We start from the raw sequence: 144,179 nt of genomic DNA, 5'->3' as shown, positions 1-144,179 counted from the left end.
CCATATACTACAAAAGTGGAATGCGAAATTACTAGCAGGTAAGTACTACTCTCAGAGGCTTTAGAACCGCTGGGCCTACAATGCTGAACCCTTTGATTAGAAGCAGGAGGCCTAGGGACGTCGTGTGCAGAGTGGAAACTCACGCGTAATGCGGGACAAAGTCTATGGATGCTAGTAAATGCAAAGTTAGTGTCCTCGGGCGAACCCGACTAGGTAGGTCAAAAACAAAAGTGGATCTAGACACTTAGAGAGTGGGTCTACGCTGGAGCACCGTGGTACTCGGTTTACCTAGCCCAGGGGCTGCGGCTGCATAGGGTTCAAGTGTCGTCGGGAATCCTCGTTGACGAACCAGGAGCCTGAAGTGGAAGTTGCTGGCAGGCGACCAGTGAAGATGTTCCGGGCTGATCCAAGGACTGGATCAGTGAAGAAGAGTACCTGTAAGCAGAGGGGACCAAGTTCTGAATCACTAGCCAGTGATTAGGTGGGCACCAGGATGGCACCGGACGATGTCACTCAGCCAGGTGAAGAGGTGACACTGGATTCTGCTGCTGCACGGACCAGGGCGCTGATGTCGACCAGGCTGGAGGTCTGCGAGCTGTCCCACGTCGGATGTCTGCTGCTGGCGATGCTGGATCCGGTGAAGGAGGCAACAAGCCTTGGCTACGGCAAGCCCACGTGGCGACACAAAATGGCGTCTGGAGTGGACCAGGAGGGTCCGAGGAGGGTCCCCTTCAGGAGGAGACTAGGGCCAGTCTAGAGGAGCTAGACCAGCAGTGAAACAAATGTAGGACGCCGTCTGGAGGGTCACTAGCCAACGGGCAAGTGACCGGACAACGTAGCAGCAACCCAGGAGCAAAAGGGCCCCACGCAGATCTGGTGGATGCTGGGGGGCTGGACTTCGGTGCTCGTGCTGCTTGGGGATGGGGCTTCTCTTACCCCAGTGCACCCACTCGAGGGTCCCTCGGTGGTCGTGCTGGTTCAGTGTCATGCTGGTTCTGATGATCGCCGGGTCCTCTGGTCTCGTTACACCCACGGGTCTCAGCTGTGCTGTAGAGGCAGGTTGAGGTCAGAGAGGGCAGGGAGTCCGGGTCTCGTCGAGCTGGGCAGTCTGGTTCCAGAGGAAGGACGTTTCAGCAAACCGCAAGATACTTAGTTGGTGCCTGCTGCTGCAGGGTGACTACTCCTTAGTCACAAGGGAGAAATCTTGAGAAGAAGTCTTGAGTTCCTTTCGTAGAAAGTAGTTTCAGGATTCAAAGATGATCTAATCTGGAAGGGTGTCCGCTCCTACCTTTATTCTAAAGAAAGGGGCTACGCGACTAGGTCCTGCCCATGGGTGGGACCAGGAAGGGGGGTGGTTGCACCCCTCTCCCTTGTCCGGACTTTCCCCAGCTCAGGGGCTGGTGTGCCCCTGGAACTGGTTCAAGCCGGCATATGCACAGTGAGCACCGGGGTGCCACTTGCAGTCACCTTCCTCTAAAGCCCCGCCTACCTGGGATACACAAAACCCTGTCTGGGATGGTGCTAGCACCGCCCCTGACAGGAAACCCTTTGTCCAAGCTCTCCTCGCTGGAAGGACTCCCAGCAGCAGGAGGTCAGACTTGTGTCTGTGGTGGCAGCATCCATTTTGTGATGCTGAGGCTTGAGTTAACTTTAACCGGGGTTCACAGTTACATACATGTCGTGTCCCTCTAGAAGGGTGGAATGCTAACCCCGTCGCCAGAATTGGCGAGGGGTTAGTATTACAATTCGTATGACACCTTACTCGACATGTTTTGATAAAGCGATACCAAAGTTGGCAAATAACCGCGAGGATTATAAGGCACTTAAGAGTATATGGTACGCGTTATCATGGAACAGCTATTAGGACTTGGTTCCGCAAGCTGCAAATGGGCTCAGCTCATGCCAGAGCACCATCTCACATAATTCCAAGCACTCTGCCTTCAGGATTGATAAGGCCTGCCATAGGAGTGACTGATAGGAATATATGTGTCCATTTTAGGGTTAGATATAGGAATACTATATTTAAAGCAAAGGGTGATTACACCACCTTGCCCCAGCTGTCGTGCAGCCAGTTGTGTCAGATTTGGATGGCCAGCCAGGGGTGGCATAATACATGCTGCAGCCCCTGGTAGGCCCTGGGTGCACCTATGCCCTGGGTACCTAAGGTACACTGTACAGGGACTGATAAGGTGACTCAGTATCCAATTAGATATGTACTTAAGGTACATGGAATCCATTTTACAGAGAGAGCAGTAGGCCTGGGGCCCTGAATAGCAGGGTCCCAGGTCAACTAAGTCGGAAAACCAGAAAAACACCAGGCAAAAAGTTGGGGGCAACCATAGTCAGGTATCCACCCTCCTACAGGTCTTAGCTATCCTTTTCCTGTTCAGTCTCTGTGTACAGTGTGCTCCTGCTATTTGAGGCCTTTGTGCTACTTTGTGTGCAAGGAGACCTGTCCAGAGAGAGGTACTAAGTATTAGGATGATGCTACAGCAACATATCGATGATCTGATGAATATAGATCCAGATTCAGACTGACATGTGTTTGGGTTTGTTGCCTATGTAACGGCAAAAGGAGGGTCTGTTGTTCCATAGTTTGAGGGTCTGAGGTTCGGTGGTTCCGAACCTGTTTAATAAAGATCGTCGGAAATAGACGATTTTGGTGTCAGCGAACCGCAAATCATGAGTGCGGTATGTACGAGTGCTTTCGCATTAACCCGAAGGTTTGTTTTGAACCTTCGGGTTCCATTTTGTGTATGGCAGCCATTTTGTGTGGTTGCCCTCACATAGGCCGATGACTGCGGCCGAACGAGTCCTTGGGACACGTACACCTTATCTGACTTCTGAATGACCTGGCCGAACTGACTCCCTTGCCCGAGGCTGACTTCGCTGAGCCAGTTCCTTGTTAAGCAGTTGGTCAGATAAAAATCAAAGAGCAGAACATTCCGAAGTTTACAGCACACTGCACCCACCTTTCTATCTTGCTTCCAATCTGTTTCTGCTCCTTCCTTTACGACATAATCATTGATTTGGGTTGAGGTTTTTATGATGGGTTTGTCCGGCCTGATCGAACAGGAAGATGGAATGTGCTTGGTCATTTCTGGTGGGCTGGACAACGGAAAAGGGGATTGTCGTCATGCGCTACTATTGAAATATCACAAACTGATTGGTCCGTCTGTATGTAATCGATGCTACTTTGGAATGTGATTTTTGGCATAAAAGGCCATGCTCCGCTCATTGAATTTGTGCAGTCTCTAGCGAACCACCCGTGTTGTGCTTCGTAGATCTCTGTTCCTGGTTGAAGCCAATAAAATTTGGTCTTTGACGTCATCAAGAAGCGTCCCGTGTCTCTGTTTGCCAAGGCAGGGGAACTCGAAGGCATCAGGCGTTTTCCCTGGCGCCGCTGGGTTCTAAAAACCCAGTCCTTCAATGGTAGCCCTGCAACGGGTTTGTGAATCCGCAGGTAAAGTGGCGTTGTTTCAAGCGATATTCTGCCTCACATTTTATGGTGCCTTTAGGGTAGGAGAACTAGTGCCAAAGAAGGAGGCAGGGGGGAGAGCATAGTACCACACAGGGCAGGGAACCATGCATGCTGCCCCATTGCCAAACTAGAGGCCTTTATGGCACAATCGGCGGGAGTCACGGGGGCCTCTTTTGATACCTAGGGATGGGTCACCCCTCACTATATTTCAGTTAAAAAGAGCCATGCTTCTGGCCATGCAAGATGCTGGGCTGGATTCAGCTAACTTTGGGACCCACTCTTTCAGGAAGGGGTAGCCACATAGGTAGTGGCTAGGGGGCTGAGGGACAAACAGGCCAAGAGGATCGGTAGGTGGCCCTCTAACTGTTATAAGAGATATGTACGGCTGCACATGCTTTAGCGTGTTTTTTTTGTTGGTTGTTTTCATTTTAACTGAAATATTCTTTGCCCTGTGACTCAGAGAGAATATGACTTTAGTTCACTATTACAGAGTGCTATGTACAGTAAGGTATGTCTCTAGCATGCCAGTTCGGCAAGGCATTTACGGGGTTTTTGTAATCTTCACGTTTACTTGCAGTTTCTTCATCCTGTGACTCAGGGGAGAAGCCTGCATTGGTCCCCAATCAAGATAAGAGGAGGTCACCGTGTCAAACAGGGGGATGACAGACAACAACCTATGAGCGAACAGCACAGGTGATGGCTCAAGCTCACTCTAAGGCCCAGGAACAGCAAGAAATTTGGGTTGTTGGGCATTCATATGTCTGATGTTCGAAAACTTTCTTTTCAGGGGCCTACGAGGCCAGGGCACGTCAGATGGAAACAAAGTTGGAAGTTTTTGGGCAGGGTAGTCTGTGCGTGGGACAATTCAGGGAATTGGTGAACCGTGCTTTAAAAGAAAGTCAGGGACCACCTGCGATCTGGATCCTGCACCTAGGGGGTAACAACTTGGCTCGACTAGGGTGGAGGGTGCTAGGGAGGACCTGCTCACCGAGGTATGATGGTTGGCAAAGAGGTATCCTGTGACTATGATCGTCTGGTCTCACATGATCCCTAGATTTCAGTGGATAGGGGGGAGTCAGTGCAGGCATTGAATCACACGGTAAAGCGGATCAACAACAAGTTTGATAAACTATTCATAACCCCTAAATTAAGGTTAATAGGACATAGGTACATCAGAGGGGATCAGTTTTTTCTGCAGGACGGGGTTCAAGGGAAATCAAGCCTTTATGGAAGACATCTTAGCTTGGCTGGAGAGTATGGGATGCAGGACATGACCTCCTAGCGGGCTGAGGGGGAGGCCAGATAGTCGGGCAAATATGCTGGCCTGTGGCGTTAAGGTCATGATTGGTAAGCATAGTCTTCGGTCCTTAGCGGTAAGCACCATGTAACTCCAGGGGCAGTGACAGCTGGTAAGTAGGCTGTGAGAGTGCGGGCCATGGGGGAGTCCTTTCTCCCCAGTGAGCCTGTGGCCACCCCCGCATGCGCACATGTGCGCCAATATACAGAAGTCTGCAGCCCACGTGATGGAGTTTAAGTCTCAGGGCGGATGGGGGCTGGGGGAAAGTCTCCTTCCGATAATCTGTACCCCCTGCGCAACCTTACTCCGGTGGAGTATTTATAGTTTACTGGGATCTGGGGGCTGCCAGTCATTGACCTTGCCGTAGGCTCTAGAGGGGACACGCAGAAAGTGAATATATGCATTGTTAGATTTACGGTAGGAGTGTTTTGTGTATTAGAATTTGTTAAGGTTAGCCACATTACAACATTTGTCTATCAATGTATCTGTACTTTCTGCCTAATTTTTTGTACATAAATATTAATAACTAATGTTTTTTAATTTGGTAATAAATACCGCCTGGGGGGTCACACCCCCCCAATCAAAACTTGGTGTGGTTTTAATGATTGACTAGAGGGAGGGAGGTGGCATTCATCCCATAAATTTGATGGGTCCAGGAGAAAAGGGGACTTAGGTAAGTACCAGGCCATATGGGCAAGGCAGAGGGCTAGAATAGCGTGTGCTGCCATTATGGCGGTTGCACTAGTCCCCGGGGGCAGGTGGGGGAGGGGTCACCTCACCTGTTGATGACGCGGCACTCCCACCCACAGGGTGACCTATAGGAAGGATTGTCTGAGCATGAACCGGAAGCATTTTAGTGCTTCCGGTTCAAACGCTAAGCCAACGTCGAGGCAGACTGGTCTAGACCAGCCTGCCTGGGCTCCCTCATTTAAAAGAGGGTTGTGGGGAGCAGAACAGTCTCTTGTTCTTTTGCTCCCCACAGAAAAGGAAACTGGGCCCGCAGCGGCCCGTAACGTGTTTTTCCCCACCCACCATCCCCTAAGGCAGGTTTTGTAAGGGTGTATGTCACTAATGTATTTGTTTAGCTTTAATAATTTTCATTACAGGTATCTTAAGAAATGTAATGAATATAATTATGCGTTGTAGCTAGCTTGTAATAAAGTGTCTGTATTTGGTATTTTGTTGCAGGTAATATTGTCGTATTTAGTCGTGTGTCTCCGGTCAGGCGGTAAGGTCATGATTGGTCAGCATAGTGTTCGGTCCTTAGCGGTCCGCACCATGTAACTCCAGGGGCAGTGTCAGCTGGTAAGTAGGCTGTCGGGTTGCGGGGGCCGGAGGAGGCATTCTTCCCAGTGGGCCTGTGGCCACCCCCGCACATGCATGCGAATCAGTATGCAGAAGTCTGCAGCCCCCGTGAAGGAGTTTAAGACTTAGGGCGTAGGTGGGGTCCGGGGAAAAGTCTCCGTCCGATGAGCTGTACCCCTGCGTAACCTTACTCAGGTGGAGTATTTGTAGTTTACTGGGATCTGGGGGCTGCCAGTCATTGACCTTGCCGTAGGCTCTAGAGAGGAAACACAGAAAGTGAATATATGCATTGTTAGATTTACGGTAGGAGTGTCTTGTGTATTAGAATTTATTAAGGTTAGCCACATTACATCATTTGTCTATCAATGTATGTGCACTTTCTGCATAACGTTTTGTACATAATTACTAATAACTAATGTTTATACATTTTGTAATAAATATGGCCGGGGCGGTCACACACCCCCAATCCGAACTTGGTGTGGTTGTAATGATTAACTGGGGGAGGAAGGCGGCATCCATCTCATAGATTTGGTTGGTCCAGGAGAAAAGGGGTCTTACCAGGCCATAATGAGACTCACCCAGGGCCCTCACTGGTTTAGGGTTTGCAAATATTTTCCGAGGTGCAGGTCAGGATATATGAACATGTAATGTTTTTTTAGGCTGGACATCCCTTCATAATTGCGCTTTGAAAGAAGGCACGATGTAAGCTTCTTGTTCTGTGAAGTGACTGTTTATATATTCCGGATTGCTGCAGGGCAAGGCAATAAAGTCACCCGTCTTGTGAATTTGCAGAAAGAGGCGTTTCCCTCTGGTGCAAATATTTACTCCCTGTGCCAGTAGGTCTGAATATTAGGTACTAACGAGGTGAGGGTGTGGGCGTGGCTCATCTTTAAATGGTACCAAGGGCAATATTGTCAATACTGCTTTGTGCTTGATTTGTTATTAATGGTACATTGTTTAATCTGTTGCTGTTTGAAAGGTGCAAGTGGTGGGTTTGGGATTGGCCGAGAGGACTGTAGTGAGGGTCATGGTGACAGCAGGGCGTGGCAGATCAGGCATCAAATGCTGTTTTAATGAACTATAGAACTACAAACCTTAATGTAGCAAGAATACCCCGGGCCTGGTGCAAACAAGAAAACTGTCCCCTTAGACTGTTCCTGGAGTAGTAAGTAATATGCAGCAATTATAAGGGTCCAAGGGGCCCCGAAGCACTGCATTTGCTGCTCCAAATGGTAGCTACACCACTGACTACAAGACCAGCATGTACCACAAAGCATCATTTTGTTGTGTTTTTAAATTCAGTTAAAAATAGGGAAGGAAGGAAAGAAGAGTTGTAAAGGGAAAAGTGGGTGGATTGTGTAAGGTAGTTGAGACCGGGTTTGACGTGCCGGTACTCTGTTGACACTTTGAGTTAGGTGATGTTATGATTCTTTGCTAGGAAAAGCTGCAGATTTACAGCCTCCAGGTCACCAGACAGGTGGAGAGGCAGCCTTGCAGACCTGGACCCAGTCGTATTGGCATAGTTGCTTGTTTTAGGCCTCAACTGGCATGGCTGAGGAGACACTGCAAATTATTATTTATCTACATTGTCAGAGCAGCTTACAAGTGCCCTGTTCTATGAGCAGCAGACTTGAGGGTGAGTCTGCCCACTTAGTTTTGTATGGTCTTTAGTCTTCTGATCAGTTGAGCTTTGAATCCAGCATAGAGTGCATTGCTGTTGTCCAGCTTGCTCGTGAAGAGGGCTTAGGGAACAGTTCTGTGAGTGTTGGTGGGGAGCCATTTTCAGATCTTCTTGAGCATATTGAGTGTGTTGAAAGAGGAGACTGACTGCTTTCACTTGGCTGGACGTGATTTGTTTGGTGATTACTATTCTCTGGTTCTTTGCTTAGGTTGGCAAGAGACATGTGGGTCCGAGTAGGTAGGCCACCAGGTGGAGTCCCATGTTGAGGTGTCTTTGCCGAAGATTACTACTTGTCTTATCTATGTTGACCGTGAGGCAGTTGGTTTTTATCCATTTAGTGACTTCAGTCATGCAGATGGATAAATTGGTTTGGGTGTTTGGCATCTTGTCGAAGAGTGAGAGCATGAGCTGGGTGTCATCAGCATAGGATATGATGTTGATTCCATAAGCGTGGGCGATTTTGGCGAGTGGGGTCATGTTGGCACTAAACAGGGTGGCGATGAGTGGAGATCCTTGTGGAACTCCGCAAGTATATTGCCAGCGTCTGAGGGGAAGGCAGCCACTCTGACCGACTGAGTGTAGCCTGTCAGGCAAGTCCAACGTAGTGCAGATACCAGCTTCGTACAATCATTGGATAAAGATGGGGCGGGAAATGGTGTCAAAGACTACACAAAGGTTCAGTAGGGCAGTAGGGTGAGAGCTATGGTGTTGGCTCTATCTATGATCACCCATAGCTTGTCCGTGGTGGCGATGAGGGTAGTCTGTACTTCAGTTGGACCTGAATCTGGATTGAGTGGTGTAGAGGATGTGGTTGTCGCGGAGGTAAGTGGTTAGAAATTTCTCATTACTATCCATGAGGAAGGTTGCAAATTGTGACTCACTCCAATAGAATGACATCAAAAGGATAGTGTCCTACTGTGGTCAGCAGACCACCATGACAGTGATCACATTAAATACAGTATTTTTGCGTAAATGCAGCCCGTTTTCTTAAAGAAGCCATTCTGCATTGAAAAAAACGTTTATTTTTTTTAATAAGTTCATTTATAAGTTGGCAGGACAACTTCCCCTTTGTAAATGGGCTACCGCCTCCTTTGGAGAGTCTGTAACTGATCAGTGTTTTTTAAAATCAAAAATGCAGTTGCAACAGGCAGAGAGACTCTAGCTGGTGCCTTCGAGGAGCATTTTGATTTCAATTGTTCTGCCACGCATAGCTGTTCGACGGAGTGGGAGGCAATAAAATATGCCCAAAAGGGGCACTGCGTAGGCCTTTCCAGTGGAGTACAGCACATGTTACAGACTGAGCTTATACAGAGCTCAGTGCATTGAGGAGCTCCCACCAGATGATGTGGAGGGCCACCGGGAGGGGAAGTGCTGGCTCAACAATAGGTGGTGCCTGTGCAGGATAGGCTAGAGAAATACACATGGACATCTTACCGGCAGCTACTTCATATGGAGGGAGACAGATCCAAGCCGCTCCTGGCCTGGATACTGCACTGAGAGAAATCTGCCATCCCATTCTTCATTTTCCGTCCTCTCAGGAGGGTTGGGGAGGTTACACATAGAGAGGTATTGTGGACGTCCTTAAGACCCACCTGGAACACGTATATTGTAATTCGCAGCCCCCTGACCTGGAATGACTTGCTGGCTTTTTAGCTGTCCTGCATATCCCGTAACTAGGGGTTACCACTGCCCAACATTTGGACGTGTCACTTACTCTGGAGGAAATCCAGACAGAGCTTGCCTGTCTGCCCAGGTAGAAGGCCCCAGGTAGTTATGGCTTCCCTGATGATTTTTACCAGGCCTACGCCCCCATACTCACACAGAACCTTTTACTTTTACACTGCGGTTACTAGTAGATGCCAGCTGGTTCCTAATGTGGCAGCCAGGTTGCTAGTCCTACTCCCTAACTTCTGTTCTGCCTCTGATCCTCTTCATAAGTTGCAGAAGCGCATTAATTATAATACTTTCTGTACTGCCCACAAAACTCTTCATTCCCAGGGAGCTCCAATACTACGCAAACTCATCTCATCATACCGGCCCACATGATCTCTGCGCTCTGTCAACTTTAACACGGCCATTGTTCCCCGAGTCAGGAAAGTCAGAGTAGGGGGCCGATCATTCCGGGTCCAGGCTCCTTCTTTACGGAATTCCCTTTCCATTAGGAATATCCAAAACCACTTGCTTTTTAGAAAATCCCTTAAGACATGGCTTTTTTTCCCCATCTAGCCCCTTTTCCCCAGTCTATGGGTTGCTGGCAGCTGCAGTTGTTTGTTCTATGGGTCCAGTCCTGGGAATCCCCATTGTTGGGGCAGCTACGCACTTTACAAATACTATAACATAACATAACAGATGGAGGTGGAGGCAAGGGACACCAGAATGCCGCCTCCGTCCATGTAAAATGGCTGCATTTTTGTGGTATCGAAACCTAGCTCCGACGCATTAGACCCATCAGCTATGCATGAGTTGGAGGGCAGGGATGAGGAGATGGTGGTTGTCTCCATTGTCATTGGCATATCATTTGACATGATCGCCTGGCATTACCTCATAAGGGTGTTGGAGGAGATGGGGTTTGGTGTACAATATCATGCCAGGTGCACCTCCTATACACTGATCCGACGGCAAGGGTAAAAGTTGGTCGATTGTGGTTGATGGGCAGGGGCCATTATCCCCCCTTGTCTTTGCGATAGCATTGGAGCCCCTCGCCATCCAGATTCGTTAGGCCATGTCTGACTGGGGAATCAAGGTGAAGGCGGCTAATCACCAGTTGTCCCTTCATGCAGAGGACCCCTTTTTTATCTCCCGGCCACCCTGAAGGTCCCCCCCTATTGCACTACTTAAATGTCTTTAGGTACTATCAGGTATCAAAATGATTCATAGAAAAATCACAGCTGGTGCCCCTGGACCCTTTTGCGGCCCATGCCCCAACCGCACTTCTGAAATTGCCTTTGCCCTAGGAGACTGATCAATTCCACTACCTAGGGGTCATGGTCACCCACACAACACAAAAATGCATGCAGGATAACATTGGGAGGATTACTGAAGGCCCGCGATCATCTGTCCACTTTTGGAATACCCTAATCCTATCCCTTAAGGGCCGGGTGGCGGTTGTTTAGATGTTCATTTAACTCCCTTCCCCATGCAGTTTTCAGTTGTATACACTCCCTCCTCCCTACAATGATATGGGCTGGAGGGAGCAGTTTAAGTGACTTCCTATTTCTGCCCTGGTGGAGGGGGGTCTGGCGGCCTCCAACCTGGAGTTATATTGTTTGGCCTTTTAGATTCAGCATGCTACACACTGGCTCACTGAGGGAGGGTAACTGGGAGAAATCACTTATGGAGGTTTGGGTGTGCATTCTGTCCCCCCCCCCGCAGCGGCTGATGGAGAGATGTGGCCCGGTGCAATATCTTATCAGAAACACAGGCTCCCTGTGGGAGAGAACTGTCAAGATGGTACTTGGGAGGGATCACCTCGCCAGGGAATTTATTTTCTGGGACCTACCAGTGGTTTAAGTTTAAGACTCGGTGTACTTGACTGCTTGGAGGGGGGTGGACCCTAGGAGACTTATACCCCAGCGAGGAGCTTCTTCCTTTTGAGGTGGTGTGCGATTGTTATCTTGCGGGGTCCGGGCAATGCCTCCTATAAAATACTAGCACAGTAGCCATAGTCAGATCTATGTCCCAACTTCCCTGCGGCTCCAGCTACATTGCTCACTTTATGGACTTGGTTAGAGTTGGTAGAGGTGACCACCTGGTCTCCCATTTCTACCGAGCCATAATGGCTGACCGTACGAGCATCTCTTACCCTGCTCTGGTGTCTTAGGACGGTGACTTGAGGATCCTACTGGAGGATTCACAATGGGACAGAAGTTGTGCATTACTGCAACCTATCTCCTGTTTAAACTTACCCACTTTAATGATCTGAATCACACGTACAAGATACCCGTACTTCTACACAAAATGGATCCCAGTAAGTCCCGTAGCTGTCCCAGGTGCCAGGCTCCGGTGGCGTCTTTTTAGGTCTTGCCTGAGACAGCGCATGCGCTGTCTCTTGGACACATTTAGTAAGTGGCTTTTAAAAGTGCCACCAGAGGCTTTTGCTGGCCTACAGCTTGCGTACACGAGCTTGTGCACGTGCACAGCTGCCATCTGTGTTTTTATTGTTGTAATCAGGCTCCTCTGCTTGCACTACCCTCTCCCTTTTACCCCTCCCTCCTGGTCAGCTTCATTTTTGTCATCTAGCTGTGAATCATACTCCTCTGCTCGCACTCCCCACTCACTTCTCCCCCTCCATCGTCAGTTTCATTTGTGTCTTCCATCACTGTGAATGCTCCTGCTTCTGACAGGAAACCATCCATTTTTTAGATATATTCTTCCCCCTTCTTTTTTAAAGTGAAATCATATGTATTGATACAAATGTTATTTTATTGAGTCGTATCAAAGGACCGATGAATTTTATCAATTTTTTCTTATCATGTTACATTAAAATGTATTTTCTTAATTTGTCTTAGTTGTTTATTTGTTGTTGTTTGCCACTTACATTGTTGCCAGTATTTCACCTGTGTGCCTGGGAGTGTTACTTTGCATATACCTGCTTCTACCAGGCACACACACCATCAGTCATCAGTGCACGCTTTCACCAGGCACACACCCACCAGCCATCAGTGCACGCTTCCACCAGGCACACACACCACCAGCCATCAGTGCACGCTTCCACCAGGCACACACACCACCAGCCGTCAGCGCACGCTTCCAACGGGCACACACACCACCAGCCGTCAGTGCACGCTTTCACCGGGCACACACCACCAGCTGTCAGTGCACACATCCACCAGGCATACACACCACCAGCCGTCAATGCACGCTTCCACCAGGCACACACCACCAGCTTCTTTACACAAATGTGGAGAGGCAACGTGTATCATATATGTTATTGGCTTCAAATGCCATACATTAGACATAAATAGATGACAGGAGTGACGAATCTTCCAACAGATGACGTAGTTTTGAAATGCTTTTATTGTAATTCATAAAATCCACAGTCTACACGTTTCGCCCAACACGGGCTTCTTCAGGGCTGTAAACAATATATATATATACATCGTAAGAAAGAATGTAAAACACACATATAATGCCTATTACAAAAGTACTCTACATTTACAAATTTATTTACATAAATACACGTTTAAAACGCTAGTGCAAGAAAAAGAGAGACTAACACATTACCTATGAAACAGCGAGACAGTGTTTTATATAAATAACTTCAGCATGAAATCCTAATTAGCACATCATCTTATAGGTGTTACATGTATTCATAGTCAGTAGCCTTGAAGTAGCTATCCCTGATTCTGACAAACACATCTTTAAGTCAAATTTTCAAAGAGGAAGAGAGAGGTGACCGAATTCTACATAGGGTTAGTTATCACCTATTAGCAGGGGCAAAGGGGAGGAGAGCACATGTAAATGTAAATGTAAATGTACATGTATTTATATAGCGCAAATCACTGACCGAGGTCGGTATCTAAGCGCTTGCTTAGGGAACCCGTCCTGGTATTCCCCTGTGAGATAACCCCGGCAGGGTATCCACAAGGTGAAAACCAGGCATCCCGCCACGAGGTGCCGTTGTGGAGATTAAGCAAGCTATTGCCCAGAGTCGCAGAGTGTGAACCCGTGAGTCGAGAAGGCACCGGAGCGAGAATTATCAAGTCCGTGGAATTTTTTAGTCCAAGACCCGCCGAGGCAGGGAATTGAACCCTGGTCCAGGGCCGATGTCAGCTTCCGGGTCTGCCGCCTCTAACCCCTGAGCTACACTTATCCATGAGGTGCAAAACTAAGTTAGCATTGCTGTCTACACAATTTTAAAGTAAACCCTTGAGAAAAAGGAGAATGTTGGTCTAATTATACAGATAGGGTGACAAATAAGAACAGTGTCAAGTAAGTATACCTTATCTTTGTGTCTTGGTACTGAACGTAATTTCTCCAATTAGGGAGTCTTCACTGATTTTCCACTCCTGCGGGGGCGAGTGTTTCCCGGACCACAAGATCACCCATTCGTTAAATAGGTGGGTATTTTTTTAGAAATAGTTATCTGTAAATACATTATACCACCAACTTTATATAAAATATTAAGTGTCGGTAATTTAATAGGTGTATTTAGACAGTGTTTCTGTAAGTACATCGTACAACCCAATTTTATATACACTATTAAGTATCTGGCTAGAGAAACAATATAATGTATCTCATTTCAGAAAGAGCACATGAACGCTTACCCCTCCTATGTCGGGGGAGTCCTTGCTTCTTGGAATGAACAGATAACTTTGATAATAGCCGTGTCGCTATCATGAGTGGAAAATCAGTGAAGACTCCCTAATTGGAGAAATTACGTTTCAGTAAATCGAGAAATTGGACACATGATTATTTAAGGGATCCTTATCGATTGTATCCATATGTTCATCAGATTTAGCATAACCTAAGCGTCAACGCATTTCAGTGGTTAACACAGATTTTGACCATCTTCTTTGGGACAACAAGATATCTCCCATACATGGGTACACACTATTTAAATATACCAGATGAAAGCAATAGTCTTTCATATTCATTTGGCTCACTTTGTCTTTTGAGACCAATTTCTTCAGTTATGTCCAAATCTTCGTTAGAGGGTCTTCATCTTCGTGTGTAGGCCCAGTCCCTTCTCTTCTTGATAGAGTGCCCGCCTGAATGTTCTTAAAGGATGCAGTAGTACAGAATTCCTCCCAAGGGTAATCTAACCCTTCTTTGTGCCAGTGGGACCTGTTTTTTCAATATGCCGGCCCTTAGGTTCAGTCGCATTGCAAGCACTTTGGCTGCCCGTAGCGGTCCCCATGTTTTTCGCCCCACTGCGGCCGAATTAAAGAGGGAGGGGGGTTTGGGAGGGTTGTGTGCTGGCAGTATTTTTTCCCATTTGCGCCCCTCGGCATCCGATTAAGAGCTGGGGGCGGGGGGTGGCGATTGCCGCCCCGAGAACGGCAGGTAGGAGCAGGTGGAGGCTGCTCCCCCATGCTCCGCCACCGCTTAGGTTACCAAAACTTCAGTGATTCTCTATTGTTAGAGATATATGGACACAACAGACGTAAGAAACATAGCATGTTTTACAACAATTGTATCCATAAGTACCCGATAACAAGAGAAAAATAAAGCCAAAAAACGGTGTGGGAAGGCACACAATGAAGAAGGATAGTTTGAAGAGTATAAGCAAATACTAATGCGGCCAATAGACTGTAACCAAAAAAGAGCAAGGAGTAAATAGTAAAGAGCAGAAAATCAAAAACACTCTTCCCCAGTTCATCACAACATCCATAGTCAGTCCATCAGCACACTGCTTGTAAGGGCACTGGTTTTGGAACAGTAGGGAAACAGCGCTACAAGTTAGGATTGACATTGCATTGGTAGATCTGCTCATAAGCAGGGCCAGTCCTAGAACTTCTGAGGCCCGGGGTGAAAGGGAAGATGTGAGTCCCCTCTAATTTGCATGTAACATCCAGCTGCGGCCGGCATGACTCGCGGGTGGGCGGTCTCGCTGGGTTCTTGTGGGAGGGTACGCGGGGGTGAGTAATTATAAAACTAAACTTCCCTTCCCGGGTCTAGCGTCGACTCTGTGCCTGACCTGCTCTCCTGCAACCTCCCTCCCCTTCCCTAAGCCAATCACAAAGCTGAAATGACAACATTGTGATTGGTCGGGACGGTGACCATCCAGACGAGAAAGGTCAGAGTGCTCATGACTGGTTTGGTCGGCCCCAGAGGGCCAACCAAACAGTCAGAGCCCTTAGCAGTGTGCATGCAATTCCTCCCTTGCCCTAGAGCAGAACCCCCAACCAAACACTTCTGCTTTCTCGCAGTGTGAGAAGCAGAAACATAACATTTTTGTTTTAGCATTTTATGTTTCTGCTTCTCGCTCTGCGAGAAAGCAGTGGGGCGAAGCTCCTCCGCCCTATTGGAGGAGCCATCCTAGGTAACATCTCAAGAAGTGACATCACAGAAAGTGACAACGTAAGACTTTTGATCTTGTTTGGCATCACTGAAGAGATCTAATGTGGATATCAGTAACATGGATAAAAAAATAAATAAATTAATTAATTAAGTCCATAGATTTTAAAACTGTATTAAATGGATTACATTTGTCGCATCGGATGGAAAAGCTAGGGTCAGATCTCACAAAGATGGATATTTTTTACTTATGTTAAGTGATTGTTTCCAGATCGATGCATGATAAACATTCCAGTTCTGTCTCATAAAGGGGGGAGATCCTGTTGAGGCAATGAGGGGCTCACTTCATGGATATAATCACAAATTTCAAAAGGCTCCCTGGGTTGGGCCCGTCTTACCATGATAACTGTGACATTTGTATGTTTTTAATGATTGCACTTTTATGGTATTGTTTTGATGCCGAATAAAGTATATTGATTGATTGATAAAAAAAGGCTCCCTTGTCTTTCTGTGCCATTATTGTGCTACCTTAGAATCACATTCATACTTAGTAATTTGTTTCAAATTAAATCCTCTCACCAGTATCCCAGAGTCATAGGACAATCTTTTTTGTGTGTGGGCTCTTTACTCGGCAGAATTATGTTAAGTGCAAAAACACAACACATATAATACAAAATTACAAGACACCATTGCAAACAAATAAAGATTGTACATCAATAAAATAAAGACTTAAAACAGCCGAAACCACTGCTAAATCATACATTGACTTGAAGATATGCTTCAGATTGAAGGGGTTTTCAAATCAGCGTTTTTGATTTGGTGTTAGAACTGTAGGAAGTAGAAGTGGTTGGCTTTAGCGCTGGTGGAGCCCTGTGCGACAATGTTTATTGCCCCCCCCCCCCAATGACTCGCTCTGCCACGGATTCCCTCACTACCACCCTTTAACAGTGTCTCTCAAGTCTCCATAGCCCCATTCTTGCTCAGATGTATCCAATTTGATTTACAGCACCACTGACATCAGTGTAGGGTGTCAGAGAACTTTCTATCACACACATTACACAGAGACAATCAATCATACGTGTGTAAATCACAAAAGGTAATGTTACATAAGACAAAGGACTACAAGGTGTAGGAGTCACATGACAATCCTACTGGTAGGCAGTATTGTTTAATAGCGATTTATCTGAAGAAAAACAAACAATGAATTTAGAACGTAATACCATGGTTGGGGATTCTCTTTAATAACCAGCATTGATTTTTATCCAAATGAATCCCTTTTGTATCATTAGGATAATCAAAGACTGTGGGGAAAAACACTCTAATTTATACCTTGTGTGTTTGCATGCAGCTCCTAGATGACAGTTAATAGCTCATTGTTCTGGGTTAGGATTTTGATTTATAAACTGCAAGTAACAAAAGGATCTCTGACAAAAGCAGTAACCCACTGGCCTATTTACATCATGTTGACTTTGTGATCTGCATGGTACACGTTCTTTGCAGATGGCACATTAACTCTCTGCTCTACAGTTTCACAAGTCAAAACTTCCGCCTGACTAAACTCTATCTCTCTCTAGAAAGAAACATTAATCACCAGAGATATCATGAAATTTTTATTGTTGCAGAAAATTGCTGGAGGCAGCAAGTGCTTTTGAAAACAAAATATACTCAAAAACATGATGCCCCCACCCGCAGTCAGCTCTCAATGCGATCTCAACGGTCGCACCGCCCTAGATCCTCCCTGCTCAAGGGTTGTGACACCTCAGTGACAGAGTCACGGTTACTCTAGGGCAGAGGTCTTCAAACTTTTTGATGCCGAGACCCCCTTGTAAAACCTTTTTAGGCGTAAGGACCCCCTTCCGACAAAAGTTTCTAGAAACTGGTACTCCTCATCATCAACTTTTGACAACCATAAATGCGCCTGTTAGATCTCATCACATCCCTCCATCATTCATCCACCCACACTTTCACACATCCATCCATCCACCCTTTCATCCTTCCATCCATACATCCATCCATCATCCATCCACCCTTTCATCCTTCCATCCATACATCCATCCATCCATCCTTTACCCATCCACCCTTCCTTCCATCCACCCATCATTCATCCACCCACCTTTTCACACATCCATCTATCATTCATCCATGCAACCTTTTATCCATTCATACATCCATCCTTTCATCTTCCCATCCTTCATCCACCCACCCTTTCATCCTCCCATCCATACATCCATACATCCATCCATCCTTCACCTATCCACCCTTTCATCCATCCATCCATCCACCCACCCTTTCATCCATCCATCTACCCATCATTCATCCCCCCCACCTTTTCACACATCCATCCATCATTCATCAATCCACCCTTTCATCCATCCATCCTTCATCTGTCCACCCTTTCATTCTTCCATCCATACATCTATCCTTCACCAATCTATCCTTCATCCATCCACCCTTTCATCCTTCCATCCTTCCATCCATCATTCATCCATCCACCCTTTCATTCATCCATTCACTCATCATTCATCCACCCACCTTTTCACACATCCATCCATCCATACATCCATCATCCATCATCCATCAATTCACCCACCCTTTACCCATCCACCCTTCCTTCCATCCACCCATCATTCATCCACCCACCTTTTCACACATCCATCCATCGTTCATCCATGCAACCTTTTATCCATTCATACATCCATCCACCCTTTCATCCTCCCATCCATACATCCTTCATCCTTTCATCCTCCCATCCATACATCCATACATCCCTCCTTCATCCATCCACCCTTTCATCCTCCCATCCATACATACATCCACCCACCCTTTCATCCATCCACCCATCATTCATCCCCCCACCTTTTCACACATTCATCCATGCATCATTCATCCATGCAGCCTTTTATCCATCCATACATCCATCCACCCTTTCATCCTCCCATCCATACATATACATCCTTCATCCATCCACCCTTTCTCCCTTTCATCCTCCCATCCATCCATCCATCCATCACCTATCCACCCTTTCATCTATCCATCCACCCACCCTTTCATCCATCCATCTACCCATCATTCATCCACCCATTTTTTACACATTTATCCATCATTCATCCATCCATCCACCCTTTCATTCTTCCATCCATACATCTATCCTTCACCAATCTATCCTTCATCCATCCAACCTTTCATCCGTCCATCCATACATCCATCATTCATCCACCCACCTTTTCACACATCCATCCATCCTTCAGCCTTTCATCCATCCATCCACCCATCATTCATCCACCCATTTTCTGTGCCTCTCTCATGGGGGGAGGGGGTGATCAGTATCTCTCTGTGTCGTCTTCCTTCTTCTTTCCCACTCATGGGAGGGCATCTCTGTGCCTCCCTGCTGGGGGCGGGGGACGTGTCACGGGACCCACAGCTCCAGGTGCACAACATCAATTGAACTCAAAGGGCTACACTACAGCCACTCTCCCAGCCCCCCCCCCTGTTCCCCTCAGCTCGTGTATGTGAGCCCGGCTGTAACAGCTTCAGGGACACACACACACAGTAACACCCAAGTACTTGACAGGTCTTTAAAAGACCTTTTACTTGTTAATGAGGCGATGATGCTTTTCATACCTCGGTGTTAATTAGGCCTCCGCCGTGAGCACCCTCAGCCCAATGCCAGGAACTGCACTCTGCAGAATCTGCGACCCCCTTCCCAGGACTCCACGACCCCCCTAGGGGTCGCGCCCCACAGATAGAAGACCGCTGCTCTAGGGTGTGCAGCTTCGTAGGCCTGCCCGCAAGACTGGTGGTGAGCTTCAATAGGGGTTGCAGTGGACAGGCCTTCAAGGTTAACCCACACTTGCCACTGCTATGGTTCACCTGCTGGTGCTGAGACACCATTCTTATAAGGTCTTTCGGGGCCTTCTAAGGTCTAGCATGGAAATGTGCTCTCTCAGGAGAGTGGTCTGGTGGACTGGTCATGAAGGCTGAACCTGGTTCCAAAGTTCCAAATTTGGCAGCTCTGACCATAGTCCTCTAACTCCACTGACCACCTTACTGCCCCACTGAGAGAAACTTGCACTGCCTTCACCTACAACCCAATTGCGGCCCGCTATAAACACGATGCGACACAATTCAAATTACGCACTAGACAAGAGCAATATGCTGCCTAAAAAAAGTAACATACGGAAAAAAGCAAACACACATAGGGAAAGTTAAGCATGTGAAATGTAAGCATCAACAACATGCTAACCTCAACGCTTTTACACTCACTGTTAAGAATCAGTGAGTGCTTTGGCATGAAAAGGTAAGGACATGACTAGAGGACCAGAAGGGACCTTTTTCAATGTCCGTTGCTTAGATCCTTACAAAATGTAAGCAGTCTTATTTAAAAAGACCACATTCGTGAATACAGAGCAGTGGTATGCATTTTGTTTTCCTATCCGCCCATCAAGCGGGTATTGCAGAGTACCTCCTGGAATGGTGTGCTTCCCCACTCAGGAAAAAAAATGCTATTCAGAGAAATACAAGAAAAAAAGTAGCGCTTCACTGGCAAACACTGTAAAGTGGCACTAACATGTTTGGATGTGAATTAAATCAATCTGGCCCCTTCTCGACACACTCCGTCTTGCTTTAGTTACCTTTCACATTTTTAACCTTTTATTTCACTCCGAGGCTGCACTTTGGAAGTGAAAAATCTTAGAAAGAGAATACCTTTCCAGCAAGTGTTTCTTTTGTTGGATACATTTTATTGGGGTACAAATAATGGAAAGAGGGAGTAATGGCTACAAAGCCCAGGAAATGGGGCCCCCACATCTGGACCTTGCAGCTTGCTCTAGCAGTCAAGTGCTTAGAGGCCCAAGGAAAGGTTCCCCCTCCCCTGCCCCCTTCGAAGCAGTAACAAGGCATTTAAAAAAACACTGCTCTACCACAGCAGTCGTACATGCATTTTAAATGCACATCCTCATAAAAAAAATGGGTGATGCAAAAAATTTAAAAAGCCAGTGATCTGGCTGGACCCTCCTCTCCTCCACCCACCTCTCCTTACCTATGTTCAGCTGTTCCTGGACACAAAGGGGCATTCTGTCGCCTAAGAACAAAATGCAAAACGGGAATGGCCGGTACTTAACAGAGGTGCTGCCACGCCCCTGACACTGTGAGCCAACATAATTGCCGTCCCCACTCTGTTTGTCCTCCCCCCCCCACCCCTGCACCCCCAGGAATCACACAACGCCCGGACCAGCAAGGCCGATACATCTCTGATGTGTATTGGGATTGTGTGGGAGGGGGCCCTGGAGGAGCAGATAGACTAACTGTGAAAGCGTGGCCTTTCACAGTGAAGCGGGGGGGCCCCCTGTTTGTAAACTGAGCGCGAGGCCCTGGGCAGCTGCACATACTGCCCAAGTCTAGCGCCCAAGTCTAGCGCCGCCGCTGCGTTTTTTAAAAGCTTATGGTCCCAATTCTGGAAGAGCAGAGGTGCTGTAGGTCAGGGTTGAGTGTAATGGTAGCACTTCTTGTGAGGTTAAATTATTGCACTAGCACGTTTGGGTCAACACAGAACCATGTATTCCAATCATTGACTTTTTATTTAACAACTTAATACAATCAACAATCTGTACCTCTGATCCACTTGAGCTGGACTAACCCACCTAAAAACAATCTGGGCTATTCACAAAGGCAACATATACTTGTGAGTAATTAACATGTGTACTTTACTCTTACACGTTTGAGCAAATTTACTACTTCTGGCTATTTTCAGAATCCGACAAAATCATAGTGTAATAGTGTATATCATTCCCAGAAAAAGTGGGTGGAGCTTACGAGTGGTAGTTACTACTGTCAAAAAAGAACAGTAGTAAATCCAGCATCATACATGGCCACAATGAAGATAACAGAGGTAAGTCCATAAAATAAAACCACATAAGAAATAATGTTGAATTCAATTATTTACTGTAATTAAAAATAGAAATAAATATGATCTGATGTGAAAAATCTACATAAAAAGAAGCATTTATTATTTACTTATAAAATATTGTAGCACTTTTTTAAATTAAAAAGTATGGTTACATTTTAATGAAATATCATTACATTGCATTGAATTTATTCTGTACATCACTTTTAATAATTAAATGTACTAAAGATTTAATTCAGAATTAAGTGCTTCTAAAGGGTGGATGGCAGGTGTTGGGGGTGGGGGACACCCCAAGGTTTTGTTACACCATTGGTGTGATAACCCAGGGAGTTGCCAGTGTTGCAGAGCTGACGTAATCACGAGGGCCATGGCCCTGGGTGTACTGTTCCTACCTTCCTATAACCCTGTTCCCAGTTTTACTAATTTCCACTCACTACTTGTATAGATCACAACCTTTCACAAGTTTAACAAAGAGGACCCCATGCTGCAGGGTGGAATGCCCTCGCCACGCGGCGAGAGTTAGGAGTCAGGATGCAGACGTGGACTGTGATGTCAGCCGCTGATTGGCTGCTGCATCACAACATAGGGGTTCATCACGCTGTCGAGTGGATGGCCACCGACAGCCCATCGGTGGCGGTCTGTCCAACATCCTGGGAATTGGTCCGACCGCTGGATTACAATACGGGCAGTCGGAGTGCAGAGGTCAAGGGTAGGACTGCTGCCTCCGACAGGAATCAAAGGTCCCATCCAGACTGCGGTCCAATTCATGGGGGCCGTGCCTGCACAGCACAGCATAGGGAAAAAGCTATCCCTTTCCGACTGCCTTTTCGTAGGGGTCCCTCCGCCTTGAAAAGGCAGCCAGAAAGGGACTTTGGGGGCCCCAAGCAGGGCCTCCGTCCCTGTAGGACTCTGCTAAGCGGCCTTGGGGGCACATGTAGTGTGCCCCACACATATCCATGCACCGTGTGCCAGATACCATGTGGTGCCTGGCACACAGTGTGAGGAAGTGCACAAACTGGCTTTTTCCAATGTGGTCCTTTTCCTGGGCCTGAGCACAAGCTGCAGTAGAAAAAGGCAGTTTCCGACTGCCTTCATGGTGGGCTAATCATTATATCGCCAGTGGGACCACTGATTCCATGCTGGCCGGTCCCATGCCCGCTGCAAAGGCATCGTAAAGAGGCCTATACTTTGGTGCTTTCGCACTCATGGACCAACCTCGGCATGATTAACAAAATAAAACCCAACCTTTGAAACAGAGGACAGTCCTTTTGGCGGCAGGCACGAGCAAGTTTCAAAATAATGTGTGGTTGTTGCCGGAAACAGGTATGGAAGGGCTATGTGACGAGAAGTTGGGAGCATGACCAGCAACAATTACGAAACGGAGACGGTCTTGGGTGGGCAGGTGTGAAAATAAATCATTGGGAAAAGTGTTTTGGTAAATTAATCCATTTGTAGAGTGCAACGATTACCCCATGAGATGTCCTGGCACTAACAGAGAGAACAGACACATCAATAAGGTGAACCCACAATAAACAGCCTAGAAAAAAACACAATTTATCCCCAACAAGAAGGCACAGACCTAAACATATGGAGTATATATTACTAAGTAGGTATAAATGGAAGAGAGGGGCTCGTAACTTTTTCGTTTTACTTTTCAGTATATATTACTATACATAATGCCTACACTAACTGAGACTGCTAAGCATGTGGAATCATCAGTAAACTCGATATTGCAAATAAAGACATGCAAAGATAGGAAGTCTGGTCCTGAGGAGGGTTGTATGCAGATACAACGAGGGCCATTTCAACGCGGTCAGTTAGATCGCGGTTTTCACAATGCAAGTTGTTACATCGACCTGTGCTGGAGGGGCGCTGGACTTAGGAATAATGTGAATTACTATTCCAACTCCTGTCTACATACAGTATGGAAGCTGTTGGAAACAGTATTTTACACTAGTCCTTAGTCAACAGTGCCTGCCAGTGCAAGTCGGTGTAACAACTTGCGTAGTGTAAACCACGATGTAATAGTAACACGTTAAAATGGATGCATGGTAAACAATGTCTCCCCCTGAAGAGGAGACTGACGGGACCAAAAGGAGTAAGAACATGATTGATGCAGTCTAGACATTGAAAGAAGTGTTCAAAGAGCAAAAAGGGAATACTAAAGTAACAGATGCCTTGGGTACATCCAGCAGAGACCCTCACACTTCATCAGGTACTACCTTATGTGACCCTGCAGCAGTACATATGCATACTACATTTGCCTGCAAGCATAAAATCTACTGCAAGGGGTTGAACCCCTTGCATGCTGATGACGGCCCCCAGCCGTCATGTACTACGGTGCTCGTGTGCTGATGACAGCTGGGGGCCTTCATAAACCCGCCCACTCGCGATTCTGCCGCACAGGCGCAGAATCGCAGCTGCATGGAAGGGGTTAACTAACAGCAATACCAGCATGAGGGAGAAGCAAAAGTGTAGACGGATCCCCAAGAAAGGGATGCACAGCGTGAGGTTCATCTATATGCAGGAAGAATGAGAATGGACCCAATGCCAGCAGGGGAGGAGCGCCTTCAGTCTATTGCAAGAACAACAGACTTCGTTCCCTTTAATTCCTTTCCCTCTTCTCACCCCTCGATTCCAGCCCCAGTGGTTGTTCAAGCATCTGGTCCCTTAATTCCTTTAGCAGTCATTCCAACTACCTGCACAAAATGGGTTAACAAACTGAGAAGAAGACCTGGAGAGATCTTCTTTATGTGGAGTTCATTTAGAGGCAGATTCAACCTATGGATCTCCTTTCTGGATTTCATTGACATATTTTCTGATGTATCGAGTAGGTTACCTCTAAACTGATCACACTTGGTGGTGAGATTAGATAGAAGATGTCCAATATGATTTCTTACCTCGTGTCTTGATTTTTGAGACCCCCATGATTCAGGATGGAAAATAGGTTAACTTCTTTACTCTTGTGGAATTTATTGATCTGCGGTAGCCTGAGGATTAGCCAAGAATGGTATTTAAGACTAAATACTCAACTCACAGATTTTGTCCTTTGGGAAATCCTGATGGCTTTTGAAAGGTCAATGGACCTTTGACACCGGGTTAGAATGGAGCGAGAACAAAGACCTAAACTATGCATATATAATCAAAAATCAGATTATAAATGTTCGGTCAATGATGAGAGGTTGATGAAGTTACAACACCGTTATTTATCTTAAAAGATTAGTATTGTTTTGCCATTTTTATTCAGATTAGTCAATTTACAGAAATTTCAATAAAAGATTGATTAGTGGCAGCATAAATCAATACAAAGTGTTCTATAAACGAAAAGTGTCCCTAAGCTAGCTAAGGAACCTAACCTACCCTAAATAGAACCCATGAAGAGTTATTTTCGAAAAAGAAAGAATCAGAATATAAAATGAACTATCCATAAAGAGTTGTTCTGGAAATCCAGTCGCGTTCCCTACAGCTGCAATAGCAACTGTCAATAATAGAATTATCATTGGAGTAGCATTGATCAAGAAAAAGGTCTTTAGACTTTAAGAATAATATCATCTTTATCAGTAGCGGTCGGCAACAGAAGGACCAACTCTTCAGTAGAAGAGCTGCAAGGCAGGGGAAAACGATCTGTATCAGAGTCTGAGAGAGAGTCTTCTGCTAACTAACTACGAACACTCATTATTTTATAAAATCACACAATATTTTATTGAAACTTATTAGATATTAGCTCCTCTTACCCAATGAAAACTGCTCATCCGATGGTGTCGTCAACTTCCGATGCTTCTCCCAATTTCCCTGGTAAACATTTACACTGATATAATGTAAAACATTGTTACATGATTTATTTCGCCATTTTACATAGAGGAAAGGTCTCATGAGAGTCACTTACCTAAGCTAAAAGATAGGCTCTCTGCCCATTCTGAATACAAAGCAAGTTGGATATGAAGAGGGCAAACTAGCAATACTATTCTGTGAAGCATTCATAAAATGTATCCAATTCATTTTTTATTCAAGCTGTCGCAGAAAAGCTCATTGTATTAGGTAGGTGATCTAATGTGTTGTGATGATGCTAAGAAAACATCAGATTACAGTCAGCACATTCTTAAGCAAGTTGCTGGTGCTAGGCAAATTGTTCTAAATAAACGTCTATTAAGCTGTGCGCAAGAGTGAAAAGAACAGGCTTTTAGGCTTAACTAAAGGGGCACACTTAAGAATGATTGCCTAGTACAAACTTTTACCGCATAACTTCGTATGAACTCTAATAAACACTCTTTCCACTAAATACGAGTAATTAATATGTTATTTGCACCATTAATAAGAATTCTTTCATGTTTATGCAGCAAGCACATTTTTTCTACGGGTCATTTTCTATGTGAAAACATTTCTGCAGCAGTTAAAACACATTCTAAAGTGTGATTTTAATCAATGTCTGGAAGTCAAATTTCCTTTTTTATAGTAATTTCCTACAGGGCCAAACACCTTGAGAATTGTTGGCTTGAATGTTTTAGCTTAGCGGCCAAAGTGGAGGACTTAGAGTGGTAAGCATTTATTAGGAAGATTGATATCTGCTGAATTCAGGAGACACTGGCTATTACAGAAATGAACTCAGAGGACTATAGTGCTTATTATATTCCAGCCACCAAGCAGAGAATGGGCCCCCAATTGGGTTGCCAAGTGATTTGGGTGTCCTTGAAATTGTTAAGATTTGAGAGCCCTATGGTTATATTAAGCATGTCTGTCAACATATTACATTTTAGTTTAGGTGTGAATTATTTTATGGACGAGGTCATGACATATTGAACGTCTTGTCCGTACGGGGAGGAAGGAAAAAGCAAACCTGCATTTGAGGCCCTCAAGGAATTAATCCTAAAGATTAGATCAGACTGTAGTCAGCGCAGCATTGTAGTTTGTGTAGATTTCAACAACTTCCTGGGATGTGATGTACAAGGGAGTGCACTCCACATGGAAGACTTTTCGTGGAGAGTACCTGAAGCTGTTATTTGAGGTAGTGTTGGACTTGTCCCTTTTTGCAGGGTCATCCCTGAGCTTTTTGTCTTCCTCCTATATTTTTTCTGACCTGTTGTTGGCTATTTTATGACTCTGGGCATGTTACCACTGCTGACCAGTGCTAAAGTGCATATGCTCTCCATATTGTAAATTAATGTATTAATCAGTGGTTCCATGGTTGGCTATTTGGTTTACTTGTCAGACCCTAGTACAGTGCACTGAGTGTGCCCAGGGCATGTAAATCCAAATGTTGCTAGTGGGCTTGCAGCACTGGTTGTGCCACCCACAGAAGCAGCCTTGTCAAATGTGTCTAAGGTCTGCCATTGCAGAGCCTGCGTGCAGTCTGGTCCTGTCATGCTGACTGGACAAGTGCTCCCACTTGCCAGTCCCTAAACCTTCCCTTTTCTTCATATTTGTCACCCCTACGGTAGGCCAAGGGCAGGGTGCATTGTAAGTATAAGGTAGGACAAGCCCTGATGCGTGTGGCATGTCCGAAAAGTGAATTACAGCCATTTTAGTGTTTCACTATTGCAAGGCTACCTGTTCTCAATAGGCCAGAATGGACTGTTAGAATTATTACATTTTATAATCCTAACTGACTCAGAGAACATGGTAGAAATTAGAGTTTAGTATGCCTGGAATCAGAATGATGAAATACATCTTTTAGTAAAGTGGGTTTTAACATTCTGCATTCTGTGTTTGCAAATACCACTTTTAGAAAGTAGGTTATTTGCTTGCCTAACCTTTCAAGCCTGCCTCTGCGAGGTTGTGTATTCCTTTTTCTGGAGTTTGAGTTACAATGCTGGGGGATTCCATGATACAGAATGAGTCAGCCCAGTGGTGAATAGGGAGATCTGCATCTAGATGGGAGGGAGGAGTTGCACCTGGGACCTGAATAGGACTGTGCCCGCCCACCACAGTGCTGGCTCCACCCCCTGTGGTGAATCTGATGTCTCTGCCCTGCACACTGAAAGAAGAGAAGGAAGACTGTCAACAAAATGCTCCAGGGCTGTACCTGCCTTCCACAATGCTGGCTCCACCTCCTGTGGGGCATCCGATGTTTCTGCCCTGCACTGTGAAAGGAAAGGAGAAGTCTGGTAAACAGAGTGCTTCAGAACTGGTTTGGACTGGGTACATACCCCTCTTCCCTCAGAGAACAAAGGATTTTGGGGTATAAATATTGGGACCCTGATCCTATGAAATTAGATCACTTCTGGACTTACAAGACGAAACCTCTGCTGAGGAGAGGAACCTGAAGAAACTGAGGAGAGACTATTCCCAAGCTTAAGTGCTGCTTGGGGGATTGGCCAGCAGTGGTGGCCTGACTGCCAAAGAGAGGAGAAAGAACTTTGTAACCTTTACTTTCAGCTTGTGCATTAGATCGCCAAGGGCTTGGAAGAGAGCTTGCCCCCAGACCGAAGTCCCAGGACCCGTGGACTTCACCAGCCTTTGTGAATTGCTGCTGGAAACGCTGTTTCAGTGGCTACAAAGGCAGGGAGCTGTGACCAACTCTCACGACCGGTCCGGTGTCCTGTAGGCACTGCATCAAGCAACGTCCGCCTCAAACAACGCAAGCTCTGAGCTCACCGACTCCGTCCTGACGCAGTCACCAAGCCGTTGCCTGCACTGCGGCTGGTGGACACCGCAACGTGCATCGCCTCGCTACACCGAATCATACTGGTCTGACTGACGCGGTCACTGCTGCTGACTTAGAGTCCTGTGAACGCACCGGAGTTGGGCACCGCCGCGCACGCTTCGCGACGCACCACCCGACTCGCACCACTGTCCAGACTGATCGACGCCAGCTCCCGAACTTCGGCTCCGTCGCCGCACCGCAAGCTGCAAGCACTGCATCGAAGCACCGTCTCGCCCTGCAACGCCAGCCTTGGACCCACCGACTCTGTGAATGGGCCGCTGCCTGCACCACATTGAGGGACAACACGTCCTGCAACGCTTCCTTTCTGTACCACACCGAACACCGGAACCAGCTAGCAGATCCGTGCCGGCCACCTGAAGTAAAAGATACTGTGACTGAGTCTGTCGACATTTGAGTGGGCCTGTACCAACGGGGTTCGCTGGATTTGCTAGACTGTGTTATTTTCAACAACGCTGTAGCCCGTCTGGGCTACCGACTCACACAGAACCTGGATTTAAGCCTTTTAACCAGAACTCTTGAAATCTAATAGTACTGTGGATTCTTTTTGTCGTTTATTGGTCTTGTGGTATCTCTATATAAAATATACTTATTTTTGATATAAAACCTTGTGTGGTGTCCATTTGTAGTGTTGTCACTGGGTTACTGTATGTGGTCACAAATGCTTAACTTACAACACCTCTCTGATAAAACATTGCTGCTCGTGCCAAGCTACCAAGGGGGTGAGCAGGGGTTATTTTAGGAGTGAAATCCCCTTATCCTGACTAGAGGATAGGGTCCCTATTGGTCACCAGTACCTACCTCTGCCAACTAGAGACCCCCGATTATAACAGGTAGCACATGGAGTAAGTCCCTATAAGACGGATTCAGGTCTGTGATGTTGACCTGCAGATTAAGACATCTTAACGGCTGTACTCCATCTGATGTCCTGGCAAATACTACATACCAATGTAATAAGGGTTCATCTCTCATTGATTTCATTTCATTAAACCTTGAAGCCTGGGCAATGGTGTGGAATATGCAGGTAGTACCCAAACTAGACAGTGATCACAAATCTCTTGTTGCAATTTTTTTGTTGGAAAAAAAAAGAAATCTTTTCTACATGATGAAGGTGTTAAGAAAATTAGCTGCTTAGCATTGCAGAAAGGCACTAGAAGGGCTGTTAAGCCACCAAGAGCCAGTGACAGGTTAACACATCTGATGAGGAAGACCAACATGGAAACTCTTGGGGCCTATTACAATGTCGGTCAGAAAGCCTCCGACCTACGGTCGGAGGCTTTCCGACTGACATGGTCGGTTTCAATTCGGACCACCTAATAATAATGTAGGCGGTCAGAATTGGAACTGGCCAGCCATTCCGGCTGGATTCCGACAGGCTCAAGGAGCCCGCCGGCTAGTCTGACACCAACCCATAATCCTAATAGACTGCGTTTTTGCACTTGGGATCACGATGCTCATTTTCCACAGGCTTACCATGCCGGGCTTTCCGACAAGGAAAGCCTGTCAGAAATCAAGTTTGGGGGCCACTAGTAGGGCTTTCTCTTTGCGGCCTCTGGTTAGGGCAAAAGGCCACCTATGATTCCCCTCGGTTGAGCCCTGCACCTTTTGTGTCTGCCATGCGGTGCAGGGATGAACACAATCTCCCATTTCCCTATCGGAGCTTGTGCTATGGCCGGTTTATGGCAGCAGCACAAGCTCCCATAGGGAAATAGGAGTATGCAACCGCACCATGTGTGGTCGCATCGTAAGACTACCGAGTAGAGGTCGGTCGGTCTAGATTCCGTGATGATGTCAGTCGGAGGCAGCTCCGACCGACATCATAATCGGACCCCTAGTGTCATTTTTGCAGGCTGAGTTTTGTATCATCTGTAACTTCAACAATTGCCCATATCCATCACAAGAAAAAGGGAGTTAGTAGTACTCCAAGCGACTAAGTATGGTGGCTTGGGTCCCTACTCAGTGCACATTGTTAGGGAGAAAGCGCATAATTTTCTTCAGCACCTTAAGCAAATAAAAAAAGGACGAGACCTCCTGTATGACCTGTCCTGCTAAGGAGAGATTAGGTTCCAGATTCAACCTCAGAATTTCTTTATCGTTGTTGGAGGGGCAAGGTGGACAGTCCTAGAAGGAGTCCAAAAATCTGATGGTAGCAGACTAGGCTTACAAGATTATTGTAGCCAGGGTACCTCAGTTTTCTCATAGTTCAATTTTAGAGAGTTATGTTGTAGTCGGACTGTAACAGAATGTCATACTGGTGACTTTTCCATTGTGATCATTTGCGGATTATCATCAGCACTGTTTATACACTGCAGGCCTAAGAACTTAATGTTTCACCAGCGGGCAGGTGTGAATATTAAAGAAAGTAGGAGGAGCAGACCTTTAGGGTGCTCCCCAAAGCATGGACTTAAAGTCAGACATACTCGGGGGTTGTAAACTGCTTGCATCCTGTTGGTAAGAGACGGTTTGCAACAGTCTAAGGTCCTGTTGTTTATCCCAATGTATGCAGCCAGGCCAGGAGAGGGTGCCATGGGAGACCCCATTGAGAGTTAAAGGGGAGGGAGGGCTGAACGTTAAAGACAAAGGGGGAGGTTGGACAGTTGGGGATAGAAATATTAGAGGTGGAGGGGGTAAACGTTCATGCGTAGTACAACTGTCGGAAATATACTATGCGTGGTTTGGCCAAAGGTTGTGTTACTGTGAGGTCTCCTTGCTGCCAAATAAAGAACCCTTTTTCATGAACCCAGAGGAGGGAGCCTGGCATGTCTCAAGGGGCCGCTGAAGTTAAAATGTTGGTCCTGCCTGAAGTTTTCATTCAAATGTATCTGAATACAGGCATACTTGTAGGATTATAGTGGGGATAATGGACAGACAGTCTTAAAGCTAGCCATTCGTGTAAATCGGTGGTTTCAACCCTCTCGGTAAGGTCATTGGAGAGAAATGTGATTCTTGTAGCTTACCAAGAGGTGTAAAAGGTTCAGCAGCCTACCCTACCGTGTTTTTTTCCATAACTCCTACCTGTGGGTTATATTAATTTGTATCGTGTCTCGGAACAAGCTAAGTGGGGTTGTCGTTCGTGCGAACAGGACTGCAATTACCATGAGCAGCCTCATGGTGGCAGCAGCGTCAACGGGATTGCCTGCGGCCCTGCTGCAGAGCTGCCCCCACCCACAGTCCCAGAGAAGCACCTTCATAACAAGAAGTCAATAGACCTTTTGCGGTTTTTCACAGTGCGAACTTGGCTCAAGGGGATTCGAGGGCTTTACATAAAGACTAGATTACATGACACAACGTCATATTCATATTTTTTTCAGGCAACAGAGATTAAGTGATTTGACTAAAACCACAGGATGGTGAGCTGTTGCTCGTGCTGGAAGTAGAGATGCTGGAGTTCAGAAGGTGAAAGAGCAATACAGGGCCATTACATTTTGTGTTTATCTTGACACATTGCTGCTCATACTTTTAACAGGAGATTGGCGTTTACATTTCTTTCTCCAACTTCAGAGTGAGGGCGTTTTGTAAGGTGAACGATCTCACAGTCTTGCTGGGTTCTAGGTAGTGCGGAAAGGAAAGGCTGACGGGTGGCAGCTTTCTCCCTAACACAACAAAATGTAAATATCTGTAAATGAACTGTACAAATATTTCAAAATATATCAGCAATTAGCAAAGCCCACGTGAAGCATATTTTTTGCAATTTCAAAGTGCAATTAATACAAAGATTTAATAGGATCTAAACAAATACATAACTTTACACGTGTGCTGTAGAAATAATAAATGTTCTCTGCAACCCTATTAACACATTGTTTATGCACTACATATTTTTATCAGTGAAAATGCAAGTGTGTGAAATCAGGCCACATCTCCTACCCCAAATTGAGGCTAAGGCGACATGGTAGGACACTCGCAAGGTAATTCAGTGATTCATAGGTTAGCAGCCAGGTTTTTGCACCACATAACTCTGGGATGATCTTCGACGTCTCACAGTGACAAAGTGAGCTCACAGATCACCGACAATCCCCGCAGGACTGTTGAGCCACAAATTACTTACCCACCTGAGGCAGGGCCGGTCCTAGAACCTTTGGGGCCCTGGGCAAAAGGGAAGATGTGAGGCCCTTCTAATTTGCATGCAACATAACAAAAACGGACATCACAGAAAGTGAAATCTCAGGACTATTGATCTTATATGGCATCACTGAAGAGACCCAACGTGGATATCAGTAACATGGACAAAAAAAAGATTTAAGTATACAAACGAAATAAGTCCATATATTTTGAAAACGGTATTAAATGGATTACATTTGTCACATTAGATGAGAAGCTAGGTGCAGGTCTCACAAAGATGGATATTTTTTACTCCATGTTAACTAATTATTTCCAGATGAGTGCATGATAAAAATTCCATTTCTGTCTCATAAAGGGGAGAGATCCTGTTGAGGTAATGAGGGGCGGGATCATTCAAAATATAAAATTACACACAAGAAAACCTCTTACATCATGGATATAATCGCACATTTCAAAAGGCTCCCTTATCTTTCTTTGCCATTATTGTGCCACCTTAGGTTGACATTAATACTTAGTAATTTGAATTAACGTAAATCTTCTCTCCAGTCTCCCACACGCACATGCTAAGAGTCGTAGGACAATCTTTTTTTGTGTGTGGGCTCTTTACTCCCCAGAATTATGTTAAGTGCAAAAACTCAACACATATAATACAAAATTAGAGGACACCATTGCAAACAAATAAAGATTGTACATAAATAAAAAAAGACTTCCAACAACCGAGACCACTGCTAAATCATACATTGACTTGAAGGTATGCTACAGCTTCAAGGGGTTTTCAAATCAACGTTTTTTATTTGGTGTTAGAACTATAGGAAGTGGAAGAGGCCGGCTTTAGCGCTGGTGGAGCCCTGTGCCACATTGTTGGTATCCCCCCCCCCCCCAATGACTTCCTCATCACTTAACCATACTAGTAGGCAGTATAGTTTAATAGTGATTGGTCTGGAGAAACACAAACTCTGCATTTAGAACGTAATACCATGGTTGGGGTGTTCTCTTTAATAACCAGAATTGATTTCTAGCCAAATGCACCCTTTTTGCAACATTAAGATAATTAAAGACTGGCGAAAAAACCATAACGCTCTAATTTATACCTTGTAGTTTGCATGCAGCTCTTCGATGACAATTAATAGTTAATTGTGCCAGGTTAGGATTTTGACATGTAACAAAAGGTTCTCACTGACAAAAGAAGTAAGCCACTGACCTATTTACATTATGTGCAATTCCTGATCTGCATGATACATGTCTTTTGCAGCAGGCACATGAACCCTCTGGGCTACCTTTCCACGAGTCAAAGCATCCACTTGACAAAACTCCATCTCTCTCTAGGAAGAACATTAATCACCAGACTTATCATGACATTTTTATTGTTGCCGAAAATTGCTGAAGGCCAGGAAGGAGGAAGCAAGTGCTTTTAAAAACATAATATACTTGCAAACATGACGCTCCCACCAGAAGTCCGCGCTCAGTGCGATCTCACCGGTCACACCACCCTAGAGCCTCCCTGCTCAAGGATCCTATGACCTCAGTGACAGTCACTGTTGCTCTAGGGTGTGCTGCTTCGGGGGCTGCTCAAAAGACAAGAGATGAGCTTCAATAGGGGTTGTGGTGGACAGGCCTTTAAGGTTAACCCACATTTGCCACCTGATGTGCTAAGACAACAGGGATTCTAAGGTCTTGCTGGCCTTCAAGGTCTAGCATGGGAATGTGCTCCCTCAGGAGAGTGGTGTGGTCATGAAGGCTGAACCTGGTTCCCCAGTTCTAAATTTGGAAGCTCTGACCATAGTACCACATCCTCTCCCCCACTGAACATCATACCGCCCCACTGAGAGAAACTTGCACTGCCTTCCACTACAACCCAAATGAGACCTGCTATAAACACCTGGATGCGGCTCAATTCAAATTACACACTAGACAAGAGCAATATACCGACTAAAAAAAAATAAAGCGACAACATCCTGGAAAAAGCAAACACTCATAGGGACTTCAAGATTAAGTAAAGCATGTGAAATGTAAGAAGGAACAAATTGGTTACCTTAACACTTTTGCGCTTATTATTCAGAAGACAAGGAGTGCTTTTGCATGAAAAGTTAAGGACATGACTACAGGGCAGGAAGGGACCACTTTTAATGTCCATTGCTTATATCCTTAAAAAACGTAAGCAGTATGGTTTAAAAAGACCACATTCATGAATACAGAGCCATGGTATAAATTTTGTTTTCCAATCCAACCATCAAGCAAGTATTGCAGTACATCCAGGAATGGTGCACTTCCCCACCCGGTGAAAACACTGCTGTTCAGAGAAAGACAAGAAAAAAAAAGCAGCTCTTCACTGGCAAACTCTGTAAAGTGGCACTAATGTGTTTTGGGTGTGAATAAAATCAATCTGGCCCCTTTTTGACCCACTCTGTCTTGCTGTAGTTATTTTTTCATATTTTTAACTTTTTATTTCTCTCCGTCCCGTTGGGAGTGAAAAAAAATCGAAAAAGAGACCTTCCCAGCAAAAGTGTTTTTTGTTTTTGGATCCATTTCACAGGGGAACAAATAAAGGAAAGGGGGAGTAATGGCTACAAGGCCCAGGAAAGGGGGCCCCCACACCTGGACCTTGCAGCTTGCTCTAGTTCTTAGCGGCCCAGGGAAAGTGAGCCCCATCCCCTGGGCCTCGAAGCAATAACAAGGCATTTCGTAAAACACGGCCCTACCACTGCTGTTCTACATACACTTTAAATGCACATTCCCATAAAAAAATGGGTGATGCAAAAGTTAACTAAAGCTAGTTGATCTGGCTGCTCCCTCTGCCCCTCACCCACCTCTCCTTACCTGGTCTGGCTGGTCCTGGAAACAAAGGGGTCTTCTGTTGCCTAGAAACAAAATGCAGAAAGCGAATGGCCGGTACTTGACAGAGGTGCTGCCTGCCCCTGACACTGTGAGCCAACATAATTGCTGGCCCACCTGCAGTGCTGTCCCCATTCTGTTTGTCCCTTCTCACCATCCCTGCGCCCCCAGGAATGCCACCATGCCCTGACCAGCAAGGTCAAGACATGTCACATTTGTAATGTGATTGTGTGGCGCAAGAGGCCCTGGAGGAGCAGGTGGGCTAACTGTGAAAGTGTGGCATTTCTCAGTGACTAGGGGCACTCTGTGTTTTAGCGGAGTGCGAGGCCCTGGGCAGCTGCCCACACTGCCCATGCCTACCACTGGCTCTGACCTGAGGCCTCAACAGGTGACATTGCAAATTAGCCACATAGCCAATTAAAAATTGAATAGAACTAGTGGTACCAGTCATTAAGGGTGGAGGCTGCCCAACATTTTCCAAAAGTGAAGTGAGTCTGTCAAGCTGAGCAAAGGTCAGCCTGAGAAACACTCTTCATGTTCAGGTAGTCAGGCGCTGTACTTGCGCTAAATGTGCCTGGCTGACTGAGCTGAACTTTGCTGGGCTGATGATGTTACACAGCCATGTGGGTGTGACCTTCTCAGACTAGAAAAGTTCTTGGTGGTTCTCCCCTCATGACGAGATGGGAACGTTCACTGATAGCCTGAGACCTGGGTGCATCAGTTTTAGGCTCTGAAATGTCCCACTCATCTCAAGGCCTAGCTCCATTTGTTTTGCAGACCTCCCACAGAATTGCACCTACGGAGGCTTTTGTAGGGGATATCAGCAGATGCAACATCAATGTGTGCACTAACAACAGGCTTCCAAGTTCATTTGAGGGAAAGTCCAGGGATCCGGCCGACAGCATCTAGGTCTTCTTGGGGACACGTTCTACCCAGATCCCCAAGTTGGATGAGGCCAGCATTCTCACTGACCGCATCCCATTTTAGGGCAAATATGGGATTGCTGCCTCTTATCATTGGCTGATCCATGACAAGATCCGCCAATGAGAGAGGCTGCCGTCCCAATCCCCAGGAACCACAAGGGTTCTCTCCCGCCACCCGCGATTGCCGATGTGGCCTAATAAGCGTTCTTTTTTTTTTTAATGTCTGGTGCATGTGTGCTTGTGTGTATGTATAGATGTATGTGAGCAGTGAATGGGTGTATGTACATGTGTTTATACTTGCAAATATGTGCACCTGTTTGCATTCATGGGTGGTGGTGGGCATGTGTGTGGCCTGTTCAAGGCTTAATTGGAGCCGGTGGTGGCCACGGGTACTTACGTTAGGGAACCATCACCTGTTTTTCTGCATCAGACATTGACACAGAGCAAGAGATATAAAAAAAAAAAAACACACAAAGTGGAAAGACTGAGGAAGAGAAAGACTAAAGAAACAGTCACAAAAGTAGGAACCTGAAATAGGGATATAAAGGGGCAGGTAGTGTCTTGGAGTGGATTAAAGAAGCATGAGGTGGATTTAACTTTACCAACCATTGATATTTGTGTGCCCATGTTTAATTGGACCGCTTGCGAGTATAGCCTCGGGCACCGGCACGCTCTCTTTTACAAATTAACTACTGGGTCCGGGCCCGCTTGCCCCCAATGCTCAAATTACTGTCAGCCACTGAATACAACAGAGGTTGAAAAAGGAGCACGCACTCCAGATTGTCACAAACCCAAAGTCAAATTAGAGCTCTTTTACTAGCAAAACATGATCACATAAACATCCATTGATTCGAGCAATGTGTTTTAAAGAACCATCACTACACACTTCTTCATCTTAACAACAAGAGTAAGACCTTCCAGGCACCCAGCAAATGAGCCAAAAGAAGTAGCAAAAAACAAGATCCGGCTGAGACCAGGAATCCACATCTGTAGCAGGAATACGTTTATTGTTTCCAAAAATCAGTTCTAATTCGCAGTATAAACATCTGTACAATGAGGGGATATTTAACCCCCTTAACAAGATAAATACATTATTTCTGGAAATACCTTCATGAGAGGAAGGGTTCCCTCTGTGCCGGGGCATTATTTACAGGCAGCCCGGCATCCGTGGCACCATTTCTGAACTGAGCTCAGAGTCCATGGCTCCATGCCTCAAGTAGGTTCATGTTCCATGGTTCGGAGCAGCACCATGTGAGCACGCTGGGCATAACGGTCCCATGCAATGTCATGCAAAGTCTAACCCTGCCCAGGAGCTTCTTGGGTTTGGCCGTCAGTGCAATGCGAGAGTTGCAGGCGGAGTCCAGAGCAACGTGGGAGAGACGCAGATGGAGTGCATTGCAATGCGATAGAGTCTCGTGGATTCCAGTGTAATGCTGAAGAGTCAAATGAGGGGTGAGGGGCTTAGTGCAATGTTACATACAGCCTGTACCAGTATGCCCCACCTACCCCTCGGTCAACTGCTGAAGAGAACATGGACAAGCTTCAGGAGATTCCATAAAGCATCGAAGATCCGTGGTCCTTCTGAGGCGCAACCAACAGATTCAGCGCAAAGCCTTAGGAGCACAGTATTTGGATTAATCCCTGGGATGTGAGATACAGTTCGCTCTAATTACATGGCACAGATTGCACATGTAACTCCTACCACCAACCTTGCTCGACATGGCACAGACCCTAAAAGTAAACTCGGGGATTATGGCACAGGTCCTGCACGCGAGCCTGTGGATGCGATGCAGGTAATACTGATGTTACACAGATTCAGCATGTAAACTCTGGGATGTGGTACTGATTGTGCGTTACATCCACAGACCCCGCACAAATCCCTGGATATGGTACAGGTTCTCATCTGTAGCCTCAGCAGTCACAATGTCCTTGCTGGATCCAGATCCGGTTCAGTGATGAGATACCATCCAGTGTCATCAGAAGCATCATCCTCGCCATCCCATTGGAGAAGGAGCGATGTCCAGCAGTCTCAGACGTAGACCGGGCCTCAGCCCTGGGCCCCTATACATTACTGGCCAGTTCCAGGGACGTCGTCTCAGAGCTCGAGTCGCTATCTCTGTTAAAAAAAAAAAATGACATTATGCATCCCACAAAAACTTGACGGGTCTTAATCCAGAACAAAAATCTTGCTACAAAACTGAAACATCTATGTAATGTAGTCCCAACAATACTCTTCACACAACAATGCAATTCCAACAAACCCTTGGCTTGTTCTCTTTGGAAAGATTGCACCAGAATAAGTTGAGTGTATGCGCTGCCCCAACCCTGACAAGCACTGACCCCACTCACCCACTCATGCTCACTGCATCTCCTGCTACTCCGAGAATGCTAATCCAGACATGGACCAGCGGCACTATGCAGACAGATGAAATGAGAGGGTGATAGAGGATGAAGAGTATTAGAGGTACTAAGGGTATTAATGTGTACGCACTCCAATGGCCCACCGAGCCTAACTCACGAGGCTACCTTGCAAGAGGAAAGCAGCTGGAATCTCAAACTCGTCTAACAAAATACTATCTTCAGCATGAATAGACAAAACTGATCAGTACCTCTGGACCCAACCAACATCCAACAGATAATGTTGAGAGAAATCATAAAGGATAGAGCAAAAGTTTGTTTTACATTTAATATCGACAGGCAGGAATTGGTCTCCGAAGGGTCATGGAAGGAAGCACACACATTTTTGAAAGTGGAGGAATAACATGGAGTGGCAAATGCTTCAGCCAATACAGGAGACAATTAAGGCCGAAGAAGCAGCCTCGATGTGTTAATCTCAGGATTAGAACTACAATATGAGACAAACAATCTTCTTGATGAAGAAGCATCTAATTTACATGCAAACAAAAGTGAGACTAGCATGGGACTGTGGTGTCTTAGATGACTGGGCCAGGCAGCCTATCCCGCTCAAACAGCTCCAAAAGCGGCCTCCCAACCTGGAGACAACAGGGAAAAGGCCACAGTGACAGAATGGCTAATTTGACCTTCAAAAGAACTATTGGATTCCTTTTATCCATTATATATTAAAGCACAGCCTATAATGTTCTGTGGCCACCTGGACATGCAACTCCGCATTACTATAGGGAAGTGTACTCATCAACAAGAAGACATCTTTCAGTCTCCCTACAAGGCCAGGCCTCAAATGAAGTACCTTTCAAAGTTTTCAGAACATTCAAATCATAATCAGCAAGATATATCCCGATTAGAGGAAAGACCATCTAAATTACTTATGGCACCTTCATTCTGTTAGGAGTATAGCTCCTAGTCCCTAATAGATAGTACACAAAGAACTAAATGAACAGTAAAATAGATTGAGGAAACAAGATCTACACATAAGTCCACTGTCTGGAGCATCTAGGTCAACATTTGTCCTGGTCACCAAACTGATGGCCAATTGGATGACTACTACATTGTTTAAAAGGCTTGTGTATGGCTTTCACAGGAACCAAACACAGGCTCGTGGATTTAAAGGAGTCATGAAGTAGTTAACCCATGTACAGAACTATTGCCCAGATGCATCAAACTTCTTTTTTGCGAATCCTAATTTGCGAAAATTACCGAATCGCAAATTAGGATTCGCAAAATGGTATGCATCATTATTTTCGCATTTTTTTTGCAATTCTGTAAAAATCGCAATTTTTACCGAATCGCAAAAAAAATGCGATTTGGAAATTGCGAATTCGCAATTCCCATTCATTCCTATGGGCTGAAATGCCCATAGGAATGAATGGGAATTGCGAATTCGCAATTTCCAAATCGCAATTCATCAAAGCATTTCAAGGGTGGAGAGGGGGGTCCAAATGACCCCCCCCCCTGCACCCATGAAATGCACTTTTAGCTATAAGTTACATACACACATGTCCTAAGGACATGTGTGTCTGTAACTTAACAGTTTAAAAAATGCATTTTTGTGCATTATTAAACATTTTTGCAAATTACCACGAGGTTCAAACTCGTGGTAATTTGCATTTGCTATTTTGAAATTTGCTAATTTTTAAACAATGATGCATTGCATTTAAGGAATCGCAAAATTGCGATTCCTTAAATGCAATCGCATTTTAGAAATTCGCAAAATTAGCGATTTTGGACAAAATCTAATGATGCATATCAACAAGCATTTTTGGAGTCGCAAACGGCCGATTTTAAGGAATCGCACCGTTTGCGATTCCAAAAATGGTTGAAGCATCTGGGCATATGGAACTCCTAAAGGTGTGAGGCAATACTGCTCCCTTCCTACGAAGAGCATAAGAGAATTGATTCCTGTAAAACCACAATGGGATAAGGTGATCTTTTCTGAAGGATGTGATGCACGTTGGGCAAAAGCAGGCCGGTGGCGAGGAACACACACTCTTTCCTAACCACACCAGGAAAGCAGCACTGCCTCAGGGACATGAGACTTCCACTTACAGGAGGCAAACTGTGGACACTGGGAATTAGGGTCTACTCACGATTAGCATCCCCCATGGTACCATCAGCTGTTACTTGCCACAGCCTGCAGACAGAATGTGATGTGCTACATTGTACCTACCATACTTTCATGTGAAATAGTTCCTCCAGTAGCTACTCTGAAAAACTTCGTACAGTGACCAGACCCTCACTACAGCAATCTGACATTGGTCGCGCAAATGAGACGGCAGTGTTTGATATGCACTCTTGACTATAAAACATTTATAATTTCCTTTTGGGGAGAAGAGGAAGTTGGCCTTGGCTCACCAACCCCACAAAGGCTGAGCGGGGAGTGAATAATGACAAAGAATTGCCTTCCGATTCCCTGGGCCTAATTTTGATGAGCTTATTTACCCCCAGAGTACTGCCAACCGTCTTCCAAATCCTCTGTTGCGCAGTTATAGATCTTGCACAACTTGTACCTGGAAGGCTTGCTGCTCATTTTTATGGCTAAAATATCAATAGGGTAACCCACAACTAATGGGGCACCTGTATAACACAATTATGCAAAAAAGTGCCCAGTTTATAATGGAATAAAACCTTAGTGGGGTCCTTCGATATGAGGAGATTCCTGCAGGGGAGGTGGGGATATGGAAGACCCTGGTTGTGCAGGATGCCCATAGGAATAATGGTCACTATGTCCAGGAACGAATGTATGACGGTATTCCGCAAGCCAGAATCGCGCATTGCCTTCACAGTGCTGTTATTAGAACAAACGTGTCTTTAGTACACATTCGTTCAGCATGTAAGTAGTTAGAACGACTTGCCTTAGGGGCGGGAGCTGGATTTGGGAATAGGTTAATTTACAAATCCAACACTAGCCTGTGCAAAAGTATGGAAGGTGTTTGACTTTCAATCCAACATCATTTCAACAATGCACCCCACTTAAAGCAAGTTGTTGTAACGACTTGCGTGAACGAATGCGTAATAAATAGATCTCTTGACAGCGCTGTGAAGGCACAGCGGGATTACAGCTTCGTTCTAATGGAGGTATACTATGTTTTATGTTTTATATGCTTGTAAAGCGCTCGAATGCCGAGGTGTCTTGGCGCTGTGATGTGTGGAAGGGATGGCTAAAGGAGGTGAGATCTTATATGGCTGTAAACAGCCAAGTCTTTAGGCTCCTTCTGAAAAGCTGAAGACTGGGTTGGGTCTTCAGAAGGAGCGGCATCTTATTCCAGAGTTTGGATGTACAGTGCGTGATTGCTCTGCCACCCCATCTCGCCAGTCTTACCTTTGAAGTATTGATGAGGTCCTGATTGGATGATCTGAGGTAGTGGGCGGAGGTGTAGAGTGTAAAAAGAGCTTGGAGATCCTAGGCACCGCCACCATAAATTGCTTTATGTACCACAGTTAGAACTTTGAACTCGATACTCTGTTTGATAGGTAACCAGTGTAAAGTGTTTATGCCGGCCGAAATTGGCGGACCTCTGGGAATACCCAGTAAGAGTCTCGCTGCAGCAGTTTGCAGAGACTGCAGTTTTTGCAGCTGGTACTTGTCAATTCCCAGGAACAGGGCATTGCAGTAGTCCAATTTCGATAGTAAGAGAGCGACCATCACCGTCTTTTGAAGGTCTTTTGGAAAATACGGAAATATTTTCCTAAATTTTTAAAAGATAGCAACACGATGAGGTCAGACTTTTTATCTGTGGGACAAAGTTCAATTTGGTATCAAAATGATACCCACATTTCTGACTTTTTCTACTACTATCGTTATTTGTAAAAATGGATCACCTGACCACCCAAGAAAGGCATGATGGATCAGCTTGAGGTGGAGTCTGCTCTACCTCAAGTGTTTACGTTCGTTTTAGACTCATCATGACAAATGAAGGTAGGAGGTCTTTTGATGAATATGTTATTTGCAGAGCAGGGTCAAAAGTGTGATGGGTGCACTCCACGACCATCCCAGCTCACATCTGGAAACTGATTTGTAGAAGGAAGGCTAGTGAACCTAGAGTTCTAGACGTACCCTCCCCCCAGACGTTTCCATGCACTGCAAAACACCAAAGGATGAAGATGTTGGAGTTAGCTCAAACATGGATCCTCTGGAGACCTTGGATGACAGCCATAGAACATCATCTTCCCCAGCCGCTTAATGCATCTCTGAAGTATGGCTACGGAGCCCTAACAAGGAATACTTTGGTGCTGAACCTCTCTACTGAGGAACACCGCCAATGACCCCCTTGCCCTTGAGCTCTTGTCTTCCAAAGACCCACACCTCTGAAAGAACAGAGATGGGCCATGTTGGCTCAGAAGTTGTGCCACCTGTAAGCAGAGACCAAATGAACAGGAAAGAGCTCTCTCCCCTTTTCCAAAAGCTCCAGTCCATTTCTTGGTACCAATGAATCAGTACCTGCAGCTCTAAAGTATGATTTTTAAATCCCTCTTTATTTTAGCAGTACCAGTAGATGTTTGCAGAACCTACGTATTTACAAGGACCCAGATTCTGCCTGACTGTCTGCGTGTAATATGGTCCCAGATACAGCTGTGCACTCTATTATGCTAGAAGGCAGAAGCAGGGGGCACATAAATGCATCTCCCACACATCTGTAAGAAAGTCAGTGTCAATAGGCTTTTCTGTCCCGAGAGTCAAACTTCTGGCTGCCCCACTCTCAAGATGATCTTGACCTGACATTTTTGTGTGTGTGTGGGGGTGGGGGGTGGGGCTGAGAGATCTCTAGGGAGGCATTTGAAAACAGATGCCTTTTGACAGATGTTGGCCTGCAGACCAAATTCTGAAACTCCAAGATGAATCTTTAACCAAGAGCTCCCTCTGGTGGAGGGGTGACCAGTGTAGGTCCTCGAGACCTGGTTCCAATGACTGATTTTTTCATATATCCACATAAGTTAGAATCAAAACATCTAGGTAGGATAAAATTGATATTTCTTTAAAACTTGTTGTGTTTCTAGAAAAAGTACATTACCAATTAGAGGCTTGAAGTTTCTTAATGCCTATCTGAAGTATAGCTCTGGAGCCCCAACAAGGGAGGCTTCAAGTGTTGAATCTCTACTCCCCTCCAATTAACCCCCCTTTCACTTGAGATCCTGTCCTCCAAAGACCTCCCCCAATGAAAGAACACAGGAGTGGGACCTGTTGTATCAGATGATGTGCCACCTGTGAGCCAAAACAACTGGGCACAAAAGAGCTCTCTTCCCTGCCTGAGTCTCAGTTTTTCAAAAGCTCCAGTTCATTGCCACACCAAAACTCACCAGGAGGCAGCAGACCATACAGTGCTCGGGAGCCATTTTCACTCTCACCCTCCCACACATCACACCTGAAAGGAGTTCCGGTGGCTCCCCATTGACAAACAAACACAATTCCAACTCCTCACCCACACTCAAGGCACTACCTAACACTGGCCCAGCATACCTCAACAATCGCATCTGCTTTCATAAACCTTCCAGACACCTCTGCTCATCCAGACCAGTAGTTCAAAGCTTTATTTCGATATGATGATATCTTAAAAGCACATGACAGTTAAAATACAATGCATGTTATTAAAAAACGCTCAATAAATATTTAAAAAGACAGTTTAAGAACGTATTAAACAATGTACAGCTTTGAGATTAAAGGAAATAAGGGACCAAGGATTGCCTGGAAGGGGGTTCGTCACATAGCTTTGCATCTGATCACCCACGCCCAACTAAGGAATTTGGCTACCCCGCACGCCAGTACTGTGTTAGGATCAGATTACAGAATTCTTAGTGCTGGGGCATAGCCTCTGGTCTCAAGGAGGAGACAGACAGGTTTTAACCATTTGGATCTTGGCTTCTTGTAGGCACTGCAGACAAAGAACATGTGGGATTGTTTCCGGTTCGGTGGTGCAGTGCGGACAGGTGGCAGGCGCCTGGTAGGGGGGTTTCCATTTAGAAGTGCGTTCGCGGACTGGTAAAGTTCCTAATCGAAACAGTAGTGTAGTGACACCTGAAAGGGCCCCCTGCAACTTACAGGGAGCCTCCCCTCCCCCCCACACTCCGGACCCAGTCAGGAGCTTTCAGACTAGAGGGTTCACTGCCTGTGCACTTACCGGAGGGGGCCCCCTGGGCCCTCCTGCACCAGAGGGGCTATTATTAAGCCACAAGTTCGAACCCCTACTTGCACAAATCCAGAGGATACTGAAAACCAGATCTGGTCATCGAGGCTGCTCCCACATCTCTCCTAAAAAAACAAAATGACCTGCTGCTACACACAAGGATCTCTTCTTCACTTCTTAAATCATGCAAGAAGCTGAGGACGTGGTTTCTCGAGTAGTCCCACTAGGCCCCAGGTGTGCCTAGACTCTCACCTGCTCTACGCCAGGATACTCTCCTGGTGATAGTGTGCTCCACAAATCTGCATAACATAACTAGTTTCCAGTATAGTTTATCTCCTTTTTATATGGAAATATCTGAAACCCTACTATGGCTTGAGGTTTACTATCTCACAACTAAATAAATATATAAAAAGATGGTCTGCTGGATGCGGTGGAGGTGTAACACAGCGGGACCTATTGCACATGGGTCTTTGAAGCCATTTACACCCACCTCTCCTCAACCCCATTAATTTTACACAGCAGGTTAGACAATGCATTAGAGAAAACAGTTATAGGATGATTAAAACCAAACAGTCAACACTGCTACTACTGTGCTTAAACTTCTGCATAGACACACATCTGATAATGTAGCTCACTCTTATTGAAGCAAAAAGACCCCTGCGTGACTCCACCAGTGCAGCTCCATTCTACAAATCATACAGAAATAGCTCAAATGGTACCTCCAGTCTGCAGCAACACTTGATTCCACAGTGCTGAAACCCATTTGTGCCTCTGCGGGTGCTCCTAAGCTCTGTACAGTTGCACCCCTTAACATTCCCATTTTTAGACTATCTATGCCCGAGGTAAATGTGAGTCAAAGCATTGCAATAGCAATCAATGTCCCTAATTCCTGCAGCTGCATCTGCTATGTCAGTGCAACACTCACACACTGCTAGCTAGCAAGAGGCTCAAAGAGACTGCCACAACATATACAACATACAATATTTATAGCATTGCTCTCGAGTTATCTAGGCTGTGGACTTTTCCTTTTTTCACCCTTGGACCCTAATGTAACCTTGGGCCAGGTGGCAAACCAAAACAAGATGCAAAGTTTACAGCTACCCAAGGCAGTGTACTGTACAGTGACCTCAGATGCCACGTGGTGCTTTGTTTGTGTATAAAGAAAGCAAGGTCAGTTCCCCTGGGCATCGGAGCGCAGTATCACAAAGTGGAATCAGCCTCCCCCTTCCAAGTAATGCCCAACAATACAGTTTTAGGAAACAGCAGGCAAGTCACAAGATGCACAGTGTGTCACAAGGGCTCGCTGGCGTGCACAAATTGTGTCTTATGGCTCCCCGCCGGATGTATGACATTACAACGCATACTTTTACAACGCCTACCTTTACAACGCATTTTTTACACAGCAACATACATTACAACGCATACCATTACAACGCATGCCATTACAATGAATTCTTTGAAACTACCTTTACAACGCATTCCACTACAACGCATACTACATTTACAACGCATACCATTACAACGCATAACATTACATTGCATGTAAGGTAAGTATTGGATAGTGTAGGGGTTAAAATTACCATTCTAACTCCAGGGGGTGCAACAGTAGGGTAAGTGTTGGATAGTGTACGGGTACTATGTGTTGTAATGCTATGCGTTGTAATGGTATGCGTTGTAATGGTGTGCGTTGTAATGGCGTGCGTTGTAATGGCGTGCGTTGTAATGGCGTGCGTTGTAATGGCGTGCGTTGTAGTAGTTGCGTTGTAAATGCATGCGTTGTAATGGATTGTGCGTTGTAAAAGTTTAATTGTAATGGTAGTGCGTTGTAAAAGTTGCGTTGTAAAGGTTGTTTCCCCTCCCTGCCACTTGTAACCCTCTCAAAAGACAAGAAGCGCTCACTCTTTCAGCCCTTTGTGAGCTGCAAGGGAGGTGCATGTGTGACTGGAAGTGAGGGGTTGAAGCACAGGAGGAGTCCATCCTCCACAATCCTGCCCCAGGATCATGTTCAGATACTGAGATGCATATTGAAACACATACAGGTACAGAGCCCTCCATGTGTGAATGAAAATTACGCTGAAGACCTGTCTCGGGAGTAAACCCTTCTTCATGTTTATTGCTTCATTAAGCCTGTTTCGAAGAAGAGGTATATTGTCAGAACAGCGGCTAGAGGCACAGGGAGATATACTTGGATTTGACAGGGATTAAACAGTTTGCTAGTAGACCAGAGAATGCTGCACACAGCTACTTGCTGCAAAGGGCATACGTTGAGCACCATATTGCATTTTGGTGACTGTACCAGGAGACTGGACTTTCCTCTGCTCTCCTAGGTATTCTCCAGTCCAGTTTCTAACCACACACGAAAGAAGAAGTATTTACGGTGATTCTGAATACAAAGTCTATCCAAACAAGGGAACAAAGGAATACATTGAAAAACTGACAGACAAAGAGCCCACAATTTGTCCAAATGGGAGGCCGGGATTAAAAACGTGGTCTCCTGGTTCTACTTTTCCACTACTTCACTAGACACAGCTATGGGGTCAGTGGCAACTTCCCAGGGAAAGGTCACTGTGTTGTGGGTCCGCCCAGGTTTAGAACAACAGTGTTTATGCAATCAGGTTTAGGTGAAGTGGTAAACCCAAGACTGGATGTCAAGTATCCTAGTTCCATGGTTAAAACGTACCCACTGGACCAGATCCTGTGGCTGTAAGTTGTTACTAGGCACTACGAATGGTAGATACTGATTTTTAACATTGGTGTTTGAAAGCACAAGACCATTTCATTCCATTTGAATACTGGAGTTGTTCAGTTCCTAAACGGGGCTCGCATAATTTGCAATAGTGAGCAGTCCAGGCTAAATCCAGCAGGTAGTAAAGGGATTATAACTCAAATACAATATGAACAGTAATCAAACTCTCTAAAAATGTAATATCTGGCCGGGTTAGATCTTTAAAGATGGCCTGAGTTAGAGGAGTAAGAATCTGAATTAAAACCACAATAGTGCGCCGTGCCTTATGGTCCTCTCCCTCCTCAACAAACGTCTTCTGGTGTCTCCACATGTGCAGTGTGCCTGGTTGTAAACAGTCACTGTGCAGTGTCCTAGCAGGTAAAAGGACCCCTGGCGCAGCACAGGGCAGCTTGGGTATGCGAGGAGATGACGAGCAGATATGAGGCTCTGGATAGGAGTTCAATGGGAGAATATATCGGAGAGGGAAGACACTGTTACTAGGTTTATTTACACAATATTCTCTTCTCTATGGTCAAGCCAGTCAGCTTGGTGCTGATCGGATGAATTATTCTTAGGAAGGCTATACAAAGTTCTAGTGTTGGCATGGAATATTGGGGAATTCCTACGAACACTGCAATAGTTCACCCAGCTAAGCACTAGTGAGCCAACTACTGTTCGACTATGTTGAATGGGATGAATGAGCGCGTCTGTGATACGTTTTATTGCTTAATATTGTGTTTCCAGGGATGCCATAGTTATGAGGGTTTGAATTTGCAATGATGGCCTAAATAAAACACCAAGCTTTCTAGCAGAATTGACATAGGTCAGGGTTTCGGAGTGAAACAGGAAGGATTATTACTGAGATAGATGCTCATGAAGAGAGAAAATACTGGACCTCTGGTTTGGAGGAGTTCAAAATTTGGGTCGCTCAAGCAACCCAGTGTCAGTTGGAAGAGACAACTACATTAACCCGAGGGAAGGAGGGGTGACAAGGTAGGAAATTAGATTTGGTTGCATTTCCATAGATATTATTTACTAATCCAGTCATATTAATTACGTGTTTTCCAGGTAGGTGGCGTAGAGGGTGCAGTTGTGTCTCTAGTGGAACAGTGAAGTGAAGAGAGTGGCTGTGAGGCAACATGGGTTGAGACGAATGAGTCCTTGTTACGGAGAAAGAAGGCATTCGTTAAATGGAACAAGTTTGAGAATTTGTTCTGCATAAGATATGAAAGCTCAGCGGTATATTTGGCATCCAGTCTTGGAGGACTAGCAAGATGGTTCGAGGTCGATTGGGCAGCATGACAATTTATATAGAGCTGAGCTGAGATTGGACGAAGGCAAGGTAGTATGGTGATGTGTGATCATGGTAATCGGAGTTACCATAGCGACCTGGGATTTTAGGAAGTGTGAATGGAGGAGGAAAAAGAGTGTGGTACTTTCATGATAAAGATGTGGTTAATGGCGGGATTTACATAGTAAAAGAGGACTAACTGGTAGTGTTTCTAGCATTCCTCAGGTGAGTGACTCAGCAATATCACCAGGACTAATTCTCAGCAAGAACATCAACACGCAAAAGCACATCAGTGCCACCACCAAAGGAGCAAATCACTAAATGAACATTCTAAGAAAACTAACCAGCACGATTTCAAGCATGCAGTGCAAGCCTTCACGATTGCTAGGTTGACTACAGAAGTGCTACCCTTTGTGGATTACTCAGATCCAAACAGGCACCATTAAGGGCCTCACTCAACGCTGCTGCAAGACTCATCAAAAGCTCAAAAAGAAACAATCACATCGCCCCTGATCTGAAATCCTTTCAATGGCTCCCATACGAAGCAATAATTCAGCTAAAAATTGTCTGCATGATACATAAAGCCCTCCACTTCAAAACCCCCAGGTATCTTGCTCCGAAGCTCGTACTTTCTGGCAGCTCCAGATCCTCAAACACCTTTTTTTCCTGAAACCACAGAGATTCCTCATGAAGAAAACCTACAACAGATCTCTGGGATGCCCCTGAGAATTTTGTACACCTTGCGCCCTGAAGTCAGGCTGAATCCTCCAGATATTTCCTTCAAGAAAGGAGTCAAAGTACTGCTTATTAACAATTTTCTTCCCTAGATTCCAGGATACCCTTCTTTCCTTAACCACAACCTGGACTACTTTCACCGTCAACCTCTCGGTTCTCAACGTGTTCAGCCCAGGCTCTACCCTTCCGTTTATTGACACTGCCTATTCCTATAGTTTTTAACCCCTCCGCTGCACCGAATGCTCCGCGCTGGTGTGGAACGTTCTATTGCGCGGGCGGGGCGGAACGTTCAGCGGATGTGTGCAGCACTACCTAGGTAGTGCACGCGACGTCCGCTGAACGTGCGCCGCACGGAAGGGGTTAATGTTATTTTTGGCATTTATTGAGGTGTCCCCTCTACTCTATGAACCTGCTACAGCATTCCCTCCCTTCCCTGGTTGACACATGTTTATATTGGTTTTATTGCCATCACCGTGGTACTCTCTGTAAAGCACTGATACCCACAAGGGTCAGGTTCGTGTTATAAAAAAAAAAAAAAAAAAAAGACAAATCCAGAAAAAATGAGCTGAGAAGCAGGCAATGTTTCCCGATTTGTTTTGAAAAAAAGCTTTTTCATACAACAGGTTTGCGTGATTTTGTCATTACAATGAACCCAACAGTGTTTAAACATGAAAGGCTGTTTAAGAGAGTCTTAAACAGCCTTTCATGTTTAAACAGAGTGCCCAATCAGACCGAAAACAGATGTTGATTAGTCTTCTGCAAACATATTTTGTTTCAGGTACGGATAGCTTTAAGCTATAGCCTATATGACAAGAAAGCAATTCCAGAATGATACACATTTGTCTAATACACCAAAGTCTTTATTTGAGAGAATGGTGCGTAAAGTTGGAATCTGTGAAAATGAACACAATAGCCTTGGAGTGGGTCAAGGCCAATGACCTCTGGCTAATTGACCCAATGGCGACAAGCTCTGCGCGCCTTGTTATTCTACATAGCACGCCCTTAAGTAGGAGCGTCCTCTGCAGGTAAGAGTGGTGGGGCAGCGGGGGTAAATGGGGGGTGGCGGGGGGGAGGGAGGGACATGACTCAAAAGAAGACTATGAGTGAAAATTATTTGATTTTCCCTCCTTGTCGTCGTCGAGTCCCCACCCGTGCCACCGCTCTTACCTGAACCTGCCCTTAAGTACTGGGCCGTTGAATAATAGGGAGGTGGGACTTCGTTTTCAGTTCTAGCCCATTGAGCACTTGCCTGACCTCCTAATGGCGGTGTGTTACCCTCTCACTACTGACCGTGCTTAGCAGAGCTGCACGAGAAGGAGAGGGGGACCTTGTGAATGTGATCAACCCTCAGACATGAGACCAGCTGTGCTACTAGAAGGCTCCTGCACCCTGAACTCCCCTCCCCATAACAGACGGATGTATTCCTTCAGCCATTTTCTACATTTGGTTTTATTCCACCAGGTTTTACTTGGTTTTTTTTTCAAAAGCATTTAATGGAGCACGAGTGAAGACGTTTATAATTATTCTTGTTATTTTTTTTTCAACGGCATTTAATGGAGTGTGAGTAAAGCATTCAGAAGATGGTGACTTCAGTGTTTCTGCTGTGACACAGTTTTCCCATGCTGCTCTTCGGCCTGTGACTTCGGAGCACTCAAGGCCCTCTGCCCCTTGTCCGTCAGTTATTGTGCACTAGGTCAAGGTCCAGGGTGGTACTAACAGCTGAAAGAACCCTTGTCTCTTTCTATTGTAAATGTTTCTTTCCAGGGCCCATTTGTTTCTGAAAGGCAGCTGTGCCAAGGCTGCCAGCAGAGGACAATAGATGCAGTTGTTCTGCATGAAACACTAGTGCCTAAGAGAGCGTGTGTAACTCCAACACAGTCTGACCCAGAGGGAAATCGAGAGATTCCCCAAGGTACCAGCACCCTTGAAACTGCTGCCAAGGGTCGGGCAGAATCAGTCTTTTAGCCTCCATCAGCATTTCTGAGATTACCGGCCCGGGAGAGCATCCTTCCCCGCCCGTTTGTGCACAGGCCGGGCCCCTGGCTGGAGGCAAGGCGCCCACATAACAGAAACGACCTCGTTTAGACTGGGGGTGAGCATCATATAGTTTCAGGCCGGAGCGGTCTCAAAAAACCGGCATCACACTAGTGTCATGATCTCAAACCCTCCAACTTATCTAGGTTTCTGTCTCTTGAGTATCCCCTAATCGCAGAATTACAGATGACCAATATTTGATAACCACACGAACTCCTGAACACTGACCTGGGGCGTTGTATTAGTTTGTTAATCGTCCAGCAGCAGCATAACCTGCTGCCCTCAGAATTTCAGACCATTGTGACGAACTAGACTACCACAGTATCAGACATGTGTCCAACGGTTGTATGTCGTTTCCAACGAATTCAGTTGCAACGCATGCCTTTACCACGCATGCGTTACAACGGAATTCGTTTTCCCGCATAACCTTTACCACGAATATTCCTTTACCATGCATAGATTTACAACGTTTTTCCTAGTAAATGTATGCTTGGTGAGGGCATACTCTTGTTAAAGGTTATACCTCTCCCCTTACACGCCCCCAGCCTTCACTCCTTATAATGACCCCTGCCCTTAACCCTTATTTTTTTTTTCATTAAACTAAAATTCCCCTCACCTTTTTAACTCATCTCCTCTCCATCTTCGTTGGTTACGTCGTAAAGAGGAAGCAGAAGTTTAATTCAGTTTCCTCTCTAACAACACTGATTGCTTCTGCACTTCAGGTTCGTTTTTTTTTGGAGGGGTTTTAATTCTACTCTTTTTTAGTTTTTGGGGGAGACCCCCCAAGCCCCCCCTTTTTTTCATTTACCACACATACCTTTACTACGTATTTCGTAGTAAAGGTATGCGTGGTAAAGCCTCTCGTTAACACGCATGCGTTGTAATGCATGCGTGGTAAAGGTGTTCGTGGAAACGGACGCGTTTTAGTGGCCGTTTCCCCGTGTCCAACTAGTACAGGTGCTCGCCAATATGCAGCGCAGCCTAGCTGGCCCATTAAAAGATGAATTGCCTCATGAAATGTTATGGAATACTGTAATAGACAATGTCGTGTACTGCTAATGTTTTCATTCAATACGGTCCCTGCTGAATAAAAAACCCTTGTTTTAAGATGGCGCTTTCTAGATGGGGTACACAGCAGAGTTATCTGCTCAAGTTGTCTCTTAAAGCAGCTTTCTGGAATCTAGATACAGTGTGTGGAAAACGCGTTCCCTTTATCACGAGACGTTTACCAACCTCTCCCCTCAAGTGGGTGATTTGCCACAGTCTGCTCAGACTGTGTAGGTTACCAATGTTCTGGGAGGCACGAGCCTCTGGGTTTGGACTTCTTTAATTCAATTACTGTACGGCCCTCACTGCTGCCTTGGAATCTTCATTGGGTGACAGTGTCTCACAGTCTTGGACAAAAAGCAGTGGTTTTGTTCAAGGCGAACTCCTAAAAGGGGTTCAGAAGCAGTGCCATCCTGGCTGTACGGATGGCACCACAGCATGCAAACCCTTTTGCACTTGTCCATACACCTGTCACCAAAACGTTTCAATGTAAATAAGTAAATAAAAATAAGAGGAAGTACTTGCTTTGTCTTTGGTTATTAAGGAATGGTAGGTACTGTAGATAGGGTCTATCATATTTACACCTTCATGTTGTTAAATAAAAAATAATACACAGGGCTCATTGGAAGGCGTGCGATGTTCAGAGACGAACACAGAATGATTTGTGCTGCACATAAAATTAAGTAGTCAAATCCTGCCCTTGGGTGGTCTAAAGCGCTGTTTGGGGAAAACAAGGGAGGTACAGCTTTGGAAGGGCAAGGCCTGGGTGTAAAAGGCACAGTAATTACTGGGCCACCTATGACAAAGCTGGATTAAAGGCTGGCGTTGCTAAGATCTATGGAGTAGGCGTGCACCAGAAGAGATTCTTGGCTTTCTACGCACTCTCCACAAGGGCCCATGAACCCGTAACCACGAGGAACAAGCTGTACACGCCGTGCCAAGAAAGCAGCCAGTTCATCCACGGGGGCTGATGGGGTTTTTTTTTTTGGCTCACTTACCTGGTTTCCTACTATGTCTATCTCCTGCAGACAGTGCTGTATGCTTCGCGGAATTGTAGTGTTGTTTATGCTTGTGCCTTTACCTTTAAGTAGCTCGAGCTGTATATCTCTTAGTAGCTCGAGCTAGTAGAATGTTTGTAGGTCTTTGTGCATTCTAGATGTCGAGCACTCTTTAAGTGACTGGAGACCGTTTGTACCTATTTCCCTGGCGCTCCCTGTTGCTGAATAAATAACCTTCGAACTACAAGAAATATATCTCCTTGGGTGTATTTTTCAGCACAACAGGGATGTTCCCAGAGTACCCGGTTATCTGCACACATTTCACTGCAAGGGAGTCTCGTGCATGGAAAGCGGTTTCCGAGTTTCTGATAATAAGGCTTGGGGCAGGCACTTATGAGTCTTGCTCCTTTTTGGGAGTTGGTTACATGGCCATAGAACGTCTCTGTAGCTCTGAAAAGCCTGGTGATAACAATTTCCAAACATACTGCGCCTTTCAAATACAGCGCCTGTGCAAAGCCGCACCAGAAAGAAGTGAGTAAATGTTGCATTTATTGTGGTGCTTCGAGAGCTCTCATGAGTGCAATGCAGTAGAATTGTAAGCTAACGACTTGTCCTCCTCATTCTCTACATTTCACCCTGAATTTCAGGATGAGATGCGGTGGGATTGACAAATCAGCCGTGATGGACACATCAACCAATATCCCAAGCTGGAATGGTCATCTGAAATACCAGGCATCGCTCAATCCCATCAGCAAATCATGCACTATACATATATGGTCTGCGGCTGGATTCCCTAGTACCCCCCCATATCTGACAATTCCAGCAAAGGATCCTAGATAACCATCCTCACTTCATCAAGCAGATGCAGTATCCCCTCCACTCTCGACCCCTCGCTCACAGCCTGATGCGCGTTGGAGCATCTGAGCCAAGGAATGGCATCACATGCCCGCCCATCATATGATAATCAGTGAGGATCCTGCTTCTTCCTCCTAAACCAAAATATGCCTGGTGTGCCCAAGCGTTTCAAGCCTATTTCAGACAGATGTACACACATCGTACTCTCTGGACTCCACTGCGTAGCACCTCTGCAGAAAGCTCCTCACCCACCTGAGTTCCTTGAGAGCCTTCTTGTTTTCTTTCCGCCTGTTCTCGTCGATTGGGTAGAGCTTGAATAAGACGAGACCCAGGAGGATCAAAGTTACAGGGGCTGCAGAGATCAGCATATTCAGAGTGAAATTCACCTTTTCCGGCTGAGAGCAGCCTCGGGTTTGGTATCCGGCGAAGCTGTGGAACACACAGAAACCATTAGCGAGGAGAGAACACTAGCGGACAGGGAAATTAGCACCATGCACAGCATGCACCTATGGGAGGCCTGCACAGACGAGGTGGAGACAAGTCATACCATGCACTACCTTGGCACCATAGACCTTTCGGAGGCACTAGCCAATCAGAACATCGCTGAAATTACCAGTAGGCCAGGCCACATTCAATGGTGAAACCTAAAGATGTCAAGGGACCCCAAAAACACACCATAAAAAAGTCACGTTTTTATGATTGGGTACTATGTGGGAGTACGGAGGGGCATTTAAACTATCACTCTCCCATCCCCTCCATCTACAAGACTGCTTTTGGCCCTATCCACTATTGCATGCATATTCATTTTCTCGCACAAACATTCCCATTCTTCGACCAGTTACTGGCTTGCATTTGGGGGAATTCACAATTGACTTAAACTTACTCCAAGCTAAGTGTTGAAACTCCCAGAGAGACCCCAGAGGCAAACTTTGTGAAGAAAACATAAAACGAAAAGAAGATGGCTTCATGGCCCCGAGATTCTGGATACTTGAGGGAAAAGTCATCAATCACATCTGGCAGCATGGACCTACATGGGTAGAAGAGGAAAGTAAAATGATAACATCTGGTATCATGGACCTAAAGCAAAAGGTCTCAACAGCGAGGACTTACAAGGACAAAACGAGAGACAACAACATCTAGCAGCATTGACATACAAGAAGATGTCTGACAATAACACCTGGCAGCAATGATCTGTAGCTGAGTAAAGTGAGACAATACCATCTAGTGGCATGGACCTACAAAAAGTGGAAGTCACCAAGGACATCTGGTAGGTGGGCACTAAACTTTACAGTTTTGATGACTCATTATGGAATAAATGTAGGCTCTGTAGCACAAAGGCTGGCATAGTTATATATAAACAGATGCACAATCTGAGAAAGCTCCTTCATTATCTTATAGCCAAAGTAATCAAGTGCACCGTATCTCTGTGAAAAGTACCATTTGCAAGTTTAGTTTCTTGTAAATGGTTGGTGGCATCTACTTTTTCTAATGTATCATATTTGAGTTTTACGAGAGCGTATGACACCTAGGGAAGGGCAGAGGTGGTATGCTTTTCCATGAAGCACTGCTTAAACCCAAATGCAAAGCTGGCTGTCTTGTAGCCAAAGGCTCGATTTTCACCTTGTGACCAAGTGGACTTTTTGCCTCTCTGAAAAATGTGGAATGAAAGCATGAATAGCCTTTGTGTGCGAGGGTATGACAGAGTAAAACCTGCTTTCAGAAAAACAGATTTCTCCCCATAACTCACAAAAGCATTTTATGTGCAATCCAACACTATAGTCAACATCTCCAATGCAGGTTATTTAGCCCAGTTCCTTATTATACATCATCTGTGGGAAAGAAAGACACCAGCTCCGGCATTCACCTGTCAAGAAGGTTTCCCCCATATCTGGAGGGATTTAGCTATATATACAGAGATTTATCCGGCTTTTCCTATGAACTGAAATAGAGTCCTATGAATTGAAAGTCAGTATTTCAATTCAGTGCTTTTCATTTGCTTTGAGAGCGAACATGGATGTACTTCCTCAGTAGAGGCTTTCCTAGTACTGGGAGGTTGGATCATGGGGAGCCAAATCTGACCCGAGCAGTAGGACAAGTCTGCTTTGAGATCCAAGACAGATGGGCTTGGCCTGCTTGGTCTCCCTCGACTGCTTGTGAGACGCCTGCAGATCATGGAGTCTGCCCAGCATCTGACTCAAGATGGCCGCCAAGATCCTCCTTGCATTGTAGTTGTATCTGAGCTGCCCTCCTTGTTGGGTACATGAGAAAAAGGGTATTGGATTGCCACCCCAGTTTTGGGGCAATGTCGTTACCATGCAGATAGTATCAAAAAAGTCATCCTGGAGCCTCTGAAGTTGGGTTAGTCTCCCTAAGTACTTTATGTTAAAGTCTAGTGCCTTCAGGTCGCTGGGCACAGACTAGCCGTAGTGAGCTTCTAAATGTGCCCAACAGCTACTGTCTGCATGTAAGATTGAATGCCACACTTTGAGCCAAGAAGCCACTTCACAATGAATGGTATCTCTAGGGCAATAAACAGGAGCAACAGTTTAAACGGGACTGATATTACTACACACTACAACCTTGAGTCCCACTGTTTTCTAAGGATTCGATTTTCACCAGTTGAATCCCACGGTATTGGAGGTCAAAACATTAAAATAATAACAAGATTTAGGCCAATTTTACCTCTGTGTGTTAACTTTTAAAGCCTTTAAACATCTATTCCCTTTTAAAGCAAGTACCCTGACAGGGAAATCAGCATTTCTCCGATATTGTGCCGCTGTATTATAATGTATGTCATAAAACAGAGCATCTGGCTTGATGGTTTAACCTCGCTACCAAAGGTGAACCGGCGAGGCACAGGGGTTCTGTTTTGCCTGGACAAGGCTGGGCTCTGGACAACTGTGCTGCAAGGGAGCCCTGCTAGAGCCACCACAGCACTTCCCAGCTCGCTTCTGTCCCCACACAACAGAGACACTCTGAAAAGGGAGACGTCAAATGCGACCACAGTCTGTTTGGCCCTACAAGGCTGAGAACAACATCTACAACCAGTAGTGTATGGAGTCACAGAATCAACTTTTAAGACATTTCATAGTTCATTTACGGTTTATGATTTTACCAACTGTTGGATAAAACTCTTCAAAATACTTTAAAAAAAAAAGTGCATGGAAAGAAAACATCTGAAAGTAGGGATACATGGGGAAGCAATATTTGGAAGCGGAAGGGCACACTTGGAAGGGGTGGGTGAAAGGACCTCCTTTTGACAACAAACTAATTACCATTGGATGCTGCGAGGCCAGTCTCTTCTCATTTCTAGATTACACACAGTACAGACTTCAAAACCATGTACTCACCAAGGCAACAAGAAGGCAGATGCGACACTAACGCCCGATGCAACGGCAACGATATAGGTGACGATGATGTTACTTTTCATGACGGCCACGAGGATGAGGAACGGGATGGCGGACTGTGAAAGAGAGGTGGCAAGAGGGATAGAGTCAGATAGCACCAAAAGACCCCATCAGAGGGCCTCAGTCTCTGACTGTGACCCATGACTGGAATGAGCGGACGCAGACTAGCCTTCTGATGCGGAGGACGGAAGCAGAGTGGGCACCGCTATGGGGTACAGCAGGAGCCCCTGAACGGGGTAACTTTCCTTATATTACCAAACCCCACAGAGCTGTTCAACAAAGCACTTTTAGTGCTTGTGCGATGGAACAAGGGTCACTCAAAATATCCCAACAGGGTGTTTACAGAGGTGGTTCTTAGGCACCTGCTCTTCATCCTTTCCATCTTTGCCCCAGAATCCCACAGCCTTGACTGCCAAGAGCGAATCTTATCAATCATTACCTCGGGCCTAGTCATCCCACCCCTCCCCCATCTGCTAGACAGTGTTCTCCCAAAACATTAAATATTTAATATTGTTCTGCATTTATATCAATGCGCAAGGTTGACTACCAACATATTGTCAAGGTAAGTCGATGTGGAATCAAGACATTAAAATGTACATGCATATGCTTAGCCTATTTGATGTTATTTTGGAGTGGATATATGTGCTGCTCTATATGGTTGACCATTGTATTTAGTTCTACAGCCCTGCTAGAGGTGCATGCTGTCCAGCAGTCATCTGTACTCAGCAATTCCTGACAAGCAACCCAAACATCCAGCCAACTATAGATTTACAATGGATCACAATCAGCGCTGTGTGGGCTACTCCAACACCAAATCCACAATCGCCCCAACCCTACCATCGCCGCTCCTCCATACTTACTGAGATGCCGCAGTATACCGCTGTCTTCTTCCCAAAGCGAGTCAGGAACCAGTGCCAGAATGGGATGGTGAGGGTGGCTGAGATCTGAGAAAAAGAGAGCACATGGAGATCTTTATTTATAAATTGCACTGCCACTGCAAGGTTTAATGGTAGTAAAATAAAATACAAAGGAGAGAAAACAAAAGACACACATTACAATAGCGCAATATGACAAAAAAATATTGGACCAAATTTATAATTTTTTTTAATTAACAAAAAAAAGATGTATTTAGCTTTGTATTAATGAGTAGGTAATATTTGAGCTCACAATTCTTACGGAAGAGAGTTCCAGAGACCTGGGACTGAAAAGTGGAAGGCACGACCTTCCATCAGGAAACCGTTTTGTGAACGCACAGAGCAGGTCGGTGTTTAGGGCATTAACACCTGGCACATTTTTGTATTCTTAGGATTGTAAAAGGCTCTTCGCAACGCAGAGAACCAAAGACCAGCACCATTTGTTCAAATGCCAACCAATGCAAACATTTCCAGGCTTCTTAGACAAGGTTTCATTTTTGGACATTTTGTACTACTTTCGCTGCAGGTTAGTCACAGGCTGTGCAGGCATACACGTACAGACTTACAGTCATCAAGCCTAAATAGAAAGCATGCAGCGACCACATGACTGTGCATTGACAGACAATGAGGTCCCATAAATTCAGGCCAAATTATGCCAAGCGCGGAAAATCGAGACGCGCCCGCCTCCGGACTCTTGTGGTTGGGCGGCCGGGTAGTCCAATGGGCAGCCGGCCGCCTTTCACTTCCGGGTCAATGGGTGACGCACTTCCGGAGTGGTGGGGGGCGGAGACCTGTGGCCTATTTAGGGTCCAAGCCCCGGGGCCTCGGTCTCTGTCCCTGTTACCACTCCAGTCACCCAGACCCTACGTCGGCGCTGAAACCGGCTTCCCCCCCTTCTTCGGAACCCCGACCTTCGTGAACTCCCACCCACCCGTCCCTTAGATTAGTGGTTAGAGGGGTGTGTTGCGGTAGAGACCTGTGATCAGTAACAGTGACTAACACAATGGACGGGAGTCCGCCTTGCGTACTCCATTGGCCAGCACCGAGGGGGGATAAGGTAAGCTCTCCGCGGGGAGGAAGTTACCACCGGTTGGGGAGGCTAGGGCCACAGATTTCGAGCCTCCTGGGTCCCTGGGCAGCCTGGTGGTCGAGGGGTGGGCCCTGGTAATGGCGGACAAGGATCAGAGGTTGGGGCCCACCACTCTAAGGGGCAGGTGCGCGGCACCTGGCATAGGATACCCAGTTGCGAGATGCGAACCAGATGGGGCTCCTCCCTTGGTGCTGGAGGACATGAGAAGAACCATCATAAAGTCGTTATTAAAAGTGTAATTTTGAAATATCATTTATGCATGTAAATTGCTTGTCATGTTTATGCATTGTTTCTGAATAAACATGGCCGTTTTTTGACCCACGTAAATCTCATGGTGATTTCATTGTGGGCTTGCATGTTAATGTCAGATAGTGGGATGTGGGGACAATGCTGGGGGGTCCGGGTCCTATTGCCTCAGTGTGCCTGAGGTTTCTTGGAGTCTTTCAGCTGAATATTCAGAATGTGCCAATCTGCCTCAGCACCAGTAGATTTCCAGAGGATAGAGTACTGACAATACTCTAACCCTACCGGCCTTTTGCAAATCCCATCACAGTGGACAAATAGTATTTCGAAAAGGTCTGTGTCCTTTATGCAAAACAGTCTCTAGTTCACAACTTTTTGCCTCACTTTATCCTTTACTCATTGACCCTTTACCCTGCCACCCCAGAGGTGCCTTCCATAGCCACCTGCTGCCCTGGGACTGTGTCTCCTCCTTTACTTCGGAATCTCTCCTCCTCTTTCTATTCCCCTGAAGTGCTTTGGGTCGCAATAAACGAGACAGACGCTCTACATAACCCAACGTGTCACAACATCCAATTCCCGAAGCTTCTTAAGGCCAAGTGATTTATGGCAGTCAGTTTCTTGGTTTCCAGATGAGGCCGTCACTGATTTAGAGAGGTTCCTATACATAATTCGCTTCCAATGTGCCCTTGTGAGGAAAGAGGCAACACTCTTTGGAAAACTGCACACAGGTGTGGGGAGAAAACGAGAACTTACCATTGCGACTGAACCTATCTTTTTCTACATCGTGGAATCCATCAGCACCTCTAACACGGGTAAACGTTCCTGACCTCAGAAACATCTTTAAATCGGTACTCTTAATAAATGTGATCATCCATGCTACAAGCTTACCCAAAAGAAACAGTAAAATCCCATTCTTGAGGGGTGCAGGCTTCTCTTTTGAGATTTTGTCCACGGCCACCAGGAGAAGAATGCACAACACTTATGTTATTAAAATTAATTAAGGGCACGTATTCCCTGGGGTGTCTTGGCGCTAACTGTACTAGAGCATGAACCGAACACATTCATTATTACAAAAGATATGTTCTGAGTTTTTTCCTGAAAGAAAGCAAGGAGGGGGTGGCTCAACTATGGGGATGAAGACAGTCTACCCCCTTCCTGAATCTGTGGGTTGTGAGTTCTGGCAACAAGGATTGCAGGTCTACTAGGAATGTACCACTGGAAGATGCGTCTCAGAAACTTGGGGCCTGTGTTGTGCAGTGCCTTATGGGCGATAAACAGGGATTTAAATTGTACATGACTTGGCACAGGAAACAAGGGAGACTTCCAGATTCCAGGGGATATTGAGTGGAACCTAGGCAATTGTAGTGCCATTCTGGCTACAACATTTTGTACTGTCTAAAGTATGTTAATATGTTTTTTTTCTGAAGGTTCATGCCAAGGCCATTGCAGTAGTCTAATTTAGATAGTTCTATGGTGGGGACAACTCTTTTTGGTTTTTGCGGAAATGTAGGGAATCATTATTTTGATCATCCTGAAACTATGGCAGACAGAAGAGCTACAGCAGAAACCTGAGCTCTATAATTAAGCGTGTTATCAATTTGTATACTCCGGTTCTTCTCTTTGGTCAGGGAGAGGGGACAGAGCTCCACTGGCAACCAGGACGCAGACCAGGAAGGGGAAAGGTTGGCAAATGTTACAACCTCAGCCCCCCCACTCCACCCCCTCCGAATTTAGCTTCAGACAGTGCCAGTTCATCCATGAACTAATTGTCCTCATGCAGTCCTGGAAGTGGGTAGACACTGTGGGGGTTTTGTTAAAGGCTGACACTGCTATTTGAATGTTATCCGCGTAGAAGGTAAGCGAGAAGTTGAAGCTTCTGCTTAGGGTAGCCAGTTCAGAGACCTATATAAGTAGTGTTGGACTAAACGAGGATCTCTGAGGGACCCCGCAAAGAAGGGAGAAAGGAGAGGACTCGTAGTAGGCCAAAGCCACTGATTCATTCCAGTTTAAGAGGAAGGAGTTCACGGGGGACAAGGCCTTCTCTTTAACACCTAATTCAGCCAGACAGTTGATTGGGGTTTTCTGAACAACCGTATCAAAGGCTGCTAATATCTGCATAGCCTCTGGTGTCTAAGGCAGCTCTTAACTCCTCTGTGGCTTTGATGAGTGCAGGTTCTGTGCTATTCCTGGTCTGAACCAAACTGGGTTGGGTCCAGAAGATGGTTTACGCGGATAAATTGGGTACGATGCATGTTCAGTATTTTCTCCACACTTTTAGCAGGAAGAAGGAGGCCGGAAATGAGGCTGTAATTATTCGGGTCTGCTGGATTCAGAATCGGTTTCGTTAAAAAAGTGGAGGATAGAAGGTTTTTTCCAAACTGATGGAAAAACTTCAGTTGAAAACATGGAGTTAAAAATGGATGAGAGATTAGTAGCCATCACCTCCTGTGCAAGCTTGAGTAGGCCAAGAGGGCAGGGATTTTGTGGAGAACCAGATTTTGAGCCATTAAGTATTGTTGTCCCAGAACTGTTGACTATGTAAAACAGCGTTTTTACTGGGAACGTGGGTGAGCTTAGTGACTACCCAAAATAATTCTGTAGTGGAGTTTGTGGCTGATTCGATTAGTTGAGTGTAGAAAATTGCTTTTTCCTTTAGTTAAACCATTTTGGAACTTGGTCAATGCTAATAAGTAGGAGAGCTTCTCCAGCAAATCACAGTGCCCGCGCCTGCATCTTTCCTGTCTCCGGCAGAGTTGTTTCTCAAGTCTAAACGCCTTGGAGCACCAAGGAGCTGAGGGTTCCCTTCTGTCAGTGTGAGAGATTTTGGGTGGGGTAAGTTTGAGTCCGTCCATAGCGAGCCGATGCTAGTTCAGGATCGGACGGAAGAGTAGGATGGCATTTAAGGAGGAGTTGGGTTAGAATTTTTTTTTAGCGATTTTACTCCAAGCCCTACAGCAGGAGGGACCACCTGATTTTAAAGGATATGGAGTTTATAAGGGATATCAAGTCCGAAAATTTAGATCATCCAGTATTGTGAAATCGTCAGCACAGAGACTATTTCCTAATAGTGAGCCAAGGTTGTTCTAAAACTATTTCTTCGGCCTGGTAAGCGATATAAAAACAGCCCTATTAAAGTGAGATTACTGTTGATTCCTATTTTAAAGAAGAAGGCTTCGCAGTCTAAAAATAGAGCGGGATCACAGGTAGCAGTGAGCCAGCTTCGAAATATCAAAGCAAGACCTCCACCTCTTCTGTGTGGTCGCTTATCTAAATAGAGAGAATTCAGTGTGGACTGCAATACCAAAATCAGGGCTGGATGCCAGGTCACCCCAGGTTTCACTAATCAAAAGTACATCAAAGTGTGAACTACCCAGGAGGTCAGCCATTTCTATTTTATGCTTTGGAAAGGAGAACGGATTAATGAGGGCGAGACAGAGCTTAGTATTCTTATTAACAGGAAGAGGAGGATGATTGCTGAGGAAGGGACGCAAGGTTGGTCCAATTATACACAAACTGCAACTAGGGCATTTCAAGTTGGCCGTCTGAGTAAAGGAAGCAAGGTAGACAGAGACACAGCTTGGGCATCGTATGGGGCAAAGAGCATGTAACTCCTTACAGTGTAGGACAGTGACAGTCCTAACCTTTCGTACATGAGGTCAGGGGCCTCTGTTGGAACGGAGGAGTGTCACCCCACTTAAAATCCCCCCAAAACTCTTTTTAAAAAAAAAAGGCAATTTATTACCATTTTAATCCCCCGCCCCAAACCGAGCGTCAGGACAGGGGCGGGCCGCTGCTAAGTGACAGCAACAGGGAGCAGGGTGGGCTGTCTTTGCACACTGTTTAAAGTGCGCATGTCTTTTAGGCTGGTCGCCTTGCCCGCACTTTAAACAACTCTAACCCAATTGTCTTAGGACAGCTGGGTTAGAGCAAGTTCAAGCCTCCAGAGTGCTGTGGAGCCAAGAGTGAAGCTGCTGCATGAGAGCAGTGCCAGGATTGGTCAAGGGAGTTGGTGCATCCAGTTCCTGTGGAGAGAAGAGGTCCGGAGCAGAGGACATCGTATTCAGGTACGTTTTATACATTTTTATTTTCTTTTGCACCCGCTACCCCTCCCAGTAGATGCCAGCCACCACTTCATGAGGAACCTACCATAATGGCGAGAAGAATGTTCTGGAAGTCGTTGCGAAAGCCCAGAGTGTAGGTGCAGAAGAGGGCAAAGTTCCCTTCCACCAGCTGTGGGAGAGAAAGAAGAATTATTCAGGGCTCTCCGCCACACTTTGTGGGCTCTTTGTATCAGTCACTGGCACCCACACTAATACATCCCAGTTGGTTTTACACAGACTTCAAAGCAATTGTCCAAGTTCCAAATGAAAAACAAAACAACTGTCAAATGCCCCAAACAGCCATGCATGCTCATGAAAGTCAAACTCCCTGCCATGCCCCAGAAGGAACGACCTCTTGTCCAAGAGCTTAGACTCTTCATCACAGACTTTGGTCACACACTACCACTGACCTGCCAAAGCCTTCCTAGTGCCTCTCAAACCCATCCCTTGCACTCCTAACGCCTTTCTGGGATCTGCTCAAAAACGTCCATAGACCCCTTACTGTGAAAGAAAGCCTATGGCTAAGACTTCCTGAAATACATACAGAATTTGCAATTTCTTTGTTATTGAAAGTGGGCTCTAAACTGATTTGCTGCTCCCGAAGTTTTGCTACACGACAAGCATGATGAAAATGCTACTCGATTGGCAGTGGCTACTTTTCATCATGTGTCATTTTTAGATAATGCGACGTGCTGTAGGTGGGGGGTGTTGGGGGCGGGCTGCCCTTTCCAAATAGCCCGGATTAAATACAAATCTACAGTAACCTTGAAAACAATGTCTGTGTTCTTTCAAAGAACAAATGTCTCAATTTGTTGGTTGTCGGGGAAATTGTGAAAGAGGGTCTTTGTGAATGGGACTCCGCCAGCAAAATGGATCCTTTTGTGACTTTCAGAAGCCCTGTATGGGGACCCTCCTCACTTCTGTAGTCCTTTAGGTGGGAGTCCCCCTCTTCACAGCAGTTAATTCTATCTCAACCATGCATTGCCGCTAGAAAGTGGCCCATGTGTAGTATGTCTGAAAGGGAACCCGTGCACGCCATCTCCTATCGTTTGTCACTTCCTTCAGGACTAAAGTGCCTGGAACCTCTGAGCTGGAGTCTATCACCCAAGCGCTGCCTTGCAGAATTAAGCTGCTTGAGGTCACTCAGTGTAGATATTCACTAGTGAGTATCAAAGGAGGTTACCTGGTACCCGCATTACTGTGTCTGGAGGGCGTGCTGCCCTCTCTGCTCGCCATTCCTACAAGTGAAAGGCTGACATGCCTGTGCACCTTCCAGCCATGCACTGGATCAATTCTGCACTCAGCAACGCCCCACCCAGATTATTATGGTCTGGGTTGACAACGCAGCTATTGCCAGACATTTATGTGAGCATCAACAAAGAGGGGCTTTGACTTCACCCACATGTTGGGTGATGGGAATACATGTTTTGATTGGGCAGAAGTTGTGTGCGTCCACAAAAAGTGCTTGCCCGCCACATAGCTGTGATCATTTTCTTTACTTATCCAGCTGCCTGAGCTTAAACTTCCAGGGGCACACACATGATATTGCAATGCTATTAAAGAGTCTTAGATAACTAGATCATTTCTGGTGTTTCTCTGGCAGCAGCACAGATAGGGGAGGGTAGTCGTTAACCAACATGGATGTTTAGGTCCGACATGGCAGTGCAACGGTCACCGGACCATTTAACCTACAACAGTATTTTTCCTACAGTTCTTTGCTTCCACACAAATGGAGATCCATTCCCATTCTATTTACTTGTAATGCTTCACATTACCGTACATCATTCATTTAAAGCCAGACCTACTGGAATTGCTAATGCTTGTTATGGTTACCTACTTAGCAGACACTCCCTTCTCTGCCTCCCCTAAAAGGCATATATAGCCAAAGTAAGCTTTTTGAGTAAGGCATTGAGATGTAAACATTCTCTTCTTCCCAATGTAAACCTTTTGCCCACTAAAGCCTGATTCCTGGTCAAGAAAACGTAATAACACTTTTTCAGGTCAAGCATGGTCAAAGAGGAACCAGGAGTGAGAACAAGGGAAGGGTGGAGAGATATTAGCACTCTTGGACAGGAGGATGCAATATACATAGAAGGGAAGCAAGCCACTGGGGAGAAAGGTCATCCATGGTGGAATACACTAGCGAGCAGATTCATTTTTATAAAGCGCTATTACCAGCTGGTGGAGTCCGCTATTGCGTCCAGCACAAAAGGGAGGAAGAAAATACAACAGACAAAGGTTTACTAGTCATACAGCTTTATTGAGCGGATGTGTGATATTCAACAGGTGACCAGGCACAGTGTGACCCTCTGCACACCTTGACATTGGACAGGTCACAGGGGATTGATGTTAGCCTGTCTCCCAGGGTGGAGGTGCCTGGTACGGACCAGATTACTGGGAAAAGGAAGGGGACATTGATGGAACGAACAAGTTTGTTGGGACTGGGATGGGTGATACGGACTGCGCACTGGGTAGTGGAGGGGGATACGGACCTCTCTGGAATGGAGTGATACAAGTTCAGTTCTTCTCAATCATTCTGTGCAAAATGGTGGGTTGAGAGTGCGGGGAGGGGGGGTGTCAAGGGCTATTTGCTGGACAGAGTAGGGTGAGACTGGCCGACATACTTGGGGTAGGGGAGTGATATTGAGCAGTTCATAGGGTGGGGATGATGCTGAACAGTTCACTGAGTGGAGGTACCTGGATGATGAAGTTGGGATCTTTGGAGGAAAATGACCATGGGGTTTAGGGACCCCATGATGAAAAGGAAAACTCATCGCTTACCATGAATGCCAGCGAGGTGAAGAGGAAGCCTGCAATGAGCTTGATATAAGGTCCATGGCTCATAACCAGTTTCAGCCCCTGGAAGAAAGAGACTGGCTCATCCGTGAACAGCTTCCCGGTGTCTGTAAGACAAAGAGACAGAGGGGTGAGCGGGGGTGACACACTCGGGGCTGAGCAGGAGTGAAATCGAGAACAATCATGAGTGAAACTGAGGGGAGGGTAGCAGAGAGAGTGAAGGAAAGAAGAAAGCAGGAAAGAAATCTTGAAGGAAAAGTGGATTTAGACTGCGAAGAGCCTGAGTAATGCAGTGGGTGTGTAGGAGAGGCAAACAGACTGAGTGGCGACGAGAAGAGCAGGTGGCAGAATAGCACACTACTGCTACAGGGCGTCTGAAGAAACTAAAATACTTACATGCACTTGTGGCTGCCTGCTGCCTTCCTGCCAATTTCACAAAATGGATCTCTTCTTGCTCGACAATTGGTATTTTGGTTGGCCGCCTCTTTGCGTTTTTGGCCATTTTAGTTTACACCAAGTTTACACCCTGGTTCCTAGCTCCAAGGGTTTGATTTGATTGGCCACAGGGACATGCTGCATGAAGTGCTCAACATTTCCTGCAAGTGGGCTGCCAGAGTCCGTGACTGGATATTTGGAAAGCATACTTTCTCTTATGTTTCAAGGCATTCGTTTTTTTTATTGCTTTATTCAGAGGATCCTGAATGATTTCCTTTTCAGAATGTCTGCCTTGCCTGCGCTGTTGGGCACTCCTTATTTCGAGGCTTATTTGCCAGCTCATACTTTCCACCTCTTTATTACCAAAAGTAAACTTGGTGTACAGGTTTGCCCTCAGGATGCATGGGTAATTAAAGTAAAATTAACCACTGACGAAACAAGAGTTGGAAAATGTTACACGTGTGTTGGAAACAGAAAATGTCCTCTGCCTGGTTTGGCAGAGCATATTCCTTGGCCTGAATTCCACATGTTTCCTTGGTTGAGACTGATTTTTTTGCCTCAGCAAAATCTACAATGTGCGTTGTCTGAGGGCCCATTGTGACATGGAATGTGACCCAGAGCTGGGCATTGTGGGCAGAGAGCTACACGATGTGCACCACCTTTACTGAGCGTGCCTAGCTCACGAGGCTGTGGAGGATCACAGTGGTGGTACTTTGTTATGTATATATTATTTGCCCTGTTCTACTTGGTTATGTTCTCTCTCTCGTGCTATGTCCTCGCTCTGCCCTTGCTCCAAGCGTCCGCTGTTGTGGTGTTCTAGATCGTGGAGCAGTTGGAGAGCTGAGGGAAGGAGTGAGGCGTTTGTCTGCTGTGCCCAGGTTTACTTGAAATAAACCTTTTAACGCAAATCTCCGTGTCATACCATCTTTACATCCTTAAAGATGATCTACGTAGGAGAGTCTTTACCTGTTGTCTCACCGGAAGAGAGTTGCCTTGCTACCCTAACTTTCCCAAATTTGTCTGCAAGTCCCTTACAAACTGGTCTCTCACTCTATTCAGGTAAGACATGGATAATGTGTACATGTTTAATATATGTATGTTGTGGTTTCCTTGGAGGAAGTTTATTCTGCACATCGATAAGGTACACCACAATAATAAAAGATAACACACTTGAGTGATAGTAGGGTAGAAAGGAGCAAAGTTCCTGGGGCTTTCCTTGTCCAGCTGGGCACTTCCTGCTCGTGCTGTTTCCCTCGCTAGCTGTGCTGTCGATTCTTTGTTCCAGATTTTTTATTTGATTGGGTCCTTGTTCCTGTAGTGTTGCTGGTTTTGCTTTCTGCGTCAGACGAGTGATTTGTTCGTTTGGTAAATTCCCATCTTTGCTAGCATCCCATCTTCAGGTTTTAACAGTGTTAGTCTGCTATGGTTGTGCTCTGATATTTTGATTATAACCCTTTTTTATTTGACCTCTTTACATCCCGCTCGCTGTACAGCTGTGCTTTTCTCTTCTAGTTTCAGGCCTTTTTCCATTAGAGCTCCAACTGGTGTCTAATGTGAAAGTTTACACAGGAAAGCAACTTTGCTCTAACGTAGAGAAAACATTCTGAGTTGAGCTTTTACTATTACATGTGCTTTTTCATCTCTCAAATCTGTTTACATTTAAGTTTCTTTAAACCGGAGGTGCTCTTGAAAAAAATCTCTGGATGTTGGGATCTGTGCCTGAACCCGGAGTAGGAAGAGGCTGTGCTTTGGAGACAGTCTTGCAACAACACAGGCGCTCAGGGACACCCATTCTTCGGGACGCCCGGAACTCACCTCAGTACTTGCTAATCAGAAGGATGCGGACACTTCATTTCACGGTGAGGATATACTCAGTGGGGAGCACTTAAACATATGTGTGGCATATGCCACCAGGAATTAGGGGGTCAGATTGTGCCAAAGCAGTGCATAAAGTTGCTTTAGAACACAGAATAGTTCACAGTTCCTCTGGACCCAAAATGCACTAATTGTGGTCGGGGCTCAGCCCACGTGTTCTGAAAGTGATGGTCACTTCATATAAAGTCTTCTCTGGTTGTCATCAAGCCCCGTGCTTGGGTCGTTTCAGGATAAGGAACATCAGACTTTGAGACACCTGGTGGAAGATGGCCAAGAATGAGTTTAGGGAGCCGCACTGACCATGCCATGGGAAAAGGGTGCATTCTAGCCCATGGGTCACCACTGGGCTGAGTAGAATGACACATGGGCCTACTGACCTCACTACAACAATAAGAGACCTGGACATGGATATCATACGGTCTCTCGAGTGCTCATTTTAGTGCATATTGCAAAACCTACATACTCTCAGAACAGGGAATTGGGGCCACCAGTTTTGACACTGTATATAGCAACTAGTTGCTTGAAAGCAGGAACATTCAGCTCCACCGGGTCTTGCTACATTTCTTCATTGTTCCCTATGCAGCGAAAGTACGTGGGTGCGTTTGCCTTCGGCTGGCTGGGTTAGTCTTTGGTTCAGTGTGATTGCTGGGAAGGAAGACACGCAGTCTCTTTGGCAGCAGTGTCTGGCGATGATGGACGGAGCTAGGATCCTGTGTCAATATGCCTGCAGGGCCATTCCTTTGATATGAGGTCTTCTGAAATGGTGGATTCGAGGCCTAGAAGTGCATCTCAGCTGCAGGAGAAGTATTTAGTAGAAATAGCAACAATTCGCCTGAATGCAGAAAGGGTGGAATCAGACATTTCCAGCAATCAGTAGCTGACTTTTCCACCATTTAATGTTTGCGTTCGCTCTTCAGCACATCTGGGAGGACAGTAATTCAGATTGGCCCAAAATTGTTTAAAGGCAGAGAGAAATTCTGATTGGAAAAAACGGCCAATCAACCGCCCTTCTGAGTGGCTGGTACTACCCATCCTACCAGAGTCGCCTTGATACATGGGAAGGTATTTCTTTCCTCCAGGGATAGATAGAGAAGACAGCAGGAGAGACAGATAGGCAGAGGAAGAAGTGTGGGTAGGATACAGAGCTGGAAGGAAAGGGTGGAGAAGGAGTGAGAAACACAAAGGGCAACCAGAGGAGATCAGAGGATAGGAGAGGGTAACTAAGAATGCTCTAGAGAGAGAGAGAGGGGGGAAGTGTAGGGGGAAAGAGGAATGGATAGTAGGGGCAGAAAGGGTGAAAGGTGGGTAGAAGAGGTATAGGGCAGACAGCAGGAGGGATGGATAAAATAGAGGTAAAAGGGAAAGGGAACCATATAACATAACAGACCGAGTACGGATAGGCACAGGCAATTTAAAAATAGAAAAATTTGGGAGGTGGGCAGAGGGTGGTGCTAGAATCACGTTATGGTATGTTACATCAATATGAGTGCACTCACCTCGCTTCTCACGCACGCCTAAGCACAGGACAATTGCACAAAAGACGTAGATCGCTCCAATTATGCCAGCCGCAAGCATGTAAGCCTTTTTCTGTAAACGAGAGGATGTCTAGGTTAGCAACAGGAATAGCAAAGCATACACAGTGAACAGCCGCTGCAGGGTCCCATGCGCTGCACATATGCACTGAAGGACCTTGGGCACCAAGACAGAGTACCCAATAGCCCAACACACCAACACACCAAGTCCAAGTGGCCAATGACCAGCCACCAAGAGATCCCACACAAGACAGCCATTAAAGGGTCGAACAGACAGTGACCAGAAAGTCCCAGGAGTCCAAGGACAATGACCGGGCATCCAAAGTTCCCATAGATAGTGACAAGCCACTAAAACATTGTGCCAAGACGATTCACCACCGTCCCATTGATGGCGACCTGTCAACAAAGGGCCCTACAACGAGGGACTAGCCCCCAAGGGAGTAACAAGCACCAAAACAGCCACTTAAAGGGTATGTAGACTTTTACCAGACACCACAGGGTCCTAGTCGGTGACCAGCCGCATAAAGGGCTCTATGCGCCAAGACCATATCCAAAAGGTCCCATGGACAACCACCAGCTACAAAGAATTTACAGTGATAGTAGCCAACGACGAAACGATCAGCACAGATAGTAATCAGCCACAAAAGGGCTCTTTGGAAAGCCACCAACCATCCAAGACTCCCACAGACAATCAGCCACCAAGGGTTTCATAGATGGTGACCACTTGCCAAAGTGGCTGCACAATGGTGCCAAGACTCCTAAGTGCTTGATGAAGGTCAACCTGCCACCACTAGATCTCACAAATGGCAACCTAGGGTCGCATGGACAGTAACAATTGACTGGAGTGTCCGATGGAGGGCTTACAACCAAAGACTCAAACAAACAGCCACCAAAGAGCAGCTACAACATAGGTAGAAAGTCATCAATGGGCCACACAGATACCAAAGGCTACCATGGACAATGGCAAGACACAAAAAGTTCTAAAGAAGAGCAACCTCAAAGAGTGACCATGTAAAGTAGCCATTCACTGGAGTGCCCAGCGGGATGTGTCAAGTCATCATGGCTCTTGCAAAAAAGAACTAGCCACCAGATGCTCCTAAGGGCAGAGGTCACCACAAAAGACTCCCACAGAGAGAACCCAGTCAATGCAAGCCCCACAAGTATCACTGCTACAGAACCAATTAAATGAAGTTGCTGGGACCTGGTCTCTTTCATTGGGGAGGGGGCAAGTGATGGAAACGAAGTACATACCGTGTCAGCAATGGATTCTGTGTTGTGCGTGCTGTTCACTTCCTCCAAAGACACACTGGTATTTCCATGGGGCATCTGCAACTCACTGGGGATACATGGCATGCCCACTTGCCCAACAATCTGCCCCTGAATCGCCGTCCCCAATAGGGTGCCCAAAACCTCCACTGTCATTCCTGTAACACAGAAAGTGAACACAATTGTGAATAGAAGGAAAAGACTCACTACAAGATCACTGTAAAAATAACACCCTCAAACTACGCAACCTAGGAAGCTTCTAAGAAAATGGAAATTGAGTTCAGATAGCAACGGAAGAGGTACAAGAGCATGGAAGATAATGTTGAACTTGTACTTAAATACAAAAGGCCCGACACAGGACGCCAACAAGGTACATATGGTGGTCAGCGTTGAAGACTTGGGTATTTTTGCGAGAAGTTTGTGTAAGGAGAGGTGATGAAACCCATGTACTTTGTTGGAGAGGAGCCACTAAGGCTTGTAGTCCCTCCCAATATATCAGGAAAGTATGCAGCGCTTTCCCAAACCATTCAGTGAAAGAAATCCATTTCTCCGTATGCAGTTCTGCATCAGCACAAATACATACTCTATAATTGTCCATTGACCAGCAATGACGGTAGAATAGCTATTTTTGTTTACTTTAAGCCCTTCAAAGCTGTGCAACAGATTTATAAAATATTAACAAAGCCAAATAGCTCTGAGAGCTATTTGGTTTCGTAAATATATATATTTTTTGTGACGTACGGCAGGGCCAGTGGGGGCATTACTAAAAGGCAATGTATAGAACAAGCCACCCGAGGGAGGCGCTGGAGCAGCAAGAATGGACAGTGGGTGGGAGGGAACGAACATGAGCGAGGTGCGGGAAGCAACAACAGACAGTAGGAGGAGGGCTAAAAGCAACACAAGGGAGCGGGAGGAGAGCGGCACATAGACTGCAGAGACAGGCACTCTTTGAGAGTGTATGTCCAGAAGTTTATTAAAAGTATCTGCCGGAGCCCGCCTGCAGCCAGTGGAAGGACACTGGAGGCAGACAGGAAACTGTACTAGGTACATGGTCCACAGCAGACATGACACTGAAGGCCTGGGAGGAAGCAGGAAGGAGCAGGAGATGCTGGCCAATCAGAAGCAAGGAAACCAGGGGCAGCTCCTCCGCAATGGAGGAGGAGCGTCGCCCCACTGCTGAAAAGCAGCAGTCAGAAGACAAATAAAAGGACATAAAACAATTTTATTGTCATTTTATTTTTACTTCCAGTCTGCAGTGTTGAGGGCGAGGCGGGGCCAGGCCGCAGCATCACACAGCAAGGAGGTGGAGGTACAAATGTCAGTTTGGCCGGAAGTCCACGACAGCGAAACTGACATGAGCACTTGCATATCTCCAGGATGTTCCTTGGAGATATCCTAGGCTAGGGGTCAGGCTCCAAAACCCTGCTGGAGCGCCAAACTGACCTGCCCCGTCCAATCCAGCACTCCTCTCATGCTGGGAGAAGTGCTGGGAGAAGCGCTGGGATTGGGTGGGTTCTGGGAGCCTGTGCCCATGGGAATTGTAGTGCCGGGAGCAGAGCGGCGCGGGAGCAGAAGATCGGTGCAGCAGACTGGATAGGTAAGTTTATATTTCTATTTTATCCTTCCCCTCCCTCCCGCCCCCTTACCCCTGGATTGGCTGTAGCCGCCCCCTGAAAACAATAGTGAGGCGGAAGCCAAACAAGGGTAGGTAAGGGGGGAGGGGGGCTCGAGGCCCCTTTTAAGATTTTTTTTTCTTCAAGATTTTTCGCAAGTAGAGCGCAAGTGCTGTGCAGACGAAGCCTAAAAAGGAGATAACGAGTAGTGACAGCACATCCCCTCTCCCATGTGCCTCTCAATTTCGCCCGCTCAGTTCACAGACATGATCGTTTGAGACAGGCCTGTATGCTGCACTGTGTGTACATGATGGAGGCGTACCGTGTGATGCCTCTGCAGCTATAGAGCCTTGATAGCTGGAGTTAGGAGTGAGGCGCACTGGTGCTATCCCGCTGCAGGCGGGGCGTGCTTCTCCCACTGCTCATGAGGGGTCACTGAAAGGCATTGTTTGGAGGGACTGTGACTGGACCGAGGCGGAGAGGCCCGCCTGGGCACCCTCTCAGATCCCGCCCCGTGATCTCATGCTGCCGGTGGTCTCGGAAGGATTGAAGAGACTGCTCTCTGCGTCGGCTCCTCCTGGTGTCCGACCACTGCTTGCTGCAGAGACGGGGCCCGAAGGCTGCTAAACAATAAGGAGATAAACCGACCGACCCACCACGGCCCAGCCCGCCTCCAGGCGCACAGTACAGTCTCTCCTGCCATCTCTTCGGGGCTCTGAACATTCCTTCTACTTCACCCGCATCTTTGGTGTTCGGACCCCTCCTTCCTTATCTCTTGCGATAACCCTGCGCCGAGCAGACCTCGGAAACACCCATCTGAGGAGTAACGCTCTCCAGCCGGCCCCTCAGCACAGGCCTGAGGCAGAGCAGAGGGAGGTCACACATCTATGTGACTTCCAGCCCCTGCTCACCTCCATGGGTGTACCTGAAACCTCCAAAAAGATGGGAGGGCTCAGTGCTTTAAATGGGCCGGTACTCACTGGTACTAAGTACCGGCACTTCAACATTATCTGCCTCAGTGTCCACAGAGAGTACCGGTACTCATGGTAAAGCAAGTCAAGCTCAGTGAGACTTGGCTTGTACAAAAATAAGCCTGACAGGCCGGATGAGTCAGTCTGTTTCCGCGAAGCACTCTAATAATCGAGTGCTAATCTGCCCCCAGGGCGCTAGCTGGGTGCATTTATTCAGAGCTGGCAGGCGGTTTGGGAGGGGCCCGAGTCACACTGTGATATTTGACACTCCGGCTCTGCGGAGTGTCAAGCACTGTATTGTTTGAGCGGGGGTCTGCTAATAGGCACATAGTCACTGCGGGTAAATCTAAGAGACTGCTTCCTGCTGGCAGAGTAGGGCTGCACTTTTTTGATGTCAGTATGAGGAGGAAGGCGGGTTAAGGGAAACGTTAACACAGCAGGAGGGAATCAAGGTTAGTGATGTGGATGTGGGCAGCAGCCAGGGATGGATCGGCAAAGCGCACATTCGGCCGACGGGCCATGTCCGAGTGTCGCCTGTTTCGTGGAGGACAACCACCCACAATATCCTACTGGCCATCCAGCCCCACTATGGCCACCTGACTAGGCCACTATGGAATATGTAGGTGGGCTGCAGCACAAAACGTTGTGCTTCGAGTTGGGGAGCTGAGTGAGAGGTAGGTTTTGTGGCTGTAGCTTTGGGCCATCTTCACAGAAGCCCAGATCTCACAAGCAGTGCTAGTCTGCATTCCTTCCTGCCATTCCGTCAGGCCAGGTTTTGCTCTACCTTTCGCGCCGTGCCCACGTCAGCCCTAAAGTGCAGAAGCAATTTCAATAATTAGGTTACCTGCACATATACTGATGTTCCCGGACAGGGGTAACCTACCTAGTGCCCCCCCCCCCACCCCCGCCCCCACCTACCAACCCACAGGTCTCCAAGATGGGTGAGGTCAGTTGCAGCAGGGGCGTTGTCGTAAAGGACAAACAACAAATGAACGAACAGCAGGGTAGGTGAGGAGCAAATAAACACCACCTCGCCTGCTGGGAGGACCCCTGTTCTATTGGCCCAGTGGAAATCCACTGGATCATTAAAAGGGAGGGTCCGCACTCCTGGAAATTCCGCAAGCACTTTTGTAAAAAGCACCACTTTTTTTTTTTTTTTTTTTACAAAAGTGGCGATATTGCAAATTTATTGCAAATCGTTAAATTGCGAAATCCTGGAAGGTCTGACAAGAACGTGTGTCTGCTGCAAGTGCGGTCAGAGCTTCCTAGGTGGCAATGCAATGATCGGCCACAGCAGCTGGGCTCTGCTGTGTGTGTAGACATTAAAGGAAGGCACTTTCTCTTCTCTCCTCGCAAACTATTCACGTTGCTCACTTCCATACAACTTATGAGGATCGCTCACATGTAGCAGGGGTCTGGTCTATGGCCAAACAGCAGCATTTCTTGCATGTCTTTTCCCCCGAATGGGCCAAACAGAGACAGTCAAATTTACCAATAATCTAATATGGGGTTTACTCTACAGAGAGGCTTCGATCTGTATGGTTATCTAAATTCCAACTAGCCACTCCGATCATTGGACTGATGCATTCATTACAATGCAATTTAATTGATTTGATTTATTTCTGCCCCAGGGCCAACCCCACCATGTCTTTTTAAGAATAACCGTAATCAATACTGGTCTCCAAGCCCTTCTCCTGGCACGGGCCTTGCTAACACTTTGATATGCAATTAACATCTTGGTTAGACTCCTTCTAAATAAACTCTGGCTGAGTCATCGTGTACTAAACTCGCCTCAGTCCTAATGTGCTGTGCAGCCTCTCCTGCGCTACGATTACTGTACTTCCGGGGGATCGTGTGACCACAAGAAAGTCTGAACTGCAGCAAAGGGCAGGCCTGTGATAGGGACTCGCGCTATGTGGGATCCAACTGGGATAGGTACCCTGCTCCCTTTTCTTTACCTTGTAGAATGATTGGGTTGGTTCTGAAATTCACATCAATATTTGCATTCCAATTGTTCGACCCAGCCCCCTTAGCAACATGCAGCAGATTTCAGTCCCAGTGCATAGTGTTAGGCCACGCCCTGAGTTACCCTTGCTAGCAAACATTTGGCCTTTACCACAAGCTCTGGGTGGAATCCATAGCCACTTTCCCTGTTCCCAGACTTGCTTAGCAAAGCTGTTCATGCCCTGTTCATGGTTGTGCCCAGTGGACTCGCGGCATGAGGGGCCTTCTGCACGCTACCCCTTCCTTTTGCGACCTGCTTAGCACGATTTTAGAGGATTTTCATGTGCATTTAGAAAATCCAGAGAACACAGGTGTGGTATGTCTTACTGACATGCTGCTTAGTCTTGGACTAGAACAACGGGTCAATGAATCGACGCACCAAGCAGGCCATCGACTCAAAGGCATTTTCTCCGACTGTCCGTACTTGTCAACATCAGCAGCCCTACCCTTGCTATGGTCCGATCATCGAGCAGTTCTGTTTAACATCAAATTAGCCCCCCCCTTATTGCTTCTCACAATAAACCTAATCCAGTAAGTTTCTCACGCAACTGGCATTTGGTAAAGGAGATGGAGCTAGACGCCATCCTATCTGAAACACGGCCCTACACAACAACAGATACCGATAAAGCATCTAATCTACATCAGGGATGGCTGGATAATGCCGCAGAACAAATAGTGCCGGTTAAAGCCCACAGGAGGAACCAGGACACTCCCTCTGAACCCTGGTTCACAGAAAATCTAAAGCTGCTTAAACAGGGATGTTTTAGGCAGGAAAGAAAATAGAGGCACCACTACGAGAATTCAGAATAAGAGCAAATTAAAACCATCCTTTTGCAAATAAAGTCAGGATCTCCTTTGAATCCACACCCACCTAAAACAATTCATTTAGCAGCGGACACTATCTCGGAATACCTCACAGAAATTTGTAATCTTATGATTAAGTCAGGAAAATTTCCCAATGTCTTGAATATAGTTTACATTCTTCCTTTACTTAAAAAAAGCTAACCTAGATCCCTCAGATCCTGGGAACTACTGTCCCATTTCCAGATTGCCCCTTCCAGCCAAAATAATTGAAAAAGCTACTAATTTGCAGCTTGCAGCTTTCATTAAGGACCAGAGCCACTTAGACCCTTGCCAATTCGGATTTAGGAAACATCACTGTACATAATTGGCACTGATAAGTGTCTAGGAACAGATTGGATTGACGCTGGATGCGGGTGGTAGGGCAGTGCTGGTCCTATTGGACCTCTCAGCGGCATTTGACACTGTAAACCACTAAATCCAGCAGAACAGGCTGGTGGATATTGGGGTAAAAGACAAACTCTTGCTTTTGTTAAATCCTTTTTGTTAGACAGAATTCAATTCGTTGCAGTTGACTATTTTAAATCCTCCTCCTCTCTCCCTTGTGGCGTCCCCCAGGGTTCGTCTCTTAGCCTGACCTTTTTAACACCTATGTAGCCCCTTTGGCCAAACTTATTAGATCTTCGGGTTCTCTGCAGTCACTTACGCAGATAATTCCCAATTAGTGATCTCAGACTCAATTTTTTCAGTCTCATCAAATTTTTCAGAAACAGCAAAGCGTTTTTACAGCTGTATGCAAGAGATCGGAAAATGCATGGCTCAAAACTGCTTGAAGTTAAAATCAGGAAAAACCAATGTATTGCACTTTGGAAAGGATCTCTCCTTTTGGTCCCAATAAAACAGATGTAGAAAGGAGCAGTCTTTTTCAGCATCGATGATGCAAATGGCCGTATAAAATATAATTTTACCAGTGATGACATGGCTCATGTCATGTAGTTGAAAGGATGAAGAAACACTTTCAACACTGGAGCATGGAGGCAGAAGGAGAAAGCCATTTATTTTGCACCCTTCACTTTAGCTCGGTTATGTCTGTCTAGTGAGGGGGAGAAAGAAGTTGGGTTGGGGTGGAATTTTGGGCAGGGAATCTCCCTGCTGCTGGATTAGGTTGAGCATTCGAGCAATTAGGCCTCACTCCTCCCACCAACAGGCGGCCTATATTTTTTACATGCTTATAAAACCACAGATTGTTTTTGCCATGCGCCTATGTTCGTAACATAACAACTACAAGTGTGACAATTCGGACTATTTCATGCCCCAATGGTATAAGAATGGCTTGGGTGGCTGGGAAACGTCATTTTTAATGACTATTGGATTGGATTAAAATGAACAGTTGTTGTGATCATCTCTAAATTAGCCACACCACGCAACCTTGTAGCAAACTACCACACGTGTCGGTGTTGACAATTAAGCACCGGAAACCACAGGCTCAAATTAAGCACGGTTTACATATAGCACGGGAGCAGCAGAGGTCTTTACACAGAACATCTGACAGGTGCACAAACAAAGTCCAATGTAGAACGAATTACAGAAAGCAGAATATGATGGGAATTTGTTGGCGAGGGGAGAAAAAAAAAACTTAATTTAATCTTTGTTTACATATTAAAACTGATCAGGCTTAAACTTTGAGGTATATGGCAATAACGTGATGTTGCAATTGTATCTCGTGCAACCTTCAAACCTATAGAGCTCACCCCTTAGGATTCTGCCTGAACCCCACCACCCCAAACAATTGAGCCAATGAAGGTTGGCGTAGTGTCCAATTCTGGCCCTGTGTAACCAGGGTAGTAGGGTTCGAGCACAGTACCATCAACCAGAATGTGTGGTCTGAAGAACTGTCTGATCGCGAGAGACACCATATCGATGATGCCAGGGTGAAAAAGAGGAGAGAGAGAGAGAGAGAGAGAGCAGCAAGCAAAAGAGACAAGAGGAATCAGCCACATAAACAAAAAAAAAATAAAAATAGGGGAGTGGGGACCCTTCAGAGTCCATTTTCCTCCAAAACCCACTCGTTTTGTATCCACGACTTTAAATTGTATAATGTGAATCAAAATGGATTTCAACGCAAAAGGATTCATCCGTAGATAACCTACAAGCAATTGGGTAATTACTGCCTACTTTCTTGCCAAAGGCTTTGGAAATATAGGCCAGTCTCTACCACGCACATCTGGTGGGTAGAAGCACATACCAGGAATTTCCTCCAAGCACAGGCAGGCGGTGGCACTGGCTGGTTCGAGGACGTGGGAAGCTAGAAGTGCAAGAGGTAGCCTGCACCCTTCCAGAATTTCAGGCTCAGAGCCCCCAAATGCCAGTTACAGCCCAGACACCTCACCCTTGATTTGACAAGTCGAATATTATACGGGATCCCTTGGCAGCCGTGCACTCCAATGAAGTAATTGCAAGCATATCTGAGGTCATGGCCTGATTTTATAATCACTGCACTTGGATGAACTTCCAATTGGAAGAAACGCCCAGGTACTGACTGTCGCACAGCAGACGTGGAAGATCGACAAAGTCCAACTGTCTGTGTTGGGAAAGGGCAAAAATCGGAGCGTGGTCTATTGACAACGTTTAGCATTCTGCAATATCCTGCAGATCTCCCTCCACCCTTTCTAAGCCTAAGAGCTCGACTCTAGGGATCCAAGCACAGCCCTTTATAAAACCCAAGGGTCAGAGACTAACATCGAAAAACCTAAGGATCAGAGCACTGATCCGTAGGAAAACTCTCCAAGGATCAGATCACAGCCCCTCCTAAACCCTCTATGTATAGGATCACAGCCCCTCCTAACCCCTCTATGTATAGGAGCACAGCCCCTCCTAACCCCTCTCTGTATAGGAGCACAGACACTCCTAAACCCTGTACGGATAACAGCAGAGATTCTCATAAGTAATTTCCCAGGATCAGTGCACAGCTCTCATAGGTCCTTTCCGAGGACTAGAGTACAGATCCTCATAGGTCCATTCTCAGGATCAGGGTACAGATTCTCATAGGTTATTTCCTAGGATCACAGCACAGGCACTCATAGGCCTACTCCAAGGATCACATCTAAGACCCTCCTAAATCACTGAGGACCACAGCACAGACCCTCAGACTCCAGAAAAAGATCAGACGTGCGTAGACCTGCTAAGGATCACAGGACAGGCTTTCACAGTATCAGAGCTTGGACCTGTATAGACGCTCAAATGATTACAACATGGACTTGTGTGTACGGTCTAGACTTCAGCATTGTTGTGCTAACAGTAAATCAACACAAGCCTATAAAATACAAATACCAACAATGTAAAGATAACATTGTTGAATTTTTAAATATTTAATGTTAGATTTATGGCAAATCTTTTTTTTCCAGAAATTGTTAAAACTTCAAACTAAGGTTTGCTTTAGGCTTAGGTTTGTGCATAGGCTCAGCTTTAGCCTAAAGGGGAGGCCACAGGGCTAGGGTTAGTTGTACGGCCAGAATTAGACTTGGGGTCGGACTATTGCTGGGCCTTGGTTTAGTGTACGGGCGGCACTGGTTCAGGAACAGGCTGATGAACTGCAATGGGGTGTCTGGCACCTAGGAGAGCCTCCTGGGAGACCTGCAAGAGACTTATTAACAGAGCTGGGACTTCACGAGACCTGAGCGTCTGAGGGGCAGAGCTGGGATTTGAGACCTACAAGAGACTTTTGGACAGAGCTGGGAAGTTCCCCGACCGGACAGAGGCTCACAAAGAAATGGTGTTTTTCTGAGTCTTGCAAGAGGCTCGTGGACAGAACTGTGGCCTTCAAGTGGTGTGTCACAGAACTGGGATCCCCTGGAAGCTGCAAGATGCACACTAACTGATCATGGGTTTCCTGGGACATGGAGGGGCTCTTTAACAGAGCTGAGATTATCTGGGACGTGAGAGGCTCAGAAACAGGCCCGGATCTTTGCAACTCCTAACCACACAGAGGCTAAGGGTCAGCGCAGGGAGTCGGATACACATCGCAGCAGAGTGTTCCGGGAGGGTGTCACACCGAGCTGAGGCGCTCTGTCACCCTTGAGAGATTCAGGGCAGAACCGGGACGTGCAGAGCTCTGGGAGAGGCTCGCTGTACTGAGCTGGCATCTGCTGCTCTCAGAGAAACTTGTAAAGAGCATAATATTGTTGCAGAATGAGACAAGCAAGAATTAGAGAACAGAATGCACCAAGATAAGAAGAGCTGGGACAAACCTGCATTTAGAAACAAAGTCACGCTCGGGAGAAAGGGTGCCCAGGGAGGGGGAGAGGAAGGAAGAAGCGAAGCAAAGTTGTCCTGGTTTATGTCAGCAGTGATGGCCAAGAGGCCGTGCAAATGCAGCAAAAGCGAGAAACGAGACAGCGAGAAGTTCTGTGATCAGAGAGCAGGGAGCAGACCTCGATAGGGCGCTCTTGCACAACCGCTGCAGCTGCAGAGACGGCGCCCCCTTGGAAGGATTCTGCGCCGCTCACTTGTGCAATGCGAGCCAGAGCAGACTCGTCTTGCTACGAGGGTACCACCCTGCTCACGCCATCAGCAGAGGAGACCGCTTCCTCCTGGTCTCAGACTCGCACCCACTTTGATGGCGGTCCAGCTGGCACGAGGACTCAAGTGAGGCATCCTTGCAACTGAGGTGCAGTACAGACGCTCAAACGGGCGCCAAAGGACATTTCACTGATGTGCAGTGTTTTTAGTTCAAGTTTGTCATAGAAACAAGGAGTATACATACACACGCACACATTTCATACATACCAAATCAAAAACGAATACATGAAGGATTATAGTATAATTAAGGACAACAAAATTAAAATCTTCCTCAATAAGTACAAAAATTAACTTCTCCAGGTACCTTCTACTATTACAGAGCACTTCTCTAAAGCACATGGGGGGGGGGGGGGGGGGGGGACTTTAAATCATCAAGATGTTCCTTCAGGTTAGTTAATGCCTCAACTATCACATGACAAGCATCCTTAAAGGACAACCAGTGGTTATTAGGAATAGGAAATGTGGGGTCAAAACGCAGCAAAACGGCGAACAACACAATAAATATGATCCAAGTCTCAACTGCAGCTAGCGCCATGCTTTGGGAAATAACTTATCCCTCCAGTAACACCAATTCAACGTCCAGAAATCAACAGGCGATGAAAAAGTAGGATTGTACTATAAAAAAAAGTATATATATATATATATATATATATATATATATATATATATATATATATATATATATATATATATATATATAAATATATAATCACCATAAGTGTTCTATCAATACATGAACACACGTAGGCTTTAAACAGACAACTAGAAAGGGTCTTGCCATGAAATGCACTCGGGCCCAAGATTTTCAAGTTCCAAACTAGTACAGCTGGTACATAGCTTATTTTGTTTTATGTTAATGATATTTAATAAGCTATCAGATGCCACCCAAGCTACACATGATTACCAGTTTAAAAGTCTGGCCAAGGCACCACTCCACGAAGACCTAAGGGACAGTTCCAATCTGATAACCTCATATGACGCAGTTACACAGGCACAACACCAGTCTCCTGACCAAAAACTCTATTTAGGTCTAGCCCCAGAACCATACATCGCAGTCATCAAAACTTTGACCATGTAAGGCTTTGTAAAGGCCAAGACTGATTAGCTTCAATGAGTGTTGTTGAATCTAGCGAAGTCCCTTACCACATCTATGACAGAACGCCTCTTGGCTTCAGGTACTTATCACAAGCTAGTATCCTGGTCAACCTCAACTAGGTTGAGCCAAGAAACCACCACAATACAAATTAAAGCTTCATTGCAAAGCCACAGGTTCGAGGCCACTTTCGAACCCACCAGCTTCAGAAAAAGTCTTACCCCTCTTCCTTAGACTGATCACTCACATAGTGAGTGATAAGTCAAATGACAAGCACACAGCCCTGTCTTATGGAGGAGTGACTAGTAAAAAATTCAGGATAGTGCCTAACCCTTCTGGAAAATCTCAACACCAAAAAGCGTGTATATATATATATGGGCCATTGTGATATTAATCGGCCATCTCAAAGCACCAAATTGACCATTTAATTCCAAAGATTGCTGTTGTTGATCATATTGGAAACTGCCAAGATTACCACAAACGCGTAACATAGCGGCCCATTTTTATTATGGTCGACCAGACATCATGGCCAGGGCCGATGCACTGTCCACCATGGGTATTCTAGCGATAAAATTATGTTTGTCCCTTAGGCCCAATTGAAGAACAATCTAGTGGATTTCAAGAACTTTCAAAATGGTTTCAGATGGGCATAACCATGACAATATCTGGTAGGTGGAAGGCAAATTGGAATTATGTCTACTGTGAAAGGGTATATAGGACACCCAGCGGCTTCTTTCTAGTCTCAAAATTTTGCACAAAAGAGGACCAGCAACAGAGACACCCACGAATTCATCTGATGAGGAACAGTCTTTGGGCCTCTAAGCTCTATAGGGCTTGAGTCACAAAACACTATTTTACATAGATCAGATCATTCTCAACAAAAGGAGAAAAACACTGTGGTATTTCGGGCAAATGACCTTTAACATTCAATATGAACAGGAAGTGTTCATTCCAACATATCCCTCCTGGGTAAAAGTATACCATGTAGGGTGCCCAGAAGGGATCACTCCAGCTCACTATATTCACCAATCTAACACCATAACCCTCTGTTGCAAGGGTGCACCCCAGAGGCCTGGAGCCACCTCGATCTCCGCAGGGGAGATGGCAACCAGACCAACATCTCAGGCAACACCTGCTTAAGCTCTGATCTGCAAGGAGTGAAGGCAGAGGTGCCATCATGGGTAACATTCGACACACACACATCACATTTTGTTCTCATTGGCTGCCAGTACTTTTGCAAAATAGAGCGTTTTAAAAAAAAAAATCTATCAGATCAAGATGGCCGCTAGCCCCGAGGTCCTCACAAAGGCAAAATGGAGGGAAGGTGGGCAACCATCTGCCTTCACGCCAAATGCATAACAGAGAGAACCACGTTGCACTTTATTGTTTATGCTGTTAATCATTTGTAAAGTGCCAGAGGTTCAGCTTCGAGGCACAATGTACAATAAACTAGCATAGAGAAAATAAACAGGCTGAAACAACCACAAGCAAAGAAATCTAAAAATGGAAATTAGTGATAGAAAAGAGATTATCATGGAGTCCAAAAAAATGTAAATTAATCTTGATGAGTGAGCAGACTCAGGAGTGAAATGCAGGGCTAAACTGAATAAAAGATTGGAGAGAGAATGAATAAATACAGTGCTTACGCAATAGCCCTCCACAAGCCTAGGGTATGTACACAGACCAAAACATCCCCACCCACCAGAGGTCCAGTGAATATCCTCCTCACTAGATAGCCCCCCACAGGATCAGGACACCTACTAGCTACTCACAACAGCCCCAGAGGGCAAAGGAACATACAGCCACGGTTCTACCACATCAGCCTCCAGGGCACCAGTGAACACTGCCCCTTACTACAGCCCGACCAGGCTTCTTATATAAGAGGTTAGCGAGACACAGAATTAAACCGCTAAGTCACCAGTACTTGGGATGACTGCACTGAACCCTAAATGAAAAGCCCATCAATCTTATGGGATTGCTGGCAATTTGCCAGCTCCGCCTCCTCCTAAAGCCTAAAGTTGCAGCGGCCACAATTTACAATTGTATCGCTCTCTGAACACGAAGAGTTACAAGTGTTACAGACGGTGGTAGATATGGAGTATATGGATACTTGTAACGCAGAGCTATGCAAGCAATGCAACATGGATCTTCTAGAAGGTGAAATTCATATTCTTCTCTACTGCACAGCATACGAAGGAACCAATGGGCACTGCTTCAGAGACTTGCCCACAAAAAGGGTAGACGTCCAGAACAAAAGGTGTGAATCTCTTCTGGTGAAAAACTATGACATTATAGAAAAAAAGTTGAATACCTGGTTATGAGCAACAGCATAATACCCCTACAAGCCCAGGGACAAACAACAAGTGTTGACACCGCCTAAACAAGAAAAACAAATGCTTTACACGGTATCAACATTCTGTATCTCCGGGAAACAGAACACTTTCTTTCAGTGTGTAATGTATACATTTTGGCATGAGTGAACACTTTCTATGACGGTCCATGGTTTTAACCTACACCGTAGCTATATATTGCTTTAATCAAACATTTGACTTGCGCTACTCTGCAGAGGGGACTTCGCAAAGCAGTTTGGGTTGGACTGTTCCCTCTGTGGTAGGTGAAAATATATTTGCATATAGTTGGCCCAGTGCTTAATTTGTAAAAATATAAGTGCCAGGCCACTCATCAGGAGGCCACTGTAGCTGGTACCATCCATTTCCCAGGCCAGTGCTGACATTAACTATAGCAACCCAACTACTAATCATCACACTCCTACAATTCAGACCACTGCAGGCCTCCAAAGCTGTTACATTGACTTGCTAGGCAGGTATTAGTCATTTTAGTGTCTATTGAATTATTAAACAACTAGTGCTCTGCTCATCTCAAAATTAGTCAAACAGCGCCACCATGCGGCAGACTATCATAAGTGCTGGTGCCAAACACCGGAAAACACTGGCTCAAATTAAGCACTGAGTTGGCCACAGACTGTAGTGGCAGTGAGGGAAAAAAATAGAATGCAGTCCAGAGTAAATTACCATAGGGTGAGATTAATTAAAGTATTACATCCAAACACGTTTGTTATTTTCAGTGAGGCAGCACAACTGTGATCGGTATATATGGATGTGCAATCCGATAGGCCACTGTGCCCTTGGATCCACCGCTCGAAGGACGCCCAACAAGTCTGTGGTTGCTTGTGTTCCTGTATAAAGAGCTTGCACTAGCAATTCAGCCAGGGCTGGTTCTATATGGGTGTGGTCAACACTGACTTGGATATAGTTGGACCAGTCTTTCATGGCAGTGTGGGTCCAGGGTTATTAACAGCGGCTTAGATAAAGTCAAGACTTCAGTTCATCACTTTTCATTCTTACCTACACTGCACTTCCCTAGAAACCCAAGATTTGGTAATCTCAAAAAATCCTGCAATCACAGTACAATGCAAGAGACCGAGGAAGATCCCTTAAGTGAAAAGAACAAAGCTGTGAAACACTATCATCCAACCTCGGGTTTTAGGCCACAACAGCCTGTGCAGAAAAATCACTGAAAACAGCTTTCACCTCGGGTGAGGGCTAAAAAAATGCCTATATCAACCCAAATAAATCTGAGGTTTTCGTCAAGCACCAAGAAAGGGCATTTCATTAATAAGCAGTACACATCTTTCTGGATAATACTGTGTTTCAATGTCTAGATCTGCCTAAAAGCCATGTATATAATTTCATAAATCCTAGGCTTGCATTCCTCTCACTTTATGCCAACAAAGTTTAGGTGCGTCTTTACCCGGAACCCAAAATGGGGGTTGGGGGGGGGGGGAGGGGGGACATGGGGTGATGCCTCAACTTTAGGTTTGTCTTTCCTTTCACTGCCTCAAGGCCTGTTCCGGATACTCCATTTTTTCCAACCTACAAGTTAGGAGTGAGCCAACTGTTGAGAAATAGAAAAGTGAAGCCCCCTATAGGCTGGCTTCCAAGCTTCATTTAGTGGCCAAGTTCCAGACTTTGGGACCAGGAGCTCCGAGACAGAGTCTTGGTCTCCCCATTTGATCGAGTTTATAATCCTAGGAAAATAAACGACGTCCCTGAGCTTCGATTTCCTAAAAAAGTCAGAGCTCATTATTTTGGAAGCAAATCAAATCCTGAGGACTGGGCTCCTCTATGTTATAATGGCTCTAAGTCCCTCTCAGATGTGCAGTATGGACAAAGGGAGGGCTAGCAAAATTACACACAGACGTGCACATTCTAGCACAAAATGTAACCAAGACAATCTTAGATCTTTTATGAAGGTGAAAGGAGTGAGAGAGATTGACAGAAGCGTTCTTCCTTTTCAGGTGAATGGCTAGGTAACTTAAACATGTTACAAGGAAGTGACTGAGTGCACAGACCGGTGGTGGGACCCTGGTGTTCTGTGGGATGCCCAACAAACCTTCAATTCTAGCTTTGTATCAGGTTCTCCAAATCTTCATACTTTAGGTGCAATTGGCCACTTTCACGAGACAGTGTCCAGAGTTGCTTTGGCAACAAGCATTAGAAATGCAATAGGTCTCGCAGCATTAGAGTTAGTGCTTTTAGAATTGTTTATATATTTTTTGTTGTAAATCTTTAGCATTTTATTTTTTTGTAGGCAATGCAAAAGATTTACAAATCAAAAAAGCAAAAAGCAAATGTAAAAGCTTGAACTAAAAATCCTGCGAGACCTATTGCACTGTGTGAGGGTGAGGTGTTGAGTGTGAGTGAGGGTGGGGGTGAGTGAGAAGTTGAGTGTGAGTGAGGTGTTGAGGGTGAGTGAGGTGTTGAGGGTGAGTTTGAGTGAGAGTGAGTGAGGGTGAGGGTGAGGGTGAGAGAGTGTTATTGTGAGTTAGGGTGAGGTGTTGAGGGTGGATGAGGGTGAGGGTGAGGTGTTGAGGATGAGTGAGGATGAGTGAGTGTGAGTGAGGGGTTGAGGATGAGTGAGTGTGAGTGAGGGGTTGAGGGTGAGTGAGGGTGAGTGAGGGTGAGTGAGGGTGACTGAGTGTGAGTGATGGTGAGTCAGGTGTTGAGGGTGAGTGAGGTGCTGAGGGTGAGTGAGGAGTTGAGGGTGATTGATGTTTAGGGTAACTGAGGGTGAGGGTGGATGAGGTGTTGAGGGTGAGGCGTTGAGGGTGAGGTGTTGAGGGTGAGGTGTTGAGGGTGAGGTGTTGAGGGTGAGGTGTTGAGGGTGAGGTGTTGAGGGTGAGGTGTTGAGGGTGATTGAGTGTGAGTGAGTGAGGGTGAGGTGTTGAGGGTGAGTGAGTGAGGGTGAGGTGTTGAGAGTGAGTGAAGTTGAGGTGTTGAGGGTGAGGATTTGAGGGTGAGGGTGTGAGGTGTTGAGGGTGAGTGTTTAAGGGTGATGGCGAGTGATGTTGAGGGGGTGATGTGTTGAGGGTGTTAGGGTGAGGTGTTGAGGGTGCGTTATTGAGCGTGAGGCTGAGGTGTAGAGTGTGAGTGAGAGTAAGAGTGAGGGCGATTGAGTGTTTTAGTGTTAGTGTGGGCGAGGTATTGAGGGTGAGTGAGGGGAAGGGTGATTGTGGTATTGAGAGTTAGTGAGGGTGAGGTGTTGAGTGTTAGTGATGGTGAGGTGTTGAGACCTATTGTGCACTGCACAGTGTGGGTGAGTGGCGGCTTGCGTGGGTGAGTGGCGGCTTGCGTGGGTGAGTGGCGGCTTGCGTGGGTGAGTGGCGGCTTGCGTGGGTGAGTGGCGGCTTGCGTGGGTGAGTGGCGGCTTGCGTGGGTGAGTGGCGGCTTGCGTGGATGAGTGGCGTTGCGTGGATGAGTGGCGTTGCGTGGATGAGTGGCGTTGCGTGGATGAGTGGCGTTGCGTGGATGAGTGGCGTTGCGTGGATGAGTGGCGTTGCGTGGATGAGTGGCGTTGCGTGGATGAGTGGGGTTGCGTGGATGAGTGGGGTTGCGTGGATGAGTGGGGTTGCGTGGGTGAGTGGGGTTGCGTGGGTGAGTGGGGTTGCGTGGGTGAGTGGGGTTGCGTGGGTGAGTGGGGTTGCGTGGGTGAGTGGCGTTGCGTGGGTGAGTGGCGTTGCGTGGGTGAGTGGCGTTGCGTGGGTGAGTGGCGTTGCGTGGGTGAGTGGCGTTGCGTGGGTGAGTGGCGTTGCGTGGGTGAGTGGCGTTGCGTGGGTGAGTGGCGTTGCGTGGGTGAGTGGCGTTGCGTGGGTGAGTGAGTGGCGTTGCGTGGATTTGGCTTTGAATTTTTCCCCATGCTCTGAATACACCTTAAATGCTGGCTTAAAATAAAATCAGCAGCCTTCTAAATACTGAGATGTGTCCTGTTTGTAAGCACACAGTTTTTTTGCAGGTCTACCGAGCAAATTTAACCTTCTGGAGTTAAACTGATAGCCCAGGATAACAGTGTTGTCCCCGAAGTATTAGGTCGGGCTAGAGCTTTAAGGAGAGAGGGAGGGAGAGAGAGAATGAGAGTGAATATATGAGAGAGAGAGAGAGCGAGAATGAATGAATTTGTGTTTTTAATGTTGAGGTGCGGTTAGGTCACTCTGCTGTACTCTTTCTGCATTTGGAGTGTGGGAATGACATTTCTGTATTTCCGTTAATAGAAACACGCTCAAGTCGTAGACCTCTTGAATTTCAGTGGCTGTTTGTTATTTTGTACTAGAACACACTTTGTTGCAGTCTGCTGGCTTATTACACACTTTGGCCGTTCAAAGGATTGGAAAGCACTATACTGCAGTAATGTAATACAATTGACGTAATTCATTTAACATCGCTGGCTTGTGAGCACTTTCCACCTTCACCCTCTTGCCGGTGGCCTGCTCGGGTGGCGTGCAGTACAGGAAGAAACAGTTGGCGAAGCAGCTGCCAGCTCACGACTAGGACCCCTCGAAATGCCACGAGTTGTCCCCCGGCGAGGTGAAGCAAATGGAGCAGTTTGTGAGCAAGTACAAGCACGACGTGCTGGGAGTGGGGGATGTCAAGCTCCCAACCGAGGTGGAGGCCCAAGCAGCGGGGAGGGGGAGGAGAATTGCGACACGGCGGGCAGGGGAGGGGGCCGAGAGGGGAGAGCTGGTGATGAAATCAGTGCACAAGGTAGACTAACACAGGGGTGGGGGGCAACACAGGGGCGGCAAGAGAAGCACATGATGAAAGGAAGAAGGCAGAGTGTGAGGAGTGATAGCAGCACGGTGTAGGGGAGAAAAGCTCATGACAGAACAGTAAGCATGGGGAGAAGGACACAAGAGTGAACCACAGAGGGCAGCAGAGGGGGGCATGTGAGGTGAGCATAGGAGGATGAGAGATGAAAAGGACACGCGCTTCAGTGTAGTCACAGCAAAGGATCCCACACGAGCGCGTCTTGCAGGCCACAATACAAAGTTAGAACGAAACATCAGGATGTCAGTGTATTTCACGCAATGCCTGCACGTTGTATCAGTCAGGGGGTGTGTTTCGTCTTACCTTCCTATCCACTCGGGGATCACGTCTGCACGCACCACGACACAGAGAACAGGAATAAAGGACAAAGAGAACAATGACGAGAAAGAGGCTTAGAAGGCGGCAAACAGAGAAAGACAATGGAAAGGAAAAGGTAGGAGACACAGAAAAGAGGGGAAGACACATGAAGCACGAGTAAGAGATAGAGACAAGGTGGGACATGACTGCGCTGCCCTGGTGCGTAGTCCAGCTGTGTGCAGACAGACACTAAGTCACTGCCACGGCAAGATCCTGCGACACCGTGGGTGGATCTAGATGGGCATCGTCCCTCCCACTGGCGAAGGCCTGGGATGTGTGTGTGGCATGATGGCGGGGCGGGAGGGGGGGGGGATATCAAAGAGCCATCCTTAGGCGGCACTGCGAGGGCCCCCACCGAACAGGGGCTTCACCGCCAGACAAGCACGTAGAGGCCGGCATCCAGGGCTCTCCCTGCTACTGCCAAACAACCAGCCTGCAAGGCCCAGCAAGACTGAAATAGAACCGGGGGAGGAGCCCGCTATAAATAGACGGAGCATGCTCGGGGAATAAGGATTGTTCATGCAAACAGGCAGCGAGAGAGAGGGAGAGTCTGTGTGTGTGTGCGTGTGTGTGTGTGTGAGAGAGAGAGTGTGAGACACAGGCGAGAACGGTAGAGACGAGCGGGGTAGGTAAGAGGCGAGACAGAGAGAAGAGAAAGGCATCGGAGAGAGGCCCTTCCAGAAGGAGAGAAGAGGAGGAAGAGATTCCGACCGGGTAGAGATGGGAAAAGGGTAAAATAAACAAACAAGAACGTTGCTCACAAGCAGAAGATATGGAAATGTGTGCCAGGGGACTGCTTAAATAAGATGCTTTGTATGTGTAAATGTATGTGCTGTTTCGAAATGGAATCAAACGTGGACAGAAGGAAATGAGTGTGTACACAGCTCCAACAAGCCGGAGGGAAGAGAGGGGAGGGGGGAGGAGAAATGCGACACGGCGGGAAGGGGAGGGGGCGGAGCGGGTCAAATCAACAAACAAGCCGGAGGGAAGAGAGGGGAGGGGGGAGGAGAAATGCGACACGGCGGGAAGGGGAGGGGGCGGAACAGGGGAGGGGGCGGAACGGGGGAGGGGGCGGAGAGGGGACATGCACGCGCCCGTGACTTTTAAGGTCAATGCGCATGCGCATAAGCTTAATGCGCATGCGCATTGACCTTAAAAGTCACGGGCACTGCAAGGAATTGCCACGATTCCTTGCAGTGCAGATAAAGTGTGGATAACTCGCAATACTCTCGCCTTGCTCGATGCGCATGCGCATCGACAGGCGAGACCTAAAAAGGACAGGTCACAATAAGTAGGCGCAGGAGAGGTGGGGCTGTTGAATATCTTATCAAATGAGGGGAACTCTAGGAGCTATTCAAAAGGTCCGGTGATCCGTGCTACCGAAGTTAAACTTATACCAAAAAGGAATGTTGTTGATTATCTGTCACTTGTTAATCTTAGTAAAATAAACAAACCCATTGTGAAGAAATGAAATCTCAAAATTTGTAAATATTTGGGACATCTTGCTATCCTGTTTTGCCCTAAATCTTTCCCAATACTCCAGTTTCTTCAACAGAAACTAGGATTGGCTGTCCCATCTGAGTAATTATATTGATCAGCTTTATCAAACATATACTTGGTGTAACAGCTTAGGCCAAGGATCCCGAAGGTGCCACTGTGCTCCCACTTTTCCAGCAGAGGAAACTTCAAGCACGCTTTGCACTCTCTGTGTTGTAGCGAGCAAGGGCTGTTATCCTCACTTGATCTTTGCTGATTGGAGAAGTGCCTATGAAAACAGTTTCACAATCCACTGAACTCGTCTATCAGACCACAAAAATCAATATCATATGCTGATAGCAGTGCTCTTTCAACAGATTGTCAACACATACCCAGACACAACGGAAGCACAGATCATGAACTGGGCGCTCTTTACCCCCAGGACGGGCAACTTCTGTAAGGACTCTGCTCTTAAACTCTTACGTTTGTGTGCTCTTTACTGTCCGAAACTGCCCTGCGGTGACCCTAGAGTAAGATGTCTGCACCATAGAAAAAGTGCATGATTATATAAGATCATCGTCAGTCAAACTCTCGCTCACTTACGGTAGGCGGTGGCGGAATCCCGCTCGCTCTGTTCGGTGCTGATGAACATAGTCAGTGCAGAGTAGGGGACATGGAAACACTGCAAGAGAAAGAGAGGCCATTATAGAAATGTACATCCGTCATGACGTGCACGCGCAGGCACACACACTTTTTCATCATATCTACCCGAGGAAGGCGGTGGGGGAGGTGTGTCAACAAAAGGCTTTGCATCCTATCAAAGGGCACCCTTGTACTACTAAGGTTTGCTATCCCATCATAATACATCGGTACTTAAAGGGAAGGCTAGGTGTCCTGAGAGTACACCCATATACCCCTGGTGGAGGCTGAACATCCTCTCTGTGTGTACGTTTGGAATGGCTTCATAAATGATTTTTGTATTTCTCCGTGGAAGCAATTTTCCTGCAGTGACTGTTAACTCCCATCAGTGACCATTAGCTGCTGGTAGTGATCACTAGGTCGGAGCGGTGAGCATTAGTTGCTAGTAATAACCATCATTACCCTACAGTGATCACTGTTTGTCGGGAGCGACCTCCAGTTGCCAGCAGTAACCAACCTTGGCCTGAGAGGTCACCTTACAGGGAGGTTTATTAATACTGCAAAGTGAATATAGATTTTGTTTCAGCTGCTGCTTGGAGATCATGGCAATAAAATACACAACTCGCGCAGCATCAATGAACATTCCTAGTGGGTACAGGGTGTTAATGATGTCAGCTATGATAACCTTCTTCCATTAAGCACCGCATGTGAAGTAGTGTGGCTCACTGGTTAGAGGCGGCAGACCCGAGAGCAGAGTACGGCCCGGGACCAGGGTTCGATTCCCGGCGCGGCAGGTTTCTGGACCAGGGTCAGCGGACTCGATAATTCTCTCGCCTCGGTGCCCACTCTGATCAGCGATCACACTCGGCAACTCTGGGCATTAGCTTGCCTCATCTTCACTAACGGCCCCACCAGACCGCCGGGGATGCCTGGTCTCACCCTGGAGATACCCATTAAGGGACCATCTCTCAGGGAAGCCAGGAAGGGTTTCGCAGCGGTCGAAGCGCCTTGGGACCCTACGGGTAAGTAGTGCGCTATATAAATGCCTATACATTTACATGTTGTGTTGTTCAAATGGAATCAGTGTCAATGGTGGCAATGGTGGTAGGTATTGTGTGTGGAGGAACGCCAGTGTGGGGCTTTCATGAATAAACTGGGCAGATCTCAGAAGGCTGTGCTTCATTGTAATTGCCTACAGACTGTGCACTACAATAGCTTGTCTGTGATTTGCTGAGCACAATCATTTGGAGAGCCTGGAATGCTGGTATTTAAAGTGGTACTTCAAGCTGGGTTGCAGCATCACATACTCCCTTTGGTTCCACATCACCTAGGACTCCTTGGGTTATCCAGGACTTGTAGCCAACAGTAGAGTGAGTCTAAGCACTGGTGCTATTAAAAGAAATACCATCACCCACTCCAAGCTCCTAGCACCATCAAAGGATGGAACATCACATGACTCTTGAGCCTAGTGAATTTGCAAGACAGGACATCACAATCTCTGAATACAATGAATATGATATTGCTCATAATTCTACAAGTTTAAATATAATGAACTAACATAAGGTTTACAAAGGCACAAGAACAGCTGGCTGAGCAGTAACAAGGAGGTTACAGCATTCAGTGACCTTTATATAACGACCCTGAGATTAGGTAAAGTACAATGCAGTGATTGGCCATCAGTTCCCCACTGGTTTCTGCAGGTGAGAAGGGATGCACCAAATTGCCCCAAACTCTGCTCCCTGTGTGGCAAAGCAGCGCGAGATGTCTGCTTAGACAATAGAGGGTCTGCAAGAGAATCAATGGAGGTTGCATTTGTGATTCCCATCTGACAACCATGATCTTTGTCGGGTTGTTTCAGTGTTCCAGTCCTATATTGGGATTACAGATTCCATCATGCAAAGGGATTTTGGCTAAAAAGCAAATAGCTAAAGGTGTCCTGCGCAACATGAGATCAATCAAGCAGCTTTGCAATACAAAGGGGCGTTTCATCACTACTGAGATGTGCCCTGGATTAAGCGAAACTGCACTTAGCTGGGCTGTACTTGTAGACTGGATTGGAACAAGACATCTAGAAGGTCTAGACCTTACCTGATCCCCACCACCCAAGCCCCGATCCATTAAAAGCGTGTTGACTCACCGTCACCAGTGACTGGAAGAGACAGTAGAAGATCAAGTACCACACCACCAGGCCACTAGACACGTCCGGCACGAACCAGATCAGGAAGTAGGAGACGATGGCAAACGGTGTGGAGAAGATGATCCTGTGGAAGAGCAAGAGAACATAAGAGGAGAGGATGGGTATTCTGAAGGGATGATTTTCATCTAGATATAGTTGCACTTCTGGAACGAGGAGTTAAGTATTGTGTTCTAACTATTTAACACCATACATATCAAAAGTACATAGGTTTTATAGAGCCGGCCGGGCCGGCCCAGGAGCTTTTGCTGCCCTGGGAGAAAATGCCTAAAAACACCCCGTCATACCTCACGGTCAGTGTGCAGATGCACACATGAGCCAGTCATCAATTTATGTACCATGTACAAGACCCTTAACTAAAAGTATTTGCAATAATGTAGACCCGATAATAGCTGCACCCTACATCAGCCCAGGTATAAACCACCTCACCAGCACCTAGGTAGGCCTGAGAACCACATTCACATCATCAGCCTTGCCAAATACGGACCCTTCTGCGCACATGTTCTGCGGCATAGGTATCCCATACTTTCTAAGTTATGTTGAGCATCTTAGCTCGTACATTTAAGAGTTGACCATACTTTAAGTGCAAATGGAAAGCATTTTACTGAAGTATAATTAGGAGATCAAACCAAGGACATATCTATTTTTATTTAAAAAAATATATAGAATATGCAGGTCATCAGAATTTCAAAGTGTGTACTCCTTACAAATTGACTTTTCTCACTCGGATCTTTGACACAACAAGAAATAATAGATTTGTATACCTGCCATGCAATGAGGAAACACATATTAAGGAATGGAGAGGTTGCTTTAAATGGTAAACCCCCACTGTAATGCATGGCAGTAATTATCGCACCCACTACATCTACCTGAGCAGTACATCGCAAAGTAAGTAAAGGTGGAAGTTACAATGATATATTTATCTTGACAAATCAACTGGATGTATTATTTTATTGTATGGATCTAATATCAACCTCAACATAGTGTCATACAGCCATTTAAGAATCAATGAACTCCAGTAGTATATATGGCCAACTCATCAAGATGTTGCTATGGACACATTAAAAACACTCATGAAGCATGGTTTATTAATTTCATCATTATGGTAGGTTTTTAATCAGTGTTCTGAAGCCTTTTGACTGATTTGAGAACTATATAAAACTAAATTAATTAAATATTATCGCAAATGGAAAAGTGACAAAAACATTTAGACGTCAGTTTCCCCTACTGTAAATAACATGTAGCCCTTTCACGTGTAAAGGGATAAAGAGATTAAAAAATCCCTCAAAATAAAACGACAGATAAGGCACCTTAGTAAGCACATTGAAAATGAACCCTTTGAACAGTAAATATATCATGTTATTTGCGGCTTTTTAAAGTGATAATTGCCAGGGGTTTCATCCCAGCCCGATGGCAATGCTGGGGTATCCTGTCATGCAAGCCTGTGCCGCCCCTTAACTCCTAACACTTGAGGCAAATGTTTTGGTGTGCCAGGCTACGGGTCGGCTCTGGATAGGGGTAAAGACCAAGCTTTGCAGCGATGGTCAGGTGGGCATTGTTACGATGTAATATTGTCCAACGTTGGTCCATCAGATGCCATGCCAGATTTTCAGGAGAACCACCAACTTTAGGAAATGAATGAAATCTAGTCATGTACGCTCTTTGGATATCCGAAATATTAGACTTGGCTTCAGGCCTTGTTTGCTAATGCGGACAACATCGTACAGAGGAAGGTTAGAAACCTATAGAATATAGAACTGGTTATCCCATTCAAGTCCTGGGACCCCTAGCATGTGCAGGTAGATGGGGCGACCTGCTCAGTTTAGAAATTCGTTTTCTGACAGCTAATGGAAGCGATCCCTACCCTTATGGGCTAGTCAAACGTACTTTCTCCTTCATGAACTGAAGTCTCTTGCTCCCTCCAGAGCCCACCTTTGACCAGAGACGTAAGATACGCTGAAAATGAAGACGGAGCGTTCAAACTCTTCCTATGTATGGCACCTTTCATATTAGTTCTGAACCTGTAGGTATCCGCAGCAGAGCAATAGCCAGCTTGAAGGCACAATCCAGGTAATACAACAAAGCAGGCAACCAGGCACTTTGGCTTAAGCCCAAAGCCACATCCTTCTAGCACCCCCTCCAACTCTCCACAGCTATGGAGAAGGATGGGAGAAGGAATAAGAATAAGGGGGAGCCTGTGAATATTTATTCATTTGAGACAAGCAGTGTGATATATATCTATTGAAATGGGGTGATAGCACGATATGTAGATAAAGTGAGGCAAAGAAACCAAAGTGCATGCTTGCGGCACTGTACAAAGAGGTAACACACAGGTAGTAGTTTAGTTTTACAACAGGCCCATTAACAAGGCGTATAAAACATGAATCCCTGTTTAATCATTACTCTCTGATCACATGAGCAGACTCTCGAGGCTGGCTTTAAACTTGCAGATCATGGGCCAGGCAAGGATGTAAATGTAAATTTACAGGAATTTATATAGCGCAAATCACCGAGCGGTTTCTAAGCGCTTGCTTAGGGAACCCGTCCTGGTATTCCCCTGTGAGATAACCCCGGCAGGGAATCCGCAAGGTGAAAGACAGACATCCCACCGCAAGGGGCCGTTGTGGAGATTAAGCAAGCTATTGCCCAGAGTCGCAGAGTGTGAACCCATGAATCGAGTAGGCACCGGAGCGAGAATTGTCGAGTCCATGGACATTTTAGGACTCAAGACCCCGCCTAGACGGGAATTGAACCCTGGTCCCGGGCTGACCTCTGCTTCCAGGTCTGCCTCCTTTAACCAGTGAGCCACACTTCTCCACAGGATACGAGTAGATTGTCCATAACATTGATGGGGAGCACCAAGTTCAAGTTGGTGGATGGTAAATCTTGGCAAGTGTGTAGGTCAGAATGTTGGAAGGGTAGTCTTTGCAAGGTCATAGGCTACTTTAAAAACATTTGAGAACAGCTGTTTTTGGCTGAGAGATGCCAATCATCATTCTCAAAGTGAGTGGTAGGAGTCTGGGCAGTTTGAATAAGGTCTGTTGCACATTTGAATACATTGTCTAGTGAGGAAAAGAAATAATGAAGGAGGCCCTTCGACAAGCTGTTACCATAATCTGAATCCCTAAGCACTAGTGAGTAAATTAGTACGTTAGTAGTGTGGAATGGAAGAGGTGGACCTATTTTCCTTAGGACCTTTACGTGGGATCAAGCTCCCCTGGTTGTGGAGGCAAAGGATGCTTCAAACACATAAAAAGAAATGGGAGAAATGCTCACATCGTTGACAATCTTTCTGAGTACCATTCCAACCCATCGCTTTTCACCCACTAAGCCACTCTAGCTGGAGGCACACATTAGGCAAATCAGTACTAACCTTGCTCCTAACTGGAACTGCCCAAACTGAACTGACAGGTGGGATACCACAAGCATTCCTCCCATCACCTTTTGTGTGTTTGATTGTAAAACCCTAAGTGGCCATGGGTGTGCATCAACATGGGCCCCTTTCTCGCAGTGCCAATGATTCACTGTAGAGGCCTAACTAGGCAAAAACTGGTACGTGGTTGCTTGAGTTCCCTTCTGTTTGAGATGTGTGACTGGGGATAGACAGTGTTAAAAGAGAAGATTTGTTTGTCATCAATGTACAGCTTGTAGGAGAAACCAAAGAGAGGATTCCCCTATTAAGGTAAAACAAAGATCAAAAACAGAACTGACCACTGAGAGGCACCTAGAGTTAAACTCTACTGAGAAAGAGCCATCAAATAGATCCTAGGCGAATAACTGAATGTGTTTCATGTGTGCTAAAGGTTCACAAAAGGACTCATCTGACAATTGCGGGTCTCAAACGCATGGCTTGCAAGGGAATCAATGTGGTTGCAATTGGAGGCTGTTTTCTTCACGCCACTGGATGAGAAGGGGGACCCAGGATATGGGTTGATTTACAGCGTAGAGTGCTGCATACAGATCCAGAACAGGGAGGACAGATGGTTGGGTACTGTGGTGAATAGGAGAGCGCCGCTTCCAGTGCATGGAGGGCATGGAATCAAAACTAGAAGGAGGTTGAGCAGGTTATTAGAAGAAAGATATGCAGTGAGTTGGTTGAAAAAAAAGTGTTCCAGTATCTTAGAGAGGAAAGTGAGAAGAGATATGGGGTGACATAGGAGACAGAAAGGTCGGCAGAGGGTTTTTCCATTACAGATTGCACAACAGCGGATTTAAATATTGTGGTAGATTGATTCTGTAAAAACTCTTCCTTGCAGCACACACCTCGATACCTGTGTTCTATGCAATGCTACCTTTTTTTCAAATAGTAGCATGCCACCTGCCGCACAGCTTGTGTCCTGAATGTGTCCATTTAGAATGTTCATGTACTTAAACCCAGCCCACACCCCAAGGTTGTAGTGAGGGCTGGCACTGCACTGTTGCCTCAAAGGGCTTCAATTGTTGTAGTGAAAAGACTCGGTTTTAAAGTTGTGATTCATTTTTTCCTTTAATTGTGCTCTTTAATTTGTTGTTTACAAATGTGTTTATGTACAATAAAGTTGTTGAAGGCCAATAAAAATGTATCTGAACTTAAAAGATACGTAGTTCAAATTCGAACATGTAATGCTCTTCCTCACGGATACGATGATTCAAACTTCTATTTGTGAAACAGCAAATAAGAAATATTACTGGAAAGCTATGCCATCATAAAGCCATCTTGATAGTACAACAAAGAATTCTTGACAATAGAATAAATGGTTGTGTCAAGGAAAAAAAACAATGGAACATATTTCTAATGATGTAGGAATTCAAAACCATATCATCACCATACAGGAAAAAGTTCATGTTGCCTTATGGTTGCTTGAACCATCAAGAACGTTTGCTATATGTAGTCTTCTAGATACCAAGCGCAAGCATCTGAAGTGAAATAGAAAAACAGCAAGCTCTGTTGGGTTTGATCGGTCATATAAAATCAACCATGTATCCTCAAATGTCACATTACAAACTTTCCTTAGAGACAGTCACCAGGGGAGTGTCTGTGCTTCATTACTCTATGATTCATCAATATTGTAGTCGTATCCTGTAATATGATAATTCATCTATAAATAAATAAGCATACTACTGGATTAAAGTACAACCACCAACAAAATATATATTTTCCAGTTAAATAAAACTGACCAGATGTCCAGCTTCTGCGGCAGTGGCCTTGTTTCAAGGGTCCGATTCCTGCTTACATAATCAAAGAATCTTATTCATCGACGGAGTATGGGCCACACCAGGAGTAGATACATATGCAGTTATTAATTGAGGGTCGATAAAAGGAGATAGGTTTCGACTCCTTGGAGTCTTGATTATACAATGATCAAAAGTCCAAGGAATCTAAACCCATTGCCTTGTTTCTACCATGAAATAATAAACACTTATGTCTGCTCCTGGTGTGGAGCATGCTCCTTCCTGAACGAGCGAGATTTGGAGGTGTATATATTTTATGGTGGTTGTATATATACTTAAATCAAATCCACGAGAAAACGCTATTTTATATACATAGTTTTCTTCTTACCTCTCTCGTGCATTTGAAGTTATGCCAGAAGGGGTAAGAGCACACTCCCAAATTCATGACAGTGTCTGACTCGCCTGAGGGCATCTGGGGAGAGTGCACGGAGTTTGAACTGCTTACCTTTATCGTGCATAAACAAGTTTACAAAACAAACAAATAAATTAAAGAGCCAATAAGGAAAATCTGAATTATAACTAAGTCAATAAGTCCTTAGAGAGGATGCGCTGGGGGATGAACGGATCTCCCTATATGCCTATAACATTTTACATTATGTCACCAACACGGACCAACCCACACACAACACTCTATGAACTCTTTCACATATTCTAACAATATGGGGCGCATACAGGTTATAGGATCAAGTGGGATAAATCTAGCCTATATCCGACAGGTAGGCACTTTGACGCACACACCATCCCGGGACGATTGCACATAGACAGTGAGGGGTTCCGCTAACTAGGTCTGTATGTGACCACAAACAAGGAAGATAGGTTAGAACGCAATATTCACAGGGTCCTGACAGAGTTCCCCGGAGATGTAGAAAGATGGAACACACTACTGGGTAGGGCCGCAATGTACAAGATGATAAAACTACCAAAACACATCCATGCTACAAAACACATACTATAAGATTCTATAGGAATTTTTTGTCAACATAGCAGGGGAAGTCCGACCCTTGGTCTGAACAGGGGACACTTGAGAGTGGCACTGCTTACATTATAGAAGATGCGATATAATGGGGCCATCACCCTTACAGACATGAAAGTATATTATTGGCCGGTTCACCGATTAGTTAAGTTCAGTTCAGTAACTCAAATTAGTTATAGAAGGATAAATCAATAATCCTTATTATGAATCAATCCAATACTATTTGACTCAAAATTCAATATAGATACTTTGTTTCATTAAAACACAACATACAAACAAAGACACAAGGTGTATTAGAAAAATAGTTTTATCAAGAATTCATTGAGATAAGTGACTTCATATACAGATAAGTAAACAAATAAGGTTTAGGACTGTGGGTACATGTATAAATAAATTACTACGTGACTCAACAGAACCTAAAAAACACCTATCCCACACCACATTGAATAAAACAAAGATAGGGATAAGATGTACTGTCGACGTTTCGGTTTCCTAAGAGTCAATTGTAGAAACCATCCTCAGGACTGCTGTCAGTTATGATCTGTATAGAGGTATTGTAATCTGTGTGGGATGCTCCTGCACCTTCGTCACATGAAATACGTGTAGCGAATTACACTTGATTAAAATTGAGGTGTATCTTTGTTGATTAACTGTGAGTCGTTTGATATCTTGACTCAAAGTTCGAAATCAATCAATCTGGAATGTCCGTGAAGTCGTGTCTAATCTTCACACATGTGAAACATAGGGCGATAGTCTAGTTAAGATGGGGTGCATTCTTTGTTACAGCCAAAGTGAACGTAGAGACAGCGAATTTGTCTCATATACGAAGGATTGTTTTGAGGAAGACACTCGCCAATCCTGTATCAGTAATCTAATTTCTGATGTGTGTGTCGCAGAGTCAAGCAGCGTGTGGTCGATTGACGATTGACCACACGCTGCTTGACTCTGCGACACACACATCAGAAATTAGATTACTGATACAGGATTGGCGAGTGTCTGCCTCAAAACAATCCTTCGTATATGAGACGAATTCGCTGTCTCTACGTTCACTTTGGCTGTAACAAAGAATGCACCCCATCTTAACTAGACTATCGCCCTATGTTTCACATGTGTGAAGATTAGACACGACTTCACGGACATTCCAGATTGATTGATTTCGAACTTTGAGTCAAGATATCAAACGACTCACAGTTAATCAACAAAGATACACCTCAATTTTAATCAAGTGTAATTCGCTACACGTATTTCATGTGACGAAGGTGCAGGAGCATCCCACACAGATTACAATACCTCTATACAGATCATAACTGACAGCAGTCCTGAGGATGGTTTCTACAATTGACTCTTAGGAAACCGAAACGTCGACAGTACATCTTATCCCTATCTTTGTTTTATTCAATGTGGTGTGGGATAGGTGTTTTTTAGGTTCTGTTGAGTCACGTAGTAATTTATTTATACATGTACCCACAGTCCTAAACCTTATTTGTTTACTTATCTGTATATGAAGTCACTTATCTCAATGAATTCTTGATAAAACTATTTTTCTAATACACCTTGTGTCTTTGTTTGTATGTTGTGTTTTAATGAAACAAAGTATCTATATTGAATTTTGAGTCAAATAGTATTGGATTGATTCATAATAAGGATTATTGATGTATCCTTCTATAACTAATTTGAGTTACTGAACATATAGAAAATAAATTCCCTTGAAGGCACTTTTACCTTTCCATTTTAATTACCCAAGCCCTCAAGGGTATTTTCAGGTCGCTCACTTTTTGTTAATCTGATCCCTCTTAGCTCTCTCCAAAAGGGACTAACACTTCAGCTCAACATAATAATACAAATGCCTCCAGCATCACCATGCCTCGACAGATGAGGGACTGGATATCTATACTACTATTATAAAGGAAGAACTTTGAACCTTTGAGGCGGGTAAACTCGGGAACCACAGCGCCAATCCACACACCCAATACATCATTGTAATTGTCAGGGTGTGCAGATGGACATAGGCTATATAAATTAAAAAAAATATAAGTTATTTAAAAAATTTACGAGAAAAAAAAAAGTAGTCCCATGGAAGTAGCGCTGGCCGCGACGTGCGTGCTGACATCCGGAGCGCGGGGAGGAGCGGCGTCCAGGAGCGCGGGGAGGAGCGGCGTCCAGGAGCGCAGGGAGGAGCGGCGTCCAGGAGCGCAGGGAGGAGCGGCGTCCAGGAGCACGAGGAGGAGCGGCGTCCAGGAGCACGAGGAGGAGCGGCGGACATGAGCGGGGGGAGGAGCGGCGGACAGGCGGGTAGGAGCGGTGAGGAGCAGTAGACAGGCTGGGAGGAGCGGCGGACCTGTGAACTCAGGAGCGCCGGGAGGTGAGATAAGGCTCCGGGGGACCCACAGACAATGTCAGGGTGGGCGGGGGCCCTGAAGCCAATGTCGGGACGGGCTGCTACTCCGGGGGTCCCACGGACAATGTAGGGACGGGCGGGGGCCCTGAAACCTGATTGCTCCCGGACAAGGTCGGGACGGGCTGCTAGTAGAAAATATTTCGGAATATGCTCTGCTAGAGGGGAGACTACTCATAGGGGAGATCGAAGAGAAGGCAGTGTCATAGACATGTAGAACAATTAATATTAGGCCTGACTCCTTGCCGAAACTAAGGATACGCTGAGAAAATTAGGTGGGAGACCTTGAGGATACAGACTGGGAGGCACCCTTAATGCACCAGAGGGAAGTCGTGATTAAGTCCAGACTTAGGCTGATCCCATTTAAAATCCGGCACAGGACTTATGACAAGGCCCGCTTGCATAGCTTTGGCAGAGTGGACTCCTCCAATTGTCTCCGTTGTGGGGTGGAGAGAGGATAGTTCACACACACTGTGTTAGTGCCCTAACATTAATGAATAATGGAAGTTCACCGAAGTATTGGCCCTCGGTTTAAGGTAGTATAGTATAGAAATGGAAGACAGAGAGGAACTGCCCCAACTCACACCACCTCTGTAATGGGTGATGGGTCATGTTAACATATGCTAGTTTCCTGACCAATGCAATTCCATGGATACTGAAATGTATTGATGTACATTTTGAACGATTGTATATTCACTCCCATGTGACTATGGTTTCTTGGCATGTTCACATGCTTGCAGAAAGCTAAACAAAAATATAGAGATTTTAAATAAAGTCCTTAGAATCGAAGCCTTATGAATCCAACAGTGCAGAGCCAGACAGTGCAATACGCTGGGTGTGGAATGCATGGAAATACATTGTGGTAGATTCCAGTTAAGAGAGAATTAATTGATAGGGAGGTTAATCAGACAAGTAACTGGTGGAAAGAGCAAAGGATAATGGAGTAGTCTGAGTGTTGAAGAGGACTGATGGTGCATATGAAGTACAGCACATGATAGACATTGAGGATGAGGACACAGCAGTGCGAGGTTTTGAAAACACTTCATGTTTTGGTGTTGAGACATTGGGTATGTTCTAGGTGTAAAGGTTTGCCGTGGCCCTACGATCAACCAATTTGCAGTCAATTGCCTTGGTTTCTGTGCCCTCAGAACACTACCCCTACGCTCATGTACCCTTTAGTAAGTAATACGGAGCCAGACTCTTGAACCCTCAATGAACTCAACACCGTGAGCAGGACACGGAGTCAGGCTTGTGTGCCCTCTGCAAGCATTCTACTGTAAGCTTTTAGTGACCAGGACTCAGTTCAAGCTGCTGCACTTTCAATGAGCAGTTCGCTGCTCCAGGCTCCTATGCTCACTCGGTGAGCGCAATAATGTTCAATCTAAGCGTCTGTGTCCATGGGATCCTATCCTGTCCTTCGAGGAGATAGACCAGATACTGTGTCCACAGGGAGCAGGCCATACTACAGTATGCACTAGCGCCCTGTGGTCACTAAGGGCTCTGGGAGCGTTCCACTTTCCTCCCCCTTTTTAGGGCGAGGTACTATCCGGTTCGTCAGAACCGGAAGTAGCGAGTCTTATGTTTCTTAGTAGGGCTTCTTCATCCCGCCTCTCATTCCATTGGCTGGCTTCCTAAATGGGAGGCCAGCCATTGCAGGAGAGAGCCGTCACTCCAAATAGGCTTCGTCCTTTTCGGATTTGGAGGTGTGTTCGGTGTGCTTCTTTCCACTTTTTAGCCACGCCCACCGAACACGCCCCCAAATCCGAAAACACGGAGCTTGCCGGCGGCGCCATTTCATCCCTCTGCCCTCCTCCGTCGTGCTCTCCGCCTCCCCCTCCCTCCTTCCTCCCTCCTCCCTCCCCCTGCTGCAGCTCTCCTCCGTCGTGTCCATTAACTTGCTAACTTAGCTTGTTTAATAAACTGTATCGCGCGATCAGCCTCGAAGCGGCCGCGCTGTGATTGGGTCGCCCTGGGGGGGCTCGACTGGAGGAGCCGCGCTATTATTGGTCCGCCACGAGCCCGGAACCTCAGGGACATCCCATGACGTCACAGGCAGCGCCGCGCTGTGATTGGAAGAGGCTTTGCACACTGGTGGTCAGCGCTGGTGTTGCAAGCCGTGCCTGTGCGTAGGAGGTAGGCGTGGACGCTGCGACTTCCTCAGAGGAAGTACTGTCGATTACAATGAACAAAACACCTGTTTGTCAAAGGGACAGATAGACAGACAAAAAAAGTTCGCTCAACTACAACATGGCGGACAACGGTGACATGCGCGTGACGTTTATTATCATTGCGGACTGTCGGGAAGAGAATGCGGATTTATTGACGGGCTCTTTCACCCCTTGCAAAGCACCGACTCCGGTGGTGGATGCCCCCAATATATGCAAGTAAATACCCCTGTTCCTGTTCGGATGTGATGACATGATTAAAGATTGTTTCTTTCTTTGTCTCTGTCTATGCATACTGCACACATTGACACACACGGCCTGATCTCTCGTTATGTCTCGCTCCCCCCTTCCAGTCTATGCCGCTGAACAGGAACAATCTGGACCACGATGACACCTGCGATAATTAAAAAGTAACACATTGGCTGCAAGGTGACGAGCTCCTTATGCATCGGAGGTGCAGGAGGCAGAGGCGGCTGTAAGATTTCAAAGGGAAGGTCCACAAAGCATTCCAGTATCCGTTCACGTAAAAACATTCAGCCCAGATTAGAAACATGCAGCATTTGTAGATATGAAAATCTGCAGGGCTCGAGTCGAAAACACTGTTTTGGTGAAGCGGGTATTGGCTATTTTGTGGTCATACGGGTTTTTGGTATACAAGTTCTGTCAGGGCGCAGGATCTTTAAACCTCATATTAAAAGCAGAACAGATGAGCGGGGCGGAGACGCACGCAGACTAAGTAATGCAAAGCGTGTTAATGTTCTCCCTGGCCTGTGATGTCTTCATTAGGCAGTCAAAGGAAGCGTCGGTGGCAGCAGCAGGCCCCCGGGAACCCTGTCAGATTCCGATTCCATGGTTTCTCCTTGGGCAGCCCCACAGGCAGCCAGTGCAGAGCCGGACCTCTGCAACCTCTTCGGCAAGGCGCCTCTGAAGGGAGGCCCCAGAGCGGACGTCAAGCGAGCAAGCGGCTGCATTCACATACCAGGGGTTCGTTTTTCACAGGTGTCAGACCGGAAAACAAAATGGAGACGGCTGCGCGAGAAAGGTGCAACTGCCGCTTTTATTTGCTGTCCGCAGGGGGCTGAACATCAGACGGAGCAGCCATCCGAGAAGGGCAGCCGCAGGGACACGCTCCCCTCCTCTGGAAGGTGGCTAATTGTTTTATCCCTCCTCTGATATAACGTGCTTAATGTTTTTTGTCAGCCCACCCCTTATGCATTTTCATAAAACAAAAGTAAGTATTAGGCGAGTGTGATGGGCTGCTGGGAGGCCTCCGTCAAAATTTTGTAATTTTGTAACAGAACCCTTCCTTTATTGCCTACAATCTTCCTCTCTTCTTTCACCTTCAGGATCACTACAGCTGTAGAGAGTTGGAGGAACCTTTCTGGGGGTGTAGTGCAGGTTTTTATCTGTAGACTTTTGCTTTATAAAATGTCAGTATGCTGTTCCAGCTGGTAGGAAGAGAGATGCTTTATCGATGGAACAATGGACAGTATTTTAGGGGGCGTTGTTTACTTGTACATGGCAAAGACAGGCATAATTAGTATTCTTACAATGAAAAAAAAAAAAAAGGTTGAGTTTAGATTTTGTTTCTTTATTACAACCAAAATACCCATGCAAAGAAGCGTCAGTCACAATTACAGAGTAAAAGGCCACAAAGGCCTTGATTAAGAGTCCCCTGGTTGGCGAGTGCAAAACTTCTCACACCAGTTAAAATCTAGTAGTCCAAGGTTCAAATTTTAACCTGTGCAAAAATGTGTATATGACAAGTGTTGTCCTTCAAAATGGGGCATAACATTCAGATGTTACAGCGAGCGAGAATATGTGTGTGTGTGTGTGTGTGTGCAGTGAGTGTGACTGCAGAGTGACAGTGACTGCAGAGTGTGAGTGTGAGTGTGCAGGGTGAACAGTGTGAGTGTGCAGGGTGAGCGGTGTGTGAATGTGTAGGGGCAGTGTGTGAGTGTGTAGGAAACGAACACTCAAACTAAGTCCACCACACACATACATAACACCACACACATAAGACCACACACACATACACCCACACACACCACACACACACACACTGTAGAGTGCTGTGTGCTGTAGAGTGCTGTGTGCTGTAGAGTGCTGTGTGCTGTAGAGTGCAGAGTGTTGTTGTGTGCTGTAGAGTGCAGAGTGCTGTGTGCTGTAGAGTGCTGTATGCTGTAGAGTGCAGAGTGCTGTGTAATTTTGAGTGCAGAGTGCTGTGTGCTGTAGAGTGCTGTGTGCTGTAGAGTGCTGTGTGCTGTAGAGTTCTTTGTGCTGTCGAGTGCTGTGTGCTGTCGAGCGCAGAGTGCTGTGTGCTGTCGAGCGCAGAGTGTTGTGTGCTGTAGTGTTGTGTGCTGTAGAGTGCTGCGTGCTGTAGAGTGCTGCGTGCTGTAGAGTGCTGTAGAGTGCAGAGTGCTGTGTGATGTAGAGTGCAGGGTGCTGTGTAATTTTGAGTGCAGAGTGCTGTGTGCTGTAGAGTGCAGAGTGCTGTGAAATTTTCAGTGCAGTGCTGTGTGCTGTAGAGTGTTGTGTGCTGTAGAGTGTTGTGTGCTGTAGAGTGCTGTGTGCTGTAGAGTGCTGTGTGCTGTAGAGTGCTGTAGAGTTCTTTGCGCTGTCGAGTGCTGTGTGCTGTAGAGTGCTGTGTGCTGTCGAGCGCAGAGTGTTGTGTGCTGTAGAGTGCTGCGTGCTGTAGAGTGCTGCGTGCTGTAGATTGCTGCGTGCTGTAGAGTGTAGAGTGCTGCGTGCTGTAGAGTGCTGCGTGCTGTAGAGTGCAGAGTGCTGTTGAGTGTGTCTGGGTGAGGGTGGCTCTGTGTAGGGTGTAGCTATTGGCATTGTAAATGACAATGCCATTTGTTTAACTATTAAGCTATTGGCAATGTAAATGACAATGCCATTGATGATTTAAAAAAAAAAAAGAAATGTCATGAGCAATGCCAATAGCTCTACCTTTAATGATGCCGAGACCATTGCATTGTAAATGCTTGTTTGATTCCGAGTTTAGAAGTTTCCAGGACACAGTTTGAGAATCATAATGGGAAGGTCAAACGTGCGTCATTTCCGATCTGTGATTCAGCCCCTAGCCCCGTGATGCCGGCAGGAAGCAGCACATAGACGAGTTAAATAAGGATATGCCGTATGCAGTAAGCCTGCCAAAGCTTGAGCTGTGGGCTCTGCATTCTAACTGGGAGCATGTGAGACCTCGCTCATATTACTACTTTCTTGTGTGCAGAAGCTCGTGCGTGCAACGTGTAATCATGTACCCTAACATTCCGGAAGCTACAAATTGCAGTTGTGATGGGTGGGAAGTGCGTTATTGAGCAGTTCTTTTCTGCTTGAGCAATGTCTGACCACTGGTAAGATAGTGGCTTTGTGTGCCCGTTCACTTTTCGTTCAGAAAGGATATTTCCTATACTTACGTGATTTAAAAGTTACGATTTTAAGCGCCTCAAGATAAAAGGGCGCCACGTCATCGAGTTTTTAAAAATGTGTACAACATTGGTAAGTACGGAAAAGTAACCAAAAATGATTTGGCAACGTGTTACAGCTTTTTTCTGCTGAAACCACGGCTAAAGCCATGAGTGTCACAACAAGGCCGTGTCACAACTACCAGTCTGTCGCAAACCCCAACGGTTTCTTTCTGTACATTTTCTGTAATAAAGGGATCGCGGAGGATTCTCGTACACTCCCTGTAACACGGAGACCTTGAAATATATGTTACCCCTGCTGATGCTGCAACGCTAGTTCCTAACGCTTCTGCACTAGTAACTGCGCCAATTCTGAGATTCCCACGGGTCCTCGTGGTACCTACAATACTGAGGGCTCTCAGGGTTCTGACAAGCCTGTAACACTTTCAACTCCGCATGTTTCCTACACGGACTCACTGCCCTTTTTCCGGCTCCTTCGATTCCCCAGGGCCTCAGCCTTTCTGAGCATGATCCAGCCACTTCTCCCTCCACCCAAAGCTGGTCTCGTGTCTCTTCCGCGCTCCACCCCATTCTCCACACCCCTCCTTCCTTTCACACAGCCCGAGATGAGCAGCTACACTTGAACTTCAGTAACCCGAGTCTCACGCCGCGGGCTTCCGTCACACCCACGGCTCTGATTGGCTGCTCGCGGTGGTGTGTTGTACTTTTGAACACACCCTCTAACGGCCGTCACTTAACCCTTTCCCGCCTCATAGCGGCTATCTCATAGGGAGGCAAGAGCCAGGTCCGCAGCGGGACAAGTAGAAGGGTCAAGGCAAGTGGATGGGGGTGGTAGACGGTGTGTGCCGGGTATGCGCAGCAGCTGCGTGCTTGCTCTCCGCTGTTCCATATATACGACTCGTTCTAAAACCTACCAGAGCACATGGCCAGACCCAGAGCTGAGCCACACCCATTTTAAAAAGGCTTCCACGCGGCCACTCTCACCCACCGCCCTTCAACCGCGCTCACGCCCCTCCGCCCTTGCCTGCAAAGCTGGCACAGGCAGTGAAAAAAGCTCATCTTGAAAAACTAAAATTTTACATCAAGGCCCGGAGGCCAATATTATGCACTATACCTTTATTACCACTCAGGCAGCAGCAACAAAGAACATAGAATTAGAACCCAGAACACAATCTAGAACTCTGAACATGTATAATCCCATAGAACCTGCAGCCATCTTCCTCTTTTGTTGCTGCTCAGGCATGAGATAAGTTGTTTTTTTGTTTGGGGTTAATTGTTATTTGTAATTATAAATCAATGTTATATAAAACATATACATAGGAAGCTTAAGTAGTTTTGGTAAAGCTTAAGTTGTTTTAAATAGTTATCTTGTAACGTAACGTTTTTGAAATGTAATTTGACTATTATTCAAATTAGGATGTTTAGGAATAAGGTCTTTTGATCGATGTACTGGGGAAATGGGCAGAGTTGTAAGCGCAGTAGTAGGGATTTGTTTAGAAAAAAATAGGATGTTTATTTTACCGTCTGTCGCACTTGACGGTTAGATGGCATCGGATGGTGACGGTTGGTGTTGCGCGTTGGCTCGCGAGTGGAGTTCAGGCCGTCTGTGAGCGCGGGCTGTGGGCGCGAGCTTTCCCGGCGTTCTGTGCGCCGAATGAGGAGGCGAGCGAGCGCAGTACGGTGTGGATAGTTTTTGATCTGCTAGGGCCGCCGTACTTACGTTACGTGCGGCGGCCATTTTGTAAGATTGGGAAATGGCATTAGAGGTTTATTGAGATTCAGGCGTCCATATTTTGGGCTCTGCCTCTTTATCGAAGGCTCTGTTGCCGGTTTGTTTTTTCCTGTCAGTTGTCGGGAGTCGGTGACAGGAGAGGTTAGGATTAGTTTATTGGCTTGAGAACGTTAGTGTGTAAAGCGGATTATTCACTCTGTCAGTGGGTTCAGTTTTGTTGTCTGTGGGTCCAGTTTAGCTGGGACTTTTATAAGTTTTAAAGAAAATATATAAATATATATAAATAAATATGGAAGGGTCTGAAGGAAATTTTGAGGAGAGAATGAAGGTGTACATGGAAAAGATGTTTGGTGAGATGGCAGCGTCAATAGACAAAAAGATAGAAAGTACATTAGAGAAAGGTGTACAGAGGAAACAGAGAGTTGGTGATGAGGAGAATTTTTGGACAACAGAGGAGTTAGAGATGGGCATTGGTACTTCTGACCAAGGAAAAAAGGGTCAAAAAAGGAAAAGTTTGGATGGTAATAAAAAAAGAATTGAACATAAGGTTCAAAGAGAGGATGCTATAAAGGCAAGAAAGAGCGCCAAAAGGGCACAGAAATTAAAACACACGGTGGTTGCGTGTGATTCGAGCTCAAGTGGAGATGTTGAATTAACTTGCAGCTCAAATTTAGAGGAATCTGATTATGAGGTTCCTCAGAAGAAGAGGAGAGTAATTGAGAAAGAGATTAAAATGGAGGAAAATGAAATATTTGACCCTCAGGGTGAGGAGATGTTTGATCCTTTGTTGATTCAACATCCATTATCGCCCCAATGGACTCCTGTAGATCATGTTGCGAAGTATGTTCGCTATTGGATTAGGAGGGAGATTCCTAAGGAGGTGAGGACACGTATGCGTAGCGAGTGTCCAAGACCATGTCTGGATAGTAAGGTGGCATATACACCTGAGCTAGATCAGAGGATGCTAGCTTTTATAAACAAAAACGGGAAAGGACCCTAGAAGAGGTTTGGAAAAAGGTTTAAAAGGCTGCCAAGACAGATTGTTGGACATTCTTGGCCCTTTGACCAAGATTTTTGACTTATGCGAAGAAGCGCATACCCATAATGTTGGTGTTGACGTGGTAGAATTACGTCAATGGATTCAAAGGGCTATTTGCCTTTTGGGGAACGCTAATACTTCTTTAAATATAGAAAGAAGGAAGTCGATCCTTTTTAAAGTAGATCCAAAATTAGTTGATTTGGCTACAAAGGAGCCAGGTGAGAATTCAGAAGGATTACTCTTTGGGGACGATTTCGTGAAAGAAATGTCCCGCTATGTTAATACTTTCAGTTCGCTAGAGAAAGCGCAGAAAGATATAAGACGTGTTTTTGGAGTGGCCGGGAGAATGCGGGGTCGCTTTCCCGGCCGTGGCCAAGGGTTGTCGAGAGGTAACTTTGGCAGAGGAAGACCCTTCTATTCTAATTATGGATCAGGCTTCTATGGAGGATCAGGCTTTGGATCCAGAGGTGGACAAGGAAACTTTTTCCCCCAGCGACAGAGGGGCAGAGGAAGAGGCATGCGCTCAGAGCAGAGATCTAGAGGGGCCTCAGGTAAGCAGTTTACAAGACCCTACTTCTATCCGAATAAAGGTGGGCGGCAGACTAGCCCTTTTTGTTTCGAGATGGGAGGAAATAACAAGGGATCCATGGGTTTTGGAAACTGTTGCTGGTTTCAGGATAGATTTTGTAGAAATTCCTGTTCAAAAGAGGGTCCCGGAAATCTTACGTTTTTCAGGAGAGATGGAAGATTTGGTGTCAAAAGAAATAGATGCTCTCTTAGAGAAAGGGGCTATAGAGGAAGCAAGTGTGGTAAAAGAAGGATTTATAAGCAATATATTTTTGGTGGAGAAGAAGGACAAGAAGATGCGTCCAGTGATAAATCTGAAAGAATTGAACGATTGGGTTGTGTACAATCACTTCAAAATGGAGGGGATCCACATGTTGAGAGATCTTTTAAAGAAGGGAGATTGGTTGACGAGGTTGGATCTAAAGGATGCTTATTTGACGATTCCCATGTGCAGGGAACAAAGGGATTATTTGCAGTTCAGATGGAAAGGGAAGTTGTGGAGGTTCAGGAGTCTCCCGTTTGGTCTGACGTCGGCTCCTTGGTGTTTCACGAAGGTAATGCGTCCGGTGGCAGCTTGGTTGAGGTCGAGAGGAATTCGTCTGATTGTGTATTTGGACGATTTTCTGATTTTAGCAGAGGGAAAGGAGCTTGCGAGGGAACAGACAGACTTTGCAATCAGGATATTGGAGGACTTAGGTTTTGTGGTGAACAGAGAGAAGTCTTGTGTGGTTCCCCAACTGGAGATTCAGTTTTTAGGTTTTCAGATTCAGACATTGGAATGTGTGTTGAAATTGCCAATGTTGAAGGTAAAGACTAACAAGAAGGAGGTGAGAAGAGTTTTGCAGGCGGATTGGATTACTTTGAGACAGTTAGCTCGTCTGTTGGGTCTGTTGTCTGCATCGATTCAAGCAATATTTCCAGCTCCTCTTCATTACAGTATTAAGAGGAAGGGGTCCCAGTGGAGGTGGGAAGCATAGAAACACTTTACAAGAATTAATCCAAAGCAATAGTTAAGATCCACAAAGTTTAATTCCAAATGGGATCCAGTGTTATAACTACACGTAACAAAGCAAATAGTCAACTGTATTCATGGTCATACAGTGCCCCAGGGAGGAATGGGAAGTGTTCGTGAGGAAGGTAGGGGAGTGATGGGATAGCGTGACAATAAAATCAACAATTTCCAAATGTTATAGTGCTATAAATCGCATAGCAGTGGGTGCCTCAAGTTTATGGCAACATTATATATACATAAGCATACGACACATGATACAATATATATGCAAATTTGGCATGTGTGGTTGCCGTAATTGAACAAGCCGTCGACGTTTCGACCCTCTGGGAATGCAGGAAGATTTAACCTTGCTGCAGGGTCTTCATCAGGACCAAGGAAGGGGCAGGGGACCACATGGTCCGTCGTAAGTAATGTGGCCTTGTAACTACTTGTAACACGGGAAGTCTAGATCAGCATCAAAACGTAGCATGGTGCCAGTGCTCGTTAGTCGATAAAATAATTTTCAAAATGGGAATTCAATCCGCAGTCGAGTTAATGGCATAAGTTCACGGAGCTCCAGATCGGCTGCCCGCGACCGGAGCTCCGTGAACTTATGCCATTAACTCGACTGCGGATTGAATTCCCATTTTGAAAATTATTTTATCGACTAACGAGCACTGGCACCATGCTACGTTTTGATGCTGATCTAGACTTCCCGTGTTACAAGTAGTTACAAGGCCACATTACTTACGACGGACCATGTGGTCCCCTGCCCCTTCCTTGGTCCTGATGAAGACCCTGCAGCAAGGTTAAATCTTCCTGCATTCCCAGAGGGTCGAAACGTCGACGGCTTGTTCAATTACGGCAACCACACATGCCAAATTTGCATATATATTGTATCATGTGTCGTATGCTTATGTATATATAATGTTGCCATAAACTTGAGGCACCCACTGCTATGCGATTTATAGCACTATAACATTTGGAAATTGTTGATTTTATTGTCACGCTATCCCATCACTCCCCTACCTTCCTCACGAACACTTCCCATTCCTCCCTGGGGCACTGTATGACCATGAATACAGTTGACTATTTGCTTTGTTACGTGTAGTTATAACACTGGATCCCATTTGGAATTAAACTTTGTGGATCTTAACTATTGCTTTGGATTAATTCTTGTAAAGTGTTTCTATGCTTCCCACCTCCACTGGGACCCCTTCCTCTTAATACATATTATACCCAGGTCCCCGTGATTTCATTGGGTTACCCCCCTGTATAACCACCTCTTCATTACAGAGCCTTGCAGAGATTGAAAGGTTTTCATCTGAGGAAGGGGGCAAGGTATTCCCAGAGAGTGTGGTTAAATCAGGAATCCAGAGAGGAGTTGGATTGGTGGTTGATGAATTTAGATGCATGGAATGGCAGGGCAATCTTTGGAGAGGCTCCGGAAGTGGAGATAGAGTCAGATGCGAGTCTTCATGGTTGGGGTGCGAGATGCGGATCGGTGTCGACAGGGGGGAGATGGTCGATGGAGGAGTCTCAGATGCATATAAATTGTCTGGAACTGCTGGCGGGGTCATTTGCAGTGAAGAGTTTTATGAAGAACCGTTTGAAGTGTTGTGTTCTTCTAAAGATGGACAATCTGTCAGCAGTGAGATATGTGAACAAGTTGGGCGGTCCTCGCTCAAGGGGTCTGGCAAATCTGGCGAAGGATTTTTGGAATTTTTGTCTGGAGAAGGAGGTGGTTGTTCGAGCTCAGTATATTCCAGGTCTGAGCAACGTAGAAGCGGATTGGTTTTCAAGGTATATGAGGGATGTAAGCAATTGGAAGTTGAACAGGGAAGTTTTCAAGAGTTTGGAAAGGAAATGGGGTCCGTTTCGGATAGATTTGTTTGCGGACAGGTTGAATTGTCAGATAGATCGGTTTTTCAGTTGGAAACCGGATCCGGAGGCGAAAGGGGTAGATACTTTTCTGCAGGTTTGGAATCCAGGAAGGAATTATGCTTTTCCCCCTTTTTCTCTGATTCAGAGAGTGATAATGAAGGTCAGGAGGGAAAAGGCAGAGTTGTTGTTGATAACTCCCTTTTGGAGGTCCCAAGTGTGGTTTCCAGATGTGATGGAGTTGCTGGTAGAGGATCCGGTGTTGCTTCCGGATCTGGAGGAAATTATTCTGGATCCTTTGGGGAATGTTCACGACTTGGTGGCAAACGGTCAGCTAAGGTTAATGGCTTGGTTGATTTCAGGAGAGTTTGGCAAGTGCATGGATTATCGGAGGAGGCTGAGAGTCTCATCGCTAAGTCTTGGTCTAGAGGGACAACAAAAGTGTATAAGTCGGCTTGGAGAAGATGGGCTGGTTGGTGTTTTGAGAGGGATTTGGATCCCCTATCAGCTTCTGTGGTAGATGTTGTGAATTTTTTGTCCTCTTTGTTTGAGAAAGGCTTGTCTTATAATTCTGTGAATGTTAGTAGGTCCGCTATTTCGGCAGGTCACGTTTTGGTTGATGGCCTTCCTATTGGCCAGCATGCTCTGGTTAGGAGGTTGGTTAAGAGTGTGAGGTTAATTTTACCCCCTAAAGCGAAATATGTTTTTCTCTGGGATGTGTCTTTGGTTCTTAAGGAGTTAGAGAGTTGGGGTGAGAATGAGTTGATGGAGGTTAAGTTTTTGTCGTGGAAGCTTGCTTGTTTACTGTGTTTGGTCTCTTGTAAAAGGGTTTCGGATATTAGAGCTTTAGAGATTGATTCTAGGTTTTTTCAACCGGAGGGTGTGTGTTTTGAGTTACGTAAGAGGACGAAAACTATGACAAGGACTGTTTTTTATCCTCAGTTTAATGAGAATAAGAGGTTATGTGTGGTCTGCTGTTTAAAAGAATATGAGAAAAGGACTCTTGGTTTGAGACCTTCTGGTTGTTCACAGTTGTTGATTTCTTTGAGGAAGCCTTTTAGGGGTGTCTCGTCTGCTACTTTGGCTAGGTGGGTGAGAGAGGTTATGTTTAAGGCTGGGATTGATACTAGTGTGTTTGGTGCTCATTCAGTGAGGGGTGCTATGGCGAGTAAGGCTTTTATGAGAGGTTTTAGTTTAAGTGGAATTATGAAAGCAGCGGATTGGAGTTGTGAATCCACTTTTAAGAGGTTCTATTTTAAACCAGTGGAGAATGTTTTGAATAGTGTTATTGATGAACTTTGAACATGCATAATATTGGCCTCCGGGCCTTGATGTAAAATGCAGATTTTCAACATTTGGTAATGAGTAGAAAATCATGATTTTAATAAAGGCACGGAGGCTAATATTATCCCTCCGCTTTTACCTTCCCTTGTTTTGATGGTTTCTTTGATTTGTTTTGTTTTTCTGTTTAGGTTAAAGAGAAGAATCTACTCCTTGAGAAGGTGAAGAGTTGCGGGAGTGTTTTCCTTTAAGAAGATTCGCTTGGTTCAAGATAAGAGACTTTTTAATATGTTTGCAGCGCCCAAAAGAGGAAGATGGCTACAGGTTCTATGGGATTATACATGTTCAGAGTTCTAGATTGTGTTCTGGGTTCTAATTCTATGTTCTTTGTTGCTGCTGCCTGAGTGGTAATAAAGGTATAGTGCATAATATTATCCTCCGTGCCTTTATTAAAATCATGATTTTCTACTCATTACCAAATGTTGAAAATCTGCATTGTATCTTCTTCTTTTTAAATAGGACAAATAATGATCAGTAGTAAAATACCAACGCAGAAACATAAAGCAATATGATACATAAAAAAATAAGTACAGCAATAACAGAAGAAAAACTCTCCAAGTACTGAAGTACATTCGTATAAAATCAGTCGTCTCCATAATATATAGATGTATGCAACAAAACAAAAGATTATGTAAACATTAAACTTTAAATACATATAAACCCATCAATAGTGAGTGAATAATAAAAGATCGGATCATGAACCTAAAAGAGGCCCCAAATGTGATCAAAATGATATGTTATCATTTAATTCCAAAATCATTTTTTCAAATTTACTCACTTCAAACACATCCTCAAGCCAAGAATGAATCGTTGGAATAACATTTGTCTATCTTTGGCTATACCGAGAGCAGTGGAAAGCCATTTACAGAAATGAATGGACATAGGAGTCAATCCCATGTTTGACACAGCGATATGACTTTTTAACCACCATGTTTATCACGTGTCAGTACCGAGCACTTTGTTTTCTGCTTGTAATTTGTTGACTACAGGCATGGAGAGCGGAATTATTTCATGGTTCAGATTTTTGTAATAAATGATATTCTCAACGTAATCTTCCAGTTTTCAGTGCTTGTTTCAGCAATTTGCGCATCGGGACAACCGTGGTCTTCTCCGAAAATATAGAAGCCTAGTTTAAGCATAATCATTCCTAGGACATCACAACGGTCTAAAGCACATGGATGTCAGATTTAAAGGCTCTCATGCAGAAGTCACTAAAACCATATGAAGCACACAGAAGACAGGCCTAAATACTGTTATTCCTAAATTATACCCTGAAACCGCTCCCAGGGTGCTTGTTCCCGGTCCAGGAAAGGCCTGGCCTGGCAGTTCGGGCTAGACTGTTCCCAAGAGGAGCAAGGGTGAAGACTGATTTGCATATGGCTGGGTCCAAACTGGGGTGATGTGGCGACCAAAATAGTAATGGATTAACCCCAGATCTGTGACTTGGGGTGAGTGATTGAAAAGTTTCAACACTCCTTCCATTATTTTATTTTGTAATGTTGCTATGGTAAGGAACTTCTGTCTGAAGTCTGTTACTACCAAAAGTCAAATAACTTCCTAAAAAGCATTTAGATGAATCAGTCACTCCCAATGTCACAGAAACTGTACAAAAATCATGAAGCCGTGAATTCCATCAACCCAAATGTCCACAACACTGTGCCAGGAGCATTGATGCCAGGTCAGAAGGCAGGCAAGCCAAATGTAATGCAATTTAAATAAATGAAAAATAAAATAATGAATGTCCAGCACAATATACTCAAGAAAAAATATAGGACAAAAAATAAACAAAAACATGCTAAGCCAGGTGTGAGGAGAGTGGAGGAGGCAAGCCGGCGAATAGCAAGGCCAATACAAAAAGTGGAGGAGAAAAAACATGAGTTCAAGGTGGTGGTGGACACACTTGCTTCCTGAACGCACAATTGTGCCAAACCTAGTTTGTCATGTAATTTGGTCAGAAGCCTCACAGTTAAGATTTTAGACTCAAGAGAAAATACAGTTCCTTATCTGTCTAGCGGATTGATCTCCTTTGTGGGAAATCTTCAGGTTCAGATCTTCATCAAGATGGCCATTATTCATGGCTATTACATAGACAGAAAGATTACAAGACGGCATTTCTTTGTTGCTATCCCCTCAGGGAAAACTACAAGACATCAGTTCCTTGATATTACAATTGGCAAGTATCTGTAAAATGCGGATTGTAGCAAGCTTCGTTGCCTAGTGTCTGGATCTGTTACTGCATGTGCTCTGCAGCATGGTGGTGGGAGTCAGAAGCCTTTGACTCAACCTTCTTCCTAGGACAGTTTGTCTCACAATATATCTGGGGCTACATTGGCATACAGAAATGTCCCACAGCTTGTAAATAAAGTTAGTGGTCAGTGGATGGGAGTACCCCCTGGGCCTCGCTTCTTGTAACATGGCTCTGCAGCACAGAAAGGGAAATATGTATTCTCACACCACAGATTATTGGCCGAGGTTGGGTAACTGGTTCTGCTTTCAGCACCTCAACTATGACTAAGGGTTGCGGATTAATAAAGGCCCAGAAGAAATAAAATTGAGTCTCACTTATCAGGATCCATGCAAGCCATGCCAAGGACCACACCAGGATGCTGGAGAAGCAGGTGCAACTCAGTTGTTGTTTTTTTTTTTTTTTTTAAGATTCTCACAAGTGCTCCAAAAAAATCATCTATTTTAAGGGAGAACTTGTTCATCTAAATGAGCTGAAAAGCGTTGCTCACAAAGGCTTTGGCACTTGTGCCCATCTTGGGAGGACAAGCCCATCTGCACTTGACCAGGAAGTTTCAGGCTTGGACCTTGGTATGGAACAGGGGTAGGCCAAGCTCTATTGCCCCCAACCCCACCATAGCCTAACATGTAAAACAGACTTCACACACAAAATGACACAGGAGCAAAATCAGGGGGATAACCATTGGTCACTGTAAAGATATGGTATACCAAATGCAACCCACAAGCCCTACCCTCAAAATCACAAACACGCACATGGCATGCCTCTGGCACTAAGACTGCTCTCTACGCTTGCAAAATCCTGAATAGATGGAAATTATAGAGCTGGTTGGTGTTCAATCAGTATGCCTGACAGAGTATAATAGCACAGGGATAAGCAGAACTGAAAGAATGGTGTATCAAACTGTTTGGACAGCTTTGGTCAGTATATACACATCTTAGTAGGTAGATTGCCACCAAAAGAACTACTTGGTCCGCCTTTGCAAAGTACTTATGAGGGATGTTTTCCCCAGAGTCAAAAACATTAAAAAAAATGCAGATCATTTTGTGGGAAGTGGCATTTGGTGAAGGTAGGCGTGGATCCTCTCGCACATAAGACAATGCAACGTGCAGATAAATTGTGGTGAGATCACCCGATAATGGAATGACCCTTTTCAACTTGATTTAAGTTGCTTGTAATGCAGTGCTGACACCACAGCATCAACACTAACCAATTGAAACAATTCCACAAAAAAAAATCGAACAGTGTAAAAGAAAGACATTCAGTAATTGAATAAAACAATCTTTTAAACTAGTCGCCCAATCAAATTTTAGTACCTCAAAACTCACATTTAAGAGTGGTGAAAGGCAGGAAGCCCCTTTGAACTTTTTCCAGGCTCAAAATTCCCAACTGCGCCCAGCACCATGTCCTGCATGCTGTGTCCACAGTCCTGCAGACTTTCTGGGCTCAATAATTCACCATCACTATTTTGACAGCCCCCTGATAGCTCCTGGTAGAATATTTTCCACCCCAAACTCCTCCCTCGCCATACCGATCTGGAGTCCTCTGTCCAGTATATAACCCGTTCACCAGCAGGCCCACTCTGATCCACCTTCTCTTTCAGCTTTCCAGACCTTTATCTTTTCCCCCATTCTTATTGTATATCATTGTTTTATCTTATCTGGTTTTAGGACGGGTGGTGAAGATCTATACCCAATGCTTCTAAATTATATGTTAATCTTGATGCACCCTGAAACAGAAAACAGCCTCACCCTTAGAACAAGTACATCGATGATTTGAGAGCCTTATATAAACTCAAAAATTAAATTGAAAAAATTGAGATCTTGCATTCCTACCTCCTGTCACAGAAGAACCTGAACTCTCACACCATACCTTGAAAACATGCTCCTGAGCAATCCCACTGGCCGTTACCCTTAAATTATTTAGAGTGAAACTAGTAGTAGTCTGCACCCTCTTTCATTTATTGTCAAGGACATGCTCAAAACCAAGCTTAAGCAATCCTTGGGTTAAAAGCATAGGGGCTTCATCAAGGCAACCTAGTCTTATGTCTCATCTCATGGCTAGGGGAATGTCATGGCATGGCATTCAGCAACATGAGGAGCACTCCTCCTCAAAACCCTGATGTGTCTGTGCGCACACAAGTCACACCACCTAGAGACCTCAGCTCTAACTCCTCCCAACTCCTCCTTCATATTGTGAGACTAAGATTCCTGCTTCCTGAGGTTACCATGAGGTTTAAAAATATAGCAGGTTAGTACCCTTCCATCCAACAGACAGTCTCATCGATTCTCGCTACCACCAACAGGCTCCAATCATTACCAACTCTTATTCCCCAATTCCTCTCACAGGCTCTGCCCTTCACCCCCACAATTCCATTTCCTACTTTCTCCAGCTCCTTGTATCAGAATCCCCTGCCCCCTCTCTTGCCTCTTCTGCCCCTATACTCTTGTCTTGTAGACCAAGCGCCCAAGGTAGGTTACCTATAAGGAGGTAAGATATCACTTTATTCGAGAGGCTTCTTTTGCATCACTCCCCATCCCCCCCATCCGCCATTTCTCTACCGTTATCTTAACCCCCCCTTCCTGGAGGCTTCACCCCAGTGCCTTTCTGCAGCTTTAGGCCTGCTTTAAGCATGTTACAGGCAAAAAAAAGTATATGTATTTTGAAGGATGAAAGATTGAGTGGACCCGCCGGGGTTCAAACCTATGCCTAGAAGGCCATATACAGATTCCTGGAGTGGGCGCATTTGTCCACCGAGTCAGTCTTGGCTATAAGCAAGTAACAAATAGATTTTGATACAGAACGGAACAGGTCTGAGTATTGTTACAAGAAAGAAATTGCTGAGTTCCTCAACGGAGAGAAAACAAGTACTTTACCAATTTTTAGATAACACTCCGTGTTTTCAACCACTTTCTAGTTAATTTTGGGAGAGCTAGGAACAAAGAAATATTGGGAGGGGATAAAGTGATTTGTCCAGATGGGTGTAATAGTGGCGCCGACATTCTTAGTTTACAACTGGCTTTTTATCTGCCTCAAAGTAAAATGTTATTAAATTCTCTGGGCGCACCCTAGTCTATTGTTTTTGCACGTCTGTGCCCCAAAGGCCTCAAATCACATTTGCGTCAATTCTCCCAATTTAGGCAGTAGATTTCCGCTTTTATAAGCCAAGAAAGGCTTTGTTTTAGTTTTCTCTCACGTAAAATGTTATCCACTTCAGAGCAAGTTAAAAAGGAAATGAAACTGGCAAGTACACAATCATAGACAAAGCAGGCTCAGCCTGCCATGAAAAACAAATCAAACACTGTATAGGGAACTGTACGTCCCCTCTGCACGGGAACAGAAAGAGTCTCAAAATTGGCTGGATTAAATTAAGAACCCTCTATCCCCACTATAACCCTCTGTGGTTTCAAAGAGTAGAGACCTGCCATATCATCAGGCAGCCATTTGAATCTCATTGATGCTGCGAGCTGCCGTCACCTGGCGCAGCCGTTTTCTGGTTTAGATGGCCGAGTAGTGCTTAGTGGTGGTGACCTCTTCTATGTGGTTGTATGTGGACATTGCTCTTCTGGGTGTCTGCACAGCTCACGTTGATCTGTTTTTTGGGGGGGGGTTAAACACTGGATATCTGTGGTGCATGCACTAGATGGTTGTAGATTCTGAGGTTCTCTGTTGGGTAACTGCAGAACTAATAATGAACTTGTGAGAGGCGACAGCATTGAGGAAGAGCTCATGCAGGTGGTTGTAGCGTGGTTGGTGATGCTGGTTGCAGGGTCAGTAGTATTCTTGCATATTGTCACACTGATGTGAAGCTCTTGTGGATAGTTGAAGCATGGGTGGTGAACTCTTGTGAGCAACTGCGGTGAGCTAATGTAGGCGGTTGCATCGTTGCTGATTATAGCAAAGTGCCCTTTTTTGTATGGTCTCCCTCCGTTTATGCTCCAAATGCTGATGGCTAGGACTCGGAGTGCACTGGAGTCTGCTACCCAGACCCCAGACCCCAGAGCCCATGCTCTCTCCTAAAACTATTATGTTCAAGTTAGTAATCCCCAATTGGCAAATACTTTACCCACTTATAAGACCCTAGTGTATGGTACCATGGGTACCCAGGGCATAGGTGGTAAAGGGGGCCCCAGGGCTGCAGCACAGCTTTGTGCCACCCCGAGGGACCCAAGTAAACTACTGACAGCAGGCCTGCCATTGCAGACTGCAGGAACAATATATATTGCTCGTACTCAATTGGGCCCTCACCCTGTGTGGCACAGTCAGTAAACTATTTTCACTGTATGTCAGGTACCGCTAAGGAAGAGTCTCCTAAGCACAGGTGGTAAGGTGCATTATATTAAAGGTGAGGATATACAAGTGCAAGCCTATATGTCCTTATAGTGGCGTTCCTCATTGGAAATGACTAGAAGCGTTAGAGGTCGATAGGATTACATGGTCTGCCACCCAGGTATTCGAGGTTGGCAGCTCCATTATGGTACAGCCGAAATATATAATTTTTGGTATCAAAAATATGCTTTGTCACCAGTGACATGAATCTCGTGTCCACCCCTGATTCAAATCTCTTGTCATGGGTGATGTGGCATGCACATGCACCTAGGTGGCTACATTAGAGATTGTCCAACGGGCTACCCCAACTTCTCTATGCTTTGGCTGCAAGCCTGCACTTCCTGAATTTGCTGCTGCTAAGACAAGAGGATTCTGAGCTCCGGTCAGGCAGTGTGATCACTCCCAGGAGACATGTAAACAAGAACAGGTCCCAACAGGTATTATTTAAAAGACTGTTTCAATAGGAGTATGCCACAAGCATTACTAAGAACAGAACACAAGGAGTCAGAGGATTGAAAAAAGGGGTGGTATTATTCACCAAGGGTAAGGGGTAATACATTTACAGTTAAGACAGCACTGTAAAGATTAGATCTTGTGACAACCAAGTGGCACTTGGTGCAAGGTGCTATATACAGTTTGAAGTGAAAATGAGAAGTGCAAGTGCTTTTAAAAACAGCATAAGTGGCGCATACATGAAATTATGTACATCATTTAAAGCTTCAATTACAGAACAAGTTACAATCACTTGAACAATAGTTTTTGGTAAGAGCTTTAAGTGTGATATGCGTCGTATGATTCACGCTGTGTGGTCGACGGCGTTTCGATCCCCTTGGTTTGGGATCGTCATCAGGACGGGAACCTGTTCCCGCATTTACTGCCGACCAGCCACGCCAGATGAGCGCTTGCCTTCTGTGCTTTTCATTTTTCCAGACGCTGCCCAACTCTGTGAGCATCCCTGGGACGGAACGCGACCAGCAATTGACGCTAGTAACAGCCGTGTGCCGCCAGACTCGCCATCCCAACTGGCAACTCACTGTATCCATCGACAACCCCGTCCTGATGACGATCCCAAACCAAGGGGATCGAAACGCCGTCGACCACACAGCGTGAATCATACGACGCATATCACACTTAAAGCTCTTACCAAAAACTATTGTTCAAGTGATTGTAACTTGTTCTGTAATTGAAGCTTTAAATGATGTACATAATTTCATGTATGCGCCACTTATGCTGTTTTTAAAAGCACTTGCACTTCTCATTTTCACTTCAAACTGTATATAGCACCTTGCACCAAGTGCCACTTGGTTGTCACAAGATCTAATCTTTACAGTGCTGTCTTAACTGTAAATGTATTACCCCTTACCCTTGGTGAATAATACCACCCCTTTTTTCAATCCTCTGACTCCTTGTGTTCTGTTCTTAGTAATGCTTGTGGCATACTCCTATTGAAACAGTCTTTTAAATAATACCTGTTGGGACCTGTTCTTGTTTACATAACGCACCCTTCCCAACGTGGTTTATGGGTTACCTCCTGTGCTTCCTACAACACTCCCAGGAGACAGGCACACAGGCTTGGGCAGCACGGAGGTTACACCTTCCACTTCTCAAGCAGGCTGGTGAAGTGGCACATCAAGCCAGTGAGTTTCAAAGGCTGCACCACCTCCGAAATGCATCAAGGCTGACTACCACTGGAGAAAACCAGGCCTGGGTGGTAAATTCCGTTCCGCTCGCAGAATTTTGGTAATTTCGCGTTCCGCAGAGAACACTAAATTTCCCAAAATTCCCCATTCCGCGACTTCGTGAAATTGTGTGCTTGTTTGCGTTCTCAAATGCTTGTACAAAGCAAAAGTTGGCTACCTGCACCTGTGGTAACGCTCTTGGAACTGCTCGATTGAGACTCGTCCTAGGGTATCTCTTGGTTCCCCCAGACAGAGGGACCACTGTAAAAGCCTGAAGCAGCCTCAGACACCCCTGAACTAGTGTCCCTACTCTCCTACAAACTGCAGGTAATACAACGCTCCGGACTCGAAGAATCGCTAGCCATTGGGCATTCCAAGGATTTGCTCAAATCCAGATGATCTAGTGAAGTGCGGGGGAACTGTAGTCCAGCCTTTCACAAAGTTACAGGCAGCTACCACATTCCCCTGGACCCCCAGACGTCAGAGTTACTTTCTCCTCTACTTACGGCTGCCAAGGCGTGTTGGTTGCTAGTCCAGCAACTGACCCTTTTACTCGACGCTGCATCAAGAGGGAACTCCATCAGACCTTTGATTAGCATCAGCAACCACTCCATTGTTGCGTTTTTGCATCTTTTTCCCAGCAGCATCTTTTTCCCAGCAGCACCGTTACAGAGTTAAAAGCAGCTCTCCTACGGCACCAGTGACAGCCAGAACAACTCTGCACCCGCGCTCCATGGGCCAGGTAAAATTGAACTGACTGTTGTGGCTTGGTGCTGGGACCCGCATCACCCTTGCCCTGCAAGAGTACCACACAAGTTTCACTGTAGTATTCTGCATTGATTTTATATTGCTACAAAAATCTATAACTCCGGTTTGTTGTGCCAATTACTTATCGTCCAGGTTGGTACTCTGAAATGCTGAACACATGTTCCTCTAGTAAAGCCAGACTGCTCTTTGCCACACTACCAGGACTGAGCTAAGAATTTATTCGTGTGAATCCAAGGTCCATCTTTGGGGTTTTGTGATAGTGTTACATGGTGAGGTCTAACAAACACACCCCATAATACTCCACTTTCCTTCACCGATGTTCTTCAAGGTGCTTGCAGAGGGGATAGTGAGCTATTTCATGTGACCCATCAATGAACGTTGGAGGTAAGCTCTTGCAGGTGGTTGCAACATCAGTGGCGAGATCTCACAGGTTGATGCAGAGTCAGCAGTGAGCGCTCACTGGTGGATGCACAGTCTGAGCAATGCTCTCTTTTATAGTGCCAGGGGGGGTCCTAGCTTGAGTGATTAACAGGTGGGTGTTTCATGCATGGTAGTCAGAAAATAAAAATACTCCCACTTACACAAACCTCTATCATACAAAGCATGCAAAGTGAGTAAACCTAAACCTCTTGAGTATTTTCTTCCACTCTTTCATACTCATTCCATCCATCCATCTATTAAGTCATTCATCCCTTCATCTTTCCACCCACCAGTCACCATTCAGCACATTTTTCTAACCAACCATTCACTCATAATATTTTGTATACATACATCCTTTCTCTAATATCAATACATTAATGTATCCAGCCAGCCTTTCACACATTCATCCATTCTTCTACATCTGTCCATTCCTTCATCCACCCTTTCACTTGTTCATCCTTTCACTTTTTACTCTATTTTTTTCAACACTTCAAGCTATTAATCCTTTCACTCATCCATCACTTTCCTGACATTGCACTGGGACTTGTCCTTCTTTCTCAATAAGCCCTGTCGGCTCAAAGACTGGGTAGGCCAGGGACTGTCATACGGAGTAAGTTACATGCTCCTCTCTTGAAAACACCAGGAAAAGCAGGAAATCTGTACCGCAGCATGAGTTCAGACCAATATTGTTGCTACTGTAGAGAAGCGCAACTTGAGGCGCTAGATGTACCAGACAGTTTTATTAATGGACACCCACTGCGGGTAGCTGTGCGCTATATAAGCTCAAATACATTTACATTTAATACAGAGGTACATACAAAACATCCCATCAACGAAGGCTGCCAACCGATATCAAACGGACCAACATTCTATACCCTAGCGACTTTCTAAGAGCAAGGTTCCATATTCTAAATCTCTACAACCTAAAGCGAACACTAAGTGCTGCCTAAATGCTGTAAAACTGCAATACCACAGGCCACCATCTCCAGTGCCCTCAGACTGGGGGAATTCAGTTTTCTCCTCAGCCAGGTGAAATGTCTTAAATCATGATAGAGACACAGTAAAAGAACAGCAGAGATGCTGGCTGAATCCATTACTCTGTGATGTCATTTATGTAGCATTAAGTGATTCATAAAATACATACATACACAAATTCCTTGGGAAGCCAGTTCATCTTACACCATCACACTTGGTAAGAAACCTTTGAACGTAATTTTGCATTGCTTCGTCGAAGACACAACAGGACTTGAGCGGACTGATCCTTACTGAGCAGGTCTTCTCAACTTTAAACTCTGCCAGGCCCATGTTGAGTGGACTGAAGCCAGATGATGGGTCTCATGCTCGAGGCATGCACCCATGTCAGAGGAAGGGCTCCATGCCAAAGACATGGGACCCATGTCACAGGAAGAGAGAGTGCCACAGGCCTGGCATCTAGATCACAGTCAGGAGCCCGAGCCAGAAGCACTGGACCTAAACCACAGGAAAGGCACCCAGAGCACAGGAAAGGGGACCTTGCCACAGACAGAGTTATATGCCACTATAAGGGGCATGGAGTGCATGAGGAAAAGTAGGATAGTAGAAGCAGATTTGCTAGAAGAGAGACAGTAGGACCATAAAAGAGCTAGCCGGGTCAGAGAAAGGGATTTGGGCCAGAGGAAGAGTTCTACACCAGAAAGATGAGTTTGTGCAAGACAAAAGGGAGTCTGTATTAGCGGCTATGCAGGAGGAAGTGAGCTCATGTAAGAGAAAGTGGTGTGCGAAAGAAAGGATATCTGCGACTGAAAAAAAGGGCCACTACTAAAGTAAGACGGTAGGGGAGCACAAAAACAACTTACCAGGGTATTAAGCGCCCAAACGGCGTCCATGATGTTTTACTGATGAAAAAGCCAACAAGGGGATCGGTGATTGCATCCCAGGCACGACCAGTGAACAGGATAATGGAGGCATAGAAGGGGTCCACCTGAAGCAAAGGATGCAGAGAGTTTAGGGCAATGCAGCTCAGAGTTATTCTTCTATACACCCACCCCACTCACTACAGGTGCAAGGACCTCGATACATTAAAAAAAAAAGGGAGACCCCAGTATCACACCCAGTACTGGACAATCACCCCCAGTCAGCCAAGGACTGTGCCCCTCCCAGAGGGTCCATGGAAGCCCTCCAAAGAGGACTAAACTGCCATTCACAACCGGTCACGGTCTCTTCCCCATTACCAAGTACATCTCACACATTTATAGACAAAAATCAAGCACTGCCACCTTAACTGTTTAACTGACTACCAGAACAAGAAAAAAAAGGGATTTAGAAAACGCAGTCTTCCTTCATTAGCCAGGAAGGCATCCTTAGGGTTAAGGAACTCGGTTAAAGCCGGATATTCTAATCGCCCATTGATTTTGCTCTGTGATTTTATGCTCAATTTCACGTATTATGTCAAAATATTATGCCCACAACACTCGGACATCAACATGACACTGTCAGTGCTGTATAAAACCTCAAATAAATAAAGAGTACCACCCATCTATGATTTCCTTTGTACCACTGATCTTGCATAAACCTTCTTGTGGCTGTAAAGAAGAGTCCAAGCCTGGTCTGTCCCCTGTAACTCATCCTCAACCTGACCTCTTCCTCATCACAAATCAACTCAACTCGTATGAATTCCATATTAAACTATACTACTATACTATACTACCCAAATAACTGAACAACATATCCACTACTCAAATTACTTCATTTTTTTTTATTTTTACTATACTAATTGGCAACAGTAATCCTTTATGGGTTCCGGAGTGGTGTGCTACTCACCAGAATAGCGCTTTAACACCCATCAGGGGTAACAAGTGCTATATAAATGCAAATCTTTCTTCCCCTTGTATCCCTCTGCTATCCTTCTCACTCCAAGTAACTGAATAATATTCACCACTGAAATTGCTTCATATTTCACCATATTAATTCACCACTAATCCCTTGTAGGCTTCCTGAACAGCGTGCGTCAACAAGCGCTATATAAATACAAACCCTTGTCCTCCTCTATCCTTCTGCTATCATTCCAAATCCAAATAACTGACTAACCTATCCACCACTTAAAATGTACTTGCATGTTTCACTATACTAATCTTCTATGGGTCGTAGCGTGCTACTCGCCGAAAAAGCGCTTTGACGCCTCGTCAGGGGTAGTAAGCGCTATATAAATGCAATTACAACACAATGAGTGACCCGGACCAAGAGACCGGTGTCAGGAGTGACCCAGCTCCTGTGGTGGCCTCAGGGCACGGAGGAAGGCTCAGCAGACACCTCCTCAGACAGAAAGACCTTTTCCGCGTTTCATTAATAATGTCAGACGTCGTACGCAGGGCGTGGGTAGCAGAAAGGTAATACGCTCCACACTGCAGGCAGCACAGGAGGGACAGAGAGAGACAGACTGAGGCACCACTAGCCGCCACCGGGCGCGCGTGCCAGGAGCTTCAAGGGCCCAGGAAGTGATACCCGTGCGAGTGTCAGCTTGAACAAAAGGAGGGTGAATGAATATCATGCCACCCAGCGTTCCCTGGCCTAAAGGAAGAGCAGAGACCCAGCGTCCCATTGTCTTCCCTCCGAAGGACTATGGCTGGGCAACCTCACAGCCAAGAAATTAAACGTGAAAAAGCTTGGGGTGTGGGAGTGTCTTTCTCAACTCTCCAAAATGGAAAGGGGATGAGATCACCTGACGGTGAGAAATGCACGAGGCTGAAGGGGATTTGGCGGTTACAAGAACGCTAAAACAATTCAGCTCGTTGTTTTGTGCTAAAGGCAACAAGAGGAAAGCTTTAGCACAACTGCTTGCTTACTGCTAAAGAAGCGATTATCGTTGGGGTTTTAACTGAACACACTCATGTGCTGTCCTGTTCTTTAAATCAGGCGTTAGTCAAGACCTTTTGACTACGCTAAAATTATATTCTCACAAGGGCTTTCAGCCAGCTCTCTTCATCTATTGGTCTGTTGTGTCATACACATTTTTTTCCACCAACTACAGTATACATCTTGTGGCAATCCACTTCAGTCATTGGCTACATTCACTGATGGGTCAGGTGCTGCCTTGAGACACCATGAAAGGGCTCACTACCTTGTCAAAAGAAGCAATGTATTGAGAAAAAATAACCAGAAGAGACGTAACATGCCCACCCTTCTATGCATTATACAGAACCAATCGCCCCCTAGCCAAAGGATCCCAAGCTTGCCACTCCACCAACCACCATAGAATTTGAATTTGAATTTGAATTTTAAAATATTTATAGAGCGCTCTTATACCAGAAACGGTTTCATGGCGCTAAATAGCAGAAAGACCAGTGGATGCGGGGAAAAGGGCTATACAGCTACAGATCTGGAGAACAAGAAGGTCTTGAGAAGCTTGCGAAATTCCAGGTAGGAGGATGAAGACCTAAGGGTAAATGGGAGTGAGTTCCAGAAGGAAGGAGCCAGCACTGCAAATCTGACCCCACCAGACTTCTGTTTTCTAAAACGGGGAACTGACAGAAGGGCCAAGTGAGTAGAACGGAGTTCTCGGGAAGGTAGGTAGGGGGAAATGGCTTCGCACAGGAAAGCGGGAGCAGTTCCTGCTCTAGCCTGGTAGGTGATACACCCAAGCTTGAAAAGGGCCCTCTCCCTCACTGGAAGCCAATGAAGAGACTGCAGTAGGGGGGTCGTATGGTTGAACTTGGGGAGTCCGTAAATCAGGCGAGCCGCCTGATTTTGAATCTGTTGGAGCCGACGGAGCAAGTAGGCCGGCGCACCGTTGTAAATGACGTTCCCATAGTCAAGGCGCGAAAGCACCATGGCCATGAGAATAAGCTTGAGTGCAGCAGTTGAGAAGAAACGGGCAACCCTTCGGATAATCCGAAGGGAAAAGAAACAAGCAGACACGACTGCATTGGTCTGCGTATGAAGGGTAAGCATGGGATTGATGAAAATACCCAGGGTTTTAACCTTGGAAACAGGAAGGGGGGGAAGGGCCAAGGGCAGAGGGCCAGAAGGAAGAAGACCAGGGACTGCAACCACCCCCCGTCAGGACCAATTCGGTCTTGTCCGGGTTCAATTTGAGGTGGTTGCAGTTCATCCACCCTTGGATAAAAAGCATAACCTTCTGGAAGTTAGAAGCTGAGGAAGGGGAGGAGGAAAGATTGAAAACAAGTTGGAGGTCGTCGGCGTAATTAAACACCGAGACCTCCATCTGCTGTAAAGTAAAAATAAGGGGTGAGATGTATAAATTAAAAAGCAGAGGGGACAGGGAAGAGCCTTGGGGGACTCCACAGGTCACCCTCCTAAGAGGAGCAGTGAAATTGGCAAGATGGACAGCCTGTTCTCTGTCCGTCAAAAATGAACGGAGCCAAGCATAAGCCGAGCCCCCAATGCCTGCCGCTTCGACACGGGTCAACAAGATGTCATGGTCCACCGTGTCGAACGCGGCGGACAGATCTAACAGGACCAGAGCCTGTGGGCGGCTAGTATCAATACCCTCTCTTAATTGATCCATTACCGACACAACTACCTTCTCGGTAGAGTGCAGCGGGCGGAAGCCCGCCTGGCGGGCGGCAAGGCAGCCTGTGGATTCCACAAAGGAACTCAGGGACCTGGTGATATGAGCTTCTGAGACCTTTGCGAGGTAAGGAAGGAGGGAGATAGGGCGGTAATTGGCAGGCACGGAGGGATCGGTGCCAGGCTTTTTCAAAATAGGGATGATGACTGCTGACTTGTGGGCAGGGGGGACAATACCAGAATTAAGGGAGTGATTAATAAAAGTTAGAGGTGGAGAATAGCAGTTAGAAAAGAGCTCTTTTAGAACAAAAGCCGGACCAATATCCCGAGGGGAGCCTGATTTGATCTGAGCTAAAAGAGGAAGCAAAGAATCTCGGGTGAGGGGGGGAAACTGAGTGAAGGAAGGGGCAGGAGGGGGTGGGGAAGCAGCAGAGAGTACCGTGGGAGGGGGGGGAATGTTGGCCTTAATAAGGGCAATCTTCTCAAAGAAAAAAGAGTTAAGGGAATTACAAAGTGTTTGGGACGGGGGGATTTTAGAGATCGCCCTGTCAGAAGCAGCCAACTCATGAATGGTGTTGAATATCTCCTTGGGTTGGTTTTCAGCTGCCAAGATTCTGTCAGAGAAAAACTCCGTTTTGGCTTTTAATATATCATGTTTGTAGTCTTTTAGTGACAGGCAGTAACTAGCCTTAAGGAGAGGGCAATAGGTACGCCGCCAGGCGCGTTCTGCTCTACGGGTCGCAAGTTTTTTTTCCCTGAGAGCAGGAGTAAACCATCGGTTGGCCGCATGGGCGCGTTTAATAGCCACTTTCTTAAGGGGAACGATGGAATTGCACGCCTTTAGCAGCCAGTTGTTAATGGCTGAAAGTTGGGAGGAAGGGGGTAGATCATTGAGCTCCGGGCTAGTTGCCTCGAGAGAAGAGCAAACCGCCGGGAGGACCGCCTTATCCCACTTTCTAGCCCAGATGTTTTTGGGCAGGGGGGGTTTAGGTGGCCGTCCGAGGTTGGCTGTGAAGGAAATGAGGAAATGGTCTGACCAAGAACAAGGGGAAGTGATTAGAAGATCCATAGGGATGTTAAGGGACCAGATTTGGTCAAGTTGATGACCTTTGGTGTGGGTGGCCGAACTCAGCTGGGGGAGGAAGTTTAGGCTGGTGAGCAGAGCCGTAAACTCCTTAGATCGCATATCTTCAGCTGGGTCATTCGGCCAATAGTTTAAATCTCCCAGCAGAAGGATGGCGGAATTATTTACCACAAGGGTGGCCAGGAGGTCTTCAAGAGCGGGTAGAAAGCCGGGTGTAGACTGGGGCGGGCGGTATATAAGCACACAGGTGATTGGGGTCCCAAAGGAAGTGGAGCGGACTACTAAGCAGTCCACAGCAGGGATCACAGGAGACGGTAGGGTTTGAAAAAGGAAGTCCGTCCGAGTAATCAGGGCCACGCCTCCCCCAGTCTTCCCTCCTGGGCGATCCATCCTAATGGCAGCGTAAGTAGCATAGAGCATCCCACCTCTGCATCGACCCTGCGGCCCCTCCATTCGATACTTGGAAAATCTCACTCCTAAATCCAATACAGAGAAATCACCAAAGTACCCTTCACTTACCAAAAAGCTTGCCTGCCTCCACCTTGCCTCACAGTTTTGGCACTAGACTACCTTTTAGCATGGCCTCATTCAGCTCACGGACTGTAGGACTGCCAGGTCACCTTGTGACCGCCTCACACCATAGATGTCATGATGCAGATCCCAAAAGACTTACCTGTGCTACATCCAGCAGGTAGATTTGAAGGAAGAAACCGAGCGCGCAGCCGGTTATCTGATAGGGTGCTCCTCCAATGGCGTAACATATCTTGCTGCATACAGAGAGCCTCTGGTGCTTCTTGGGCTACAAAAAGAGCAGAAAATATGAGCAATGAAAACCCTGAAGGATGCCAACAGGAACCCACAAGGTACAGCATTAACCATACAAAAGACTGAGGGCCTGGTGCGCAAACTGAACCTTTGAGTAAGTTTACTACTTTTCGATATTCATAAACTGCACTTATGTAGTAACTAGTAAGTGTAGCACTACACATGGCCACTCTGGTACTGCCAACACCCTCCATTAGACAATAATTGAGATAGGGGTTTATGTTAAAACCCCATGGGAAATAATGTTAAATGAAATCATTTAAAATGGTTACAAATATACAATATTATTATATATCATATTTATTTATAAACTATTTAATAGCCTATTTTGAAAAACAGAACATTTATTGTTAAAATATTCTGGATTCAAAATTGATTACTAAATACTTAATACATTAAATTTAACATTATTTCCTATGGGGTTTTATTTTAAGTTCCCATCTCCATTATTTTCTGTGGAGGTGTGTTGCAGTACCAGCAGTTGGCCATATGTAGATCTGGATGTACTACAAAAGTGAAGTTTGTAAATACCGAAAAGTAGTAAACTTACTCAAAAGCGAATTGTGAATCAGGCCCATACGGGTTATACAGGGTCACTGTACATTTCTTTAAGCAACACCTCTGAGATATCAGTGATGATATAGAAAGTGTTCTGATGGTGCAGAGAACCTATATTTGTAATTCAATAAATGAGTTTTGAAATGGTTTATGAATTGCTATTTGGAATGGCATGTTTTGGGCATCACTTCCAAACAGCGATCCTGTACCACATCCATCAATAGTTTGCGATTGTAATTCCATTGCAACCATTGAAAAGTTACCAAATCCTCAGATATGGTGAAAACCCATTCACAAAGGGGAAGCAGTGCCCTTTCTCTATTCACTAAACTTGAATACTACATTTAGAGTTGTTTTGAACACGGGGCTCTAAAATATGCTTTAGCTGTGGCCCCATAAATCCCTATGAGAGCACTGCTGCCACTAAACGGGAACTGAACAGTAAGAGCTTCTGTGCCAGGAAGTATACAGGGGATACTGTTGGAGGTGCACCCTCTTCGGAAGAAACATACAGGATGAACCCCAGATAGGAAGCAGAAGGACTGAATGTATCAAACAAATAGGGGTCAGAGGACTGCAAACATAAAACTTGCTAGACAACCTCACCTCACAGAATCAAAATCCGTCAGAAGCATGTGGATCACGTCTCAGACAAAATGCAGCAAGAAATTCCAAAATATATTGCTTAATGCGGCAAATGTTGTGATAATACTTCATCAATTTGTCCTTGTTACACATATTAACATTGTGAGCAAAGGTTTTATATCATTAGTACGAATTTAGGACACAAATACAGCAATACGCAATAGAAAGGTGCAGTCACCCTTTATGTAAAGCCTATCACTGTGCTGCAACAAGAGTTGCTGAGTTCAGTAACTTTTGATCAGTTTGAGGTATAAACATTTTTTTGTTAAAATCTACAGATTATGAAGCAGTTGATGCGGCCACGTGGCAAATTCATAAACATGCGAAAAATAATGCATATGCAAAACTCTCATAATTCCAGTGTCCATGCCTCAAATAGGCAAGACAGGAAGCAGAGGTGATAGCCTTCCAGAAGGAAAGCAAGCATTATAAAACATGAAGATGGTAGGATGTATACCTAGACAGGAAGCAGGCATCATGAGCCTGCTTCCTGTCGAGCAGAAAGTAAACAGTATGAACCACTATGCCTGAAGCAAATAGGATGCATCCCCAGAGAGGTTCTCCTGCTTGGGATGTGAGCAGATTGAATGAATCCACAGACAAATCAAGCCAAGCAGACAGAACACCAAGCCATGATGCAGATGGAATGAACCCAGATGGGATGCTCCTGGGGCATATCCTAGATAGACTGATTGTGTAAAGCCATATTTTGGAAGCAGACAGAATAAGCCTTCAGACAAAGAGGAGCAAAGCCAACGAGGAGGAGAATGAATAAGTCCCCACCCTGAAAGTAGAAAGATCCCCGGGGGCATAACCCAGATAGGACATGTCTTACACAAGATGCAGACAGGGTGTGTCACAGGAAAGCTGCAGACGGAATATATCCCAGTCAGGGTGCAGATGGGGTGTATCCCAGGCAGGGAGAATCCCACATGGGACGTATCACAGACGGGCTGCACATAGTATATATATATGCCAATCAAGAATTATCAGATAATGGATATGTCCCAGATTTCGGATGCAGCCTAAAGGGGGCATAGCCAACACATTGTGTAGAGAGGACATCTCCAAGGGGGAGCAGAAGGATATTACAGATGGCATGTATGTCAAATGATATGCAAGTGCAAGACATAATCCCAGACAGGAGACAGATTCGATGTAACCCAGAGGAGACACCGATGGGAGGTAGATGGGTTGAATTCCATACGAAAGAAATTCTAGACCAGACCACAAAAAGGGCCAGTTTCAGATGGGCCCACAAATAAGAATAATCCCAGATGGGAAAAAAGTGGAAGGGGTGAATTTCAGACATGACAAGGAAATGACGGATCCCAGGTGGGTCAGACGCTTAAGGGGCTGAACCCCAGTGGGGAGGCTTAAGAGGCCCAAATCCCAGTGACAATGAAGCGGGAGCCCACAGAGGGGAAGAATCCCAGATAAGAAGCAGATAGAAGGACGCCCGCCTCCGAGATAGAAAGGCAAGATAAAACCTTACACAGGAGTAGACGGATTGAACCCCAGATAAAGTAGATTGGATGAAATACAGAAATCCTAGACAGGAAATAGATAGAATACTTTCCGAACTAAAGTTAACATTCCTATCTAGGTTACCAAGGATACAACATTCCAGTAGCACTGCTTCTTCTATGCTAGATTTACACGATATGATAATATCACAGACATACCTATCGAAACACAGACTCCTGTCTGAGCACCTTCGGACTGTTAATCTTTCCTTTCGTTGACCCTGTGAACTGCCCCCCTACATTTTGCCTGGTTTAGTTCTACAGACATACCACACAACCATCCGTAGGTACAACTTCATTATATATGCGGGTGCTTATTACCGTGTTGCCGATCAGTGAATCTAATTTGACTAAGCAATAAAATCACAGTGGTCAATAAACGGAGAGCCCAAAACTTGGGCATGGCAGCCTGTGGTCACCTGGGAGCGAAGTCAGGCGATAAACGGTATAACCAGTCGTACAGGAAGCAGAGAGGAGCACCGAGGGGGGGGGGGGGGCGATCAGTCGGGCTGGAGGTTAACAGTAGCGCCAGAGATTTAAAGGGGGCGTGGCAAACAATGTCGCACATCTGAGTGCTTCTTATGTGACAACTGTGGCTTGACCCGTGTCTGTGGTGCAGAAACTACAATCGCTCTGCACTCCACGCCTCAAGATAATATCCCACTGCTCTATTGCGTTTACTCCAGTTGTTACAAAAGCCCGTTCACGGCACTCTAAAGTTGTTCCTCGCAGTGGTTTGCGAGCGCACATCTGGAGATGCTTTGTACAGCACTCTGAAACTGCTCAGTGACGTGTGTGCTGCGCTTGCTATTAGACCTCCGCTGTGTCAGACTCAAACAACTATTATTTCGAGTATGCTAATGTTATTCCTCTCACCGACTCAGGGCAATGACTTCTTCTGTTATTACAGTGGTGTCCACATGCTCTGTAACTATCACCGCACGCTTCGACGCCCTTGTTATTTCACAGCCACACTCCATGTGGTGTGCTATAGAAAACATACATACAAATAAAACGGGGGGTGTAGAATGGGTTTGCGCTACAGAAAACAATATAAATAGATTAGCCTGCCACACCCCTGTAACGCCAGCTGGACCTGCCACCCCTCCTCCCTCTATGTTAAATATACATATTAGCCCACCCCTTCCAGGGGCCGGCCCGCAGCGTGCAGCCAGACATGCCTTAGCGGTGAGGTGTGCAGAGTCGGAGGCACGCAGACCCTAGACCATGATATAAATACAGGCAGCGGGGAGGAGACAGACAGGCTCAACGTGTCGCTCCCTGACAGCTCCCTCCCAGGCATAGCCCAGAGCGCACACACCCACCCGCACAACACACGCCCTCGTGCGCCTCACTCATGCACCGGGGATTCTAAGCGCACTAGCAGCGAATGTACAAATATAGGCAAGCTGTGTGCGTGGGGGGGGGGGGGGTCAGATTTGTATTTTTTTTTACGAAAACGTAATTTAGTGCTCGCACTGAACAGAATGGTATTGTAATGGCAGAAAGCTAGCATGGGTGGACAAGACATGTTGCTGACATCAAATGTATTACCCACGTCTTCTTAGGAAGCACCAAAGCGTGAAGATGGGTAAGGAGAGAAGGGGAATGGGGACAAGAAAAGAGGCGACGAGGCGACGAGCAAGAGTTTCACATTAAGGAAAGGCTGTTTGGGCGAAATAATGTATTTAAAATCACACACATACAGAAAATACACGTTTACTAAAAGGGGTCAGCGGGGATGTCTCCAAAAAAGGCGGGCCGTGAAAAGTTCTCGCAGGGCGGGGGAGCCGGACTGGAAACCAGAAGTAACCCAGGGGGGAAATTCAAACCAGCCTCGGCGCCGGCCTCTCTTATCGCTCTTTCCCCCGCTGTGTCTGCCGGAGAAAGTGTCAAAAAGGCGACAACAAAGGAACCATTCCCTAAAAGCGGATTCCATAAACTCGAGCCCACTGGGGAAATTCCCGGTGAGAAAAAACGTGCAGTCGAGGCCTGGGGAGGGGCTTCAATGAGCGGAAGCAGCGGCTTCTAACGTCGAGTCATTACTAACAGGTCCTAACGCGGCCCCTTTACGGAAGTTAACTTTGTGAAAATGAATGAACTTGAAGTTGCAATCACGTGGCTGCAATGACAGGACCTCTGAATGTAACTTTCACTAAGAAAGAGCAAATGACGTAACCCTCAGAGGCATCAATGCAAACTGAGCAGAGGAAATACTTGACCCCCTAAGTCAGGGTGCAGTAAAGTTTTAAGGCAGGGGCAAAATGAACCATTGCCCAGCCCACCCGCCTGGCTGCGGAAGGAGGCTAATGAAACGAGTAGCCATTCTCTCCCTTTGTCCTTTCGCTTTCACCCCCCTCCTTTGCTTCTTTCTCCAGCTCCTTATCCCCACCTCTCTCGACCTCGCCCCTACTCACTACACTATTTTACTACTCCACTCAACCTCTTTGACTACCAATGTAGTCTGTAACTCCATGAAACGTACTGTCACCTCCTCCTGTTTTCTGTGCCCCTCTCTTCAACTCTCCCCTCGCTTTTGACCTCTGCTTCGTCCCTACCAACAGTCCTTAAGATGACATCGGCAGAGTGCGCACTGCAAGCATGCTGTGGAGTTAGGAGGACACAGGGTGCAATCCTCAGAGAAGCCCCACACAGGACACACCATCACCCTCAGTCATGAAGCTGGCACACTTCAGTCCGTTCAACATTGCGGACCACTTGGACAACCCAGTCTTTAACAGCCAAACCACACATGACATTCCAATAAGTGCATGGAAGGCAAGCCTAGAAGGTACTTCCATGCACCAGGGGCACATGGTTTTTCCTGTACACCCCACTGTTGCAATGTGTGCTACTGCAAACGGATCGAGAGTCGAAGCATAACTACCACTCCCAGAATGCGTTATTTTGGTGAACTAACCCATAGGGATGAAGCACGGTATATTTGCTGACCTCATGAGAAAGCAGCAAGTAATTAGAATTATTGCGCTACAAAAATCACAACAGGAGTAAAACTGTGCAGCAGCAAAATACCACCCCAAAAGAGGCTCCCCAATCATCAGTGCCCGGCCCAGCCATCATCACCGGGATGAGATAAGGCCAGTGCTCAGGCGCCAGGAGCAGCAAGGTGTCCAGAGGGGCGGGCAGGTGGACAATGGCATGCCCGCTGGGTGCCGATGAGTACTCTGGGCGGACCCCGTGGCAATCCTGCACACCTGAGGAGTGAAGGGGCCTTCCATCGGTATCTGGGTCCCCAACACCCTCCACCCCTGCTCCCTCTAAACGCGATCCTTACCTCTCGGACCTGGGCCTCCTCCCGCAGCGCAGGCTTCAAAAGCTCCACCGAAGAAACGCTGTCCGCCCCCTCTCCGCGGGCCATGCCGGCGCACTCTGCAGCTGGTTCCGAGGGGCCTGGCTCTCACCGCCGGGGGCTGTCGCGATGGCTCACTGCGCCTCACTCAGGGAGTCCGCGTGATTCACTGCGAGGATGTCCGGCGTTCTCTCGGGGTTGGCTTCCAGCTCACTGAGGAGTCCAATGCGCCTACCTCTGAAGGTCTCGATGGCTCACCACAGTGTGTGCGCGCCTCAGTGACAGGGGCCAGCTAGCTACTCAATGTGAGGGGTCCTGGCAGCACGCAGGTTGGGGTCCCTATATCTCCGCTGGGCATACGGTATTGCTCCGGACACTCTCCGTAGCTCGGGTCCTGCTGCTTCCCTTCTGCTCCCAAGGTCTGAGCCGGTATCTTTCTTAGAGAATTGAATTAGGCCCCGCCCCCTAACCCGCCTCTAAAAAAAAGCGGGTCCACGCTGCCTCTCACTCACCCCATACACACGTCAGCAGCGGCAGCTGAGAAAGGAATGAGATTCACAGCCAATGAACGCCCGAGCAGGGCACACCCCCGCCACTCCCATCCCAACGCCATTCATCAGCTCTTGGCGCATCACTCATTCCACACATTCGAAGCACTTAAGCCCCACATACATTATAATGCACACACACTCAATTACATATTCCACACACTCCCGGCGAAAAATCAAATATCACACACCAACCACCACACTGACCCCCCCCCCCCCCCACAACTGCACGCATACTTAAAACAAGGCAAACATTTCACGCATACCTATAATTATCACACACCGCATAATGCACGCTTCACATTCCGCGCACACACCTCGCAAGGGCTACACCTTCCACACACGCCTCGCAAGGGGCATGGAACGTGAACCAATCACACACACACACACACTCATCAATCTCACATTATTATGACTGGCGCACTGTCTCACTCATTCGTTCACATATCACAAACAATGATTAAACCACCACACCATACCAAGCACCAAATGCACAGCACACAATCTACCGTACAACGCACATTACCACACCCATCATAAACAATGGTCACATCCGCACACAATGCACAACCTCACAGACAACACACAAACTTCTCGTTACACACAGAACCTCGCAGCACCCACAATGCATACATGCACTGCCCATCACAAAGCACAAACACACATCACACAATACTCAGAAATCACACGCCTCGTAAAGAGAAACAAATACTTACTACTTACACAGCTCAATCTGCACCTAACTATAATCAGCATTACACGTACCACACGCAACACACTACTTACACACCTCATCTCCTATACTGTTTTGCCAACGAGATCTTGGGGACATTCAGGAAGCTTCCCTGGGATGCATTCCGCCCATTGCTTACCATTGGCTTAGTGGTTTGTAAGTCACATTTGCTTGCTTTTAATTTGCTGGCTTTATTTGTTTTAGGTTATACAGCCTGTGTTTGCCCCTTTTGTGGCCCATGCTTTATTTACTGTATCATTTAATCAGTGTTCAATTTCTGTGAACATGCCTTTCAATCTTGCTCTTATCTTGTCACATTTGCTGTGCATTCAAAGACAGAGATCACATGATAGCCTTTGTCTTCCATGCGGCTTGGTGTTTACTTTTCTTTTGTTGACTTCAAAGTGAGAGGATTTACGTGACAGTCATACAGACTACTGAGGGCGTGCTGATGTTATTTTTTTCTAGCTCACAACAAATTTAAATGTCTGTAAACAAACTGTGCAGATATTTCAGGATATATCAGAATCAGGAAAGTACAAATGAAGCATGTTTTTAGTTATTCTGTAGTGTGGTGGAAATTAATATTTTAATACGATCAACACAAATCAATACACTAGGTAAAGACATTTCTACACATTATCGTTTGTGCTCTGTATACTTTTACAAGTGAAACAGTATGTCTGTGCAAAAGTAATGGCTATTTCAATTGAAGATCACCACCCCCAGCCACGTCGACCCCCTGCTCTCCTGGACCCACGTCAACGACGAAAACACCATCAAAATCATGAACACCATCCACTCCAGTTCTCTATCTGATCCCTGCCCGTACCACATCTTCAACAACGCAAGCTCCATCATCGCACCCCATCTCCGCAAGATCATCAACAGCTCCATTGAGACCGCGACCTTCCTGGAGAGCTGGAAGCACATCGAGATCAACGCCCTACTCAAGAAACCCAAAGCTGAACACAAGGACCTCAAGAACTTCCGGCCCATCTCCACCCACTCCACAAGTCATTATTTTAAAATTGTATTAAATACAGTATATCAGAGGGTTCTGCAGATTGAGCAAAGAGATTCAGGGGTAGATTTACTAACTCTCCACGCAGCCCAGCAACCAAAGTTGCACTGTGTTGTGTAAAAGGCAGAGAGCAGAATAGCAGCACATCTAATAAAATATGGCAAACTGTGCCATACCTACTTAGAAATGGTGCTGTTTTCTTCTCTCACTGCGCCGGCACACTTTAGGCAGTGGTGCAAGGGTGCATCTGTTTTGGAGGTATAGGGTTTGAACCGAAATGATACCCCACCAGTACAAAATACCATGCTTAGACATAGTTCAACAGTTTCCTCAGTTTGTAAGAGTGCTGCATAATCCAGCTTTCATGCAGAGTGGCAACATTTGGAGAAATTAAAACCTTTCTCCAAGTCCAAGCCAGCCATAAAGGTGTGTTATTTTTCTGTGCAAAGCCCTGTCTATAAATGTTAGTACATAGGGCATTGCATTAAAAAAAACCATGGCTGGGTTAATTAGAATGGTCACGTACCACCAATGGTACACTGCCTTGATGCAAAGCAGCGCTACTTTGTGTTACTTTAGGGCTACTTTCCAGCTCAAATAAACTTTGGCACTGGAAAAAACACCACAAATCAATGGCTTGCACAGGTTTGCGCCACTTTTGTGAAGCCAATCCGGCACAAATTGTTAGTAAATCTGACCCACGTGTTTAGGATAAAAAAACAAGTGTGATAAAAAATATATGGGGCCGATTCACAGAAATAATCTGAGATAATATCCTAAACTTATTACTTTTTGGTATTTACAGAAGGCATTTAGCAGTAGTAAAGTTAGGATTCCCTACTTTACTACAACTAAATGCCTTTTGTGAATACCGAAAGTCGTAAAGTACTAAAGTACTAAATGGCTTCTGTGAATACCAAAAGTAGTAAGTTTAGGATTTTATCTCAGATTAGTTCTGTGAATCGGCCCCTATATTTTTAGTAATGCACAATCAGACTGTACTTAATGCAAACCTTGTTAAAAAGTTTCCATTAGAAGGATACACTCCAGAATGCAGCTGATAACACTCTTACATTACATCTCAAAAATGATATGCCCATGTCAACATGAAGTCTCAAATGATTCCATACATTAAAGCCATATCCCGGCTCCCAAGCACCCTTTAGATTTGCCAATTAACCAACTGCACAGATTTACATTTGTTTCAGGTAGCAGGCCCTGTAGCAAGTAGGTTTTGTTCTTTGTTCGCTGATTGCCTCTGTATTTGCTTCAAGGAACAGAAGGCCCCTTCCTTGCTTTCAGCTAGAGGCACATGAAGGTCGTATCCATTCTGCAACTGGCTGTTTTTTTCTAAATAATGGACTAGATCTGTTATTGTGATAAGTAAAAAAAAATTGAGAAGGTTGAAATCTTCTGCTAGTATTACTCCTGAGTTAGCCGTTAGTTCACATAGTCTTTTTTTTTTAAGGTGATCCAAAATTATGGGTCATCTGCTATGGGAGCATATATATTGACTATATAGAAGGTTGAAGTTGCATTTACTTTCGTAATTAACCTCCTTCAATCACTATCATGGGAATAGTCTGTGGCACAAAGTCCGTCATTTTTGGCTTGCAGTGTGACTATCCTGTTTTTTTCTTAAATACTGGTGAGCAAGTTGTGTTATGGATCCAGTGATGACACATTGTTTTACATTCTTGACGACATAAATTAGTCTCTTGTGGGAGGATTATGCCACCATTAAGTTTTGTGTAGTAGTTTAGAATTTTCCTATGTTTAACAGGGTGGTTGATGCCCTTTGTATTGAGAGAGACAACGTTTAACGTTCCATTGGCTATGTTATTTGGGATATGATTTTAATTCTAGTTTGGTCAGAGATTTTGTATCATTAAATAGGTCCCAGATTCTGAGAGGAATTATCTTTGTGGGGATCGTATCCCTATTGTATTCAAGCATTGAGATTTCGAAGTTTGAGTACTCTGGGTGTATTAATGAGGAATGTTGTTGAATTTTCATAGAACATCTGACATCAAGGCTTGTTAAACTTATGGTATTAACAGTGCTGCTGGAACATAAGGAACGTAAGGAATGTGTGATGTAATGTGGTAGCAAAGGTGATGCTGTGAGATGTGAATAGATCCGTATGAAGTAAAGCAGCTCAGTGTTGGGACTAGAAGGGGGAACCCTGGTGGTAGGAGAGAAAACCTAACATAGAGACCACATCCCACCCAGCCTTAATCCCTATGGGGACCGATGGGACAGTGGAGGCCACTGGAGGCTGAGGCCCATGTAGCTCTTTAGAGATGGGGACACTGCTGTGGAGAGAAAGCAAAAATATTGTATGAGGAGTTTAACTTCTTGGAAGTCTTTAAACTCGAACAACAACAAATATAAACAGAAATGTTAACATTACATGGTGGGGGCGTGGCCAGC

At 45.8% G+C, this 144,179-nt stretch overlaps 1 protein-coding gene across 2 annotated transcripts; it reads right to left on the bottom strand.

Annotated features, from left to right (window-relative positions):
* Nucleotides 1-37,077: 37,077 nt before the first annotated feature.
* MFSD2A (MFSD2 lysolipid transporter A, lysophospholipid) lies at nt 37,078-139,889 on the bottom strand. Of its 2 annotated transcripts, XM_086955775.1 has the most exons (14): nt 139,427-139,889; nt 133,251-133,376; nt 127,824-127,948; nt 94,768-94,891; nt 92,595-92,673; nt 71,963-72,135; nt 70,676-70,766; nt 66,855-66,976; nt 64,120-64,203; nt 58,587-58,670; nt 57,670-57,782; nt 55,203-55,346; nt 54,572-54,748; nt 37,078-38,213 (listed from the first exon to the last, which is right to left on the bottom strand). In XM_086955775.1, exons 1-14 carry the CDS (start codon nt 139,508-139,510, stop codon nt 38,159-38,161), a joined length of 1,581 nt encoding a protein of 526 aa, XP_086811901.1. In that variant the 5' UTR covers nt 139,511-139,889; the 3' UTR covers nt 37,078-38,158. The 2 variants fall into 2 exon arrangements, with proteins under 2 accessions (XP_086811901.1, XP_086811902.1); XM_086955776.1 differs by lacking the exons at nt 127,824-127,948; nt 133,251-133,376; nt 139,427-139,889 and adding an exon at nt 109,462-109,586 and having other exon boundaries at nt 94,768-94,893.
* Between the last annotated feature and the right edge of the window lie 4,290 nt (nt 139,890-144,179).

Source organism: Lissotriton vulgaris, chromosome 2_1 (assembly GCF_964263255.1).
Source record: "Lissotriton vulgaris chromosome 2_1, aLisVul1.2, whole genome shotgun sequence".
NCBI classification, from domain to species: Eukaryota; Metazoa; Chordata; class Amphibia; order Caudata; family Salamandridae; genus Lissotriton; species Lissotriton vulgaris.
Note: the sequence above shows the minus strand (reverse complement) of the source record. Positions and strands in the feature narration are given on the sequence as shown.

Bases quoted from the DNA above. Each gene is read 5' to 3' on its own strand.
- MFSD2A (XM_086955775.1), bottom strand. From the start codon at position 139,510: ATGGCCCGCGGAGAGGGGGCGGACAGCGTTTCTTCGGTGGAGCTTTTG. The intron at 57,783-58,586 runs GTAAGTATGGAG...TCTCTTTCACAG, and splicing joins CGGTATACTGCGGCATCTCA to TCCGCCATCCCGTTCCTCAT. The intron at 54,749-55,202 runs GTAAGTTTAAGT...TGTGTTCCACAG, and splicing joins GTTTCAACACTTAGCTTGGA to CTTCGCCGGATACCAAACCC.